Source organism: Paramormyrops kingsleyae, chromosome 7 (assembly GCF_048594095.1).
Source record: "Paramormyrops kingsleyae isolate MSU_618 chromosome 7, PKINGS_0.4, whole genome shotgun sequence".
In the NCBI taxonomy this organism is placed as follows: Eukaryota; Metazoa; Chordata; class Actinopteri; order Osteoglossiformes; family Mormyridae; genus Paramormyrops; species Paramormyrops kingsleyae.
In genome coordinates this window covers 28,103,761-28,247,939 of record NC_132803.1, presented here as the reverse complement: position 1 = coordinate 28,247,939, position 144,179 = coordinate 28,103,761, and the positions used below count along the sequence as shown (strand labels likewise).

The 144,179-nt window shown below is 43.5% G+C and overlaps 5 protein-coding genes and 1 long non-coding RNA gene across 14 annotated transcripts; 1 reads left to right on the top strand and 5 right to left on the bottom strand.

Moving 5' to 3' along the window:
- Nucleotides 1-40,720: 40,720 nt before the first annotated feature.
- LOC111836994 (uncharacterized) lies at nt 40,721-53,500 on the bottom strand. 3 transcript variants are annotated; one of them, XM_023798724.2, is made up of 3 exons: nt 49,996-53,500; nt 46,017-46,094; nt 40,721-45,715 (listed from the first exon to the last, which is right to left on the bottom strand). In XM_023798724.2, the coding sequence occupies exon 3, from the start codon at nt 45,695-45,697 to the stop codon at nt 44,387-44,389; it is 1,311 nt and encodes a 436-aa protein (XP_023654492.1). In that variant the 5' UTR covers nt 45,698-45,715; nt 46,017-46,094; nt 49,996-53,500; the 3' UTR covers nt 40,721-44,386. The 3 variants fall into 3 exon arrangements, with proteins under 3 accessions (XP_023654492.1, XP_023654491.1, XP_072570807.1); XM_023798723.2 differs by having other exon boundaries at nt 52,452-52,500; XM_072714706.1 differs by lacking the exon at nt 49,996-53,500 and adding an exon at nt 48,159-48,430.
- A 10,125-nt stretch (nt 53,501-63,625) lies between these two features.
- On the bottom strand, nt 63,626-81,870 carry ncs1a (neuronal calcium sensor 1a). 5 transcript variants are annotated; one of them, XM_023798720.2, is made up of 8 exons: nt 81,347-81,865; nt 78,122-78,146; nt 70,227-70,365; nt 69,057-69,150; nt 67,166-67,254; nt 66,997-67,074; nt 66,523-66,638; nt 63,626-65,922 (listed from the first exon to the last, which is right to left on the bottom strand). In XM_023798720.2, the coding sequence occupies exons 1-7, from the start codon at nt 81,408-81,410 to the stop codon at nt 66,540-66,542; spliced, it is 588 nt and encodes a 195-aa protein (XP_023654488.1). In that variant the 5' UTR covers nt 81,411-81,865; the 3' UTR covers nt 63,626-65,922; nt 66,523-66,539. The 5 variants fall into 5 exon arrangements, with proteins under 5 accessions (XP_023654488.1, XP_023654489.1, XP_072570805.1 ...); XM_023798721.2 differs by having other exon boundaries at nt 69,072-69,150; nt 81,347-81,863; XM_072714704.1 differs by lacking the exon at nt 63,626-65,922 and having other exon boundaries at nt 65,941-66,638; nt 81,347-81,867.
- A 3,370-nt stretch (nt 81,871-85,240) lies between these two features.
- gpr107 (G protein-coupled receptor 107) lies at nt 85,241-102,474 on the bottom strand. Of its 2 annotated transcripts, none has more exons than XM_072714702.1 (18): nt 102,322-102,474; nt 101,416-101,535; nt 101,072-101,122; nt 100,852-100,940; nt 98,942-99,090; nt 98,625-98,662; nt 97,918-97,977; nt 97,723-97,833; nt 96,807-96,940; nt 95,814-95,889; nt 95,370-95,443; nt 94,973-95,090; nt 94,691-94,821; nt 94,086-94,129; nt 90,902-90,951; nt 90,400-90,483; nt 89,837-89,961; nt 85,241-87,044 (listed from the first exon to the last, which is right to left on the bottom strand). In XM_072714702.1, exons 1-18 carry the CDS (start codon nt 102,412-102,414, stop codon nt 86,957-86,959), a joined length of 1,635 nt encoding a protein of 544 aa, XP_072570803.1. In that variant the 5' UTR covers nt 102,415-102,474; the 3' UTR covers nt 85,241-86,956. The 2 variants fall into 2 exon arrangements, with proteins under 2 accessions (XP_072570803.1, XP_072570804.1); XM_072714703.1 differs by having other exon boundaries at nt 90,902-90,948.
- Nucleotides 102,475-103,133: 659 nt separating this feature from the next.
- Nucleotides 103,134-115,647, bottom strand: LOC111836999 (carnitine O-acetyltransferase-like). 2 transcript variants are annotated; one of them, XM_023798727.2, is made up of 14 exons: nt 115,336-115,647; nt 114,002-114,277; nt 112,905-113,023; nt 112,409-112,462; nt 111,692-111,857; nt 111,118-111,292; nt 109,003-109,181; nt 108,789-108,889; nt 108,405-108,524; nt 107,971-108,093; nt 106,519-106,654; nt 106,368-106,430; nt 105,252-105,389; nt 103,134-104,787 (listed from the first exon to the last, which is right to left on the bottom strand). In XM_023798727.2, the coding sequence occupies exons 1-14, from the start codon at nt 115,360-115,362 to the stop codon at nt 104,572-104,574; spliced, it is 1,893 nt and encodes a 630-aa protein (XP_023654495.1). In that variant the 5' UTR covers nt 115,363-115,647; the 3' UTR covers nt 103,134-104,571. The 2 variants fall into 2 exon arrangements, with proteins under 2 accessions (XP_023654495.1, XP_023654496.1); XM_023798728.2 differs by lacking the exons at nt 114,002-114,277; nt 115,336-115,647 and adding an exon at nt 113,132-113,512.
- Nucleotides 115,648-127,422: 11,775 nt separating this feature from the next.
- Nucleotides 127,423-129,632, bottom strand: LOC111836996 (immediate early response gene 5-like protein). The gene has a single exon (XM_023798725.2). It carries the CDS (start codon nt 129,463-129,465, stop codon nt 128,572-128,574), a length of 894 nt encoding a protein of 297 aa, XP_023654493.1. The 5' UTR covers nt 129,466-129,632; the 3' UTR covers nt 127,423-128,571.
- Nucleotides 129,633-130,975: 1,343 nt separating this feature from the next.
- Nucleotides 130,976-132,729, top strand: LOC111836997 (uncharacterized). Its single transcript, XR_002836545.2, has 3 exons — nt 130,976-130,998; nt 131,950-132,162; nt 132,451-132,729. It is a non-coding gene; the product is annotated as an uncharacterized lncRNA (long non-coding RNA).
- Nucleotides 132,730-144,179: the final 11,450 nt, after the last annotated feature.

The following is a 144,179-nucleotide window of genomic DNA, read 5'->3' as shown; positions in this document are numbered from 1 at the left end:
GGACACAGAGTGACAACAGCAGGGGCTGACACCTGACACTTATTAATAAATAATATTTTTATATCACTATTATTTTTAAAAGAGTTGCTGATTTTGTAATACTGCTGCAGCATTCTCCACATGCTAATCACTGCCCACATCGAATTGGCACTTTGATCTGCCACATATCACTTTACTACCCCCTGTTGAATGTTGTATTGTATGTTGTTAGATATCTCGTAGTAGTAAGTACTTCATTATTAGGCTGCACAATATTGGAAAAGATGTATTTCTTCAATGAGTATTGCAGTATTTATTTAAATTTAAAATGCTTAAAACAAACCAATTTCTCACAAACACATCTATTCATGAGTGATTTAAACGGCAAGGATGAAAATTATTAGGATTAGCTCTTATGATTAGCTCTTGCCAAAATAGGACTTGTCAACTTTTGTGGTACTCAGAATTAACCCAAACAACTATGACTCTATAATCCTCTATAATCACTCTCACTCTGTCACACTTGAATCAAACTCCAGACCTCGCATGTAATGGGCAAAGTTTTCTTCTTTATTCAGCAATCCAGCATAGGGACAGAAGCAGGATTGACAAATTGGTGCGGAAGTCTAGCTCTGTGCTGGGATGCCCTCTGGAGACTGTAGAGGTGGTGGGTGAGAGGAGGATGCTAGCTAAGCTGACATCCATCATGAACAACCCACATCACCCTCTGCATGAGACTGTGAGTGTGCTGAGCAGCTCCTTCAGTCAGAGACTGATACACCCTCGCTGCAGGAAGGAGCGCTTTCGCAGATCATTCATCCCGACAGCAGTTAGACTCTATAACACATCATGATGTCATGAGTCACCCAGATACTTACCTCTACGGTCACCACTACTTACCACCTCATACATAACGCACCTTATAGAGGTAAATGCAACTGTTTTAGTAGTGAAATAGTTGTTATTTATATTACTTGCACTTTTTCCCACAACCCACTATCCATATATTACATACTGTGTATGGGTGTACATAGGCACTACTGCTGTATTCAGTGTTTATCTTATTTTATATTGTTATTTATTTTATTTTTTTCTTGTATTCTTATTCTGTATTTTTAATTTTTTTTTACTCTTGTACTCTTTTTATCTGTCTAGAGCTGTGGTAACACACAAATTTCCCCACTGTGGGATCAATAAAGTCCTATCCTATAGTGTTCCAGCCACACTTGGGTACAATGCGCAATGCACCCCGCACCCAGAAATCAGCAGACGAATTCCCCTATATGGAGAACTGAACAAAACCAAAAGCATACTAGGTTGCCATAAAATGTTACAGCACCTTTCTCACTTCTAAGTCCTGATTGCTTACCAAACATCTGCAAACCAGGTTTCGAACATACAACAAACATAATACGCCACCTCTATTGGTCTACTTCAAGGATGTTCAGCTTCCAATCCTCGTTAGGCCTAGGCCTCCTATGAGTCCCACACATAAGCCTGTCTATCCAGCCTAGGAAGGAGGGCAAAAACCCTAAAGATTAGGGAAATTCCACTCCCAACCCAGCAAAAAGGTGCAACCCCCCCCTTCTGTCACACCCTGCTCCGTACGATCCCGATGTGTGCCACGCCCCTCTCATTACCTCGTGTTCTTCCCTGATGGATCTCACCTGTTGCTCGTTTCCCTCAGCTTGTTTAGTGTATTTAGTCCTTGTCAGAGTCAGTCATCCCCAGATCAGTCATTGTTGTACTGTCCGTAGATGTCCGTGCCTGTCCGTCTGTGTAAATAAATCCCGGTTACCTGACGTTCTGGCTGCACGTCGCCTGTTTCCACGGCTCGCCCGCCCCGTATCGTGACACCTTCGGTGTCCATGGCTGGCATGGCTCACAACGCTATCAGTAAGGGAAACCCCAACCCTATATTACCTAAATAAAGACTTTAGCGTAAACATATACAACCCTTATGGGTACATAACTTGCTTGTGTGTTCAAATGCTACCATACAACAAACTGCATCTAGCATAGTATAGCAGCTACATTTCAAGGCTTCCTGCAGGTCCCCTTTCTCCCCCCGGCGATGTTCCCTTCAGCCCAGTTCTCCAAGGTCTGTGGCCTGCAAAGCTGGTTCCGTGCAGGTGGCTGTGAGGCAAGGACACACGGCACCATCCCCAAAACAACAAAACCTGAGACACAAGAACAATCTCACAATGCCTCCCAACCCTGGCCTACCATTACTTAAAATTTCCCTTCTACACTTTGAACTAATGTTAAACACATACGACATAATCCTGAAAAGGAGTGGTCACTAAAATTAAACAGCTCGCAGATCTTCACACTGCAAGAAATGCAAAGATGGAGAAAGCGAAGAACAGTGAGAGTATGCCACTGTCTATGGTGTCCTCGTCGACCCTTATGAAATGCCAGCAAACACATGGACAAGGGATCCCGATGTGCTACCTTGGCTTTCTAATGGGGACACAGTCAACCACCTAGTTTCTGTCATTAGTGCGTACACTTTTAAAGAGTTTAAAAACTACAAATCTCTTGAAGCGCACGAACAGTTCACAGCCGGCTGGGCACATTGTCATCGTCAAAGATTTTAGGCATGTTTATTTATATAGCACAATTCAGGCACAAGGCAATTCAAAGTGCTTTACAAAGACAAGGATACAATCACATTAAAATGTCAAAATCACATTTCAAAGATAAGTGAAAAAGAAATAATAATGAAAATAAATAATCTTATTAATCAATTACAATGAACACATAGATAATAATAAGAAAAAGCCAAAACAAATAAATAGGTGACTGAAAAGACGTCACATTTTAATGACAGAAAATGACTGGTGCTGCACTAGGAAACTCTGACCATGCAACAATTCATCTAATTCCAGCATACAGACAAAATCTGAAAACTGCTAAACCTGTCGTTACTAGAGTGAAACACTGAACATGTGGAGCAGTAGAGCAATTAAAATCATGCTTTGACTCGACAGACTGGAATGTTTTGCTACTAACAGTGTGGATGAATACACGGACACTGTAACATGGCACATAAGCTTCTGCGAGGACTCTCGCATTCCCAAAAAGTCTGTTGTCAGCTATAATAATGACGAACCATGGTTTACAACTGAACTCAGGCAGCTTCCTAAAACAAAAGATGTAGCCTACAGGAGTGGTGACAAAAACCTGTTCAAATTCTACTGCGGGTTTGAAAAGCCACATTCGCGCATCATACAGCCCTCACCTTTTCAATGGCCTTCTTCACACCTGGGTACCTTCACACCTCGCCCACACTATACCCAGCTCACCCCCCCCCACGTCCAGCCACCTCCCCAGGAGAATCAACGACAGAGATGTAAACAAGATCTTCAGTAGCCAGAATACAAGCAAAGCTCCTGGTTCAGACTCTGTCTCCCCAGCCACTCTGAAGCACTGTGCAGATCAACCATCACCTGTCTTCACAGATATTTTCAACCAGTCACTGGATCTTTGTGTCTTAAATCATCCACAATAACACCTTTTCCAAAGAAACCCAGAGTCTCTTGCCTCAGTGACTACAGACTGGTGGCTCTCACATCAGTGGTAATGAAGGCTTTTGAGAGACTTGTGCTGTCATACCTTAAAACCATCACAGACCCATCGCTTGACCCTCTATAGCACAGGTGTCAAACTCCAGTCCTGGAGGGCCGGAGTCCTGCACATTTTTGGGTTTCCCCTCGTTTAACACACCTGATTCAACTCCTTGTGCTAATTACCACACAGCTCTTGAGCTGAATCATTTGTGGTGGAACAGGGAAAGAACTAAGCTACACAGGGCTCTGGCCCCCCAAGACTGGAGTTTGACACCCCTGCTCTATAGTCTGCCTACAGAACCAACAGACCTGTGGACAACGCAGTGAACACTGGAGTCCATTTCTTGCTCCGACCCTTGGAGTGCCCTGAGGCATATGTAAGGATTCTGTTTGTGGACTTTAGCTTTGCATTTAATACTATTCTATCGGAGCTAATGCGGACTGAACTCTCACAACTGTCCGTGCCTGATCCAAAATAACATGTTATAACCACGATGGCCCAGTTTTACGCTGCAATAATTGAGTCCATCCTCACCTCCTCCATCACAGCCTGGTTTGGATCAGCCACTGAACGAGACAAGGCCAGACTGCAACACATCATCCACTCAGCAGAGCGAATAATCGGCAGTAACCTGTCTACCCTCCAGACCCTGTACATCACCAGAACCAGGAAACGGGCATACAAAATCTTTGAGGACCCATCTCACCCTGCTCACCAAATCTTTCAAGCCGTACCCTCCAGGAGAAGACTCATGGCAATCAGAACCAAGACCACAAGACACGCCAAGAGCTTCTCCCCTTAGGCAGTCTCTCTCATTAACCAAGCCAGTCTCTGAATGGACGTTCAATTAATCGTCAGCTGCAGTGAAATATCCACCAGCATAACCAGTGAACAACTGATAAACTTCCTCTATGATTATATTCTGCACTCTTACACATTATGCACACATACTGCAAACTCTGTATACATATTGCACTCTTGCACATATAGTTGACTTGGCTGCTACTTAATAACGGCACCATTTAAGAGCCCTTTAAATTATTATACCATTTATATATTTTATATTGATACTACAATTATTACTATGTACACACACATATATAAATATCATTTTACCATCATTACTGCTATTAATAAACTTAATTATCATATAATTATCATATTACCCAATTGCCAGTCTATTGTTTATTACCTTTCTGCATATGTCTTTGCTAAATGTGGTATGTTCTTTGTAATGTCATGTAAAAGCACCACCAAGGCAAATTCCTTGTATGGAAACATATCTGGCTAATAAAAGGATTCTGATTCCGATTTTACATCCTTCATCAGGACTAGAAAACTTCCATCCAGCGTTGCATTTCACTTTGACGCTGTCGCTTTTGAAACACTTTTCTGTGATCTAGCTCTTATTTTGGTCGCCGGCTATCATCCAACAAAAGGTTCATTTCAGCTCTCCTAATCTGACATAAACCACACTCACAAACACTTTCGGGTTACTATGCCACCGGTAAGGGATGGACTCCGGTCGGGATGGGTTTCCAGCATTTCCTATCCTGGTTGTTCTCTTTAGGGACAAACACAAGAATGGAGTCTACCCAGTTAGAAATTGTACGTTCCTCGTACATTCAGAGAACATACCCATTAGTGTGAAGGACGTTGCTGTGTAACCTTCCCAGAACGTTCCCGGGATGTCACGATGTGGAGTTCTTTAGACGTTCGGGGAACATCATTTTCGGAACATTCGGGGAACTTTCAGGACGTGTTGGGAACGTTTCGGGCACCAAACTTTAATGTTCTTTTTGGTCCTATTTGGTCTTTTCATCACTTTCCCAGGATTTTTATAGATCCTGAGTGACAATTACAGTAACCTTTAGGGGACCTACCTGGAATGTTATTTTTTAGTTCTTGCACCACCTTCTCAAAGCTAGGGCTGTACGATCACATTGCCATATGTGATATTTCCGTGAGTAATATTGAGATTTTTATACAACAGAAAAGGAGAGATTACCCGAAATAACCTGTAATGAAATAGGACTTGTTATTATCTACCAATTAACATAGTATGACAAATAGGTTAGTGGTGTTGCCCCGAGCTGCAACAACAGACACAAAACAGTACCTAATCCGATGAGTAATATTGTGCATGCGCACATCGCAATGATGTGTGCAGGTGGATTTTTCGTACAGCACAACTCAGATCGTTTGCAGAACTTTAGTAATATTACAGGGACTTTTGCACAACATTTAGGTGACTTAAAGTTTAATATATGCAATAATACCAAAATGTGTTTACGCTATAAAACAATTATATCCAATGCATTTCAGTTCTTATTATTTCTTTTATTGTTCATAATTCGAGCGAGAGAGAGAGATGTTTTGGTTTTGGACCAAAAATGACTCAGATTATGTAAAACAATTATTTAAACAAATTATTTACATGAAACAATTATTTCAGTCATTGTAGTAACATCTAAAATGTTCTTTTCTCAAACTGAGCTGAAACCATCCAAAAACACTATCAATAAAAAAGAAACGTTTGAGAGAAAACTCAGTCACTGTCTTGAATTTGTCGTCGTGTAGATGGCCCAGGTTCTTCTTCCGCTGCCTGAAAATCATAAATAACAATATTTTCCAGTCACTTCATTTACTTTTTAATTGCTTTTGATTACCCTTAGGTGTACAGGCTATGAGGTAACTTAGCATATTAACCAAATGTGTTTGCCATGTAAAGTGTGGAAATATAAGAGAAAAGTGAGATTATTAGTGGTTAGACTATGAGTAGGTGTCCATGAATTTGTGACAGAAACAAAGGTTTAATAGAGAGACAAGGTAAAGGGTAATAAAAGTAACGAGTTACACTAATATCTTGGATGTCCTCCTATGTTGCCATAAAATGTTACAGCACCTTTGTCACGACCGGGTGACGGGCGAGCGAGTGGGGTGCGGGATAGCAGGATCAGGGAGACTGCAATCCAAGGGCAACGGGGTTTATTATGGAGAACAAGCAGACAAGGGAGCACTCGGTTAACAACATCAATGACAGACCTGGGGAAACAGACTCGAACGCGGACTGAAATACACAAGACAAGCCGAAATAACAGGAAACAGGTGATCACAATCGGGGTAGTGCACGTGAGTAATGAGGGGACGTGGCACGCACGAGGATCGGACGAGCTGGGCGTGACAACCTTGGCTTGTCCGATTTAAGTGAACAGGTACTATGAATTTAAAAATGGCATCAATGTGCAGTGCAGTTTTAAGTGTTAACTGCTCCGAAGAAAAACAAAAAAAACTTACAGGTATCGGGTGGATCTTTGCACGGTGAGGTGCGTGTTTTAGGGTATCCCCTATATAATTTTCAATGTCCTTCTCGCTAAACCTCGGAAATTGTGCAGCACAAGCTCCTAGAAAAAATGCAGTATTTAATAAATATTAAATAATGGGTCTATGCAATGTAATGGACAACATTTTGTGAAATCTAACCGTTTAACATACTAGGTAATTCATTTAGCGATATATGTGGTTTTTAATTTTCTGTTTCAAACATATGCATGATTATAAGAAGAAGGGTCTTTTAGAAGCTTACTTAAAACAACATGGTGGAGTGCTGTTCCCAAGAAGGACAGCTTTCCTTTTCGGCCTTTCAGGCTATACAATTTAATTGTGTCTTTCGTAATAGGAGATCATTCAATGGTACGCCAAAAAGTCCGATAAAAGGACCAAGGTCAAATGTTACCCCCGAAATCACAGAATACACCTCAAATATTGAAGACCAGAATGCAGTCATACTTGGACATGACCAAAAAGTGTGAAAGAGAGTAGCAGGTGCTTGTCTACATCTGTCACAAATAGGATTAACCCCCGGGTAAATCTTGAATAACTAAACCCCAGACATGTGAAGTTTATGTACAATCTTGAACTGAATGAGGCAGTGCCTCGAACAAATAGAGGAGGAGTGGATTCTTTGAAGTATGTTAGACCATTGATCATCATTAATAGTTGTACCCATATCCTTCTCCCAATTTTCTTTTACTATTGTCAGTGAAGAACCTTCCATGTCAAATATATTTGTGTACAGCTTTGAGACGGTTCCCCTAACCTCTGGCTGAGTTTCTATGATTGAATCAAGAAATGATGTCTGAGGTAGTGAAGGAAAATGACTGATGTTATTCTGTATGAAATGTCTAACTTGTAGGTATCTGAAAAAGTGATTTGCTGGCAGAGCAAACTCCTGTCTAACCTGATCAAATGACATGAAGACGCCATCCTTATATAACGTCATAATATTCAACACTCCATTTTTAAACCATTGTCTGAATGCATTATCTAATAGAGAAGCTGGAAATAGCAGGTTGGCCATGACAGGGACGTAAACAGACATGGAGGCTAGGCCATAATGTTTACGCAAACTGAGACCAGATTCTTAGTGAATGAAGCACTACTGGATTCCGGCAGGTCTGGGGTGCATGTAAAGGAATAGATGAACACAAAAGAGCTGAAAGTGAGATTGGACCACAAGAAGTAGATTTGATTTGCAGCCAGCCTGGAAGATCAATAGAGGACGTGTCCCAACGCCAATTCAGTAGGCATTTGATATTAGCAGCCCAATAATAAATTAGAAAATTTGGCAGAGCCATTCCTTCATATCTTTTAGGTCTTTGCAGAAACAACTTCCTGATTCTAGGTGTTTTATTATTCCAGATAAAAGTTGAAATAACTCTATCAAGTTTTGTAAAAAATGTTTTTGTAAGAAAACAGGGGATACACTGGAATAAAAATAGGAACTTGGGAAGGATGTTCATTTTAATTATACTAATTCGCCCAGCTAATGATAATGGCAGTGTGGACCAGCGTGTAAGATCCTTTTGGGTGCGCTCCTTTTGGGTGCGCTTTGGGTGCATGATGGCGGCGCCCGCCGCGGCGCCCCCTGCTGGCCGCGTGATGGCGACTCCCGTCGGGGCGCCCCCTGCTGGCCAGGAACTGAGGGTGCCCGCTGCAGCTCCACCCGAGGGCCTGGCTTCGCCTCCGCCTGCAGCGGAGGAAGCCGCTCTGTCCGAGGCGCCCCCTATTGGCCGCACGCCCGAAGCGCCTGCCGAGGCGCCCCCTGCTGGCCACACGCCCAAGGTGCCCGCCGAGGCGCCCCCTGCTGGCCAAGTGATGACGGGGGCCTCCGAGGCGCCCCCTGCTGGCCACACGCCCAAGGTTCCTGGCGAGGCGCCCCCTGCTGGCCAAGTGAAGACGGCGCCCGCCGAGGCGCCCCCTGCTGACCACACACCCGCGGCCCTGCCTGAGGCCGCCTCTCCCGTCCTGCCCGCGGCCCTGCCTGAGGCCACCTCTCCCGTCCTGCCCGCGGCCCTGCCTGAGGCCGCCACTCCCGTCCTGCCCGCAGCCCTGCCTGAGGCCGCCTCTCTGCCCATCCAGCCCAGCTCTTCTGTCCAGCCCGTCCAGCCCGGCTCGCCAGTCCTGGCTGAGGCTCCGGCTGCACCGCCTGCTGCCACGCCCCCTTCTTTGCCCGAGCCTCCACCCACTTCAGCTCCTATGACTCCCCCGCCCTTGCCCCGCCAAGGCCAACACCCCCAAAGACCCTGCCTTTCGGTGTCCCGTAAGGGACGGGGACACAGGCGTCGGGCCCGGGTCCCACCCGCCCTGCCCCCTGACTCGCCCGTTCGGCCCCTGGCTGTGGCTCGGTGGCTGCCTGCGGGTCCTCCGGCTCGGGGTCGGCGGTCGCCTTCGGGTCCCCTCCCGGTGCCTCGGTGCCGGTCCTCGGCGTCGCCTCCGGCTCCATGTCGGTCGCCTCCGGGCCCCCCTGCTTTGGCGGGGCGTCGGGCGGCGCCTTCGCCGGCTCCGGCTGCGCCATCGCCTGCCGCGGCTTCTCCCTCCTGCCCGCCTTCGCTGGTGTTCCCTCCTGCTCCCTCCGTGTCCCCTCCGTCTCTCCCTCGTCCCGTTCCCTCGACCCCTGTGTGGTTCCCTCCTGCTCCCTTCTCCCTCTCGCCTGTGGCCCCTCCGGCCGCTGCCCGTCGCCTGTCTGGGGTCCTTCAGGCGCCCCTTGTTCCTCCTCCCTTTCCCTTTCTGCCTCCTGTCTCTGCTCCTCCGCCCTCTGTGTCTCCTCTGTTCCCTCCTCGTCCCTTTGTCCCTCCTGTCTCTGCTCCTCGTCCCCCTCTGGTTCCTTTGTTCACTCCTGGCCCCTTCGTGTCACCTGTGGGTGTTCCTGTTGTGTTTCCCTTCTCTGTCTGCCTGTCTGCCTTTCCTGTTCTTTGTCGTGTCCTGTCTTTCTTTTCGTCCTTGTTCCTGTTCTGTGTCTCTGTCCTGTTTCCGGTGTCTGGTTGATGTTTTGCTTCTGTCTTCCAGGTTTTGGGCCCCTCGTCTCGTCCGTCGCCTCCTCTCGGGCGTGCCCGTTGTGCGCGCCATTGGGGGGGGGTTATGTCACGCACTGCTCCGTCCTCTCCTAATGTGTGCCACGCCCACCTCGTTACCTCGTGTTCATCCCTAATTGTTCTCATCTATGGCCTGTTCTGTTCACCATATCTTGTCCATATTAGTCCGCGTCTCCCACTGTTTCCGAGATCGGTCATTGATGTTGTCAAGTCTCGTGCCAGTCCGTGCTTGTTTACCCTGTCTTCCCTGAATAAACCCCGTTTGCCTGACCGCTTGGCTCTACTCGCCTGCTTCCCCACTCGCCAGCGAACATAACACATAGCCTATTTATATGAGGAAGAGAACAAGAATTCCTGGCATGTTGAAAAAAGTGCCTACACCAAACCTTTCCATAGACTAATAAGAACCGAGAGAAAAAAGGGAAAATAAATGTCTTTCTCATAAATTGAGCAACATAGCACTATCTGCATTTAGTAGGCTATAGACCTGGTTAATTCAACTTTGACACTGACGGTGAAATAAACCTGTACAGTTTGGTCACTTAAAAAACACTGACCGTTTTTGAAAGTTATGTCTGTACCTGATCATGATGGAGGAGAATGGTAGTCTTTATATACGAGATGGTGCGATGAGGATCGGTAAAGGTTTTTTCCTCGCCATCAAATGTAGCTGGATAACGGAGACCAAATTTCACATCCTTAACAGTTCTAAGGAGCTGCTTTGCCTCTTTAAAGGCAGTTCACTTCTTTGCTATCCGGAGTGAAGTCCGGAAAGATGTGCACACGCTTCTCCTTGTAAAACAGCTGCTTCTTCTGGCTGGAGAGGCGAAGGATGCGATCCTTCATGTCACCATGATGTACGCGGATTATGAATGGTCTTGGCCTCTCCCCTTCCCGCAGCCTCGGTGCTAATGAACGGTGGCCCCGGTCCAGACGTGGAGTTTCCTCCAGGTTCGGTATCTCCTTCAAAGCAGTCGCGCAGAATTGCCACGGGTTGGTCCCCTCTTAGCCCTCCTCTATTCCAACAAGCCAAATATTCTGATGCCGGCTACGGGCTTCCAAATCCATGCATTTAGTTGTCAGGTTACACACATCTGACTGCAGTTTTTTTGCGGCAGTTTCCAAAGTAAAGACTGTAGAGCTCCACGCCGTGGTAGACTGCTCGAGGTCGTCCAAACGCTTGGAATGCTGTGCATTAGCAGTCTGTAAGGAGCTAGCCGTAGAATGCAACTCTTGGCGGATAGAAGTTATTTCTTGCCAGAGGACAGCAGTTTGTGTATCTATTGTGTATCGCTGTCATAATTTTCTCAACCGAATCCGAAGAAAGTTGCTGTGCATCACCCTCAGTGGTAGCCTTCTTGCTAGCTGTAGCAGGTTTCTGTGAGCGACTAGCCATTTTTAAACGAGGAGGAAAACAAAACTTTTAAATGCGTTTTCTTGCTGCCTTAGTCCTTCAATTAGTGATGTTAAACTTTTCAGATAAATATTTATCTATCAATATGGCTTCTGCAAGTATGTAAATATAATGAAAATGAAATTGCTCGCTGAGCTCCAGGACCTCACAGCCTCACATGTCTCATTGGAGACAGGAAACGAATGCTTGGGAGACTTATGCGCTGGTCCCGGATTGGGCCGCCTGCATTTCCGTAGGGGTACTTCACCTATAAAAACACACCAGTCAGTGCACAGATTGCCTGATATGCAGAACAGCATTTACTATAGAGAATAGCAACGCTGGAAAGGTTCATGTGCACCAAGGCTAGCAGCCCACTCAATCCAAATGCTGGCATCAGGAACTGACTATTGAATCAAATAATTTATATAAGTGAACTTTATTGTCATTCACACCATACAACAGTACAACAACGGAAGCATAGCTGTACAAAATTGCGTATCTCCAGGCTCAATGTGCAGACATAAAAAGACAGCTGCACATAGTCAACATATGGATAACACAAAGAAAATTTCGCTTCTTACACAGAAGTAATCAAGACTGTGTAAAACAGCATAAGGCAGCACAGGGCAGACACTAAATATACAAACCAATATACATATATCTTGCGCCTTCCATAAATTGCATTATTTCTTTACTCTCAGAGTACCTAAAGTAAGAATTCTGCCTTTTCTGATTTAAATTATGGGGACATATTCACCTGTTATTTTACTATTTCACAATGATTATCTGTGATGTTTAAACACATCAAAGCAGCAGAATTTACCGATTCCATTATACAATACAGTAACCATGTGGATTAGAGCCCTGTATGTTTACCGTTTCATGGTAACAAACATGATCTATTACAGTAAGTAAAACTCCATCCATCCCTTATGAATATTTTATTTTTAAGTATTCCAAGACACACACTTCCAAAACAAGATGATTGTCACAGAATACAAGACTCAACAACACCAGACAGCCCTATTCTGACTTTCATTCTTCAAGTGTTGAGTTACTCTGGCCATCGTTTTGCCATTCTTACCGGGGATAATGGAACCAGGGCTGTTTTCTGGAGCAATCCACACAAGTTTCGGGGTGACAATGAAACAAGACGGACCAATTAGTGCTGGGCTGTTTATCGGATATTTACGGAATATCGATATATTATCAAAACCAGATAAAGGAGGACACAATACAGTTTATATCGACATCATTTGGTCGTTAGTTAAAATCGGGCACTATTAAAGACTTTGAATATACTCCCAAAATTCACAGCAAAAAGCGACCCATTCAGTTAGGATTCATGGGGGTTTGGTTGAGGGCTTAAGTCAAGGGAGGTGATGCTACGATTATACAATTCCTTGGTAAGACCCCACCTAGAATATTGTGTGCAGGTTTGGTCACCATACCTTAAGAAGGACATTGGTGCGTTGGAAAGGGTGCAAGGTAGGGCTACAAGAATGATTCCTGGTCTTAGAGGAATGTCTTATGAGGAGAGGTTAGCGGAACTGAATCTGTTTAGCCTTGAGCAAAGGAGACTAAGGGGGGACATGATCCAGGTCTATAAGATTCTAACAGGTCTGGATGCTGTTCAGCCAAATGGCTACTTTAATATTACTTTAAATAGTAGAACTCGTGGCCATAAGTGGAAATTAGTGGGAGAACATTTTAAACTGAATTTGAGAAAGAACTTCTTTACACAGTGTGTAGTTAGAGTATGGAAAAGTCTTCCTGCTAGTGTAGTGCAAGCCAAAAACCTGGGTTCATTTAAATCAGAGCTGGATAAGATTTTAACAACTATGAGCCGTTAGTTAAGTTCTCCCCAAACAAGCTTGATGGGCCGAATGGCCTCCTCTGGTTTGTAAATTTCTTATGGTCTTATGTTTACCCCAATGAAACAGGACATGGTCATAGACAATGATAAAGCTTCTAGACACTGAAATTAATATTGAGCCACATTTTTTTCCCCAAAGATGCAAATTCCTTTGGTTTTATTTATAATATTCTTCAAGGGTGCCAATGATTTTGCCACGTTTTTTTTTTTTTACAGAATAAATTATTCCAAAGATATACCAAGACTTATAAGGATTTTTTAAATGAAATGAATAGCTAGAGATTTGTTGAGATATTTGAGGAAAATTAGAATCATTGTATGTGAATGTTTTTGCTCACTTTCTTGAGGGGTACTGATATTTCTGGAAGCTATTTATCTGGGCAGTAGGTACATATCAAATGTAACAACTGAGTGATGCCCATTGTCATACTGTATATTAACCTGTGAAATATTTTGGTTTTCCAGCACGCCCTGTTAGATCCCTGTTTTCCCATGTTCCGAAAAGCGTTGGTAGGTATTCACCACGGCGGACCGTGTGCACAGCACAATCTTTGTTCTGACCCAGTCATCTGGCCATTATGACTTGGCCTTTGTCAGTCACTCAGATATTTATCTCTGCCCATTTCATCTGTATTCAACATATTGACTGTGAGTACCTAATATCAGCTGATTGTCTATTATATCCCAGACCAAGACATGCATTGTTTCTATGGTATAATGAATAATATCCGCTTCATGTGGGACAGGTCATAATGTTTTGGTTCATTGGTGAATAAGGCTATTTATCTGGGTAGTATGTATATACACTCTATGGACAAAAGTACTGGGAGACACCTCTTAATCATTGAATACAGGTGCTTCATTCAGCCCCTTTGTTACTGGTGTGTAAAATCAAGCATATTGCCATGCAGTCAGGTTTACAAACATTCGTGAAAGAAATGTGTCCATCTGAAGAGGTCATTGAATTCAAGCGTGGTAGTGTCATAGTATGCCACCTATGCAAGTTAGTTTGTGAAATTTCTTCCCTGCTAGATATTCCACGGTCAACTGTAAGTGCCTATTATTGCAAATTGGAAGCATTTAGGAACAAGAGAAACTGTTGTAAATGCAGAGTTCCAGACTTTCTCTGGCATTAACCCCAGTGCACCGGGAGCTTCATGGAATGGGCTTCCATGGCCAAGCAGCTGTATGTAAGCCTCACATCACCAAGTGCAATGGCAAGCATTTGATCGAGTGGTGTAAGACATACCACCGCTGGACACCTAAGCAATGGAAATGTGTTCTGTGGAGGCCCTTTTCTGTTCCAGCATGACTGTGGTCCAGTGTACATCTATTTTGATGACCTAATGCAAAGATACTAACAGTTATGGGCATGTCCAAATCAGAGCGTGTGAGCGGAGTGGAACGGAGCGTGAGCGAGGAGCAGAGCAGGCGGAATTTAGTCAGAGTGCATAGCGGTTTTTTAATTAAGGCTGGAGCGGTCTCTCTGTCTCGCTCCAAGTTCGCTCCGATACCGCTCACACTACGACTCTGAGGCGTGCCCAAATCTACCCAGAATTCATTTGTACAATTATCAAGACTGTTACACAAATTGGCCGAGATGGAATTCGCAAAGTATTTCACAAAGGAAACTGATTAATCATACAAGTGTACTATTCTTATCAAACGTATAGATAACAATAATGTACAGCAAGAACAGCAATGTCATGAAACTGTTTCAGTGAGTAAAGATTCACTTTGGAATCACTTTTATCAGAAACATGAGAGTGCTACGCGAACAGGCGGAAGCCAGAGCAAAACGTTGGCAAGTTTTATATGGTTGTAGCATATCAAGTCTATAAAGTAAATTAAAGTATAAAAGCCTATAAAGTAAATATTGGTAATCAAATAAATTCGTTTTGTCATTCAAAGTAGGTCTAATAGGATTTTTTTAATTTCACGTAACGCTGTCAGTGAAATTTTATTTTATAGAGAGACGCGCAGCATCAACAGAAAAAAAATTGAGGAATTTAAAACGTGGATGCTTAGCCTGTATATTCTTTAGGCCAAGGTTTCTCAACCCAGTCCTCGGGGACCACCAGACGGTCCACGTTTTTGCTCTCTCCCAATTGGCAGGGAATTGGGAGAGAGCAAAAACATGGACCGTCTGGTGGTCCCCGAGGACCGGGTTGAGAAACCCTGCTTTAGGCTATTAAGCTCACTGATTCCTTTATTTTTAAGCTTATTTTTGTATGGAATGCCATTGCCAAACGTGTCCGTTGTTGCCTATATGTTGCTTAAAAATAAATATTTTCTGTTCTGACTGGCAATGTTGCCGTTGCTCATATTTCTTTATGATATAAGGCTTCGGTTTAAGGTGACATTTGTTAAGCATGCAGATTATTTGTCCCTCTTTTAAATTGGAGCGAGCGTGGAGCGATTTGACTGGAGGAAATTTTAGTGGAGCGAGGAGCGGTGTTGAGCGGAGCGGCGTAGTGCGAATTAGAGCGGAGGAGCGGGCGGAGCCAACAGCCTAGTGGTGAGGAGCGGAAATTCTCACCGCTCCACTCCACTCACATGCTCTGGTCCAAATCAATTTCACTATTTTGCCCGCGGAAAAAACAGGCTTTGTGCCAGCACAAGGCGGAAAAGGATTGTCCTAACTCTTAATTATTCAGTGGCGTGTTTTGGGTATAACATGCAATGAACAAATCGGAACGGTGTATCACCTCACCTTTAGCAGGCAGTGGTGCATGAACTATTGTGGAGGTGCAATGGCCAGGTGTCCCAACAGTTTTGTCCATGTAGTGTATTAAATGCATGAACTGAGTGTTGCCCATTGTAGTTTATAAACCTGTGAAATGTTTTGGTTTTATGGAACCCTTGGAGCCCGATAGTATTATGGGAAATGAAAACTTTGGCAACGAACCATGTTCAGGTCAGAACCAGAAGTAGATATGGGTTGTAATCCTGTGCATGTCTCTATTCAGCTGTACTGTAAGGTGCATACCTGCTGGTGGCCATTGTTGTTTTTCTCCTGTGTGCATAATGCAGGTGGGATTCAATGGTCCCTCATACTGCAGTGGGCTCAGACAACTTTCCCCGCTCTCTTTGGGCGCAAGTACCGGGCCAGCAAGGTGCACAGCTTTAGTGTTGTAGTTCTCGAGACCGGTCTTGGTCTCGAGACCAATTTTTTGTGGTCTCGGTCTTGTCTTGGTCTCGACTCTATTTGGTCTCGGTCTTGTCTTGGTCTCGACTCTATTTGGTCTCGGTCTTGTCTTGGTCTCGGACATAGCGGTCTCGATGGGATGGGGAAAAAAAGAGAAAACTGCACATCCTCACAGAACAGTATCATTATTTATTACGCGCCTCAATTCAAATGCAACCAGTCAGATGCATCCATTTCAAAAACGTTACATTTTATACATTTTCTCCACGGACACTGCCAGTGCTTCACAGTCCACAAACATCATACACATCGTATCATACATCGGCAAAAAAATGTCCGAAAATGTCCGCGAAGTCTATAGCATAGTTATAATTCAAATAAATTAGGTATTTTACATTGATTAGAAAGCACGGTCTTGGAGGTGCAAGTCAATCTGGAGGCTCATTCTCTTCAATTCAAAGCAAAGGATCATTACATAGCTGTATTCATAGCTTACCCGAGGCCTCTGTCCCTGGTATAAGAGACTTAATTTTTGGTACATCCTTCTTTCTGGTACATCCCATCTCTTTCCCTTGACGAGGTCTGATAAAATGGTTATAGGAGAGTATTGCTGAGAATATTATTTTCCATCAGGTCTCGTAACTGTGACAAATCTGGGAGATTTTAAATGAGAGACATATGGACATACGGACAATATAATTGAAAAGATAACATGAATTTGATTTAACGAGTAATGACACTTTACAGCAATGCCTTTTTTCTCTACAGTTGATCTGGGTAATGTGATGTCGATTCTAGCCCTAGTCTGTTTTCGGTCTTGGTCTTGGACTTGGTCTTGGTCTTGGTACCCTCAAGTCTCGGCAGTGTCTTGGTCTTGATACCCTCCGGTCTCGGCAATGTCTTGGTCTCGGTTTAGGCGGTCTTGACTACAACACTACACAGCTTCATGCAAGGCTTAAAGTTGAGCCCCATTGTCCAATCCTCAACTCCTAAGGAGTCGGCACCGGAGATGAAGAAGGCGACAAAAGTCAGAGGTCTGGGTCTGTTAAGTCTGTCTTTCTGACCAGAAACTCAGCAATGAAAGATGATGGAAACCATGACTGCAGGATAGGTAGAAACTGTCTCTATAAACTAACAGGCTTCAAAGTAAATGCTAATGGTTCATGAACCTCTTGTGAGATGTTTTGGCATCATTGCTGGAAGGACTTGTAGCTAATATTGGGGAGAAGAAACACAAACCAAACGAACCTATAAAACTATAAAACATTTTTAGTGCTCATTTTTTCCATTTAAAATAAGAAGAACCAGCCTAGTGGACAGCGTCATCTCACACATCCTTGGATGGGGGTTAAATACTGCTCCCACTCAGTGTGTGTGTGCAGTTCAGATGTTCTTCCCATCTTGCATGGGTTTCCTGCTGCAGTCCAACTTTGTGCAGTTAGGTGAACTGACATCTCTGACTTACAGAATCCTTGAACCGCATTTGATAATTTTTTTTTCGGAGACAATAAGTCGTTATTTCGACATAGTAAGTTGTTATAACGAGATATCTCATAATTTTGACATAATACGTAGTTATAATGAGACAGTAAGTCATTATTTCGACATAATTCAGATCGAGTTCTAGGTCATATTTTTTCGAACTGGTTGGTTTGACTTTTAAGAAATTCGAGTTCTAATGAGTTTGAGTACTGAGGTACCACTGTATATAAATATGAGTAAATACAAAATACTTAATAAATTTACATAACATCCTCATGACAGAATATTTATGAGTGAAACACAGCCACACTTCAGACCATTTAACTTTAGGCATTTTAACTGTGTTTAAGGTAGCTGCTAGTTAACATTAGGCATCTGCCAGATCAAGCCTCCCCACATCAGGGCAAGTGAGGTTCTGTGATGCTTCTGACGCCTGAGCAGCAGATATGTCATGCCAGCAAATATGTCAATCAACAGCTCAGGTATTTAAGTGGCAGCTGTTGCGTTCGGCGGGCAGGCGAACAAGGAAGTCAGGCGAGTAGAGCCAAGCGGACGGGTAAGCGGGGTTTATTGGCTGGATGAAAGGCACACTAGGCACAACAAGCACGAGACACTACTACATCAATGACCGATCTGGGAGATAGTGGGAGACGCGAACTAATATACACAGGACAAGTCAAAAGGAACAGGAAAGAGGTGATGACAATCAGGGATTAACACGAGGTAACGAGGCGGGTGTGGCACACACAAGGATCGGACGGAGCTGAGTGTGACAGAACCCCCCCCCCAAAGGCGCGCACACCGGGCGCACCAGAGGGGAGGCGACGGACGAGAAGAGGGAACAGGACCTGAAAGACAAAAATGCAAGACATCCACGGGGAACCGGAAACAGAACAGACACGCAGAACAAGCAGAGGGGCAGAAACCAAGACAAAACCTGACAAAGGACGGGGAACGCAGACAGACAGACCAGGAAGGGAGACACAGGGGGAACATCCACAGGCGGAACAAAAGGGCCAGGAGGGAATGGAGGCACAACAGGAGGAGAAGGAGCAGGAACAGGAGGGACAAAGGGACGAGGAGCAGACCAGGGAGACCAGACAGGAAGGGATGGAGGACAAAGGGGAGCCCGAGGGAGCCCAGATGGGCGGCGGCAGGAGGGGCTGCAGGTGAGAGGGAGGCAGGAGCCGTAGGGGACCACACAGGGGCCAAGGGAATGGGTCGAGGGAGTGACGGAGGAGACATGGAGGGAGCAGGAGGGACCACCGGCATAGGCAGGTAGGAGGGGGAAGCCGCGGCCGGTGAAGGGGAAGCCAGAGCTGGAGAAGGCGCCATCCGACGCCCTGCCGAAGCAGGGGGGTCTGGAGGCGCCCGACACGGAGCCGGAGGCAGGACCGAGGACTGGCACCGAGGGGGGACCCGGAGGCAACTGCCGACCCAGAGCCGGAGGAACTGCAGGCCACCCCGGAGCCCCAGCCAAGGCGCGCGAGGGCGAGCCAGGGGGCAGGGCGGGCGGGCGGGACCCCGGCCCTGCGCTTGTGTTCCCTCCCCTTTCGGGACACAGAAAGGCGGGGCCTCGGTGGGTGTCGGCCTCGCTGGGGTAAGGGCCAAGGAGTCACTGGAGCCGCAGCGGGTGGAGGCTTGGGCAGAGCAGGGGGCGTAGCGCCAGGCGGTGCAGCCGGGCTGGACAGGCAGGACGGGCGAGCCGGGCTGGACAGGCGGGTCAGGCCGGGCCGCGAGCAGAGCGGTGACCTCAGCAGGCACCTTGGGCGTGCGGCCAGCAGGGGGCGCCTCAGCGGGCACCTCGGGCGTGCGGCCAGCAGCGGGCGCCTCAGCGAGCACCTCGGGCATGCGGCCAGCAGGGGGCGCCACAGTGGGCACCTCGGACGGTGCCACGGGCAGTGCAGCGGCAGCAGCAGGCGGGAGGTCTGTCCTTTCAGGACGGATATCCGGCAGCTCTCGCCAGTAACCCACCTCGTGCAGTAGGACGAGCCATAGGTCCTCGTCCTGCCGTGGTGAGTCTTTAGGGAGATCGGTCATTCTGTTGCGTTCGGCGGGCGGGCGAACAAGGAAGTCAGGTGAGTAGAGCCAAGCGGACGGGTAAGCGTTTATTGGCTGGATGAAAGGCACACTAGGCACAACAAGCAAGAGACACTACTACATCAATGACCGATCTGGGAGATAGTGGGAGACTCGGACTAATATACACAGGACAAGTCAAAAGGAACAGGAAACAGGTGATGACAATCAGGGATTAACATGAGGTAACGAGGTGGGTGTGGCACACACGAGGATCGGACGGAGCCGGGCATGACAGCAGCGAAATCTGCATTGCAATATGTCAGCTACATCTATGTTTAACCATTGTGGCAATAAACCTAGAAAACCAGAAAAAAATTTATATTAGCCTAAATGCTCATGTCATGGGAGAGCTCTATGTTGTGTCTATGTTGTGCTGTGGGTAACATACTTACTGATGCTCCACAAACCTTTTCTCTGTTCTGAATCTTGGAAACAGACCACCATGAGTTTAACTCCATCCACGAGCCTCTGGACCTGACAACTGAGAAGATGTATATGGTGGACAGCGGCCTTAGCTTTAATCTACCATACCCGCTCATCCTCAGGCCAGAGAGGGGCGTGGACCTCATAATATCTTTTGACTATTCCGAAAGGGAGAGTGATTCCACATCACCCTTTGAGGTCAGTGATCTGACAAGCAGAAGGTCAATATTCAGGTTGTTGTTTCTATACAATTAAAAAATGCATCAAAATCAATTTTAACATAAGTATGTATCACGTTGGCGGATAAGGCGAGCAGGAAAGCAGGCGAGTTGAGCCGAGCGGACGGGTAAAAGGGGTTTATTCGGCACAGAAGGGCAGACATCCACGAATACTCCAACCATACAACAACATTACAATGACAGATCTGGGGGATACTGACTTAGACGCGAACTAAATACACAAGACAGGCTGAACTTAACAAGCAACAGGTGATTACAATCAGGAAGTAACACGAGGTAATGAGGGAGCGTGGCACACAGGAGGATCGGACGACCCGGGCGTGACAGAATGACTTATTAGTAGCTTTGCTGCTAACCCATGACCTTTATTTAATACATTTTTCCAACAATTAAAAAGCTAAGAAATATTGACCTAAGTTATTTTCCAAAATAATATTCTGCTGCTCACTGTCATCATGTCATTGATGTGATTGAGTTTTACATTCAGTCTTTTAAATCGATTAAATATATGAGCATTCTGATATCAGTTTCAGGAAAGTAATATACTGTACAGTGTTGTGTAAGTTTTAGGCAGTCAAAAGAAATGTTTAAAGCTATTTATCAACATAGTAAATACACATTTGTGCAGAACGGAAAACACAATTTAACATTGTAATATATGAAAATTAAGAGTAAAACAACAAAAACTAGTTTGTTTTCCACAAAGTTACTGATATCTAGTTGGATGGCTAGATGAACACCGCTTCAGTTCCAAAACCTCTCCTCAGCCATTCCATGTATTCATTAACTTTCACCACTACCTCACTAAATTAATTCACTGAGTTAATTTAAAAAGTCAATGACATATTGATTAGCTCTATGAGGTGTGCTAGTGGTCAAAAAATACATGGGTATATGGATGGTTGCTGGAAATGATGGGGTGATTTTAGCAGAGACTTTGAAATGTCTAAGCTAACACACTTTGACAGGCATAAAAGCGTGGTTTTACACCAATATAAAGATCATTTAAACATCATTTTCTTTGACTACCAAAGACTTTTGCACTGGCGCTGTATGCTTGTAAATGAAAAGGGTTAATGTATTTTGGGGCTATTTTTCCTAAACAGAAAAAACTGTTTGACAGCTTTGTGTAGGATTATACAGAATTCTTTGCATAGTTTCTGGAGATATTACTGGTGCTCTGACCTTTGTCCTCAGGAGCTTCGCTTGGCTGAGAAATGGGCCCATCTGAACAAGCTGCCCTTCCCTAAGATAGACCCCACAGTGTTTAAACCAGAGGACCCGAAAGAATGCTACGTCTTTAAGCCTGAAGATGGCCAGAGGAACTGCCCCACCATCATCCACTTTGTGCTGGCCAATACTAACTTCAGGAACTTCAAATTCCCAGGTACTTGAGGCACTTGGTATCATGAAAGTAAAAAAGGGATAATGGAAAGAATCAAGTATGTGTTGCCCAGTAACATGAAATGGGCAGTGTTTGTAATATGCATGACTGAAGGTAGAGCAGGTTTGCTGAAAATAAGCATTTAACACAAATACAAAAAAATTAGCTAGCTACTATTATCAGTTTACAGTGCAACGCACTGTAATCAGTGCATGCTCCTCACCTCTACTATTATCAGCTTTATTGGCAAAGTATGTTTAGACATACAAGGAAAGATCTCCGGTTTTACATAGCTCTCAGTATACTAAACAAGACAGAGATATAGCAAAAAAATGGGATTACAAAAAACAAACAAGTAAGTACAGTATGTATAGAAGAGTCTTAAGCCACAGGGCCAAAGTGCAAAGATGCTGGTTACTATATATACATGAGGTACAGTTGATGCTTGGTGATAACAGATCATTGCACAGTATTGATCCTTGATAGTTAAGTGTTCATCAGAGTGAAATCCTGTGAAAAGAAACTTCATGTTTCTGGTTATTTTGGCATACAGTACTCTGTAGCGCTTGTCAGAGGAGAGCAGTTTAAATGATTTGTGATGGGTCTGCAGTGCCCATTTCCTGACTCTGGACATGTATGAGTTCTGAATGGAAAAATTGTATCTGCAATGCTGACTGTCCGTTGTAATCAGTTCCTGTCCTGTTTGGTGGCTGAACCAAACCAGACCGTGATGAATGTACAGCGAACAGCCTGGATTGTTGCAGAATAGAATTGGGTCAGCAGCTCTTGTGGCAGGTTGACTTTCCTGAGTTGGCACAGGAAGTACATCCTCTGTTGGGCCTTTTTGACAATTGTGTCTATGTTGGCCGCCCACTTTAGATCCTGGGGAATTATGGATCCCAGAAACCTGAAAGTTTCCACAGCAGACACAATGCTGTTGCACAGGGTGAGTGGGGGCAGTGCTGGTGGGCACCTCCTGAAGACCACATTAGACGGCCAGCTGTTCAGCCTCCCGCCTGTATGCAGACTCGTCACCTGTCCCTGCTGAGGCCGATGACCATCATGTCATCTGCAAACTTCAGCAGCTTAACAGAAGGGTCCCCTGCAGTCATTTGTGTAGAATAGGCATGTAACAATGAATCACGAATCAGTTAAAAATCGATGTAAATGTATGACGATTTAAACCGGCTGATGTGGAAAATGAATCGCTACTTTAGGAGTAAGTTACGGTACTTTACTTAACAAATTGGTGTAATATTACTTTTGATTTCACAACGTCAGTTCGACGTCAGATGTCACTGCGTATTCACATCGACGTCGTACGTTAGTTTTTGGTTTTGACCGAATGCAAGATGGAGAGCGAATTTGAAATTGAGGACAAGCCCCCCCCCCCTCCCCCCCCGATCTTAAATCGGCGGTGTGGCAGCATTTTACATTGTAAAAGACTGATAACATAGACAAATAGCACAACGAACATGCTTCAGCATGTCCACCGGCACCACAGTGAGCTCAATTCACCACCGCCAGAGTAAAGATTATTAAAAGGGCAAACCACGCTAAAAAGCTGCACATGCAAGCCTCAGTTTATGTGGTAACGAGTGCACCTTCATAATGCATTCATTATGCATCTATAGAACATTCAGTGCACCTTCCTAATGGATTAATAGAACATTCATAAGCAACATGCAAGTACACTTTAACATCCCTTAACAGCTTTAATATACATTAATAACAAACATTACATGATTATACAATTATAATGTTTGTTATTATTATATAATGTTTGTTATTAATGTATATTACAGCTGTTAAGGGATGTTAGGATGTAAAGGTATTTTTTAGCAGTATTTTATTCAATTTCAGTTGCACTGTTAAGAAGAGGACACGTTTTGCACAGTTTAGAAAGATTAATAAAGGAATATTTTTGAATAAATTTGTCTGTAGCTCATTCTGTTAAAAAATCATGAAATCGTGAATCATATCGAATCGTGAGTTGAGTGTATCGTTACATTCCTAGTGTAGAGGGAGAAGAACAGAGGGGTAAAGACACTCCTGGGGGGCACCAGTGCTGATCGTCAACCAAAACACAATGGAAGTCAATAGGAATATATGAGCTCTATAATACTAATTTATTGTTGTAAAAATACAATTCTTACTAGCAAAAACGATCATTCTTACTAGTATGAATCGCATTTAGATATCTTGAATTCATATTCTTATTAATAAAATTAAAATTTTCTAGTAAGAATGTTATTTTACGATGATGAGTAAGCCTTATGCTAATAAAAGATAATTTGGCTTGCCATAGGTCGTGAGGGGTGATTCACCTTCCCAGTTCAAAACATGTGACAGAACACATAGCAAGTTTGATTGGTGAGCTCATTACGTAGCTTACGAGGATTGTTCAGAATTTATGAATAGTATTTTGAACTGACCAAACCCTGTACGATGTTGAATTGGAATGACAGAATTTAATTCATTTCAATTCAATGCAATCATACAACATATGAATATATATATATATATATATACATATATATATATATATATATATATATATATATATATATATATATATATACACACACACACACCAGTGTTAATTTTGGCAAGAATTTTTTTAGTTTCAGTCTTAGTCACTTACTGAAAATTGTATTTAGATTAAAGTCACATTTTAGTCTTTTGTTTTGTTTTAGTTAAGACTTAGTCAGTGGAACTCAGGTTTAATTTTAGTCAATTTTTAGTGAGACAGGTCACAGACAGGTTAATGATACTGAAATGGATTTTGCTGAAGGATATTTCTCCTGGCTATATAAATTCCCTTGAGTAAGCACACCTTCTACGTAAGCACACCTTATACATAAGTACACCTTATACTGTATATAAACACAACCCTGTGACACTTAGTTATCTAGGCTGAGGATGTGTTACTGAATTACCATACTTCTCTCATATTTAAACACGAATGCCTAAGGTTTGTTAGAAAAAGTGCAATACAGTCACATTTCCTTCACAAGTCGTATTTATTTTCTGCATACATCAACAACACATATTTATACTTTTCCCTGTTTCATTTTTGTTATTAGGGCATTAAAACACCCATCAAATTTAACTGTATGGCCAATTGATATTGTGATAATTTAAAATTGTGTTAATAGGGCATCTAAACACCTATCAAACACCCATTTAACTGTATGCAAAACCTGTCTTCACAATTTACAATATCCTTTTTCAAAAACAGAAAGTACATAATACAGTAAAATTGCTTGAATGACAAAAATGGACATTATTGTACCATTTAGGACTAAGCATTAAGCGTATGTGTCTTTCCTTCTGTTTCCTAGATACAGTTTACTTAACTCAGTTTAGTTTCAGGAAGATACTTCTCTGCAAGATGACCCTTGCACACACCTGTGTGTGTGTGTGCGTGTGTGTGTGTGAGAGAGAGAGAGAGAGAGAGAGAGAGAGAGAATTCTGAATTGAATAACAATTCATATTCATAAACAAACGGAACTTTTTACACCTTTATAAATTCCTCCCTCGGGTTTCCCCATACCTCCATGTATTACGCTCTCCTTGGCTGTGGCTGGTTGCCGCACTCATTGCCAGTCGCAGCACCTTCCATACCTACAGGATTTGGAGTCGCCGGCAGGTCCAGATATTTATCCTGCTAGATATCTGACAAGCGTCTGCAATGCGTCGTTGACTCCGTTGTCGTAAACAGTTCATACAGTGATCGCGCGCCGATTTGCCTGAGACCAAGCAGAAAAAACAAATCATCCAATGAGAAAGATGCATGGAGACAGTGAGAATTGGTACATGCGCTTGCAGATTTATGAGTATGTAAATGATTGGTTATAAAGAATAACTAAACCAATGCTTTGAGATGGCTACTGTGATCTAGGTTGTCTGCCCAAACAGCCCTCTAGGTCCTTTTCCATGTGCATATATTTATTGTTTTTGCATATTTGTTTATGTTTATTACCATTTGTGAGGAGTCTGCATGCAGTAGCTTTTCCTGAGTGTCTGAGAGTTGTCAGATGATTAGGGTTTATCCACTAAAGCAGATAATGGAAAAGCAGCTGATGCGGCTTCGTCAGGTCCTGGAACAGGCAACAGGGTCTCCCCAGGGCTTGGAATGGGTGCTTTGGAGGCACTGTGGATGCAGCAGCCAGAGAAATGGGTGCCAGCAGAGCCAGCAGCACTACTGGCATTGGAGACACAGGATCTAGTGAGGCTAGGTTGGCATGGCACGTGTAGGCAGGCAGTTAGAGGCCAGCAGACTGACCGAACAGGCTGGGCAGTCAGATGCTGGTGGCATGGCTGGGAGGCTGTGAAGACAGAGGGTGGTAGAGTGTTGGATGCAGGTGGAGCAGCCGGACATTCAGGAGCAGGTGAAGTGGGTTGGAAGCTTGGGACTGGCAGAGCAGCCAGAGAATTGGGTGCAGGCAAAGCAGCCAGAGTGTCAGGCACTGTGGAAATAGGCAAAGCCAACTATAGCTGCAGGATGGCAGTGGGCGAGGCCAATTCTAGCAGCTCAATGACAGCAAACATTGGAGACTCGGGAGGAGCAGCCTCCTCTGGGCTGGACACCGAAACTGCAGGCAAAACAACAGCGAATGTGTCTGATGCTATCGACTAGACTTATAGTCAAGACCGCCTAAACCAAGACCAAGACACTACCAAGACCAGAGGGTATTGAGACCAAGATAAGACCAAGACAGACCGACTCAAGACCAAGACAAAGTCGAGACGAGACCAAGACCGAGACTGAGACCGAAAAAAAAGGACTCCCTTAACTTTTGTGTGCTGTTGAGGACTGACATGACAGGTACTGACTGGTCCCAAAGTCATCTGACAAAACAGCTAACACCTCTAACAACTGTCTAAAGGATGGGAAATATGTAACCGATTTCAAATATACTTAATTTGTAGATGAAATTGTAACATCAAATTGAACAATTATAAACTTGAAATTGCATCATGTCCCATTGTAGTAGTACTAGCAAAATGACACTGTATGATATCAACTTCCCTGAAATGGATTAGGCCTGTTAAGTCAACACAACGCGATATGCAGATGTTATTTAAAAGTCAATGGTCACACTTATTTAGTCAAACAACACCATTTTAAGTAAAATACTCTAATCAAATAATACAAAGACATGCGCACACGTCACATGAATCAAATGCAAACTACAAATACTATATACCAATACAAACTGCACATCAAATTGTGCATTAATAAGAATAAGGACAAGTGCTTAAAAGATTCTGACATCTTAATGTCTGCAGTGGCATGTGATTACACATTTAACTAACGTTTAACTAGCGCTACACTTATTTTGCGCATATAACGCATATTTTGATTGGATGAGCGCCAATGTCTGAATCACAACAAAATGCATGTATGTCATTGATTGGTTGCATTTGAAGGGCGCGAAAGGCGAAATAATAATAATGTTGCATTATCGAACGCTATGTTGTGTGTCATGGATATTTTTTGCTCCAAATCTTCCGACCACTATGTCGATCTGAGACAGCAAGACCAAGACAGCGAGACCAAGACAAGACCGAGGGATCCGAGGCCAAGACAAGACCATAGACCGTCGAGACTGTGACAAGACCAAGACAGCATAAAAGTGGTCTTGAGACCGGTCTCGAGACCAAGACCGGTCTCGAGACATCCAACTCTACTATCGGCATGGGCAGAGAGTGAGGCACCACCGTGGGCTTCTCAGAACCAGGAACTAGAGATGTGGGGTGTTCAAGACCAGATACTGGAGACATGGCTCCTCAGGATCGGGAAATGGAGACGTCTCAACCAGCCGCTGTACCACCCCAAGGGCATTCATGATCCATAATACCTCCTGAGGATCCATGATTGGGGTCACTACTTCCATCTTTTCTCCTATCAGTCAGAGTAGTGCAGTAGCCTCCAGCAACTTCCACAGTGAGGACGCACGGTTCCAGTGCTGGTGTGAGTCGAGAAGCACAAAGCCAGAATACAGGGTTTAGATAGCACCTTTGCCGCAAATGGTTCAAAGCACACTAGTTCCTTCCTCTATCCTAAGAGTTACTGGACCAAATAGAGGCTCAGAAGCCGGAGTGGAGATATAGGCCACTGGATTTTTGTAGTCCAGTCATTCTGTCACATTGGAGGGCAAGAGTGATTCAAAACGCAGCCTTTAGGTGTACTAAGGGGATTGATTGTGAGTAGCAATCCAAACCAGGAGAGAGCAACACACAAGACAACAAGGGGTCCAACCCAGGAGGGCCCTTGGGCTAAGCTAAGACTGAGGAGCAGGGCAGAAAAGCAGAAGAAACACCAATGGACATGGAGAATAACTGGATTAGCACACTAACACAAGCGGGAACTTATATACTAAGCATGGGGATAAAAATGAATGGAAGGAGGCAAGATGGCCAGAAGAGATGTCTACTGGGTGACTCTTCTGGCCAAACAGGAACACAACAGGCCAGACAGAAATGGAACATGACATTGTTGTTAAAATAGTTTTGTTAATTTAAGCTTTTATGATTTTTAAGTTTGTCCCTTTCATTTAGTGTGCTATATGGCTTTATGTGCATCTAAACAGTCTCCAAAGTCTTGAGACCCAAAGTACATGCCAAAGGGAGTAACACCAGTCTTCTGTAATCTGCCTGAAAAACCTCGCTGGAATTTCTGCCCTTACTTCTATGATATGGTGAAGTCACCTTGTAACACAATCCTTATTGGTCACCTATCTGAAAGAATCCGTCTGCAGACTGCAGGAGAGGGGCAGAACGTGTAAGGCAAGCTGACCAATCAGAACATACTGGGCTCATCAGGGGTGTGACTTAAAGGTCTACCAGAGCATTTCAGATAGTAGGTGAATAGAGAGATACAGTATGAGAAAAGTAATGTTTTTGGAACATCGAAAAATGTAAATCTATTCCAGCAGACCTCAAAAATAAAATTATCAATAGTGAAAATGAGCATAATAGGTCCACTTTCAATAATTTTCTAGATTATGTATTTGATGCTTACTTTGCTTTTATGTTTAACTGAATATCTTATTGAAAATGCAGGCATTTTTTTCTCCACAACAGCATAATCATGAAATTTATCAAGTTATGAAAAACAGTATTTTATAACACTATATTTATCATGACCTGCTCGTCCGAACCTCCTGTGTGCCACGCCCCCCTCGTTACCTTGTGTTACTTCCTGATTGTGATCACCTGTTGCCTGTTATTTTCGGCTTGTCCTGTGTATTTAGTCCGCATCTCAGTCTGTTTTCCCCAGGTCTGTCAGTGACGTGAGTTTGCTGTGTGCTCCCCTGTTTGCTGTTCTGTCCGAAATAAACCCCATTTGATCGCATTCACGGCTCTCTCGCCTGCTTCCCCGCACACCAGTCATCACAAAATTAGTATTTTTATTCTGTTTAACATATAAATCAAACTGTATTGTCATGCCCCGGTCCTCCGATCCTCCCGTGTGCCACGCCCCCTCATTTACCTCGTGTGGAATCCCCATGTTACCAGCTGTTTTGAGTCATGTTGATTAGTCCTGTGTATTTAAGTCCGTGTTAGAGTATGTTTCCCCAGTCCGGTCACTGACATCAGTCTGTCCTCTGGTCCATGTTCCTGATTTGTCTTCCTCCTAATAAACCCATTTTTCCCCCGAATCCTCCAGTCTTGTTCCTGCTTCCCCAGTCTGTGCCCTGGTGAACATGACATGTACTGTCAGAAAGAACAGGGATGCTAACTTATTTTACTACTTAGCTGCGTGCCTGTTTGAAAGCCAACAAATCTCAAAGGGGGGGGGGATTCAAGCCCATAATATTACCCTGTGGCTATGTGCCTGGTACAGCTGGATGAATGGATGCAGCCACATGCAGTCACATTAAGACACGAATGACAAAATGGACTGTTAAAGCAATTTTTTGTCAAATAAAGGTCACAGCAAGAATGACTAATGAACAAAATGTATTTTTAAACCTAATGAATTAGCTGATTTTGTAAATACAGTGGTACCTCAGAACTTGAACTTAATCCGTTCAGAACTCTGGATCGAATCCTAAAAAGTTCGAGTTCTGATCAAATTTTCCCCATAAGAAATAATGGAAAACCAATTAATTGGTTCCTGGACCCCAAAAAATTACACCTAAATATGTTTTTTTTTTTAGCATTTAAAAACAAAATGAACCGAATAAAACAAGAAGAGCATATACTGTACTAAACACATCTAAACAGTATCAAAACAGTAATTTGTAAAGTAAGAAAATAAATGTATCGAAACAATTTGTGAAGTTAAAAAACAATGTGTCCTGCCCCGATCGTCCGCTCCTTCCGTGTACCACGCCCCCTCGTTAACCCCATGCGATCAGCTGTTTCTAGTTGTTGTCATTAGTTCTGCTTATTTAGTCCGCGTTTCAGTTTGTTTCCCCAGTCTGGTCATTGTATAGTCCGTCTTGTTTTGCTTGCCTTACCGGTAATTAATCCCGTATTCCCCAATACCCTGACGTCTGCGCCTTTGTCTCCGTTCCGTCTCCGCTCGGCATGACAATATTATAATTAAATGTATTAATGGTTTATTATTAATATTAAAATGATAAAGAAATCTTTATTTTTAAATGTATTTTATTATATAATAATAATTACTGTTACTGTCCATCATTGTCAACGTATTTTTACTGTCTAAATATATGTATTCAGCTAGTATAAACATGCATGATGCTATCACAGCTAATTCGAGACTGAGACTGAAGCGTTACCCTTTGTTTCCGCTGAGAGACGTGCGACGTGACTCATTTCCCCAAGCATACAATTTATCTTAAGTCGGCGTTCACAGTTCGACTTCTGTGATTCATATCTAGTTCTAGGTATTTTTTTTCAAACTGGTTGGTTCGACTTTTAAGAAATTCGAGTTCTAATGAGTTCGAGAACTGAGGTACCACTGTATAATATTTTGTTGCCCAGTACTAAGCAATCCTGCTGATGCTTTTGTTCAGGTGTGCCTCGAAAGAATGAAGAAGAGAAGCAATTTGGTAATTTCAAGATATTTGATGACCCACAAAACACCTATTCCACGTTGAGGAGCTTCTGCTACTCCAATGAAGCCTTTGCTCGACTGCATGACCTCATGGAGTTCAATACTCTGAACAACATTGAGGTCTGTTGAGTTCCATCTTCTCCCCGTACCTGTAAACATCTTCCCAGACTTAGTTTTACCTGTTAACTAAAACTCCTAAGAATGCTAAGGATATGTATTTCTTATGAGCTGCAACACAGCCATTCCTTGTGAGGTTGGCGTTACTCTTTTTGACCAGTGAGAGCAGAGAATTTGCTTCCTCAATCATATGCCTCAGTGTCCCTTTTTGCTTTTCCAGGTGATCAAAGATGCTATCAAGGGCTGTGTTCTGAACAGGAGAGAGAACCCATCATGTTTCACCCTTGATTAAGTTGGAAAACAGGCAGTTTCTAGGATTGAACCTTGTGGAAAAGCCCAGCCCACTCAGACACATGGTTGAGTTACTCATGTAAATGGTATATTATTAATTGAATCTGCTTTGCTTATAAGTTTTATGAGGATGCACGCTGGATGTACTGTATTCTGGTCAGAGAGTTTTAGTGTAAAGATCTACCAGGTACCTTAGATCAAGTCACAGAAGGAGGTTTGGAAAGAAAGTAAAAGAGAAGGTACAGTAACACTTTACATTAAGGTCTGCTTTTTAACATTTAAGTAACTAATAATATCCTAACAGGGGCAACATGGTGGTGCAGTGGTTACCACTGTTGCCTCACACCTCTGGGACCCAGGTTCGAGTCTCCGCCTGGGTTACATGTGTGTGGAGTTTGCATGTTCTCCCCGTGTCGTCGTGGGGTTTTCTCCGGGTACTCCGGTTTCCCCCCCACAGTCCAAAGACATGCTGAGGCTAATTGGAGTTACTAAATTGCCCATGGGTGTGTATGTGTGAATGAATGGTGTGTGAGTGTGCCCTGCAATAGGCTGGCCCCCTGTCCAGGGTTGTTCCCTGCCTCGTGCCCATTGCTTCCAGGATAGGCTCCAGACCCCCCGCAACCCAGTAGGATAAAGCAGGTTGGAAAATGAATGAATAATATCCTAACAAATGGTTACATATTTTTATAAGCAAACATACAAAAGGTTTATAAATGCTTGTAAGGCAGGTTAATGGGTTCTTAATATGCTTACGATTGATTTCTTATTGTTTATAAGCACACTTACAAATGATTTACAAATGTTTATAAAGCAGGTTAATGGGTTCTTAATAATATGCTTATGAATGGTTACTTATTGTTTATAAGCACACTATGGAAGGTGAACTGCTGGGTTAGGATGGGAGAGAGGCGCATTGGGTAGGCAAGAGAACTGTGTGTACGTGCTTCTTTTCAGAGGGGTCCAGGTTGTGGGTTGTTTTTTGACACGTATCGTAAGTTAAGTCACTGGTGACCAGACGACATTGGGGCAACTGGACTAGCAAATACAGACAAGAAGAATTCAGGAGTCTGTCAAGACAAGAATAACTGGCTGAGGTTAAGGGAGATGTAGGATGTACAAGAAGAGGGAACAGATTTGACTAGAAGATGCTTGCTGCAAAAGAGGAAGCCAAAGTTATTGATCATGTATTGCAATATGACAGGCTCTGATAATGCAGAAGATTTTGTATGCATAAGGAATATATAAGCTTAAGATGACATAGCAACAATGATATTTAGCTATGGGGAATAGATTGAACAGTGGGTGGGTTTGTGACAACCCATGAGGGAGGAAGTACTAGGAGGTCAGATGGTGCAGGGTGAGCTGAGACAAGACAGGTGCGCTGGAGAGATTGAGGTCACGTGATAATTATGGGATATGGTAACTAAGGGGGTAACCAAGACAACTATATATGTGATGTGCCTCTTGAGGTAGCAACTAATTGTAATTGACATACCTCTTGAAGTATTAACCAATCATTGTTCATGAGGTTTTTGATAGGTGAATAGCTTTTCAAAGAAGCAGCCAAATGATATGCTTTTTAAGTAAGCTTGAAAAAGGTATATAAACTCTTGTATTTATTTTGTTGGGTTAGTCACTACCTTGGGACGGGGACACTTGCTTTTGCTTCTTTCCTGCCTATTAAAGAAACAAACATTACGTTACGGAGTCTCGATCTGAATCATTTCCAAGCACTTCATCAAATATTTCCAGTAAGAAACACTGGTCGGCTGATTAGTAATAGAGGTAGTGATTTTTTTTTTAATCTTCCATTAATCACAGAATCCAAAAATAGATGCAAACTAGAACAGAGCATGAGGAGGGCAAACTGCTTGTGGAAAAACTGAGACAGAACCCTCCCAAACACTAGGGAATGAAAATCCAAAACTACAAACACAGAGAATAAAAGACCATAAAAATGAAACAGGAGAGACCAGACCTAAGCATGGTTCAAACTCACACCCAACAGGTTCTCTGAGCCACACACTCAGCCCACTGAGCTATGCGGTAATAATGAAGCAGAATGAACACACAGGGGTAAAGGACTGAATGACAGAGAACAGGATGGCCAGCAACACCTACTGGCCAAACAGGGAAGAGACACAAGGACCCGGCTTGGACAGTACTGTACCAATCCTGACAAAGGCTGGTTAATGAGTTCTCAATAACATACTTACGAATGTTTACTTATTGTTTATAAGCACACTTAGAATACGTTTGAAAGGTAGGTTAATAGGTTCTATAGGTCTGCTTCTTAAAAATGAATTAACTGTTACCCCTTAGGAGTCTGAAGGTGTTTTGGAGCCCTGAAGAGATTCTGACATTTGTGCATTTTTCAGTTACTTATAAACATATAAATGTCTAAAGTCTGATAACATTGTACACATTTGTGTACAAGACTTTTGTGACCTGGATCTTGTAGTGTAGAGGTTTTACTTCAAAATGATGTGACAATCATGTCACTCACTCATTTACAGAAAACAATACATTCATTTAAATTTTCTAAGACACTTTTTGTTTAGAAAGGCCATATGCGAGGAGGTGGGAATGCTCATGAATAATGCTGTAGTTCACACCAGAGAAGACAAAGACCTGCATAATGAGCTGTATAATTACCCCTTTCAGTCAGGTATGGGACAGAGGAAAGTGCTACAAGAAAATAATTTGAGGACAGAAACATATTTCTTGGTTTGTGGTTTATTTAGCATGCATGTCCCGATGTGAGGTGCTGGTGAAGGCAAGGGTGATGCAGACACATTCCTACAAACAAATAAATAAAAAAATGTTTACACCCGAAATGTTTGTGCTAAATAACATTACCGATAGCAGTATTATAGGCTAATCAAAACGGAGCCAAATATATATTAGCAACCATAATCTAAAGCTATCCAAAACGAGGTGAAATACATTAGAACATTTACAAACATCTGTAAACTCCATAAGGCATTATCTTAGCCACCAGGAAACAACATGTTTGCTACATAAGGCAGCATGTTAGCAGAGTTATCTACATGCTACACTAACCTATGTAAATGGAATTGAAAGCCAATGTTTCACATAAGCTGACAAAAGCTAGCTGAAGTGAGGAAAATATTTACTAATATTAGTTTAATATTATCAAAGTAAGAGTTATATAAGACTTAATAACTTACCCCAGGGCTGTCAAGTTTTGAAGACAGGCAAGAGTGACATTCCACAGGATGCCTTTTCATTGGTTGTTGTGTTGTATTTTACCCAGATACAATAGTACTATTTTCTGATTGGCTATTGTGTACACCCTGTCTTTTTTTTTGATTGGCTGACAGGCTCTTGGGGCAAATCTTGTCCGACTTCAACGTCATAAAAGAGGCTTGTTTCCGACGGGAAGCGACGTTTTTCTTGACGTTTCGTAACGTTTTCATCCGAGTTCCGACTTGGAGAGAAATAGTCGAACGCACCATAATGTCACTCAACTCAGAATTTCAGAGATCCGAGAGAAAAACGAACGCACCATTAGACTGTATGTGTTTTTAAGCCGGTGGGCGTGGCCTTATACGCATGCTGCCCGGACTGTTTTCCGTGTGAATGGCTGTGGGCGTGCCCTGCCTCGGGTCATTAGCAGATAATGAAGTGCGACAGAAATTCTGTGCCTCTCCTTGGTTTCACATGAATTACATAAACTGAAAATATTTATTTTTAATTTAAATAAAAGTAGACACTTTAAGCTTTCTATAGGTATATTTCTCATGTCTGTCTGTGCAGTATTCGCGGAGTTTCAGTTCATTTTAGTGACGTGTTTCAAAAAGATTTTCGCGGAGACTGAGACAGCTGAAAGCGCACCCTGTTTATTTTCTTTATTTTACAAAAGCACAATATTTCGTGGATATTGTGAGCATACATGAATAAAAGTAGACCATTTACAGATTAAAATGATGTACTACACTTACGTGTATGATCAAACATGACGACGCATTTTAAGTTCTTTTCACGGTTACCAGAAAAAAATGCAAGTGTCCCCGCCGGCGGGTCCGCCGACTCCTAAGGGTTAACTAGGATCTCTTGACCGCATTATCGGTGCCTAATCTGATAGCATTTTGATATCAACATCAGGATTGAGAAGGTATTGAAAGGGCATCCTGCTATTTTCGCCACCATTGATCTCTGTCCACATGGAGCTTGTCTGTGTTCAGTTATTGGTATCAGTTATACGCCCAGCAGACCGCATACGAGTTCTGGAAGACGAGAAAGACTCCATCCTTAGCCCAAGCTCTTAAGCAATCAGCCAGCCTGGTTCTTATTTCGTTCTCCAGCCGTTTTTATAGAAACACACATTAAAATGGTGTCCGTCCCTGCCAGGGCTCACAAGGCCGGTAAATGCTCATAAAAACGTGCGGGGGGGCAGCTCTGAGCCTCTCCAAAGTGCTTCATTTCAGTCCAGCGTGCACATGAAACAAAGTTTGACTCTTTCAATATGCAGTTGCAAATGCGGTCTTGTTTAAAACTTCATTTTATGAGAGATTTCAGTGGCAGTGAGATTGAAAAGTGCGATTTCAGTGCGATGATACTTTAATGCCCAGTGTGGTAGATCAAGAGACTGGGCTTGACATCACAAAAATCAACAACCTGCAGTCTTTTTGCCAAACACCATGACAAAGACCCAGAATAATCATCAAAGAAACTGGAGGTTCACTGCTGATTCAGCAGTCAACACACCTTCGGCAGCTACGTGTAACGCTTATTTTACCCCAACATAACGCTCTTCTCACAAATGAGTGGTGAGGACAAGGAGATACGAGGGGTGCAAGGTGACAGGGAGGACGTTTTCCAGCTGGTCTGGTTCATTGCGATGCAACGGATACAGTCAGTGCACTCATGCACCGTCTCATTCTCTTGCCCAGAACACTGTGGGTCATTAATTGCAGTGACATATGGTACAACGTTTGCATACAATAAGGATTTACTCAGTGCAGAGCTAGAGTGCAGGGACAGGCTGAAATGTAATATTTTGAGTCATGTTTCATCATATATGAATGAAATCACATTTCCACCCGTACTAAGAAATGCTTGAAGTGCAGCCTGAAAATGCATCCCCCTTTCTAAGCTACAGATGGACTCCTTCTCCGTTCTTATGTTAATGAGGTGATATAAAGTTATGTTTCCTGATCTGGTGCCCAGAGTAATTAGTTATGAGTTATTTAGTTTAACTGTGTTGACAAGTTCAGTCTAACTGGCTAAAATTCATCAGTCTGGATAACAGTGTCACGTCAAAATCGAAAATGAATTATAAAGTTTTAATATAACAATACCAATTCCCTCCTGCTTAACTTCACTTTTCCAAGTCTCTAACTTACATTTTGTTTTGAAAAAGTTTGACCAAAACAACATGGTATCCAAGATAGAGGTCTGTATCTCACTCTACAAGATTTCGCTCAAAAGTAAACCATATACATAACACTCAACTCATTTTAGGCAAGCTTAGATATATCATGACATTTTGTCTTGCTGACAACTGAGCGAAAGCTGTAGGCGAAGACAGCACTTTGCCAACACTGTGAAATCCATTTAAATTCTGTGTCTAATATTTCAGTGTGCTCACTTTTTAAGTTGTTTTTTTTTGCATATATTCAGGTTAGGTACTCAAGCATATTTTAAATGAACACAGATAATTTGTACAAACTATAGCAGACTATCCACAAACTTTCATCTGATCAAAAAATCTTTTATTTTGGCCCTTAAAATAAACATTACTGTGTTCATTGCTTGAATTAATCAGGGATAATTCATATGTTGTCCTTTGGAACAAGTAAAAATTAATTAAATTAAATTAAATCCAGATATAGATCTAAAATGCAGGCTATTCAGTTGTACAAATTATCAAACATTGAGAGCATAAGCAAAGTTATCTACTTAAAGAAAAAGGCATTTTGTTTGGTTTAATTAATTCAACAAATAAAAAAATACAATAAGAGCTTTGCTGGCCTATGGGTGTAAACAAACATGACTGAGAAAGGCTGCTCTACTTTATTATCAACTAGAAAATATTTGAACATTTTATAGGTCTGTAATAGCTTAATTAAAAACATTTTAATGCAGCTATAGTCAGATTTTAGCTCCTGCTGCACTATAAATAGTTGACACAGGGATATGGTTTCACAAATGTCAGCTGCATTTTTACATTTATAGGATGTCAAATGTTTACAATCCACATTTGTGGGAGGGTCAATATAATCGAGCAAAATACTAGATTAAAAAATTAAGGCTTCGCAGTCCCAGGAACATTAACTTAACCAATTAACATTAACCAAGCTAACAATTTCAGGTTCTGTGAATATTCCTTAACCTGTTTCACAAATATAGATCTGTGTAGTTCTTCTGTGGCTTTCTGGAACGTTCTTAACATCATTTGCATGTTGTAGGGGTAACTTGTTAGACAGCAATCTTAGGACGATCTTTCTTGAGTGATATTTAAAGATGGTGAACTCCGTTTTGGAAATATGGGTTATCGTAATGAAAGGAGGTCTTTGCTGCGCCTGTCTCCTGTCATTGACAGACTATGCATATTGCAGGTTGTCTCGGAGTCCGGAGACTGGGAGGAGACGTCCTGAGCTGGTATCATCCGGAAACCACATGGGGGAGGCTAAGGTAGCCCACCCCAGCTATAGAATACACAATGAGTTCTCTTAAAAAAGGGAATACAGAGGGTGGTTTGCTCTACTCAGTCATCTGAGCTGCACATGGCTCCCTGTGTAAGACACCTGAGGTGACACAACGTACCTGCTTGCTGGGCTACAGCATAAAAGACCTGAGACCTCAGTTGCTGCGTGTTGGCTCTGACCTTGGGGTGACCTTACCGAGAGTCTCTCTCCCAGTCTCTCCGTAACCACCCCCACACCCTAACAAGAACGCGCCTCTATGGAACATTGGGGAACGGAAGAATGAGGTCATCGGCTAGCTATCCCGACAGGCATCAAAAGAGTTATTACATGCCGTTTACTGGGCAACTGCTAGTCTGTTGAAGTAATTACACGTTCATTTTCGAAGAGTGGGGTTAGGGGAGATGCGGTTTGGCCAGTTGAAGGAATCTGGAATAATATGGCCTCACCAGAAAGTGACTCCTTGTGTTTATGAGCAGGCAATGTAGGCTATTGCTGGTCTAGTGTGGCTATATATAAATGAACATATTTAAATGTAGGTATATCGGAGACCGAGAAGGTAGAACAAATCAGAATCAGAATTAGAATCATAGTCACAATCACAATGGTTTATTGACAAAAACTTCTCCATACAGGGAATTTACTTTGGAGTGTCTTGCAAAACAATCAGGGATAATCAAGATAATAAATTATATACATACATAAAATAATATCATGTGCCTCGTGCAGATAATGTGCATAGAGCGATGAAGCAGCCAGCTGGTTAGGCAGACTTGGGCAAAGATAATATGCATAGTGTAATGGAGATAGAGTTGCAACACAAAAAAAACAACATTAACAAACAAAACAAGACAAGACAACTTGCACAGACCCAGCAAGGCAACCATACATTCATTGTACAACCTATTGCTTTTAGATTCAAGATTCAAAGATATTTTATTGTCAATTCACATTCTATGTGCAAGACAGACATGAGAACCAAAATGCTGTTTCTCACTCGCTAGTGTGTGTGCCATGCAATTAGAACTAGAATTATTTTTTAATTCTATTTTTAATTTATTATTGGTAAAAATTGCTGTACCTTACTTCTATTCTTTATTGGCTGTTGCAACACCCAAATTTCCCCTTGTGAGATAAATAAAGCTTTAATAAAGTCTCATTTTATCTCATCTTGGTTTGTTGGCCAGTCAGTGGCGGCGACGCAGAACCGATGATGCGCTGGATCAGCCACTTCAGTGATTAATGTGCGTTTCCCCTTGATGCTCTGCACTAATCTGGCTCACAGCTTCGCCACTTACCACGGTGGCTTCTAATGACCAGCAGCTCCAGACACTGAGGCAGGAGCAGATGTCACTCATCTTCCAGCCAAGACGGCGGGGGAGCATGGTTGCCGTGGTTACGAAAAGCCCATCATCTGCTGAGTAGGTGAAAAGTTTCACAAACACACCGACAATTCATCCTAGTTCAACATGACATTGTGCCACTGAAGTGTTTTACCAGAAAAATCACTTTCTCTGCCAGCATGATTTCAGCCCCATGGTCCGCATTATTATCATTATACATTGATTCTTGCCACAGACTTGTGCCATTGCATGACAAGAATAGCTCAGCATTTACCAACAACTTTCTTCGACATATTCCTCATCTGGCGGTACAGTAAGAGGTGGTGCAGTGCTGCAGTGGTTAGCACTGTTGCTGTACACCTCTGGCACCAGGGTTTGAGTCCACTATGGCTCCATGTGTGTGGAGTTTGCATGCTCTCCCTGTGTTGCTGTGCAGTTTCCTCCAGTTTCCCCCCTGCAGTCCTAAGACACACTGAAGTGAATTGGCATTATCAAACTGCCTGTAGGTGTGAATGGTGCGTACATGTCAAGGTTTGCCACCCTGTCCTGGGTCTTCCCCTACCTTGGAATATTGTGAACAGAAGATGGATGGTACAAGATGATGCACCATTTCTGCCTTCCAGACACAGGTCCAGCTGCAAATGCTGCCCAGCTGGATGTTGACAGAGCTCACCGGCTTCCTTGTCGCACTGACGCGTCTCTCTGCTGCCTTCCCATTACATAAGGGCCCAGGGTTGTGCTGTACGCTCCATGTGTTCAGACGACACATCTCTCACGCGGTGGAAGAAACTCCTTTGCTCTGTGCCAAATGGATGAGGTTATATTACTCACTTTCTCCGTGCTTGAAGAGGCCAAAGCAACTGGACATACGACAGCTCCTAGCAGACACGATTACGCAACGGGCTGTTCTTGTTCGCTTGGAGTGAGAGCCTCATGCCTCGTTCAGGTTTCAGTCGAGATGGGCGTTTGTGTCCAAATGGGCTGCTGCACTTTAGCTTTTCAAAAACCTCAGCATGGTTCTTCTTGTTGGCTGATGTGGTCTAAAACAAACTAGTACGGTTTTCACTGATGAATCCAAGGTGACACGTTAAGTGACAAATCGCTGATAAATGTCATGGAAGAAAGGCTGCACCTTAACTTTTTTAGGTATGACCATGAAGATGCCTGCACTACAAACCTGCCGTTATTGTTTTAAAATGCTGAACATCTCCCGGGAAGTCCTGCTGTTTTCTCTTGAGTGTGGTACTATACACCTATTGAATACATAAAATTGATAGACAAGGTGCTTTAGACAGCAGCATCTATGAACCAATTTTTAATCAAGATGCCAGGGACAATATTTAGTCAAGTCAAAGTAAACTTTATTGTCATTCGTACCACACAGTTTGAGAGTGCATGGTAGAACGAAATTGGGTTTCTCCTGGCTCAATGTGCAAAACAAACAGAAATATTACAGGCTACACACAATACAACACAGAACTACACAGAGAACTACTATTCAGCACAGATCTAGAGGTAAATCTCGTGCAGAGTAAATAGTGCTCAAATTTAAATTTCTACATTATTATTGCACCATCTAAACTATTGTACCATATAAGCCACTTGAACCATTGTTTACAGTCTTTGATGACCAGCATAACCTTTGGCACTGAGAGTGTTCCTTTACCCAGGATGTTCCTTTGACATGCATGATGGAAAACGTACTGTATGGTGAAAATGGATTTGTCTAAAAGGTTTTCTTTGTCGCCCCCTAGTGGCGATATTGTTTTTTGTAATAAATATTACGCGATGTCAGTGTGCCCATGGAACTTGTATCAAATACATAAAATATATTAAATTGTTGTTTTGTTTTGTTCTATTTTGCTTTCCTTTCTCATGTTATATTCCCTACAAATTCCCTATTTATTACTATTTTGTTTTTAATCTTCTTCTTTATTCTTTGAAATACACAACAAAAGGGTTGCAAATCTCACATTTATTCACTGAAATTCTCCCTTATAGTACAGATGTCTATCGACTTACGTCCGTGTGTCTCACATTTTACGTTTAAGATACAACATCACACACATTTATCTAAACTTCTACAATTATAGCGCAATCGGTTTGTCTTGGTTTGCATACCGCATGCGTGGTAAAACATGTCCGCTAACGTCCACCACGTCTCCTACGAACCTTCGGTTTTAAGTATAATCAAACGTTACTCTATAGGACGCAAGTCAATTGATGAATATTTACATTGTGTTTCAACCCTTAACACAAAATAAATAATTTCTGTCAACATCTAGTCATTATAACCTTCCAGAATTTCAACAGTAAATATAATTAAAAAAATATAATTCACAGACTTGATACGAAAAACATATGTAGAGAAAATTTATAAACATATCAATCATGAACATTTTGGAGTTCCATGTCAAAACAGCTTGTTGGTAAAATCTACAAAAAAAATGTTGTGCGGTATAAAATACCAAACCGAAGCAGGAATATTCTAACAGTTCTTCAGCCAATTTATCTTAAAAGTATAACTGAAGTCAAATCAGAAATAGAGGACATAATTCAAAACCATCTGGTGCTCTTTACTCCAGAAACCCCCCTTTTGTAGATAGTGATGTTTATTTACCCAAACCCAACAAACGAGTCATTAATATTTTTATAAGCAGAATGTTGAATATACATGCATAAAGCAGGACAAACAACCCTAAGTGGTTCTCAGCCTTTTTTGCACCCGATTTTACCCCCGGTTTTACCATGCCAGCGCAGTCGCGTCCCTATATCAAGTATAGGTTTAAATTAACTCTATGATCAAACACGCAGCGCACTCCGCATTTTACGCCAATCAATGTCAATGCACAAATGCGATTGGATGTTACCAGTGGATTTTAAATTAAGTATCTGTGGTTTAACTTCTTGGATTGGTTGAGTGTTCCTTAATTTTCCGCTAAGCATTTGCAGACCAAAGACCAGTTTTTATAGGTTAGTTCAAGGATTGGGGCTGATTTATCTGATCGTGGATCGGCATAGGAGCTTGCTGGTTTTAAAATCCTTGCATTTCCAACTTTGCCTTGCGACCCCTTCAGAACTTGCTGCGACACAAATTTCGGTCGCGACTGATAGGGTGAAAATCGCTGCCCTACAGACCCCTCCTCCTCAAGTGAGAAGGGTTCTAACTAACATAGTTAAAATCTCGACGAATATAGTGAGAATCATTTTAGCCCAGGAGATAAATTAAGATCCTGCATTTAAAGAACATTTTTGGAAATTTCAATATATTTAACCTTGATGCCACTGAAACACATGCAAGAGGAATTTGAAATATGTCTTTCAAAAAAAAAAAACAATAGTATTATAAAAAAAGGACTAGTAGCTAGTTGTGAAATTCTTGTTTGCCTGACGTGCAAATGAGTGACAGAAAATAGATTGTGTAAATGTCACAATCGATTTTTTTTTCTTTTTTGGTCAGGGTGCCCAGTGCCACCCCCAACAAAATGCTGCCACAGCTGCCCATCTCGCCTGTGCCTAAATGCTCCCCCCGGAGAACACATTCCCTCCCTCTTCCCACTTCCACACCAAACGCCATTGGCCGCTATTATTCAATATGACCCAGTATCATTTCATACAGGAATAATAAGAAAATAAAATGTCACTCCTTAATTCTTTCAAAATCAGTAATGTTCTTACGCAACATATTAATCTGCTCAAATGCCAGTACAGACTTCACATTCTCGGCAAGTCCAAAGCACTTGTATTCTAGAAAGACAGGACTATGTAACTGCCAGTAAAATGAGCTTACAAGTCAGCTGATTAGTGGAAACTAATTTGATTAATTCAATTTGAAGAAACAGACCGTTGTTTGTAACTGCATTTTAAATGCAAAAAACGTGGTATGTTTTCATCGCCCTCTGGCTAATAGTGCACCATTAGCCGTATTTACATATATTTGCACGTTTCCCTATCAGAATAGTTTCTTTTAATGAGTTTGCTTAAATAACATTCTCTAATTAATAAAAATTAAATAAATAGTTTGATGAGGCATGACATGAATACATACAGTGTAATGTGTCGTTTGGTACATTAGTCTCCTCCAGTTATCGGAAAGCATTTGCATATTTTCCCATCTCAGTCAATTTTGAGGATAACTGAGCCAACAATCTTATATTGGTCATACTGCTGTACTGTGCCCATAAATATTAAAGTCCACAAAAACAAAAGAGTAAGAAGTATGTGCTGATAGACCATGTCACTGTAACCAAGACAAACCACCTTAGGGATGAGATCCTGAGTGCAGTCACACAGTGGGTGAGACCTCAGCACCACACCAGTCCGAATGGAATGGAACAGTGTGAGTTTTTTACGGTGACTGGAGAGCCAATCCTGAATCCAACTCCCAAATTTTCACTATAAGTTGGAGAACCTGCTTGCAAGGCTGGATGTAGATTAACATCATACCCAAGAAGAAGCAATGGAGTAGGATCACTGCTGACATTCATGGGATTCAAACACAGAACCTTATGATTACAAGCACAAATGTCTAGCCTCAGAGCCACCACTCCACCCAACAAAAGAAAATAATTATCTAATAATAATAATAACAATAAATAATAATAATAATAATAATAATACTTTTAATTAATTAAAAAATCAGCCTTCTTCTGAGGTATCAGATTCCAATATGCTACTTAATTTTTTTTTTTTTTTTTGAAAAATAGCGACATCTGCTGTACAGTGGAACACATAGGAAACAATTTCAGACAACAAGTATCAGTCCTGTAGCACAACACCAGTCCACAATCAGGCAACATTCTGTCAGCCAGGCAAAGAAAATTACAGAAGACGTCGGTATTTAAATGATACCTGTAAACATGTGATTTTTGAATTACTGTAACTACACTGTGGGGAAAAAAATAATCAACAAATATGTTGGGCTATGTTGGAATCTCCAGCTCCTGATTTATGCTTGTCTATCTGTTCCTGTCAGAGAGCCTCTTTCAGGACATGGTTGACGTTCTTAATGAGAGAGGAGCTGTACTTCCAGATTGTGGTGTCCCTGATTAGGTCTTTCTCCCTCACCTTCATGTCATCATCTTTCCTGCAGTGGTGCAGCCGTGCTACGCAGCTAGGCACCCACATGGAGGATCCTACATGCCAGAGGACTTTGTGCACGGAGGTCCACACTACAGCACGTGGATTCACAATCACTTTGCATGCATTGAAGGCGAACCTCCGGTAGGGCTCACGGTGTACGTGTTGCAGAATGTTGACACCGGGCACCTGGCTCCAAAGGTTAAACTCCCCCGTGTCACCAGTCACACTGGTACGGAACACGCTGTTCTCAATCCAGAAGATTTCCACTCCGAGGTGGGCTGAGGATAGTGTGTTCATCATCTCTGCCCAATCACGGTGCAGGATGGGCACCACGACCTCGTCGATGTCATTCAGGAGCACATAGCGGCTCTCTGGCATATTGCGGTACACACAATCGTTCAGGGTGGTGACCTGCCCATAGTAATGCAAGTCTCCAGGATCCAGGGAAGGCAGCCAGCTCCTGGATACACTGAGGTAGTGCTGAATATCCCAAGCAATGACTTCAATAAAGCCCTCAGCAACATAGTAGTCCAATACCCTCTGGAGTATGGGGCTGCAGTCACTCTTGTAGACAAACACTTTTTGGGCGCCGAGGATCCGATACATCTCCAATGATTGCACAAACTGTAGGACATTGCTGTAGTTCCCATATAAGGTGGAAATGCAGACCGAGAACTGGCGGGGGTAGGTCAGTAACCTGTCTCGATGGACAGGGCGGATACGGAGGAGTGGACCGGCTGGTTTTGGGCTCATTGTTGTGGTTACAGAGACGTAAGGAGCGACTTGAGCCATGTTTGGCATCTGGCACATAATGAATGCAGTACCATAAGGGAAGGAGAAGTGGTCAGGGTGAATCAAGACCTTGGCCCTAACGGTGGCAAGCCACGAACTATTGTAGAACTGGCAGTAGAATTGAGGCACCTGGGATCTCTTCACGATGGCAATGATGCGTACGGTTCTGGAAGAGAAGCGCTTGTCCAAGTAGGCCGACACGAGGAGAGCCGTGGAATTTCTCACACGTGATATCGTTCCTGTGGTCACGCTGATGTCACGAAGGTCCGCACTGGGCTTTTCCCAAAGGATTGCAGCACGATCAAAAAGATACATTTTAGCAATCAAAACGAAAAGTACAGCAATGGCACAGCCCGTGAGGATCTTGAACATGAAAATTCTCATGTTCCGTCTGTTCTCAGTGTACATTCCTCACAGTTCCAAGGTCTGGAAAAAAAATAAATGTATTAGTTATCTCAAAGCAGGATCTTCCGAACAATAGAATCAAGAATTTGTTCAGAATAGCTCAGAACAACATCTTAGGCTTAGTGAGTCTTGCAAAACTATTGAACGCCCCTTAAAATGATCAGGTTTGTCAGAATTACAAATGATATCTACTCATAGTCAGTTTTTTTTTTGTTGCAAACTCACAGTCTCTCACAGTACATTTTTGGTGTCAAAATTGATTGTCAGCAAATAAAAAAAGAAAGTCAACAACTGAAAAATGCTACTTGCAGAAATACTCAACTCCTTGTGCTCTGGGAGCAGCAGATGAAAGAGGAAAAGGACACATATGGAACCGTGTTTTCCCCCAACAAAATGAACCCTGGGGCAGAAGAGAGAAATGTCAACGCATGTGTCCCCGAAAAGCACAATAACAGCACAGACAACCAGGCTGTAATGAATGATTTAGGCAGGTCACTTCACTGCTGCTGCTGCTGTTGTGGGTCAGGACACAGGAGGCAGGTAATCTTTATGGATTAACTACTCCTTAATATAATTAACAAAGAGAATATACAGACGTGGACTAATTAGTTGGTACCCTTACAGCTCATTGAAACAATGCTTCATTTCTCCTGAAACGTGATTCAATTAAAAGCAATTGTCTAATGCATACCGGCATGCCCTTAGTACTGTATATAATAGAGTAAACCAATAAAACTGAGAAAAGAAATGATTTGTTGTTTGTTTTACAAGGATATGCTAAAATAATATGGACAGATTTGTTGGTACCCCAAAGAGACAATTTATCCTTGCATTATATTTATGTTTCAAACTAGGTGTTTAACCTTAATTAGTGTCATAGGTGCCTTCAAGCTTTTCATCAGCCATTCAGCCTATTTAAAGGGAAAGAACATGCTACTGTGTTGTTTGGTATCATTGTGTGCACCACACTGAACATGGACCAGAGAAAGCAAAGGAGAGAGCTGTCTGAGGAGCTCAGAAAGAAGGTTATAGATAACCATGTTAAAGGTAAAGGCTGTAAGGCCGTCTCTAAGCAGCTTCATGTTCCTGTTATGGAAGTATATGTGTAGCAAAATTCAATTTGCAATGCAAAATGACAATACAATATGCAAAATGTCAATGCAATATTCAAAATGTCAATGCAATATTCAAAATGGCAACGCAATATTCAAAATGGCAATGTAATTCTGTATTTAAATTTACATTTTCCATCACCTCCACGCGTGCAAAATTTGGTGCAGAATGAAATTGAAGATTAAATTATATTATTTACATTTACCATTTCCAACAGTAGTCTTAAGTTGTAAAGTGCATACTATTTTAATGCTTTATAAGTAGCAAAATTAAAATGAAAATGTACTGTATAACCCAAATTGATTTGATATGTGTAACGTGTCCAAGCAGAAACAGTAGCAAAATTATCATTTAAATGTTATTTGTCCTAAATGCATTTAGACTAACAGTTAGGACACTTATGATTGCATTTTCATCATGACGCCGTGGGATATTTGTAGCAAAATTCAATGCGGCTTTGAAAATGCATTCCGAGCTGACCACGCTCACCCAACGGCAATCATTGCGTCAAGGCGGGGATTGGCGGAAGCGTGTTACGTTTAGGTCGTTTGAAACATGGCGGCTGGAGATCTGATAAGATCGTTGAATTCATTGGCAGATGAAGTGGAGCGTGAACAGAGAAATAATGTTTTTGAAGCATCATAGAAACACATAGGCTGACTTGAATAATCTGATAAAAATTTAACTTGGGAATTCAGATCACTTGAGTAAATAAGAAACTTCACAGAGGCATGTATCCCTGCTTGGAAAAAACAAAACAAAACAAACAAACAAAAAAAACAATAGATCCCTGCCCAAAACACAATAGAATTTCTATTGGGCTTCTATTGTTTTGTTTTGTTTTTTGTTTTTTTCAAGCAGGGAAACATGCCTCTGTGAAGTTTCTTATTTCTTGGGGAAAAAAAACAAAACAAAACAATAGAAGCCCAATAGAAATCATCACAGAAATTCTAATGGTTTCCATTATAATACCATTATGAACCATTAACTTTTCAAGTAAAACCATTACACATTACAATCTGCTCAGTTACTGGGATTTTCACGCATTTCTAGGGTTTACAAAGAATGGTGTGCAAAGGGAAAAACATCCAGTATGTTGCAGTCCTGTGGGCGAAAATGCCTTGTTGATGCTAGAGGTCAGAGGAAAATGGGCCGACTGATTCAAGCTGATAGAAGAGCAACTTTGACTGAAATAACCACTCGTTACAACCGAGGTATGCAGCAAAGCATTTGTGAAGCCACAACACGCACAACCTTGAGGTGGATGGGCTACAACAGCAGAAGACCCCACCGGGTACCACTCATCTCCACTACAAATAGGAAAAAGAGGCTACAATTTGCACAAGCTCACCAAAATTGGACAGTTGAAGACTGGAAAAATGTTGCCTGGTCTGATGAGTCTCGATTTCTGTTGAGACATTCAAATGGTAGAGTCAGAATTTGGCGTAAACAGAATGAGAACATGGATCCATCATGCCTTGTTACCACTGTGCAGGCTGGTGGTGGTGGTGTAATGGTGTAGGGGATGTTTTCTTGGCACACTTTAGGCCTCTTAGTGCAAATTGGGCATCGTTTAAATGCCACGGCCTACCTGAGCATTGTTTCTGACCATGTCCATCCCTTTATGACCACCATGTACCCATCCTCTGATGGCTACTTCCAGCAGGATAATGCACCATGTAACAAAGCTCGAATCATTTCAAATTGGTTTCTTGAACATGACAATGAGTTCACTGTACTAAAATGCCCCCCACAGTCACCAGATCTCAACCCAATAGAGCATCTTTGGGATGTGGTGGAATGGGAGCTTCGTGCCCTGGATGTGCATCCCACAAATCTCCATCAACTGCAAGATGCTATCCTATCAATATGGGCCAACATTTCTAAAGAATGCTTTCAGCACCTTGTTGAATCAATGCCACATAGAATTAAGGCAGTTCTGAAGGCGAAAGGGGGTCAAACACCGTATTAGTATGGTGTTCCTAATAATCCTTTAGGTGAGTGTATATACTCTCTGGCTATTAGGTACACCTTGCTATTACTGGGTTCGACCCCATTTGCTTTCAGAACTGCCTTAATTCTTCATAGCATAGATTCAACAAGGTGTTTGAAACATTCCTCAGAGACTTTGGTCTGTGTTGACATGACAGGATCGCTGCAGATTTGTTGGCTAAACCTTCATGAGGCGAGTCTCCCGTTCCACCACATCCCTTAGGTGCTCTATTGGATTGAGATCTGGTGACTGCAGAGGCCAATTGAGTATAACGAACTCATTGTCATGTTCAAGAAACCAATCTGAGATGAAAGAAGCATTGTGACTTGGGCCGCTGGAAGTAGCCATTAGAAGCTGGGTACACTGAGGTCATAAATGATGGACATGGTCAGAAATGTGTGACTCGTAAACGATGCTAAGATGGTAAAATGGAATTCAGTTCCAGTTCATATTAGAGACTGTACAAGTTTCAGCCAGTTTAAAATATATTTGAAGACATGGCTGAAGGCTAATCAAAGATGTGATCATTAACTCATTAATTAATCTTTTTTTTTGTTATTTTATATGCTGTTTGTATGTATTGATAGTAGTGTTCTTGCCATATATATATATATATATATATATATATATATATATATTGATAGTAGTGTCTGTGTATGCGTAGTCATGTGTTATTGTTTTTAATGTTAAACGAGATGCTGTTGTGGTTATTATATGTATTTGTTAGATGTTATGTTGTTTTAGATTGATGTTTTATTTATTTATTTATTTATTTCAGCCTCCTGCCCAGAGACCACAGATGTAAATTAACTTTATAGCTAACTCTGGTACAGGATTTGTTCTGTACATGCTCCCTGTTAAATAAGCTAATAAACTAAACTAAACTAAACTAAACTAAACTAAACTAAACTAAACTAAACTATCATCTGACATTCTGCTGTTCTTAGCTGACAGGCCTGGCAGCTGCTGCAGCCTCTTGCTGTTGTAATCTGCTTCATGGTTTCACATTCAGAAATGCTCATGAGCGTAAATCCCGGGGGGGACGGAGGAGACATGTCCCCCCCTATCCGAGGGTTGTCCCTCCAAAAAAAAATTATAAAAAAAAAGGTACCGCTGGCGCCTTTTGTGGTGCCGTTTTGACCACATACACGTGTACCTGGTCGGGCCTCTTCCCCCTTCCTTGGGTTTTACTCACCTGCTAATGGTGGTGGACAGGTCTACTCGGTGGCCCGAGGCCATATCTTTGTCATGGACCACCATGGCAGACGTGGCCAGGGCTTTTGTTGGTGGTTGGGGGTCCCGTATCGGGGTTCCATCTGATGTGTCTTTGGACCGTGGAGCTCAGTTCACGTCTGAGCTCTGGGCTGTAGTGGCCCAGGTTTTGGGGATTTCCCTCCATTGTACCACGGCCTACCATCCGCAGGCCTATGGGTTGTGTGAGCGTTTTCACCACTTCCTGAAAGCCGCTCTTCAGGACAGCCTCAGGGACGGCGGCTGGGTGGACAGGCTTCCCTGGGTTTGTTGGGCCTCCAGACTACTCTCAAGCCAGACATACAATCCTCAGTGGCTAAGCTAGTCTACGGGCAGACTCTGTGGGTGCCTTGGGACTTCCTGCCCACCACCACAGCTCCTTGGTGCGCCGGATGCGCGCGCTCTGCTCTGCAGGACTTGACTGGGGCCTTCGTTCCAGTGCCCACGACTCAGCATGGGGTGCCCCAGACACATGTTCCGGAGGGTTTGGCCAAGGCCGCATATGTCTTTGCCCGCCATGATGCTCATTGGGGCCTGCTGCGGCCGCTTTACGATGGGCCATTCCGTGTGCTACAATCTGGGAACAAGTTTTTCACACTGGACATTAGGGGCAAGCCGTCCGGGTTACGGTGGACCGTCTGAAGCCTGCCCATTTGGACGTGGACACCCTGGCAGGAGCCCCTTCTGCTGCTGCGCATGGAACTGGGTGCCCAACCTCCCCAACCTCCCCAGCCTCCCAGCCTATTGTGACTCATTCCGGTCAAGTGGCCTGGCCTCCCCGCAAGTTGGACTTGTCTGCGTCTGTGAATTCTGGGTGAGCGTGTTGTAGGGGCTCCTACCAATTAGGCAGAATTCACATTCTCCCTTACCTAAGCTCATACACACAGGGTGTGGCGATCACGCTGAAATAAAGACACCTGCTTTTTTGCGCCCAACATGTGGTGACTGCCCCTTTACCTTTTTCTGCCGCACTGTACAATATACATCAGACTTAAACCATGTGAGACTATGGGGGGACTAGAGAGATTTAAAAGTATGACCAGTGTGTGAATGCTTAAAATGGCATCATGGATCATGTGATACATGTGAACTTTTGGAGATTCTTCTCACATCGTTTTGAAGCCCGATCAAGCGGCCGATCTACGCTTAGCGCCGGTGTTCTGACATTATAACATACCTATCAGAATAGCATGCTCTCATTTGCAGCGCATGTGTAGAACAGAATTGCATAATGATCTCAGCTAGCCCATACATTTAGCATACCGTTTGAAGAATATGCGACGAAAAGTAACCGATTATGCTTTCCTGTTATGTGTAGGTATAGTTATAACTACAATGAGTGCTGGAGAGGAGTTAGCTCTGTTTCATGCTATAGATATGCTCATCTGATACCATACATTTCCTTATCAGATTGTTACTACCGTTAAAAACCACAGAAATTTTTTTAAGAGAGCACATATTTCCTTTTCATGTACGTTATTCCGATAATATATGTTTCCTTATTGGAATGCAATATGAACTCTAGCAGTGTGTTTTAGCTGATTGTGAAATATTCTAACGAGTGTTTTAGAGATCGCTGTGCTTAGATCATTGTACGTGTGGGGGTTGCAGTGTTGCCTGGGCGCTCCATTTACTTATTGGGGCAGGGACACTGAACTGTGGAATCCTGGTAATGCATGCTTATTTCTATACTTCTGTTGTGAGCTGTTTCTTATATCCATGGTGCCCAGTTTAGAAAAGTCACGAACGTGCATAATTGTGAAAAGGTACCTCTCTTATACAATGGTAGTTAAACGGTGGTAATAGATGTGGTTTCTGCAACTGGTGGCGGCTCAGCATTTCTCTCTTTGACCGGTTGTGAACAGTAGTGCGGATGAATCATATGGCCACTGGGGAGGCGCGGGCACAGCATTCCCCACAGAAATCAAGCAGAAGTAGAAAAGGGAAACAACCCAATGGGAGAAAAGACTTTCCCACACTACGAACACATAATTTCCTCATAATAAACGAAAACTGATGTCTCTAAATATAGGTAGATGGTTGTAATATCTGTCCAAGTAAATTAATTGTCACGCCCTCGTCTAATTAGAAACACCTGTTCGGCTCCTTTTTTAACTCTGTTCTCCCCGATTATTCCAAGCGATGTATTGTTGATTGTTCGCATGAGACTTACTGAGCATACTTACATGTGGCTTCCGTCTAGCCCTGATCCGTACCCACCCTGATCCTCAGCCCCCTCGGACTCCGCCTGTGTGTATGCCCCGTGTCTGGTGCTCTACCTGTCGCACAGATCATCCCGGCTCCGGACCCTTTTCGCTTCGTGCCCCCGACTTAAATCCACCCGATTGTTCATTTTGACTGTTCCCGATCGTCCCGGCTCCCGGAATTTTGGACCCTTACCTTCGCCCGCCGATTCCGTTTCTGCTTGCCTTGTTCCGCTAAAACTCACGACTTCCCGCGACTTCCTGTATGCAACATAAATCTTGGCTGAAAAATACTGCCATTCGATGACCAAAATATTTTCTAGGCCAGGGCTTTTCCAAAGGAATACATCAAATTTTTGTTCAAGGTCAGTGAATTTAAATTTTCAATAATAAAGCCACATTTCACGAACTTAATGAATTATTAACTTTCAATATTAGACGTCAATATATAACGGGGGTCTGCAGCTCCAGTCCTAGAGAGCTACTGTGCAGCTCCTGGGATTTACCTAGAAAACCTACTGGACGGTAGCTTTCCTCTACCGGAGCTGCGAACCCCTGATAAATAATATTTGTAACTTAACATTCTCCAATTATTTCGACTTTCTTAGTGCAAATGATATTATACAATTTGCTGTCTATTGAAGTGTTACATGTGTTTCAGTTATGCCATGGTATGGATGTATATTAAAAAATGATAGGCCTACTGTATGGAACAATACAAAATGAGTGTACTGCCCTGCACTACTCCAACTAAAGTCTAATATCCCTGATTTATAATCGATTAGATCAAGAGTGTAACCTTACAATCCCTAGTCTAAAGTCTTACATGGGAGGGAACATTGTGGCTTGAGGCCCCTATTGCCCTGGGCAGAAGGTTATAATGGCTATACTGTTAATTAAACTGATGCTTAATCATGGCTATTCTTTCCTTAATGTTTGTGATTTTTCGTTTAATGACTAAAGCCTAGAAGAGGTTAGGATTGGAAAATTAGAGGTTTTAGAACCATTGGACGGCAGTGATCATAACATGGTTAAATTTGAGGTTAATTTTAGTGTCCAAAGAGCAAAGTCCAATACAAGAGTATACAATGTTAGGAAGGCTAACTTTAATGGTATGGGACGGAAACTAGAAACTGTAAACTGGATGGAGTTAAATAGCAGAATAGTTGAAGAGACATGGGAATTTTTTTAAAGCACATTGTTGCAAGTGCAAGAGGACTTCATACCTGTTTCCAGCAAAACTAGATCTACGAAATGACAACCATGATGGTTTACTAAGGAAATCAAGAATAAAGTCAGGAGGAAAAGGGCTCTGTTCCACAATTGGAAAATAACTAATGATTTCAAAATTAAGCAGGAGTATCTAAGTAGAGTTAAAAAATAACATTAGACTGTCCAAGAGGGATGTAGAAAGAAAAATTGCATTGGAGGCTAAGGATGACAATTAAAGTTTCTTCCAATATTTTAACTCCAAAAGAGCTCTAAAAGCTGAAATCACTAATTTGCAGGATAGTAAGGGCCTTATAATTGAAAATGAAATTGATATAGTAAATGAGTTTAATGATTATTTTTCACGGGTGTTCACAGTAGAGAACATGAGTAACTTACCAACATTTAGTACGAATACAGCGTCATCTATGACTAATATATGTATAACTGAGGCTGATGTACTAAGCTTAGCTAAACTCAAAATAAATAAATCGCAGGGCCCTGATGGCATCTTACCTATAGTTTTAAAAGAGATGAGGGATATTATTAGCCAACCTTTAACTTTAATATTCCAGAAATCGTTATCTGCGGGTGTGGTACCTTCAGATTGGAAGCATGCTAATATAATACCCATATTCAAAAAAGGGGATAGAAGTAATCCAGCAAACTATAGGCCAATCAGTTTAACTTGCATAACTGGAAAAATAATGGAAGGTATAATTTCACTTTCCAAGTGAAAATGGTAGATTACCTGGATGCAAATAACATTCTGAGGGATAGCCAACATGGATTTAGGAGAGGTAGATCCTGTTTAATGAATCTACTTGAGTTCTTTGAGGAAGCTACAAGCGAAATTGATCACAAAAAGGCCTACGATGTGATCTACTTAGATTTCCAGAAGGCCTTTGATGTTGTCCCACACAAATGGCTCTTGCTAAAGCTCAAAGCTGCAGGGATTTTAGGAACTGTGGCAGCTTGGATCGAAAACTGGCTAACTGACAGGAAGCAGCGAGTAGTTATTAGAAGCACAATGTCACAGTGGGCCTGCGTTCATAGTGGGGTACCGCCGGGTTAAATTTTAGGACCACTATTGTTCCTAATTTACATTAATGATATTGACACCAATACATACAGTAAACTAGTTAAATTTGCAGACGACACCAAGGTGGGTGGTGTAGCAGATACTGATCTAGCAGCAGAGAGGCTACAACAGGATCTGGATTTAATTAGCGACTGGGCTGATACTTGGCAGATGAAATTTAACACAGAGAAATGTAAGGTAATCCATGCAGGGAGCAGAAATATAAAGTACAGATATTTTATGGGTTCCACTGAAATAAAGGTAGCTGATTACGAGAAAGACCCCGGTGTGTATCTTGATGCTTCCATGTCCCACTCTCACCAGTGTGGGGAAGCAATAAAAAAAGGCCAATAGAATGTTGTGTTATATCTCTAGGTGTGTGGAGTTTAAGTCAAGGGAGGTGATGTTACATTTACATAATTCCTTGGTAAGACCCCACCTAGAATACTGTGTGCAGGTTTGGTCACCATACCTCAAGAAGGACATTGCTGCCTTAGAAAAGGTGCAACGAAGAGCTACGAGAATGATTCCTGGTCTTAGAGGAATGTCTTATGAGGAGAGGTTAGTTGAGCTGAATCTGTTTAGCCTTGAGCAAAGGATACTAAGGGGGGACATGATCCAGGTCTATAATATTCTAACGGGTCTGGATGCTGTTCAGCCAAATGGCTATTTCAGTATTAGTTTAAATACTAGAACTCGTGGCCATAAGTGGAAATTAGTGGGAGAACATTTTAAAACAAATTTGAGGAAGCACTTCTGTACACAGCGTGTAGTTAGAGTATGGAATAGTCTTCCTGCTAGTGTAGCAGAAGCTAAAACCCTGGGTTCCTTTAAATCAGAGCTAGATAAGATTTTAACAACTCTGAGCTATTAGTTAAGTTCTCCCCAAAGGAGCTTAATGGGCCGAATGGCCCTCTCTCATTTGTAAATTTCTTATGTTCTTAAGATTTTTTTGGTCATCGAATGCCAGTATCAAATGCCAGAATGCCAAACTATATTCAGAGATATCAGTTTTCATTTATTGTAAAGAAATTATGCATTCGTAATGATTCGTATCCATCCAATATCCTCCTGAGACCAAAGGAAAAAAATGGGTCTTTCAGTTTTAGGTTATTTGTGATTTTCCACATCTTTGGAGGAAATAAAACATCTTGCATTTTAGACTTTTTCAAACTTTTATTTTTAATTTTACACCATGTCCTCTGCAGTGGACAAAAGGACGCATTTGATGTTTGAAACAGGAAGTTAAACCATTGAATCATTGCGTTATTTGGCAAAACTAATCACTTTTAATGACTTATGTTTCATTTCTTTCCTTGTTAATTTATGAGTTGCGCCACCATCCATTTTCTATATCCGCTCATCCGATGCAGGGTCTCAGTGGTCTGGAGGGCAAGGCAGGAAATAACCTAGGACAGGGCTACCAACACATCACAGGGCACACACACCATCTATGGGCTATTTGCCATCTCCAATTCACCTTTTTGGACTATGGGGGGATACAAGAGAAGGAAACAAAATGATGACACAGGGAGAATATGGAATATGCTCATCTGATGAGTCTGGCTCCTCTTCAAAATTCTCTGTTACTGTGGAATATTATTTAGCACTACATAACACATAGAGAATATAATCATTAGGACTCTATTAAGAAGCTAATGTAAACTGTGTAGAGAGTGACTTTGTAACCTTCAGAGAATGCAGACCAGTTACTGCTGTGCACAATGTGATGGAAAACAAGTATGAATTAGCGTTGGCTTAGAAGATTCTGTATTTGTTAGCTATTTTGTTAGTCTTTGATGTATGAATATGTACTTTATTAGTGCTGCAGCTTATCACTATGTTGAAGGACAAATAAATTATTAACCCTCTAGCCAGAGAATGTGCAACAAGCTGAAGCTGCCAAGGTTTGATACTGAAGGAAGGGATTCGCCAAAAGTTCACGGCTGGGTAATTTAAAAAACCAGCTAGAGATGGTCACGCCAGAATTATGTTCAGCCGAGGGACGAAACAGTAAAAGAGATGATTGACAAACTTATCATCTAGGGATGTAGATCAAGGGAGAAAACAACGATGGTGTCATGCCCCGCTCCGTCCGATCCTAATGTGTGCCACGCCCCCTCGTTAACCTCATGTGGAATCCCAGTGTCTTACAGCTGTTTCGGATTGTTGTCATTAGTTTAGTGTATTTCGTCCGCGTTTCCGTTTGTATCCCCAGTCCGGTCATTGACGTTGTGATGTTGTGTTGTTTTGCGTGCTCTGTGTTTTGGGATTAAACTCCGTATTCCCCGATCCCTGGCTTCCGTTCGCCTGCTTCCCCGCTCCGTGCTACACACGCCACAACAGATGGTGAATGGTTGAAGAAATGATGATGCTTAAGTGATGAGATATTGTTACACCATAAGAAAATGTATAAAAATTAGTGTAAAACAGTATTGGACACACTTCTGCAGGGTGTCCAGCCTTGGTTGTAACCTCACTGTTGCAATAAAGACTGAATCTGAAGATCTACACAAGCGGCTCCTGACTCCTGTTTGGCGGGGAAGAAAAAACCACAACAGTTCCTCAGTAGGTTCAAAATTACCCTGTTCCTTTTCATCATCTGACAAACCTACACCTGAATTTCCCTCAGTTATTATGTACAAAATATTCTCTGCATCTTTCTCTGTCCTACAACAAAGTTGTAATTTGAAAGACATCAGGATGATCAAGGTGTCCATATACACTGCTCAAAAAAATTAAAGGAACACTTTGAAAACACATCAGAATTCAATGGGGAAAAAATCATGCTGGATATCTATACTGATATGGACTAGCTAATGTGTTAGGAATGAAAGGATGCCATATCGTTTGATGGAAATGAAAATTATCAATCTACAAAGGGCTGAATTCAAAGACCCCCCAAAAATCAAAGTGAAAAAATGATGCGGCAGGCTAGTCCATTTTGCCGAAATTTCATTGCAGCAACTCAAAATCGTACTCAGTAGTTTGTTTGGCCCCCACATGCTTGTATGCATGCCTGATAATGTCGGGGCTGCTCCTAATGAGACGCCGGATGGTGTCCTGGGGGATCTCCTCCCAGATCTGAACCAGGGCATCACTGAGCTCCTGGACGGTCTAAGGTGCAACCTGGCGCCGTCGGATGGACTGAAACATAATGTCCCAGAGGTTTTCTATTGGATTTAGGTCAGGCGAGCGTGGGGGCCAGTCAATGGTATCCATTCCTTCATCCTCCAGGAACTGCCTGCATACTCTCGCCACATGAGGCCGGGCATTGTCGTGCACCAGGAGGAACCCAGGACCCACTGCACCAGCGTAGGGTCTAATAATGGGTCCAAGGATTTCATCCCGATACCTAATGGCAGTCAAGGTGCCGTTGTCTAGCCTGTAGAGGTCTGTGTGTCCCTCCATGGATATGCCTCCCCAGACCATCACTGACCCACCACCAAACCGGTCATGCTGAACAATGTTACATGCAGCATAACGTTCTCCACGACTTTTCAGACCCTTTCACATCTGTCACATGTTCTCAGTGTGAACCTGCTCTCTGGTATTCTATGGCAAATGCCAATTGAGGTCCACAGTGCCGGGCAATGAGCACAGGGTTCACTAGAGGACGTCGGGCCCTCAAGCCACCCTCATGAGGTCTGTTTCTGATTGTTTGGTCAGAGACATTCGCACCAGTGGCCTGCTGGAGGTCATTCTGTAGGGCTCTGGCAGTGCTCCTCCTGTTCCTCCTTGCACAAAGGAGCAGATACTGGTCCTGCTGATGGGTTAAGGACCTTCTATGGCCCTGTCCAGCTCTCCTAGAGTAACTGCCTGTCTCCTGGAATCACCTCCATGCCCTTGAGACTGTTCTGGGAGACACAGCAAACCTTCTGGCAATGACACGTATTGATGCACCATCCTGGAGGAGTTGGACTACCTGTGCAACCTCTGTAGGGTCCAGGTATCACCTCATGCTACCAGTAGTGACACTGACTGTTGCCAAATGCAAAATTAGCGAAAAAACAGTCAGAAAAGATGAGGAGGGAAAAATGTCAGTGGGCTCCACCTGTTAAACCACTCCTGTTTTGGGGGTCGTCTCATTGTTGCCCCTCTAGTGCACCTGTTGTTAATTTCATTAACACCAAAGCAGCTGAAACCGATTAACAACCCCCTCTGCTACTTAACTGACCACGTCAATATCCCAGAAGTTTAATTGACTTGATGCTATACTCTGATTAAAAAGTGTTCCTTTAATTTTTGAGCTGCTGTGTGTGTGTGTGTGTGTGTGTGTGTGTGTGTGTGTGTATATATATATATATATATATATACACACACACATACACACAGCTCAAAAATTAAAGGAACACAATTTCAGGTCCAGAAAGTAAAAATGCAGACCATGAGGGGAGGGGATGCACAAAATGCACAAATCAGCGATATTGCTCACTGTACTAGTCAACATTATGACATACAATGTTTTTATTGAGCCTCGGATAAAAATGACGGTGCAGCTGTGCAGACAGACAGCCTGTCATTGGGGGCTACATACATATGACAGCGCTAACTATGAGGTTATATAATTGACTTCTTCCGCCGAACAAACGTGATCTACCGTAATACACATACTGTAACATGAAACATAACCTGCCGACTCTACACATCTCATTTCAACACAGGTAAACTTTCCTGATTCCGCCATGTTCCACCTCTTCGCCGTGAGCGCGTGCCTCCGTGTGAAGTTTCACACAGGCGTTGTGGTTCCGTGATTTCCTCCTTTTTGTGATTTTAAAATCTGAGACTATCTGGCGTTTCCCGCAAATTTGCGACTTTATGATCTCAAAGAATCTGACTTTTTTCCTCGTAAATTTGTGGTTTTTTCCGTATATTTGACACTTTAAATATACGACTTTTGCTTCTCGTAAATTTACTATATACATCTCAGAGGATTTCAGTGTTTTCTTTCTCGCAAATTTATAATTTTACAATATCAGAGAATATCCGATTTTTTTCTCGTAAGTTTACGTCCTTAATCTCGAAAATTTGGACTTTATTGTCGCAAATTTATGACTTTACAATATCAGAGAATATCCGAGTTTTTTCACGCAAATATATGACATTAATCTAAGAATTTCAGAATTTTTTCTCGTAATTTTACCCCCCTCCCCAACCATGTTTTATTATTTTTTTATATACAATAGCCCTAATATGCCGTTGTACATTACTGAAGACCGTAGCACAAAAACTATGCGCTGGAAGCTTCATGGAATGGGCTTCCATGGGCAAGCAGCTGCATGCAAGCCTCACATCACCAAGGGCAATGCTAGCCATAGGATGGAGTGCTGTAATGCACACTGCCTCTGGACTCTGAAGCAGAGGAAACATTCTGTGGAGTGATGAATCACGCTTCTCTGTCTGGCAGTCTAATAGATGAGTCTGAGTTTGCCAGAAGAATGTTACCTGCCTGACTACATTGTCCCAACTGTTTTAGGCAATTCTATGCTTCCAATGTTGTGGGAACAGTCTGGGGAAGGCCCTTTTCTGTTCCAGCATGACTGTGCCCCAGAGCACAAAGCAAGGACCATAAAGACATACAGAGCCCTGACCTCCACCCCATCAAACAGCACTGGGATGAACTAGAATGGAGATTCCGAGCCCGGCCTTCATATCCAACATAAGTACCTGACCTCACAAATGCTCTTCTAGATGAAGAGGCAAATTTTCCCACAAACACACTCCATAATCTTGTGGAAAGCCTTCCCATAAGTGGCAGCTGTTATAGCTGCAAGGGGAGGACCAACTCCATATTGATCCCTATGGATTTTGAATGGGATGTCAATAAAGTTCCTGTAGGTGTGATGGCCAGGTGTCCCAATACTTTTGTCCACATAATGTATACTCATTATCATCTTGTGGCATAAAATAAGTTACATTTTCTTTTAATTGGTGCAGTTTCGCACACTCAGCTAACCATACCTTCTATCTACCACCACTCTTTGACTGATCACGTGGAGCCGTAGTTCTCAGTCTGGAGCTGAAAGAGCAGATGGAAAGAGAAGTGGCTCCTGTCATGACACTGACCATTAGGTCCTGGTAGTAGTTCATGTCCTGTTCCCGATAATAATAATGTGCAATCACTTGACGGTGCACAAATATTTAGCAATAACTCAGTTACTGCTGAAGTACAATTCAAATCATGAACAAATATAATTGCCACTTGAGATAAAAGATGTATCACGATTCGTTAATGATGAACCAACTTGAGATCATAAGAAATAAGTGTGTTTGCATTCCGAGACATTACAGCTATTTACATTATCGAAATTGTGACATCTATTGGCAGGACAACCACCATGTCAAATGTCATGATGATGCATCAGTCCTCAATCACTGAAATGGAAAGCCTGGCAAGAAAATTAAATGGTCAAAAGATTCTGCGGCGCAAGGAAGAAAATGCTGACAAGAAGAGGGAAAAAAAAGAGTAAACAATACAGAGGAGATTTGTTACTCTAGCCAGTTAGTTGGATTCTTTCAAATTTTTATATTTCACTACTTTTCTTGTGAAACAGACACTAGCTAGCTAGTTATCAGCTACATACCATGTGCTACCGAAATGTTTTGAATATAAATAAACTGACAAAATTGTATTTCTGCTGCTCCGTATTGTGAAGTTTGGCATTTCAGTATCCAGTGTATATAGGTATATGAGCCTCCGTATCCAGTGTATATAGGTATATGAGCCTCCGTATCCAGTGTATATAGGTATACGAGGCTCCGTATCCAGTGTATATAGGTATATGAGGCTCCGTATCCAGTGTATATAGGTATATGAGCCTCCGTATCCAGTGTATATAGGTATATGAGCCTCCGTATCCAGTGTATATAGGTATATGAGCCTCCGTATCCAGTGTATATAGGTATATGAGCCTCCGTATCTAGTGTATATAGGTATATGAGGCTCCGTATCCAGTGTATATAGGTATATGAGCCTCCGTATCCAGTGTATATAGGTATATGAGCCTCCGTATCCAGTGTATATAGGTATATGAGCCTCCGTATCCAGTGTATATAGGTATATGAGGCTCCGTATCCAGTGTATATAGGTATATGAGCCTCCGTATCCAGTGTATATAGGTATATGAGCCTCCGTATCCAGTGTATATAGGTATATGAGCCTCCGCAGGATGAGCTGCAGGTGCTTCCCTGCTTTCATGTTTGTATTTTTTTTTTATTATTTAACATATTTTGCTCTTTTTTCATCTTATTTATTGTATTCAATAATTTTGTGGCTGTATTTCGGTAGTGTTTTGAATAAATTAACAGGTTGAGAAGAATCGTGTGTTGTATAGGTGGAATATGTGTGGCTTTGTTTATTTTGTTGTGTTTGGGGGGGGGGGGGGGCAGCCTGGCTACCATCACTGTAACTTCAGAGACAGAGAAATCAGTATGATGGCCCTTGAACAGATTAGGTTTCTAAGCCCCTGATGTCTTAAGACAGTGTTTTCCAATCCGGTCCTCAGGGACCTGCAGACAGTCCACGTTTTTGCTCCAGGAGTTGGGAGGGAGCAAAGACGTGAACTGTCTGTAGGTCCCTGAGGAGCAGGTTGGGAAACCCTGTATTAAGATCCTAACAGTTTCCCTGCTCTGGATCCTAGGGGTAAAAAAGCATTTTCATTAGAAAAATCCTCCGTGAAGGTTACTCAGAAATGCATTATTCAAGTTCTAATAGGACCTGTGTGAAGGCACTGAGTGATGACTGATCAGTCCATTATTTGAGTATAATTTTCTGAATAACATCTATTGTATACAGGAAGCCATAAAGATATCTTTTGAAAACTGCTGTCAGAACTCACAACCTGCTTTGAGGAGAGACACGGGGCTTGGTGTCTTATCGCTGGCAAAATATCCCACAGGCTTCAATTTTTCAGCTCCCTGGAGGGGTAAAATACCACAAAGGATGATGCCCACTTGACAAAAAGACCTGCTTCCTGTGTGTTGACAGGTCGGTGCTGTGGGCGGCCATCATTAACTGCAGGTCAGCTGCTCTATACTATACCATGGTTCCACATTTAGGAAGATACATAGCCTAGTCTTTATATTACTAGATGATTTAGCAGAAGCTACCCGCTAAACTCTGCTTGAGTATATCTGCAGGGTGTAAAGCTAAATGTAAGAAAAATAAATAAAAAAAATACATTTAAATATTTTACCAGAAGGGTGGTACAGTGGTCAGCACTGTCAGAGAGGTTACCTGGTAGAGAGTGCCTGCGCTCATTTTAACAAGGATTACCCGCGTTATTCCTTGATTCTTGTTGGCGAAATGCTTAGGGCGCATTACTTTATTATTCACATTGGCCCTGTCAATCATTGGTGATGATGTCATAGACGGAGCCCTCATTTAAGCTCCGCCCAAGGTACCAGGTAACCTCTCTACTGTCGCCTCACAGCAAGAAGGTCCTGGGTTCGATCCTCGGGTCACCCAGGGTGCCTTTTTGTGTGGAGTTTGCATGTTCTCCCCGTGCATGCGTGGGTTTGCTCTGGCTTCCTCCCACAGTCCAAAGACATGCAGATTAGGTCAACTGGCTACTCTAAATTGCCCATAGGTGTGAATGCGAGTGTGTGTGGCTGTTTGTCTGTGTTGGCCCTGTGGTGGACTGGCGGCCTGCCCAGGGTATACCCCGCCTCTTGCCCGATGATGCTGGGATTGGCTCCGGCTTCCCCGTGACCCAGATGGATAAAGCGGTATAGATAGTGGATGGATGGATGGATATTTTACCAGAACAAGTGGTTATAGCTTTTTTTTTGTCTCATATCGAGTTATCCAAGTTCTGGTCCTGATTTTTGTCAGAAAAAAAGCCAAAAATGAATTTTCTTAAACTAAGTTGTTTGTTAGCTAGTCCCATTAATGGCATCAAGGTAAAGACATACTTATAAAATCTCCAAAGAAATGCCTTAGACGTGAAAAGTGATAATTGTTAAGGAAAAATGTTAAATGTTTAATATCCTTAAATAGCTGAAGCTCATCCATAATGCTGTCAAACTAATAATGGCAACATATTCTTCAGTACAGCAGGCTAGATTAGAGACTAAGGAAGTAGCCTTCAAACAAGAAACACTTTTATTTTCAATAACTAGGATTTTTTGACACATTGAAAACCATAAACAGAGATGACCTTATGGCCAGTGGTTCAGTTAAAAGAGAAAGCCGCCTTCAAGCAAATCTGCTACAGAAACATACTTTATCTCTGTCACAAAACAGGCCAGTGAGGCCACACAGCAAGTTTTGCTTACATTGCTACTTGGCCTTAGGGTAGGGGACTGCATTCCTCAGCTTTCTATCCTAAGGCAAGTCAGCAAACAGTCTCAACAACTCAAATATCTCCCACACACAGTACCAAGGAACTACACATATGGATCAGGGGCAGAGGAGTCTCACAGCAGGGGTCCCCCTGCCCATTCGGACAGGTCTATTCCTGTGGATTCATTTTAAAAACCATAACAGAAGAATGCGAGAATGGAGATTTTACAACCGGGCTGTGACAGCATATAAAAGCAAGAGGCAAGTCAAACACCTCAAAGGAGTGCTGACAGAGAATCGGCCTACTCTGCTCATAAGGAAAAGGTAATTCAGTTCAGTTGAAAGAGTAGTGCTGTTTAAAAAAGCCTGTGCGCTACCCTGCAAATCACAAATCGACTCAGCAAATGAAAAAAAATGGAGAAATCAGGCTGACCTCTTTTAATGACCAGCACCTGGCTTATCGAGGTGTCTCCTTATAAGGAATCCAGCAAGTAGATCCAAAGAATGTCCCTTGTGACGCTGCCTGGACTTTTACTTTCCTGCAGGACAAATTCAATGCACCGGCACACATGGAGATGAATGGTCTATAGCCTGCATTGAAGGCCCGCCTCCCTACTTACCTTGGGAAGGGTTTGACGAAAGCCCCGCCCCCACCATCACAGCAACAGGCAGACGTGAAATTTCTTTTGCAAACGAGAACAGGATCTCTCCCACAGCCATGGGCGTGGCCGCCATTAAGTCTGAGGGGGACGTGTCCCCCGCACATTTCATAATTTCATAATTATTCGTTTGGACCCCCCCCACATTTAACGTAAAATATTAGTTTTATGCCAGTGTGCCCCCCCCCCCCCCCCACATTCAAAATGCTTCTGACGCCCCTGCCCACAGCACTGGCATTTCATCAAAAGACTCTTGACACACAAACTAACAAAAGAGGAGGTGCGGTGATCTGTATGAATTATGTGAAAGATCAGGTGTTGTGGCTTTTAAGTTTTTTTTCCATAGAAATAGGCATGACACTGTTTCTATAACAACAAATCTATGTCAGCAGATCTAAAATCTCCAATGTCTAGAAAGGACAGCAAAACAGTGAATTTTTGCGCCAGTGAATCCCCCAGACTACCAGACGACTGACGTGTTTTTCCATAACAAAAGGTTTGTTTTGCCAGCTTAGTCTATGCAGCCGCGGTCCTGCCCAGGCTTCTGTTAGAATGATCCTTTTTATTTCAGGGTTGGCTGTCAGAACAACAGAAAAACAGGAAACAGGAAAAGTGATGATAGCCTTAATGGCTACCTAAGTACCCTGTGCAGGGCATTCAGAGGTGGGTGGGGCTATATCACAGCAGAGGCATGGGCGCATAATCGAAACCAGGTAATACAACTCCCTGGACCCCTTTAAATGGATGGAGACCTCAACCCCCCAGCCCCCACCCCCAATACTTGGCAGGAGGTACTATGCTGGTGGGACCATAAGAAAAAATAATGTAGGAAAAATAAGATACAGAGGCTACATATCACCTAAGACGGACAGACAAGCAGAACTGCCACTGTTCATGAGAGGCAAGCAATTTATAGTATAGCTGGAAGAGGTCTTGCAGACTTAGAAGTCCACGCAGCTGTGATCAACACATATAAAAAAAGGAAAAGACTGTTTGAAAACAACACTGATCTTCAGCTAGAAACGTGAAAGTCAACAAGCTTCCATGAATGAAGAAACATGAGAAAACCATCAGCTCCGGTCTGCTTCTCAATTGGCTGGGTAGTTGCCATGACAACAGGTGACAGCGCTCCCAGCATGCCCCTGGGCGGCATGTTGTCTTTCTCTCTCTCTCTCTCTCTCTCTCTCTCCCGTTCCACTTGTCCGCAGGACATCACAGTGCAGCTGTCCCATCTCTTAAAAATGCTGCATTCATATTTTATGTTGTTCTTTTTTAAATTACTTTTTGGCGAACATGAAGATGAGTGTTTGACAGCTTAGGCTCAACATGGCGGTTCCCAAAATACACCCCACCTTACTCCTCTGTAGCAGGGAAGGGTGGAGGACAGTGGGTTCTTCATTAGCATGATGGCACTGGATGGGACAGTATTGGAGACCTGTGGAAAGGTTGAAGAAAAAGTACAAACAGGAAACAACAGGAAATACATTATGGTGGAGTAAAATAATAACACTTCCTTATTGATCCCTGTTAGGATATTCTCTCCTTGCCTATCCATCTTGTTCTCCCTGACACATATGTAAGTGAGAGACAGCTTGGCAGTGAAGAGCTCTCATGGAGTTGAGGGTTAAGGGCCTTGCTCAAAGTCCCAAAAACATGTGACTATTCAAGTGAGGCCAGGCTCAAACCAGCGACCTTCTGATCACTGGCCCAGAGGCTTAGCCTGCGGAGCCACACATATCCCCTGAATGAATTGGGAAGCATGTTTTCTCAGGCCTTTCTGCTCATTGGTGGGGAATCATGTACTAGACTTGAACCTTGGAGGCAAGCTGTCCGTTAATTAAGCTTTTAATTTAGACAATGTCTTCATGATGCCTAACCCCTCTCAGACAGGACCTAAATCATAATCTAAACACGTGTTCATCACATGAAGTTATTGAATGGTAAGGTATAAGTCCCCACTTTACATGAAATATGCCTCACTGGTGTCCCACCAACCACCTGAACTGCCGGTGGAACCACACAGAAGCCAACTAACCGCAGGTGCCTGGACTCTTAGACCAGGCCGTCGTACAGCGACAGGGCCTGAACGATGGAGGCGTCGCCCTTAGAACCTTCCTGAAACTCCTGCAGTGTCAACATACCGTCTGCATTCTGGGAGAAAAGAGAAACAGACCTACACTTTACCTGTGTGTGTGTGTGTAGGGGGGGATTATGTTTATATTACATTGTGGGGACCAAATGTACCACACAATGTAAAAAAAAAAACTTTTTTTCATTGTGGGGACCATTTTTCAGGTCACCACAAAGATCTGTGAAGGCAACCAAAAAATTAGAAAAGGCAGAAGTCTCGTATTTAGTTTGACTACTTATGGTTAAGGTTTTGGCTGGGTAGGGGTTAAGGTCGTCATGATGGGATTAGGGTCCATGCCCATTGAAATGAATGGAAAGTCCCCATAAACAAACAAATAAGTGGACGGACGTGTGAGTCTCTGTCACACATGTGCCCTACTTTGTCCATCATGGCGAAGATGCGGTCCACGCGTTTCTCTGGTGTGTTCTCCTCCTCCGGCAGCTCCACAGTGTTACCCTGGAAACAAACACGCACAAGCACACACAGACATCTTTTCATAGCCTGCCACACACAGCAAACCTGGTCCCAGCAGCCGAAAGTAACTTACCACCATCTGGTAAATGGCGTCCACTATGTTCAACATCTCATCTCGTGTTATGTAGCCATCATTGTCAAGGTCGTAGAGTTTGAAAGCCCCTGTGATGGTGACCAAAGAAAGAGGGACCAGAACGTATCACATCCTAATGCAATACATAACAATGTACTATGATATCACAATACTTAACAATATACTGTGATATCACAATATACATAACAATGTACTATGACATCACAATACACAACAATGTATGATTGCATGACTCACAATATATTAAATCACTGCAAAACAGAATGAAGCGCTTTCAGAACAAAAGTCTCCCAGCAGCAACACAAAGAGGCGTAGAAGTCACAGAGTTGACATGTCACTAGGATGACAATGACACATGTCTCTTTCTGAGTCAAAAATGTCTTTTTCTGTGGAAGAAGGCATCCCCAGTCTCCCCCCCCCCCCAAATTGTGGTAGGGATACCAGATCAGAGCCTCTAATTTAGGGAGCCATAATTCAGAGCACAATTTACACCACAATTTACTTTCAAGATGTGTGTATGGGCAAGCAGCAGGCATGTGCAGGCATGTGTTTTTTTTTTTTTTTTTTTTTTTTTTTTAATGTGTATGTGCGTATGGAGCCCTGTCTTTGCCCCTCAACAATAAAATGTAACTATTAATCTCAATTTTGCTAAATAAAAGGATCTGGCTTGCATCAGTCACATGACTGCCATTAACCAATGCTCGCCCTTGAGGGCAGAGCGCGCTCGTTACGAACCGGGTACGAGCTCGCAAAGTGCACGCGCATTTTCTGCAGGCTGGGTGGTGCGAAGCTGGAGGAGAAGCAGGCAAATTTATTGGAAGGTGCGGACTGCAACAAAACAGTAAATATGGTGTACAGCGCACACTATAGTCTATAACAACAAATGAATTGAAATAAATGAGCGTGCTGTTTGTGCAACAGCGCGACAAACATTACCTGTCCTTTTATGAACTGCACAAGTAGTGGTGGTCATTAACTGCTAGCTAACTGGGTAAGGGTGTTACAAGGGGGTCTGTAGCTCTGTCCACCATTTTAGGGAACATGTTTTGTTTTAAAGTAAGTTGCAGGACTTTTCCCTTCTTTTCTGGAGGGCTTTTATTTCACTAAAAACGATCTAATATGGATATCCACATAATTCCATATTAGATTCGTCATGAATGTGAATTGTTGTTATTCAGCCTGTTCTATCTTTTTTAACTTTGAGCACCCGCCCCTTTAAACATCTCTGCACGGCCCTGGCAAGCAGCATGGTGACTCGTCTCCGGGGATCAAACCCCCACTTCTGCTGTGTATGTGTCAGGTTCCTCTCTGCACTCCTACCTGGATCGGTGTCTCTGGATTGTCTTTTGCAGTGTTTCCCAATCTGGTCCTTGGGGACCCATAGTTGTTCACTCCCTCCCAGCTCCCAGTGGGAAGGAAAAATGTGGATTGTCTGGTAGGGAGCTGGGAGGGAGCAAAAACATGGACTGACAGTGTGTATCCCCGAGGACCGGATTGAGATCACTAGTCTATAGTGTACATCTGACTTGAGAACTTTGTTAACTGGGACAGACTCCAGTTGCCCCTGTACTATGGATAGATTTTTGTACTGCTACCTTTTACATTTAAAGGCTTTAATTAATTTTGGTTTCTGCATGTATGAGCAGGACCCTGTCTTTCATGGTAATTATTTTTTTAAAGGTTGTCTTATTAGTGAGATATGCTTATTTCAATATTTTTTACGTATTTTCTATATTTTATAAATTATATGTTATGTGATTGAACTGCAATCCTCTCCATATGAGACCAATCAAGGCAATAAAATGGTCAGCCTGCTCCTTGGATAGTAAGTGAGAGTCCCGTTTGGGACAAGGCACCAGAGTTTTCCTACATTTCTCTGTCTTACATCGTAGTTTCTCGTCCAGGGTGCCCCGTGAAGTGATGGATAGTGCCTGGATGAACTCCGAAAACTCGATCCGTCCATCCTGGGAAGGGTGATAGGGGGATAGTGAGTCAGTATCCTCTCTTCCGAAAGACAGACAGAGGGGCTATGATTTTTCCTTTTTTACTGTTTAAAGTTACTGTTTATGAGTAAGAATACACACAGCAAAATTGTAAATAGCATTTTTATTGATATCAGCAGCTATCAAATTGTTAAATTGCTGCTAGATATTTATTGATCACTTTTAAAATCTGAAGCATTCTGGAGAGTGGCGGGGCCTGGGAGTGAGAGTGGCAGGGCCTGGGAGTGAGAGTGGTGGGGCCTGCAGCCACAGATTACTCAGAGACTGGCACACAGAGCTATCAGACTTCCTTAAATTGGTCATGCAACGTCCAGTTCGTTTGACTAGTGTGATCACTCCATAGCGAGTCCCAGTGCGGCGCACTTAACCGTACCCAGGATGGCCCACCATTACGCCTGTGAACAGGCATCTGGGGCAGGTCATGCTAGCGAGCAACCCAATCAGCAATGAGTAAGGAGTATAATGGCAGATCTTGCACCATGTTTCTGTCATTTCACTGCCTCAGGTATCAGACCCGAGGTAATTAAGACGACCTCCAGCTGGTGCATCGAGATATAGGCTTATATCAGAGTCAATGAAAGCAGTGAAACACGTGCGATGAAGACATACAAGCGAGAGGTAAGGAGCACACGCTGATACAGCGCATTGCCGCACCCACCAGACGACGAAGCACCTCAGGGATAAGAACCCAAGTGCAGCCATGTGGTGGGTGATACCTCAGCACCACGCTAGTTTGAATGGACTAGAACAGTGTAAGGTTTTTATTTCCAGTGGAGAGCCAATCCTGCACACACAAGCGAGTTGAAAAAGTATATTGGCTTTTAATTTGCAGAGCTGTATTACCCTCGACTCTCCCCCCTCCTGATCCCACAATCCACATCCTTGTAGATGTACCCAAGGGCCCATCTGTATAATTTGACACCTGAATGCCCCCCCCCCCCACACACACTAGCTCATAGGCATGTCAGGGCTGGTGTGGAATTTCCCCACACATACCTCCACCCACCAAATAGATGTTCACCCTGGATTCTTGTTACCTTGTTCTCGTCAAAAACGTTAAATACGAAGGTGGCAAACTTGGTGGGATCTCCAAATGGGAAAAACTGCTTGTAGATCTTCTGAAAGCCGGCGGCATCCAGCTGGCCACTGGGGCAGTCCTTGATGAAGCCCTTGTACCTGGAAGAGAGACGCATGATGGTCAAGAGCAGGAGCTGAGGAGGGGAAAAATAAGACGTTGGCAGTAAAAAAGTATTTGGGCCTTCAAGTAACCAGTTGGGAAATACAAACAAACAACGCAAAAAAGATGAATTTAGAAGGGTTCCCATTTTGTTCACCTTGGAACCCAGCATGGTGAAAACATTTTCACGCTCGCTTGCTAATGTTTGGTGGATATGCTACAGCAGACCTCAAACCGGCTGGGCAAATGATGAGAGGTAAGGAGGATCAGCCAGTGCTGGGTCATGTCCACCACTCCAGCATGATGAGACACCAAGGGTATGGAGGTTGGGAGAGAGTGGAATCCCTCACAACCTTCTCCCAGGTTCTGCAGGGCATGCTGCCCCCCCGCAGGCTTCCCCAACAGGAAGCCCACAAGAGTCACATGTTTGCTGCCCCCAACCTGCTCCCCAAATGTTATCACTTGCAAATTGTCAAATTTATTTTCATTTTTAGAAAATGACACAGAGGAAAAAGCTAAATTTTTTTCTTACAAAGTGAATTTGTACCAGTTTTCTGAGCATCAGTGCTGTATGGGTGAATCTAAATTATGCAGGATCGTTACTGCAGCCCTTCGAATCACTGACCTCGTTCAGCTACTGTCTCCAACCTCCCCCATTTTATCTACTAATTTGCTAGTATGGTCATTGCACCTGGCAATTTCTTTTTAAAGAAAGGCTTTATATTAACTTAAACTGGTCCTCAGTTACTTTGTGGCCTCGTGGTCTTGGGTCAGTGTTGACGACAACGTGTACCTCAGCTTTACTTCATTAGACACTCCTTGTATTAAAACAAACGTACAGGTGGCCCCGTTACTGGCCACGCCGCCCACGTAGTATAGAATTGAAACGATGTGTTGAGTGTCCTCCTGTTACTGTAATGATTTGGGAAGTTGTAATTGTTCGACACCATTATTCACAGTTTGCTGGAGTCCCTCCAAATCCACCTAGTAGACATACATACATATGAGGTGATTGAAGTGTGGATTAATTCTGATCATGTGTGGACTAATCATCCTGAGATTCAAATACGTCATCCATGATTCACCTATAATATCATTGTATTAAGGATAAAACAGCATAGCATGGTTTTTTTCCCCCTTTTTTCTTTCTGGTCACTTGTATAACTTGTTTTTCACAAATTACTGGTTTCAGAGTATCCTTATCTTATGCGAAAGAATCCTTGTTTTGGGATGCTTCCTGTATCCAAGGACGCTTACCAGGTGTCCCTGGGTTTCGGAGGGCGTCACCCAGTATGTTTTGCACACCACTGGTCGGTATATGAGACACCTGCCTTGTCCTCTCTTTTGAAGAGTCTTCAGAAGAGAAGAGAAAGCACTGCTCATTCCTATTGTGATTGAAGCTGTGCCTAGCGGCAGGAAGAGGGAAAAGCATTGCCCAAGGATACCTGTCTAACTATCTTTGATTGAAACCGCACCTAGTGGTCAGTGTGTGTAGGACGCTCACCCCATCCTCAGGAGGAGGGGAAAGCATTGCCCAAGGATACCTGTCTAACTATCTTTGATTGAAACCGCACCTAGTGGTCAGTGTGTGTAGGACGCTCAGCCCATCCTCAGGAGGAGGGGAAAGCATTGCCCAAGGATACTTGCCTAACTATCTTTGATTGAAACCGCACCTAGTGGTCAGTGTGTGTAGGACGCTCACCCCATCCTCAGGAAGAGGGGAAAGCATTGCCCAAGGATACCTGCCTAACTATCTTTGATTGAAACCGCACCTAGTGGTCAGTGTGTGTAGGACACTCACCCCATCCACAGGAGGAGGGGAAAGCATTGCCCAAGGATACCTGTCTAACTATCTTTGATTGAAACCGCACCTAGTGGTCAGTGTGTGTAGGACGCTCACCCCATCCACAGGAGGAGGGGAAAGCATTGCCCAAGGATACCTGTCTAACTATCTTTGATTGAAACCGCACCTAGTGGTCAGTGTGTGTAGGATGCTCACCCCATCCTCAGGAAGAGGGGAAAGCATTGCCCAAGGATACCTGTCTAACTATCTTTGATTGAAACCGCACCTAGTGGTCAGTGTGTGTAGGATGCTCACCCCATCCTCAGGAAGAGGGCAAAGCATTGCCCAAGGATACCTGTCTAACTATCTTTGATTGAAACCGCACCTAGTGGTCAGTGTGTGTAGGACACTCACCCCATCCACAGGAGGAGGGGAAAGCATTGCCCAAGGATACCTGTCTAACTATCTTTGATTGAAACCGCACCTAGTGGTCAGTGTGTGTAGGACACTCACCTCATCCTCAGGAGGAGGGGAAAGCATTGCCCAAGAATACTTGTCTAACTATCTTTGATTGAAACCGCACCTAGTGGTCAGTGTGTGTAGGACGCTCACCCCATCCTCAGGAAGAGGGGAAAGCATTGCCCAAGGATACCTGTCTAACTATCTTTGATTGAAACCGCACCTAGTGGTCAGTGTGTGTAGGACACTCACCCCATCCTCAGGAGGAGGGGAAAGCATTGCCCAAGGATACCTGTCTAACTATCTTTGATTGAAACCGCACCTAGTGGTCAGTGTGTGTAGGACGCTCACCCCATCCTCAGGAAGAGGGGAAAGCATTGCCCAAGGATACCTGTCTAACTATCTTTGATTGAAACCGCACCTAGTGGTCAGTGTGTGTAGGACGCTCACCCCATCCTCAGGAGGAGGGGAAAGCATTGCCCAAGGGTACCTGTCTAACTATCTTTCATTAAAATCGCACCTAGTGGTCAGTGTGTGTAGGACACTCACCCCATCCTCAGCAGGAGGGGGGACGCTTTGATTATAGAAACTTGTCTCATCACTTCTGATTGAAACTGCAAACTGCTTACCCGGACAAAACTGGAAATTAGACAACACATTGCCTGAGGGGAGGGGTGAGCCTGGCCAGCTCGTCCCCTGCCTGCACGCGGTGCCTAAATTTAGTATAAAAGAAGGGGGAGAACTCAGTGTTGGTTGAAGCTCAGCCGTGGGATAGAGCGCGTATCGCCCCCTTTCTCGAGACTCACGTGTTGGTCTCCTGCCAGGACTGAAACGAGCTCCCCAGTCTAAGAGTGAGGGTGGGTGATGATGGCACGTCCAAGTGTGAATAGCTTTGCAGTGATAATTTTTTGATTCAATCAATTATCGCAATAACCAAAATATCAAGTTGCACTCTCTATATATTCATATTTCAATTGTCACTTTTTTATACATGCCTATAATCACTTGTATTGTCAGTTTTATTATTGTTATAATACCATTGGATATCACCTGTGATATGGAATTATTTTGCATTGCCCTTGATCCAATATTTTGGTATTGATTTTAATGCAAGGTTATTTTGTATTACTTGTAATAAAGCATTTTTGGTAGTGAACCTAAGTGTGCCTGTTTGTTCCTTCGAAAGCCCTATATCCCCCTCACGTCATCTTAAAACACTCCTTTAAACCAAGAAACCACATTTTGGTGGTCAGTGTATTTGCGTCATATAGAGAATGACTTATACACTCACAGATCATGCAAGCTTTTTCTTCAATAGGGGCATGGAGGCATAGAGGTATTTAATAAAATACTTTGACTCTGAGTCTCTCTGGCCCTTATACAATACCTGCTCCCAGTAATTTCAGCTACTTTGCACTTCTGCTTATTTAATGTCACCGACTGGGGAGTCATAAAGGAGGGGACAGTTAGGACTATTCCAAGGGCCCCTGAGCGACAGGGGTCTTAACAAATTTGGAACATATAATAGGCTTTCATGGGGCCCAAAATCTCTAACGACACCCCCTGGTCAGCGACGTAACGTAACCTGTACATTGAACTGTTTTAGTTTGTGTTTGTGCCGGAAGGCAGACGCACACAGATCAGACATTTCAGCAAAGGATTTGATGTTAATGCGCCACAGATGAAAACTGATTCTAACTGCCATTACTAAACGGCAAAAAAGCCAGACTATCCTGTTCCTGAATCCCTTAAACTGTTGAATAAGGGTGTCACCACGTCGCAGCATTTTAAACCCTCCGGCTTTAGCTGTGATGGAAGTGACTGTTCTGCAGGGGGCAGATGTAGAATACAAGTGTGGTACTTTATTCATCTCTGTGGGGAAACTGTCGTTGCACTTGTCCTATCTTACTCTCCATGAGACACACAGACACACATACAGCTCTGGAACAAATTAAGATACCACAGCAAAATTTTCCGTTTCACTCATTTCTCAGTTTAAGGGTGTGCACCTGTGTAAAATATACATTTTTTTTGCTAACTCTAGCCTTCCTCTTCCCTGCTTCTCATTGATGAAGGGCTGCTTCTTCGCTTTATTTGTCTTCAGTCCTGCTTTTTGGAACCTGTTATGAATTGTCCTAGCAGTGCACTTCACACATGCACTTAATGTTTCCTATTCTTTTTTAAGGTCACTTGAGATCATCCTCCAATTTATGAGTTGATGGTCATCTCTAACATTTGAAAGTTGCTTCTGCCCTTTACCTGGTTGGTTTTTGGCTATTGCCACTGTCTCCTGCTTCACCTTGTTTTTGTGTTCTGCTGTCTTAGAAACTTTGAACCTGGAAGCAACCTGCCTTGCAGTGTAGCCTTCTGCCAGCAGATCCAGGATTAAACCAGGATTAAAAAAGGCAGATATGGATAAAAATATCGAGCAGTCTCAGTTTTTTCCAGAGCTGTACATGTGAGACCTTGGGACGCCCTGTGTCAGAATTCAGACCAGTGCCCATCCAATGACTGACTGGGAGTCTTAACCCACTGATCCGGCTGGTGCAGCTGAGCAATCAGACAGCGGCAACATTTAGAAAGAGGAGCCTTGACGCTGCAGTCTGCGTGTCCCAGCTTGTCAGTCAATCTGTATCATTCTGGGCTGAAGATTAGAGCGCAGGGAGGAGGGTGAGAGGTGGGTCTGCGGAGGGAAGCTGCCGCCCTGAGGAACGTCAAGTCAGTAGAAGAGATATGCAGTGACTCTGTGAGGCTGTAATGCTGCCTCAGCAGTAAGCGAGTTCAAAAAATAGGAGACCTCCCTCACAAACAAGAGTGTGAATACCAAGGGTCAAGGTCGCACAGGTACGGCATGCAGGGGAAGGAAACTCACTAATGGGCGGCGAGTCTTAGATGAGTGGATATAGCCAGTGTGGTGGGGGGGGGGGGGGGGCGGGAGAGTACCCAGAAGGCCGTGGCTCATGAGTCACCAAACCGTAATAACCGGAATAACCCTCACAGTTGAAGGTTAATTAGTGACTCAGAGGCATATCGAGCCTTGTCTTCTTGACTTCAAGATCACACCCTCACGCTCAAATTGCCAGCATCAGTGATGTTATTATTAAAAGACAAAATATAATAATGACATTACTTTTCAGCCGCCAGGGTACCTGAGGCAAAATGAGAGATAGAGCCCACTAATAAAGTAGTTATGTATTGTAACGTAACAGGCATCTTGTCCCCCTAGTGTTCACTTTGAGAATAACACCAGGCCACCCATGTGGGATACTGCCTGCTTCTCCAGTCTGCTGGGATTACATTCCTGTCTATCATCCCTGTCTCCACTCAAATCCCCCCCCCACCCTATGACTAAACCCCTTCTCTCTCCTAATGACCGAATGATGGCACTTTCGAAGTGTGGATTTCTCACAAAGCTGGCAGACCGTAAATAAAGGGATTCTTGCCCTGTGATTATCACTGTACTCGGCGAGATTAGATAAAGGTATCCAGCGCACCGTGGCAGATCCGCTCGCAGTTGGCAGGCAGCTGGTGGCAGATTAAATGGTGGGACGAGGTTCCTCGCAGCAAAGCGACGGGGGATGGGGCGGTGCCCCCCCGCCCCAGCATATTCGAGAGCCACAGCTGTGCTGCTTTCAACATCAGCAGCCAAGGACTCCACCCAGCAGCGGAAATCACCAAGTAGCCACAATACGAATGGAAAACAGGGAAAAAACCTAAAGAACATTTTGAAAACTGTAAGAGTAACGGCAGCGAGTGGCGTACGGAGTCCCTCAGGCTCCAGCGATTGCTCAATGGCTACACGGGAAACATGGCTTCCCCAATAAAATTGCAAAAAGAACTTGAATTAGTCAATGTATCAATGTAAATTCATTTTATTTGCTATTAAAACTGTAATCTATCATACTAATTGAACCACAGCGCTGATCGTTTCAAAGGAGTTGCTTTTGACAAGATGCATTTCGATTTTCTCTTTGAAACCAGGATAAATATGGCCTATCGATGCCTATTTGACACCGTGCTTCACTGGGAGTCTATGGAAGACTCACGTACGCTTTGACCGAATGGAGAAAAGACAAAAGCTTATTGGTGTTTTTGGAGCCTGCTCGGACACAGTGCTTCACTGGGAGTCTCTGGCTGTGTCTGATTTCAAGGGCTTCATCGTTTGAAGCATGTGGTCTACGAAGGTGTACCTTTTGTGGGCTTCATTCTTTGAAGATCAAACAGAAAGCGCTGTCAAATGGGATGTTTTGGTCTATGGACAATTCCCTGTTTGTGTCACCAGCTGTTCCTGCCCTTACTCTTGAGTAGTAGGCTCTCATGGCCTAGTCGGGACACACCCAGTTTACCTCTGTGCTATGAATCTTGAGATTTGTTAGGTTGAGATGAAAAGAAGCAAAGAACCTGTAACTTCCTGCCTGGAGGCGTCGGAGTGTGAATACCAAGGGTCAAGGTCGCACAGGTACGGCATGCAGGGGAAGGAAACTCACTAATGGGCGGCGAGTCTTAGATGAGTGGATATAGCCAGTGTGTGGGGGGGGGGGGAGAGTACCCAGAAGGCCGTGGCTCATGAGTCACCAAACCGTAATAATGCTATGAATCTTGGGATTTGTTAGGCTGGGTGAAGGATCCATCGGGTGGATACTTCATAACTCAGCAAAAAAAGGACACATTTCTAGATTCCATTTGAATTAATATTTAAAATAGGACAGGCTTATCGCACCGCTGTGACGCATCCGGTCTTTGAATGCAGCCTTGGAAGGATACAGCCCTTGAATTCAGACACAGCCTATGAGAGCTTCTTAGATATTTTTGTTTAGGCAGCATTGACTTGGACAGCTACACTTGCAGTCAGATATTTTAGACACACCTGAAAGCCAGGCTTCTCTGCATAGAGTTTGTGAGATATCCCAACAAGACAGGATTAGCTATCAGTAACATTAATGCTCAAACAGTTGGAGGTATTGGCTCATAGTATTAATTTATTGTGTTGCATGTAGCTTTCGTTGCAACCAAGAGTGACAGTTTATCGTTACATATGTCATCATGGTATGACAGGGTAATAAATCACTTCTTACATTCTTATATTTCTTACAAAAGAATTTGCACATAAGTAGCTGATTGATTAAAATAAGAAAATTAGAATATAAAACCTTTTTTGTTTATATTGGCAGCTGTTGACTCTATACTCCCTCTTTTTAAACCCCCCCCCCCCCCACTTTTGCCCACAAAGGATGGTTTGGGTGGGTCCCCCTGCTAATGCGCTAAAGCTAATGCCAAGCCAAGGCACTGGGAGGAGGTGTACAGACACACACACACACACACACACACAGACAGACACACACACACACACGTGGAGTGGAGATGGCGGAGCTGAGACAGGGGCCTTGTGACAGTTCAGGCTGGGTCCTCCGAGTGATCATTAAGGTGCCCTCAGATGTGCCTGTGGAGAGGGCGTGGGGAGCGAAAGGGGCGTGAACTGTGAGTAAGTGAAGAGAACGGCGGAATGCACTCACCACTGCTGCACTTCCTTCTCCGTAACTGTGGGGATGAAGGAGAAAAGGCCAGTCAGTCAGCGAAACTTCATCAAAGCCTGCTGCTAACATTCAGCTTTCCAAACCATCCCTGCCTGCCCCTCGAAGAGACACCCCACCCCCTGCTAAGCCAATTGCGTTACTCCACCATGGCGCTTCTGGTCACCATAGCATCCATCCATAATTTGGATGCATAAAAAAACATTAACTCCTTCCTAAAAGAAGCATGCAGAGGGGTAGTGACCCTGTGCTGCAGAGCATGTGGAGAAGCTGTCCAATCAGAGTCAAGCACGAACCGGAAGCACCTTCTCCTTTGAGCTCAGTACTACGCTGTACTACAGCTTAATTCACTAAATAAACTGTTTTGCCACCTGCTGGCCAAGCCTGCTAGTGCAGCCCTGTAAGATAACCTGGTGGCTTAGTGGGCAGCATCATAGCCTGACGCCTCTGGTCTGGGGGGTTGGTGCCCCCCCCCTTCATGTGTGTGTGGAGGTGCCCTCCCTCTGATGTACCCCCTAGGCTACTGCAATTTCCTGCTGCAGTCCAATCCCATACCCCACCCCCATAAACACTTACCTCATTGACCCCCCCAACAGCCCAAACCCACAATCATTTCATATGTGATTTTCTGAAATGACCATTTAAACGGAGACTTCACAAGCTTCGCTTACTTCCACCACTTCTTTACATTCTATTTCTGTATCCCAGACCTAGATAGAGGCCACCCATAAATACATCACAAAACGGGGGCAAAGCGAGCGCTCGGCTGGCTAGCAGCAACCCCAGTGAAGCCTTTATAGGCTGAACACTCGAAACAAGCATGCTAATTGGCTCTCAGCGGCGCCCTCTAATGGACAGGGGAAATCTTGCCCTAGGAGGGCTGTGGGGTCTGAGGCTTTTTCACTAAACCCCACTAGTCTATTTATTAATTAAAAAGCCCTTGGGATGGTAAGTCATGTCACCTGGCTTTTGGGAGTATGAATAATTTAGGCCGGGCCACATTCCAGTCGGCGTGCTTATCGGCAGGAGACAGGTGGTAAACCTGCATATACTGTGACCCCTAGAGGGCGTTACAGTACACCGCCAAGTGTCGGACACGTGGCAGGCACATGGGCCAATGGGAAGCCGGCGGGGAAGAGCACAGATGCATGGAGCAGTATCGTCAAGCAGCACTTACGAGCTGGAGCTGCCCCTGGTCATGTGATCTGGCTGAGTGGTTTCGGGGGAGGGATTTCTGCCCTACGTTGTCCCAGGGATCGTTAAAGGGTTTAAGGGGGATCCGTTCCCAAGGCACAGTGCTCCCTTTGTGTGCCTCCATTTCCGTACCTCCTCCCAGCAGGAAAGACGGCGCTTTACTAAATCCGCTCCATCCTTACATGTAACATAACAGACACTGGGGTGTGTGGAGCGGGTCAGAAGAATGGCTGTAAGGGGGGGGCAACCATAGGGGCCCGAGTTCAGAGAAACGGCCCCTCGTAGATACGAGTGGGACCGATAAGCCCCAAAACATCTGTATATGACTAAAGGGGTCACTGTAATAAGCGGGGAAATGGCTGTTCCACATCTAGGCTGGTCTGGAAACCATGGTGATGCACCAGTGTGACTGTACTGTGTCAGCCCTCTTTGTAGGGGCAAGACAGAGGAGGAGGGAGCGGAGAGCGAGAGACAGAAAAGGATGAACTGCAATCACGCTGAAGAGGGAGAGGTGGGCGTGGGGGGGCAGGCGGACAGCCCAGGAGAGGGGGGGTGGGGGGGGGTGCCTTTTCAGTTACGGGTGACCCTAATTACACACCAGCCTGTTCTCTTCCTCAGAAGCAGGGAGAGAGAAGAAAAGGAAACTGCCGGGGAATGGAGGCAGGGGCGGAGTGAGCAGGGGGGCGGGGAGGCATGGGTGGGGCCCGTGCAAATGGGGAGACAGCGGCACAAAGGCTGACACGCGCCCACACACCTGCAGACGCACACACACACCAACAGGTACAGCAACCTGGACAATGGCGGGACACTAAAGAACCCATTAAGTTCTACACCACGGACATTTGCAGTGCCCATTTATTACTGACAGTAACCTCAGTCTGTGGTATGACTGACCCTACAGTAAAAGGACCTAGACCGTATTGTGTGACACAATGAAGAATAACCTGAAGGGACAGGCTTCTGAAGCCTGTCTTTGTGAGTGGTCCGCTACCTTAACAACGAGGACAAGGAGTCCTGTTTGTTTGCCGACGGCTTATTGGCCCATTTGATTATCGGCCCACGCAAAAAAGCAGGTCACGACATTGTGCTCAGCTGTTAGCTAACCAACTGTGGGGGGGGGGGGGTCATCACAGACCCCAGGAGGGCACCTGCTGTTGTACCGTAGGAATGGCCTCCAGGCATAAGTCATCCGAGTCACATCGGATGGAAGCTAGCTTATGGGAAACAGGATCCGGCCCATGATGAAGTCAGTCGGGCCGACCTGAAGGCAACAGTAAACAGAGCCTTTGTTCCTCGGGAAGGTAGAAAGGGAAACTGACCAGTGCTCATGGTGTAAAACATCCACAGAGAGGTTAAATTAAATAGCAAAACAGAACCTGAAAAGACACGCGGATGGGATTCGCAAAGCATCGAGGTCTTTAGGGAAATTACACACATACTCGTGTCTGTCCATGAGTGCACTACTACAGTTAAAGCTCTCGAATTAATTACTCATTAGCCCGACAAAAAAATAATTCATTAAAAGGCAGTTCCATGCAAAGGTCCATCCATAATGCTAAAAAAGTGTTATGAATTTTCATTTGTCAAGATTCAGCCTAAGAGGTTACAGAAAAAGATCTGTAAATTGATTTGTCGATACTAAGCTCATCCATGCTCTGAAACATTTTGTTTGGCCAATATGAGACTAAATGTCACATCCATCAAGTTTGAATTGCATTAAAATAGTAATTTAGAATAGAATTTAAAAAAGGTTCCTGCTTAGTCTTCCATACATAGATATTTTTCACAGTGTATATTTTTGCATCCTGGCTGAGCCCCAGAAATGGCACAGTCAATATATGTCAGGAACAGGAGTCTGCATTCTATCAGAATGTGCTCCACCCCCCCTGTGCATTCCTGCTCCTGATCCAAGAGGCTGAGTCCATGAGACAATAAGTAAACTCTGGAGATCCACGCTGACCCTGTGCAGCAGAGTTATGGTTGAGGAGCGAGAGAGAGAGAGCTGCTACTCACAGTAGGTCTTGCTGGTCAGTTCCTCCACCACCTCTGGCTTCAGCTTGCTGTTGGACTTCCCCATGGCCGAAGCTGGGGGAACACCTTGCCCCCACCCCTCCCCTCCCGTTCCTGAGTCTGGAAGACGCGGTGGTGTCGTTGAGCTAAGAGCAGCCCCCTCTCACGAAAGCTGGCTGGGGCGGCTGGCAGCAGGTAATCCGCTCAACCATGTCGCGTTTCTGCTCCCATGTCGACCTCCGCTTTGTGTCAGCTCCACCCCGCAGGGGGGCTGTGTCCACGGGGGGCAGAGGCTGGGGGGCTCTCTTCAAGAATCGCCTACTGGGAATCTACCACCTGGAGCGCCCCCCACCCACTGAGATCCAACGCCTCGTTTCAGGAGCAAGTCCCCAGGAGATAAGCCCGCTTAGCAGCTCGGAGATGCGAACTCAGTGCCGCTGTCTTCAGACTGTAGGATCTGAGAGAGCGAGAGGGAGAGGCAGGCGGACTCCCAGCCTGTGTGTGTGTGTGTGTGTGTGTGTGTGTGTGTGTGTGGCGTGTTGATAGCGTTGTCCGTGGTAACAAGTCACCAACTCTTAGCTGCCTGCTCCCACTCAACCCCACCCCCTCCAAACATTTTAAACCATTCATACAGTATTTCCTTCCCTAAATTCTGCTTAATTATACAGAAAAATAAGAAAAGAATCTTTTAATAGAATGTATCACTGTGTATAGGTGAAAATGAAGTACAAGGTGTGTATTAAAACGCATAATATATTTAATATACCAAGTAAATGAAATCTATTGTGTCACATTCAATTCTGGAACATTCAGCATGCTGCCTTGCGACATATGTTAACGTCAGACAGTAATGTCTGGGAACGGGAGTACCTCTGAGCCCCATCCTCCTTAACCCCCCCCCCCCCCTTCCCAAAGTAATCATATTCTGGCTGGGGTTTCACATAGAAGGAAATCAGACCCCCATACCTGAGTGAACAGTGAGCTCATTCTGGCCTCTTTCATCAGTGGTTGCTGCACAGTCCCACTGTCTCAGTATCTCCCAAGTTTCCCAAAAGAAAATAGCAGAAAATACAAACAACACTGTCCTTCAAAAGGGCCGCACTCACAAAAATCTGTTGAGATCCACTTCCTCTGTCCCTCACTGTTCTAACCGCACTGGTCTCGTTTTAATGAGGTTACCTCATTTTTATTTGATCTACTAGAGCCGACTATCGATTTTGAGACTTTCCCTCCGCTCACATGTACGTCAGTTCAATATTGTATTTTCATGACTTCATTAAGGAAAATCTGCTAGATGGTAGAAAGAGCAAAAAATATATCAGTTCAAGCTTTAATTAACAGCAAGTGGGCTATAAAAAAAATCTTCTGAAAGTGATGTGGGTAATTGCATATTCATGGATCTATAAATAAAAAGAAAATATGAACTCTGGTTTAAATATGTACACAGTACATCTCAGGCAGTTTATTAGAGTCGCTGTGGAGAAACAGTCTCAAGAGCTTGGATTGTTGACTCAAATTTGGAGGAACTTCCTTATTTGAGACACGGCAATGCAAGCATTTGTCGAAAATAGTCCAAATCCACACGAGCATGCAGGCAGCATCTGGCATCTCAGCTGGAGGCGTCCAGTGAAGCTTGGACAGCAGAGATGAGAACTTTAAGCTCGCACCGGAGTCCACAGCTTGGGCTGCTGTTTGCTTTTAAGCGACAGCACTCGTGATGCTGATATCAGAGGACCAGCGCTACAACTGATGGTGATGAGCAGAGCAGGGTGATGTGAACAATATATCAACTTATCGACTTCTAAAGCAGTGCTTCTCAGTCTTTTTCATCCAAGAAACCCCCAGTGTCCAGAACATGTTTGCCCGCCCTACACAGGCTGTGACATCATTACTCTTGTATGCATTCTGCAAAGATGACAACAATTGCCTCTGTTTATTAACATAAACATTTTAATTTGGTCACACTGCCAAACAATGTAATTTCTCTTGACTCAGGCAATCTGGTTGCTTTCCACTATGTCCACCAACACCGTTTGTTTCTCATTTTATAATATTATTCTCAAAACAGAAGGAGAATGTTTATGAACAAAAAATGAAATGTAATCTTTGGCAAATGGCTCTAAAATCCAGGTATATATCGCTGCAGCTGGGAGCCGAGTGTCGAGTAGGAGGGGTTTATCACAAGGGTTAGGGTATCAAATGATAACAGGCCCCTCGTTTGAGACCCCTCCCACATTGCTGCAGATGTATACCTCACTGAATGGTTTGATTTTAGCTGAGAATTCTGGGATTCTGTGTAACCTCACGACAGCTTACAACCAGGAAAGAATACTATTGGTTTTTAATAAAAATGTTTAATAAGGTCTTAATTATAACACACAATTAGAGTATATGGCTATAAACGGTATTGCATTATGTTGTATCTTGTTTAAAAAAAAAAAAAATGATACACCATAAACAGTCTATACCACTCAGTACTAGGTTGAGCCATGTCGCATTTTTTTCTACGCATTTCAAATAAATTGTGCAAACAGGGTGGCCAACTTTGGTCAGCTGGTTGGAGTGAGATTTTCAATTAGAGACAAGTCTGCACACGCATTTACATGTATGTGACAGTTTACCTTGTAAATAGTCTGTAGGGTTCGCAAACTACCCCAAAGCTTTTGATGTTGCTAATTTTAGGTATATAATGAAAATAATATACATTTGCCGTAGACTTCATGCGTGAGTCTGAAAGCCTCAGTGTCATGCCAGATGCATGACAGGTGGCCAGCCCTGCAGCCGTATCTTTAAAAAGGAGGTATTGTAGATAAACAGGGTGAAAAAGACGTCAGTGGTGTGGCGGCATTTTGGCAATTAAAAATGCGACATGCAGCACACTGGTGCAGTGTACTGTAAACTGCCAAAAACGTGTGCCAACTAAAACTGGAAACACTGCGCTACCATCCAGTGGGAAACAGAATGCACATGGGTACAGTCATTAAAGTTTGCAGTCCATTCAATTTGTGATAATTTTTCATGTTCTGAATCAGCTTACAGGGAATCCTAAAGGAATTTTAAGCAAAAATGGAGCCTTAAAGAAATAATTACTTAAATTACTATATATCGCAATAATTATCAAGATTGACTGATATAAAACAAATTATTTTGCCATATGGCCCAGCCCTAATTTATACCAATGGATACCTTTACTTAAGCAATTCCAGTTATGTCTCAAGGTTTGTGACTTGATAACAAACCATCAACAATCCAACACACACCAACAGCGACCACAATTCCCGCGCAATTAGCTCAGGAACCACGCAGGAAGAATACTAATGGGATACATTAGCTGATGGCCACTAAATGCTCCAAGCAGAGGGCTGGATTGTGTTCTCCAGAGCATCTTAAAGGCCAGCGATGGGGAGGAGGACAGGGAGAGAGCTCCAGGCACATAAACTGCTGATGCCATCTCTTTCTACCTGGTGAGACGGACTGGAGGACGACCGCCCAGCGCAGAAGAACACGTCCACTTGAACCAAGCGCTAAATAATACTGGTATCAATAGAGAGTGAGTATCTTCTCCTAACTGGGTCAAGGAACATGAAAGGTACGTAACCAAGAACAAACCATAGCATTCCTTACACTGGTCCATCCTCACAAACCTCCCAAGAGACACTCGCCATCCTGGTTTCCTTTCCACCACCATGTGGGAACCAGCAGAACTTCTTTGACTGGACCTGGAGCTCACAACACAAACCACAAGCTCTTCAAGTATTTATAATAGTATTCATTTAAAGGGAAGAGTGTATTAACTACTGTGTTGTATCCTAATATTACACATACATATATATTTTATTTTTCCACACTGAAAACCTTTGCAAAATTTCGGCCTAATGATGAATCCGAGTTTGAGGGTTTACATAAGAACATTTTAATAACAGGAAAACATAGGGGAGGGAATATTCAAGTCTAGGGGAGTTTTACCTACTCTGGAGTCGGAGACAAAAGCAATGAATCGATTATACCCTGACAAGGAAAAAGTACTGCTCCATACTTCAGAGACATACGGCATCCTCTGCTTTGGATCTGTGAGGAGAGGGATTCATACTGCAAGACATCGAGCCCAAACATAAGAGCTTTGCAAGAACTTAAAAACAGCAATAAATATGGACTTTCATGGACTTCCTTCCTCAGTCTCCCCACCGCACTTGAAGACCAAGGAAGACCAGCAGCCAATTAGATCACAAGATGACCTTTGTCTGGATAACATAGACCATCAGGTTTTGCACAGACTATCAGCTGCAAGTTTTCACTCAAATTGTTATCCTTTGAAAATTAGCAATTTCACATTAAATTGCAAAATGGAAACATTTGCATTAGTAGTCTCACACTTTTGGAATCCATCTTGAGTGTAATTTATATCTTTATAGGATATCTGTTCTGTTTCACTTTATTAATTTCTTAAATATAATTAGAATATACATGATATACATTCCATAAAATTCCCCACTTTTAATATCATTTGACAGATGATTAGACTGTCATTTATTATGGGTGCAAAATAAAGTGAATGATTTAAGAACATAAAGATCTGAAGTTTGCCCAGTTTGTTACAACAGACAGACAGAACACGCTTATTATTTACAAATATGAAACAGAAAAGAATCCAAATCCAAAATGAAAAATAACAACAACCAAGAAGCGGAAAGAACACCCTTGTACATCTCAAACTGCACACCCAGGATTGCCGCAGGGGAAGTAAGCATCGTTCCCCATGACAGATCTGTCTGGTAGGAACTTGTACCTTGGACAGAATCCTGATGGCAAGAAAACCATAACCCGAGTCTCCATTTTCACAGCAAGACAAAATCCACCTGTGTGGATTTGTATGTTACTTCCCAAATGGTTTCAAACATGCTACTCATGTTTACGTTACAAAATAGCTAAATTGATGCACCCTCCTTCAGTCCCGACAGGGAAGCATACAGAAGCAGGACAGTGTTACACCCTGAAAGCGGCATCGCAGGTGGCAAGGCGGCTGCAGGTAAGGGTATCACTAAGTATCTCAACATTTTCAATAAATATTTATGGGGGGTGTAAATAGGTGAACATCTGTTATGGCCCAATCCACTGACTTTGTACCCTGACTGCCATGTGGGAGTACCCAACAGCCAGAAGTAACCCACAACGTGAGAAGAGCCCTTGTTTGTGCATCTTATAAATCACATTAATAATATTCTCTATCATATTAAACACAATAAATAATAATAAAAAAAAAAAAAAAAACAAGACCGCCACCACAAAAATCAAAATAAATACTAACAATTCAATGAGTTTTCCTTGACGGCCCGTACAATGAGGGAGAGGAAGAAGTGTTGGTACATCAGAGCACCAAAATGTGGGCGTACTTGTGCAAGAGCGTGTGTGAGTGGCTCTGTTGATGTGGCTGTTCGACAGCAGTTGTCCTTCACAATAAAAAAAAAAAAATATCCAAGCCAAGTATAGACAAGTCCCAAAGGATCCTGAAGCCTTGGGGCCAGTTCAGAACTGCAGCCACAAGGTCCAGATAAAGAGGGGGGGGGGGGTGTTTACGTCTGCCAACCGCCACCCACATTGTGAAGATCTTCTCAATCAAGCCATGCTCTCTTTCTCCTCTGAAGGCCCATTGAAGACCTTCTTCACCTTCTTCACACCCTCCGTCATACCCGTCGTGGTGACCCTGGAGCGGATGAGGGACAGGAACGTCAGTGTGAACGGGATCTGACCTCACTGAGACCAGACACTCGTACCCAACCCAAGAAAACCTCTACAACAAAGCAGTGAATCAATGTATTATTCATCTGCATTTTCACTAATCAAGGTCCGTGCTGACAGAGATGCCTGCTGAAGTCATACCTCCGCAGATGGCTGGAAAAGCAGAAGCAGGAAGAAGCGGTTAATCAGTGGAGAAGGTGCCAGCGAAGGAGCGACCTGGCATCGCTTCTTCACGTTAGGCTGCCAGAAACCGGACTCACATCTGCTGCTCGCAGCGCGGCACACTGAGGGTTAGCAGCTGGAGAGCAGAGGTGATCTCCACCAGCCAAAAGCCTCACCTAACCCCGTCTCACACACACACACACACACACACACTCCATGTCTGCCTCTGTATCACCCAGACCCAACAACCAAGGATAGACCCAAAGAGTCGAGATTCACACATCCATATCCATCAGCTAACTTCATTCCTAATAATTGACTGCTTTTGTGTCGATCTAAGACTGCGACGTCACACCCCAAAACAGAGGAAGATGCACCACAGGGGAGGTGTACGGCCCTGCAGGTTAGGAAACGGCGCCTGTGATCGGAAGGTCGCCAGTTTGAATCCCAGGCTCGGCAAAGTGCTCTCACTGTGGTGGCCCTGGGCAAGGCCTCTAAGCCCCAACTGCCCCAGGGACTGTCTGATCCTGCTTTCAAGTGTATGTATCTCCACACACCGAGCAGCTTTGGATGAGCCTGCAGTGAGGTGACTGGTCATCATCCTCCTCCTCCGACACATGCCCAAAGCAGGAAGCTCCAGCACCAAGCTGGGTCGCTGCTCAGCCCAGTGGGGAACCGCAGGGGCAGGTCGGCCCGCAGAGCAGCTCTCAGCTGCAGTCCGGCAGCTCAAGGTCGCCGCTCCTCCCCAGGATGGGAAAAAAATATCACAGCATGCCCCCTCCCCCACCGAAGGCTGCTGTCATGGAGCAGGTGTTAAAAGCACTGTCCAGGTCCCCCGCACGGGCTGAAATGTGGGTCGGGGCACCATATGGCACATGTATAGAGCAGGGGGGGGGCTCATTTCACATCATTTAATTATATATATATATATATATATATATATATATATATATATATATATATATATATATATATATATATATATATATAAAAATATATATATATAAAAATATATATATATATATATATATAAAAATATATATATATATATATATATATAAAAATATATATATATAAAAACGAAAAGAGATACAAGTTCTTGAGAATCTAAAGAGGTCAGTACACAGTCCACTGAAGGAAACACAGGGGCTTTTTAATAAGTAAAATGTTATTCCCACAAGAATGAAGAGCGAGGGGGGGGGGGATTGTCTATAATTTATTGCATGATTCTCAGTCCATGCACCAGCCTGCTTTTATTCCTCAGTGTCTAACTCTGAGTCTATCATTTTCAGATGGCGTGAATAGAGTCAATGAGGAGTTGAAATTTAAAGATGTTGACTTATCATAAGCCTGCCCATCCATCCATCCATCCATCCATCCATCCATCCGACAATTCACCTAAATGTGTTTTTGAACTGTCAGAGGAAACACGAGAGGAAACTCCCAAGCCTCCCTCACCATTAGACACCAGAAACGATGAGTACTGCTGCACTGGAGTGAAGCAACGCCTGGCCTCACAGGCCTGACCTGGGTGTATCAGCACAAGCAATATAGCTGCTGAAGCTACTATCGCTGGTCACTGGAGTGGATCAGAACACACACCATGGAGGCCAGAGCAGGCTGCACAGGTCTGCCTCAAAACAGGCGGGTACGAGACTTCTGACCAGTTACACAAGTGAATGCTAACTCCACTAACATTTGATTCTAACATAACACAGCGATTCTCACAGACATGCTAGCAGAAATTTGCACATAGTAATCATGACAGGTCACTGTCGCTTTCCAAGCCAAGCGACGCCTTTACCAAGCCGACCCTTCCACAGGGGGAAATCGAAGGGAGCTGGAACTGCACTGTAACTTGTGTGTCTTCGCGGCACAGGTCAGATACAGGTCAGATACAGGTCAGGTACAGGTCAGGTACAGGTCAGGTACAGGTCAGGTACACCAATGGAAAAGCACCAGCAGATATTCACTTTGCACACAGATACCACAACCAAATATTTGGGAGGTATGTGTGGCTCAGAGGGTTAGAACGCTGTGCTTGTTATCAGAAGGTTTCCAGTTCAAATCCTGTGGTCAGCAGACTAATTTCACCACTGGGCCTGTGGTCTCACAACCCCCAGTTGTTTCCAGGTCTGGCTGACCTTGCTTTCTTAATTATGAACTGCTTTGGGTAGAAGCTTCTGCTAAAAGGAAATGTAAATAAGGGAGAACAATCTCGAGAACAGGTCAGAGTTTAACGTCAGAGGAAGCAATTCCAGCATTACAAACGTAACCAAACACAAAACATTACATATCGGGTCATAACTCATGAAAAAGCAGCAGATTCACTGGATAATGGACTTCCACCCGGTGGAAAAATAAGAGAAATGCGTGGTAAGAGGAGAGAGGAAAAGGACAATCAGAGCTCCAGGTTGAAGTTATTTATGGAATCATTCAGCCTGGAGATGAAACGGGCCAAGACTGCAGGGGTGTGGAACAGTCTGCAAGGTAGGCAGGAGGGATGGCACCATACAGGAGGACGCAAGCAGGGAGACAGATGAGCGACAAAGGAAAGGGTGGGAAGATGGGGGGGAATGGAACTCTAAAGCTTACACATCCTCCATCTTCATGTCCTCATCCTCCTCCATTGAGAGGAGCAGGTAGGGGTTGTGGGACGCAGGCCGGAATTTGTGCCCCGTGAAGAAGAAGAAAACCAGCGTGGCCAATTCATCCAGGAGCTGGGAACAAGAGGGCAGAAAGAGAAGTTTGGGAGACATGGGGCAGGGTCAGGTGAGGGCTGCAAGGATCCTGATTGGCCGCTACACAGCGAGAGTGAGCATAGGCTTCATGGCATGGACTCAGCATTACCGTTCAGAGGAGTGGAAATCACATCTGCCATTTGTTATTAAAAACAAACTATTTTTAAAATGGCCTGATTTTTCACACATGCAGAAAGCAGAAAGAACTAGTCAGAAGCCATTACCTGATAGTTATCAAACTCGCATGATGAAAGTCATATACAAAACCACGTTATGCTTGTTCACACGTGACAACAGCAATGGGAGCACAACCAGATTTTCTCTAAGACATTACAGAACAGTGACGGTCCCACCCCCCAGTCCCAGTCCCAGTCCCACTGCCCCTGCAGGCGAGCTCTGTCCCCAGGCTGCACTCACCTGGTACAGCCACTTCCACTGAAAGGGAACGATGAACTTGATGAGGATAGCGATTATGCGGGTGAAGTAGATGTAGCACACGATCTGAAGGAGGGAGACGACATTCTGATGAATCAGCAGCAAGGTAAATCGTGCCCTGGTTAGGACTGAGACAAAACCACGGCCTGCGTTCCACAAGCGAGAAACTTCAGATTTTTATGAGATTCTCACTCATGTCATTCAGCTAGAGACGCTGGAGCGACAGATAGCGGCTTCACTCCGAGTGTGCTACGCTAACACGCTAATGCAGAAAAACACTCAGTCAAAGGGTTAAAAATGGCTTTTCCCAGAGCTATTTTAAGATTTAATGACAGCTACAGCTGTAGCCAAATATGAGCTTGTCGCTGTTAGGGGCCATACAATTACCAGCATGGCTCCGGAGCACCGTGCTGGGTGTGGGCGTCAGAGGCAGCTGCGTAACGGAAGGCGGGGGGGGGGGGGGCTGGGGGGGGAAATCACTTACCATCACGTAATAATGCCTGAACAACTTCAGCTGGTTCAGATTGACAGCTGCTGGTAAAGAAAAATAAAGCAATGATGACGATTTAGTCAGAGGCTTGTCATACCCATTTCCACCCATAGGGGGCAAACATTGCCATTGTGTATGAATGCAAAAAGATGCTGGCGTGACCCAGCCTTGTTAATGGCTTGATTCATTTTCAGTTCTGATGGAAATTCTGTTTAGTTTTGGTTAGCTTTCAGAGTGACCTTATTAGTTTTTATTTTAAAACGACACACTTCTATATAGTTGTTATATAATCATATATATCACATTACTTGTTTATCGAAGGCACCGACTGGACTGCTGCTAAAATTTCATTGTACCCCATAAAATGACAATAAAGGATTTGGATCTGAATCTGAATTTTAGTTGCAGAGCTGTGGTTCTGATCTTTAGTGAAACCTACATGAATACAGTGCACATTATGCACCAATATCATCAAAAGGACCAGGAATTATTAAATGGTCATTTAAATGGATTGCAGTTCCTCTAATGAGTAATGTAACATTTGACTTTCTTGTTTGAATTTCGGAAGTAGTATTTATAGTTCTCGTTTTAAGTTCTTCATATCTCAATTTATTTCAGTTTACAATAATATTTTCTTTCAGTTTTTAGTAACAATAACAACCTTGGTGTAACTCGGTGCATGTGACCATGGTAACACACCACATGGTGTCACAGTGCACTGGGCCCCCATCTTAACCTATAAAAGTGCTAATCACCAACGAGCACTTCGGACCAATGAACCATTACGTGCGAAGTACAAACAGCAGATTAACAACTGCACCAGGAAGCCACATTTGCAGGCTCCTAAGTGCCCCGTGTTTGGATGATAACCAGGATAACGACGGGCTTTCATGCTTTGGAGAGGGACGGGCCGGCGGCTTTCATGAGGCAGGACGCGAAATGGAACAGGGAAGCGAAAACGTCAGGGCATGCAGCCGCCCGAGGGGGAAAACACCACGAGATCATTGGACGGACACGAGGGAGCGAAAACAGCATGACTCAGCAGACAGAATGACAGCCGCTTAATTTAATTAAGCCATATTAAACAGAAGTGAATTGATTAAATGAGTTTCAGGATCTGTTATTTTAAGGAAAGTAAATGTACACTATAGCACTGGCCCAACTGACTCATACATCCATAAATACAGGCAGTGTCCAGGTTACAAACGAAATCCGCTCCCTCAGTCTGTTTTTAAGTGAAATTTTAATATTATTCAGAAAAATAACAATACAGTACATAATAATCATTATGCAGTAATAGTAAGAGTGACCACATACGGTATTTTACTGTACTTCGAGCTGATACATCGCTGAAGCCACGCAATGTTTTCACACGAGTCGCAAAGCAGTGCGTGCGTTCATTATAACGAAGTGCGCGGCTTCGTAATACGAACCATTGTATGAAAAATTTGTGTTAAATACAATAGACTTTATGGTGGCTCGTTCCTAAGGGCGAGTTGTCTGTAAGTCAGACAACCGGGGATTGCATGTATTCCAACCAATAATCCAGCACAGGCTCCGTCTCCTACAGCCTCTCAGGAAGCTCAGGGCACAAGCCAGAGGACACTTGGAGTGCCAGTCCAGCACAGACCAGCACAGGCCAGCACAGGCCACATACCTACACACAAAGGGTAACTGAGATACCAATTCACCTTCTTTTTTGGACTGCAAGACAACACCGGAGTATCCAAACGAAAGGCAGAGAAACATGATCTGATCACCTGACCCCAGACGGGTGAAGCTGTAGCATTGTCGACCATACCACTGATGATTCATTCATTAAAATATAAATTCAATCACTAAATACAGAAGCCAGAACACGGGCCTCATGATCAGTGCTGTGTGATTCTGCCCATTTCCTGCAGGAAGGTGTTTTCAGCACCCAAATAGCTAGAATGAGGGTAATAACCTGGCTGTTTTGGACAGAACGGAAAATAATGAAAACACACCACTCAGGGAAAGGGAATTTCTGCAATGACATGTCCTAAAATGCCCCCGAGAATACCCTCCAAGCCACCGGGGGGCACTGCAGCACGGGCAGACTGCAGAAAGGGGTAGGATGCTAGTGTTTGCGGGGATTTACAGCTCTTACTAAACTGCAAGCAAACAGGACCCAGGAAGCTGTAATGGCTAATGCCAGAAAAAGTGAGCGTAGGGAACGCCTGAATCAGGCTGAACAGACAGGCATGAGGTGTCACTAAGAGGAAGAGGAGGACAAAAGGAAGATGAACAAAGAAGGGACAAGAGCAGGGCGCCCCCCCCCGGCCTGAAACCGACACCACCTGCTGCACTTCTCTAACTTTAATCTGCCGATCCTCATAATCCTGGCAATGTGTTCAAAGCACCTGGAGACACTAATTATGTAATAATGCAGCCTTGACCTATGACCCTGTAGCACCTCCATCACTGAGCAATCTTTTGAGTATTTCCCATGACATCTGGGATATTACCTCCATCTTCATGCAGCAATTTAAATTCAAATTCTGCTGTCAGGCCAGTTTACCTGGCACTGCCAGTGCAAGCAGGATGTGCCCGTTCCCCCCCCCCCCCAAAACTGGGGGCACCTCTCACACAAAAGCGATATTTTTATCTCTGGTCTGGCAGTGGGCGGGGAGGTTTCTCCAAGAACATTATTAATCATTCTGGATCTGCAATGTTCCTATATACCAGTGTTCCCCAATCCGATCCTTGATCCAAACGTGGTCTGTCTGGCAGGGAGCTGGGAGGGAGCAAAAATGTGGACCGTCTGTGGGTCCCCAAGGACCGGGTTGGGGAACACTGCTGTATACACTTCTAGACTGTTAGCTAAACCTTGCCTCTTGTGCTGTGTTTGCCTGGTCTCCCTGTGTAACATGCATTTCCTCCTACAGTCCAAACACACACAGTTTGCCGATTGGTTCTCCAAAGTTCTCCCTAGTCTGTGTACTACGATGAACTGGCATCCCACAAGAGCCGGCTCTAGCTTTTCAGGGGCTCTAGGCAAAGGCCTGCCTAGGTAGAGAAATTGATGGTCATTCTGGGGCTTTGGCACCTGCCTGTACCTACAGCCAGACCCTCCTGAAACAATCCCATCAAATCCAGGGTTATAGACTGCGGAACGCCAAGTGCAGCTTTGTGCTCTTTAATGATAACAACATACCTTTTCCATCTGTGGCAGAGGCTTCCTGTAAGTGTCTGATAGACCTGTGAATGTCACAATGAGGAGAGGTCAAAGATCAGCACTGTACACAACTGGGCTGTCATATTAACACATTAGATTACAAAATGCATTGAGATCTTAATGAAACAATTCTAACACTAGTGGGGATATTATAATGAAAGCATATGTTTAAATCAGGGGTCTCCAACTCCGGTCCTGGAGAGCTACCGTCCAGTTGGTTTTCTATCATACCTGTCTTCTGATGAGCCACACCTGTTCTCAGGTAAATACCAGGAGCAGGTGTAGTTCATCAGAAGCCAAGTGGAACAGAAAACCTACTGGATAGTAGCTCTCCAGGACCGGAGTTGGAGACCCCTGATTTAAATACTTTTAAACAAATACTTAAAAACAAAATCAGATAAAAAATTCCCACCAAACTGATTTTTTTTTTTATTCAATAAGAAATCTCATTTTTCCACGCATTAAATACACAGACTTCTTCAGTTTTATTTACTTAAAAAAAGCTTCAGCTAAAGAAACGTCTGTAAATTATTTTTAATAAAAACACACAGGATCTGAGACGGAGTGAGTGAGTGAAGCCATACCAGACGACAGGAAACAGAATTGCACCACAGCACAGGAGGTCTACCAGGAAGAGGATCTCCTTCCAGAGGCCGTACTCAGTGGTGCCCTCCTCCGTCGACTCAATGATGATGTATGCCACGTTAGCCAGGACCTGGAGCATGGGGGGAGGGGGGGGAAGAGAGGACACATGAGTAAGGACTCAGATTTCAGTGTTTACCTCTTGTAAGAGGGTGGAGTTTCAGTGCCAGAATGACTGGAAAAATATTTGCATTGCAGCAAAAGGCTGTGGGGCTCCCAAACACCTGCAGAGGGATGACGATCATGAAGATCTTCTTGTCTTTATCTGACAGGATGTGTTTGACGAAGGCCCAGCCGGTTCCAATCAATGCGATGGTGATGAACAAGAGCGCCCCCTTCAGTCTAAGAAGGGAAAGACACAAACTGTCTTTTACAGCTTTAACACTGAACTCATTGTCTAGTTTTAAAACCAGACAGATTTGAAATGATTACAGGGAAGCAGTGGGTTTGTGACTTAGAGGCTTTCTGAGTCTTTTCTCAGTTAGTGATTAATTTACAGCTGAACCATTCAGAGAGGCATCCAGACAGTAACGGCCCTCTGCTGTACGCAGAGGTGGAAGCCCACTTAGGACAGCACACTGACCTCTGGTGCCGTGTGACACAGTTCAAAACATGACTTACAGGTGTGTGATGTAATACACCACTGCCCATACTTCAATGGGGAACCCCTGGTTAGAGATGTAGTAGTAATCAATCTGAAAGGAAGCATGGTCAATCAATCAATCAATCAATCAAATGAATCAATCACATTTTATTTAGTGCTCTGCAACATTTTTACAAGCCATTTTGTCTACTGTGTGATTTAAAAGGATTTGTCCCAAGAGCAAAGTTCAAGTGCAACCTTAAGCGCTATAAAGAAAGGTTTATAAAGATGTGCTGGGAGGCGATATTGTTTTAGTTAGTGTGAGTATAACCAGAAATCCAGAAAAGGCAGAATCTGGCACTTTGAAAACTCTCTCAGACTGCCTGCGTAACACAGCACATCCACCATGCCCAGTGACGTGGGGGGGGGGGGGGGGGGGGGGGGGACGGGCTGAGGTCGTGCCAATCTGCATGGACACTTACAGCGTGGAAGACCAGGGACAGGGACTTGGTGAAGGGAAGAGCCGCCATCAGCCAGTGGATCTTATAGACATCGGCCCTGAGGGAAAATAAGAACAGGTTAGGAGGGAGGGAGAGAGACAGATAAAGACCAGCAGAGAGAAAGATAAGCCAGGGATTTGATAAGGATTTGGATTCTTCCTTCCCTAAAACCTTAAATGAGGCTGTAAATCCCCTATTGGGCGACGCGAGGAGTGCATGAACACTCTCGCCAAGTTACAACACGCGGATGAGATGTACGCTCGGTGTGCCGGGTGAAGCTGCTTCAATGATGGAGATATTGAGTGTAAAACACAGACCAGACCTGATTCCAGGACACCGGATGTCCCTCAAGGGGAAGCGCTATGTCATACTCTCAAGAAAAAATACATCTTCCAACTGTCCTCTCTGCCCTGATTGCATACCTATTTATACCCATTTATAACTAGGCCAGCATGGGAAACAGCATATTTGTTCTGAACTCTTAAAACGGATGGATCATTATTATATTTTTAGTCCTCTTACAGCTAGCTTGCTAGCTTGATGCCGAAAAATACTTCATCTATGCTCCTTAAGTACTTTTGTGACCATGCACTGGTATAGCTATTCTGATTTTATGTACGTCACCAGTGTACAGAATATTGAAAGACTGATGTTCAGTACAAGTCAGCCACCAAAATTTAACCTTTATTATATAATCAAAGCCTGCTCTCAAAACCAGTTCCAATTATAAATCAAAGTTTTTGTAGTTTTTCTGCTACTGGCGAATATTGGTACTGCATCTATTAATTTTAAGATTAAACTTTATTGATCCCATAAAGCAATCAAATACTTTAATAATTGGGAATAATGTATTCTATTTAAAGGTAAGCAGAGTTCAGATAAGACACTGAGCCAGCCTTGAGGCCATCCCATAATACTTTGAGCTCCATGTAAAAGCACTGCAGTGGAACGTGGCTGCTCTTCTGTGAGACGGACCTGTGCGTGCGCAGCACGTGGACCCACAGCACACCGATGAGGAAGAAGAAAATGGACATGAAGATGTAGAGCTTGGGCAGGGGGATCTCGCCGGCGGACAGGTAGCTGTTTGGGTTCTTCTCCTCAATCTTGATCTGGATCCCAGGTGGGTTGGGGAGCCAATCAGAGCAGCAGCATTGAAGAGGAAGAGCCAAAAATGGACAGAGAGTCAGTGAGGCAGGAGCAAAAACTACCAGAAACATTGAGGTGGGACCAAAAACAGACAGTCACTGAGGCAGGAGCAAAAATGGACAGAGAGAGTGAGTGAGACAGGAGTGAGACAGGAGTGAAGACAGAGAGAGTCACTGAGAGGTAAGAAGCACACGACACACGACAGCACACGACAAACCACCTCAGGGATGAGAACCTGTGGGCAGCCATGGGGCAGGCGATACCTCAGCACCACGCTAGTCCAAATGGACCAGTGGGAGTGCCAATCCTGCCACCAGCCCCCAAGTTATTCCCTGTAAGTTGGAGGACCTCCTTATAGGGAGAGTCACTGAGGCAGTGCTAAAAATGGACAGAGACAGCCAGTGAGGCAGAAGTGAAAAAGTCAGTGAAGCAAGAGTGAAAATGAATAAGAACAGATAGTCACTGAGGCAGGAAACGGAAAGGAGTTTTTTTACATGAACAAATTCAAAGGCGTCTGTGCAGCAAAACCCATGACAGAGGAAAGTACAGGCAACCAATGGTGGGAAGGTAGGAGAGAGGAAAAATTGGGGGAATGGGATGGAGAGGAGAAAGATGAGAAGAGCAAAATGAGGGATAGGAAAGGAGGAGTGAGGAGATTAAATGGAGGGAAAGAGAAAAAGAGGGTAGGAAAAGAAAAGGAGAGAGAAGGCGGGAGGGAAAAAGGAAGGAAGGTGAAGCTCCTCACGTCGATACTGAAGTGCACTGGTCCTGCTTGCTGCTTGTCCACCATGTAGCAGTTGTGAAAGTAGAAGTTGTACAGACCTTGCTGGCTTTCATTGCTGACGTTGAAGTGAAACTGGAAATGGAGGAGCAGTCAGCCACCATGTCTCTGTGCAGGGAAACTTATAAAAATAACAATAAAAGAGAAGCCAAAGCTCACCTGAAATGAGTAGCTGCTCCCCTGTCTTTGGAGGGGGTACGACAAGTCAGTCTTAACGCCCTGTTAAGGACAACAGTCACCAATTACAGCATTTTATTACAAAAACGACACTGTGGAGTTCCACTCACCGACTGAATACAAGAACCGTAAGGGCACTGGTGGCTTTGGCCGAGCTGAAAACGCCTTACAGACCTTTCAGTCTAAAGGTAGCAGTGCTGAATCGAGATACAAATGCACATATTTAGCAGAAGGGCACCACAGTGGCTGTGAGCAGCACGGGCACCTCGCACATCCAGGGCCGGGATGTTTGACTCCCGCCTGTGTGCGTGTGGCGTATGGATGATCTCCCCTTATTGTGACTTTCCTCCAAGTCCTCGGGTTTCCTCCCATGGTCCATAGACATGCAGACAGGCTGTGTGTGTCTCTTAATTTAACCGTGGTGTCTGTCTGTGAGTGTGCAGGTGTAGGAGTCCTGAATTGAGCTGGCATCCCAGCTTCATTCCCTCTACTCCCCGGGATAGACTTCGGCCACTTGCAACCCTGACTTGGATATGCAGTGAGAAGAAGGATGGATATCTGGCAGAGATGATCATCCAAATGTATGTGTATCGCATCTGTGTGGCAATAATAGGTGCAAGAAGACAACAAGTAAAAGAAGAGGTCAGAGGTCACCAGTGTGACCCAGACGGCCTCAGGAGTAGGCCTACCTGCGTGGCGTCACGCCTCTCTCTGGCGTCACCGTCCCCTGAAAGAGAAGAGAGATACATCTCTTTTCTCACCGTCGGCACCACCTGTCACTGCCATCTGCCTGCCAGTTAGCATCACCAAAACACGGCAACTGCCAGATACAGAAGTACCAGATACACACGGGAATCCAGAAAAGTGAGAGTCACTAAACAGCCAGTCAGACCTGTAAATAGTTCCTGGTGGAACCCTGCAGTGAGACGTCCTGCAGTGCGTTAGGGATAGAAGACCTCTAAGGGGGGAGGTAGCTAATTAAGGATAACGCCACTGATAAACTTACCTTTGGCTTTGGCTGGAGCAGACAAAGGAGTGTGTTTGGCGCCAGACTCTGCTTCCTCCTTCATGCCCGCCTCTGCCAAAGGTAGCATGGGCACCTCGGACACGATGGCAGGGAACGTGCTGTCCTTTGTTGAGGTTTTCATTCTCACCCTAAGCAATGCGACAATGTGAATGGGGGGTGCACTGATATAGATAAGCGATTTACAGTACTGTGCGACGTCTAAATCATGTCGGTATAAAACTATGATTTCATGTCTAATTGTGCCAGCTTAGCCTTTTCTGGACTTCACCAAAAATCACCCCAGTATTTTCAGCAACTATCAATATACCCATGTATTTTTTGACTTGATTTTTTGAGCACTACCATTTTATAATCACAAATCAAGGAACTAAAAAGATTAGCTGTGTGTTCCTTGCTAATATAACAGTTTAGGTTCTCCAGCTAAGGATTTTATAAGAAATAATTTTAATGTGCAAAAGTCTTAGGCAGTCAAAGAAAATAATGTTGACATGATCTTCATGTTCGTATTGGTTAGATTATGTCTGTCACAGCGTGTCAGTTTAATCACATATTTCACAACCTCCCCCCAATACATCCATGTACTTTCATAGCCACTAACATACCTTGTCTGGCTAATGAACACCAAATTAAGTTACTTAATGAATTAAAATTAAGTGAGCTGGTTGTGAAATGTAATGAATACACAGAATGGCAGAGGTGCCACTAAGGAGAGGTTTGGGGACAAAAGCAGCGTTCATCTAGCCATCCAACATGTTGTTTTGTAGAAGTTGTCTCGTTAGTTTTATAGTGTTACTGTTAATTTACATATACACTTACTGTCCAGATAAAAAGGTTTAAACATTTTCTTTGACTGCCTCAGACTTTCGCACAGTATTGTATTTTTGTCTAATATTGCCGATACTGGTAGCTAATTCTGAAATGCAGCTAACCTCTGAGCTCCACAAATCTGTAATATAACTAATGTTGCTGATGTTACTTAAGTGTGTGTAGCGACAACATCATATAACGCAGACATTGCGACATGGGAGACTTTAGCGAAGTTCCATGTGGTGAATAAGCTGATGAAATCCCTCATCTTCCTCTATGGAAAATGGCTGACCCACCAATATAATCATCTCCATCATTTTAGTAGTTATGTCTTTAACTCTGTAGCTGCTACCTTTGAATACTGACTAAAATCTAAATATTGGCCAGCAATATGATCAAGTTTGACATATCAGAGTGATGCCGATGTCTTGATTTTTAACGGACATCCGACGCTAACCGATATATCGTGCAACTGTATATCACAGGTACACTGTGAAAAGGTACACGTGTTAAAGTGAATGCCTGCATGTTGTACAGTATATGTTGTTTTGAGTGCGCTTGTCCCTTACGTCTGCACATTGAGCCTTGGAGAAACGCAATTTCGTTCTGCCTGCATCCGTCTTTGTACTGTTGTATGGTGTGAATGACAATAAAGTTTCACTTCACTTCACTTCACTTCACTTCACTCAGTGGGTAGAAGTGTCCCATGCTGTCAATCATCACCAATTAAACCAATAAAACCAATAAAGGGACCAACCGCTGCCTGTGACACAGTGTACTAAATCACACCCACCATGGAAAAAAGCCTTGCTTCTGCCATCACTAGGAGAACATATATCAGGCCGAGGAATTCAATCCCCCTAAAATGAAACCTAATAGTAACTTGGGGTCCTTAAGAAACTAGCTGCCTGTGTGAGGAGAATGTCCGTGAAGGAGAAACCCAGCCAAGGTAACGTGAAGAGCCTCCAAGGTGACCAACAGCACCGATATTTATTGAGACAACCAGCCACACTATGTGAGATTTCCCTCTGCCCTGTGGGCACATCACCCCACATCACCCCACACTGCTCCACATCACTCACTTGCTGTGCTGGAAGTCGATCAGCAGCAGAGCTACAGCCGTGTCACTGTTTGGCACCCTCTTCAGGGCACAGTAATCCACTTCCTCATCCTGCAAAAGCATGCACCGTTAGCTCACACCCGAACCGTCACACCTCTGTGCTGTTGTGGGGGGGGGGGGGGGTTGCTCACATGATGACGGCCAGACACGACTAAAGGAGGAAAAGGAGGGGCTCCACTCACCAGGTATGTCGAGAAGCCGTTGCTGTTGGTTCTGTCCAAACTGAAGCCGATCTTCAAATACAAATCCATGCAGCGTGAATTAGCATTAGCATGATGCTATAAATGGCTCACTCCTGTGCCTACATCACTTTAAACAAAGAGAGCCCTGGAGAAGTCCCTACGACTTAAGACTTAAGTCAGATATCTCTTGTTTAAATTAAACATAAGTTTAAAAACTGAATGTGCATTGGGGTTATGCATCAAGACCAGACAAATTTTATTTCCAGGTCCAGAAATATTCTGGATTTCTTGTACTTGTCTATAACAGTGCAATACACAAAAATTCTGCAGGCAATTTTCTTTACCGTGGAGTCATCAATTTTGTCAATGTTCCCATGAAGAACAAGGCTGTTCATGGACACATTCATGTACCCATCCTTGTAGAAGCCAAAGGAGTTCAAATGTACCATCTGCCGGACATCATCCTGTGTGGGGGCAGGGGCACACACAAATCTCAAACAAGTCTCCATGTAACAGTCGACTGCGACCGTCTCTGAGAAGACACAAAAATCCTGTTACACTTAACTCAAATAACTCAGCATGACTGTCACTTTCCTTAATTATACACTTTTTAAATAACCCATTACTCTTACGTGTCCCGGGTACACTATGATTTCACCAGCAATCTTAAAGCATCAACAGGCTAAACCGCCAGCCCTTCCCGTCCCCCATGGTCACCTCTGACCCCCTGCAGTCCTCACATGAGAACTGCGTTGTAACTCTGAAACAAGTACCAGCGTCACATAGACAAGCAGTCAAGACACAGCGGTTTAACCACCCAACCAGCGATCGATAAAAGAAAGTACTGTCAGCATTACTCAAGGAGCTGCTACTATGTAGACAGACGCCACCGAAAACTTAACACGTACCCTAGATAATCAGCCCCGTTTTAATACGGATATATATGTACAACTATATGTACTGCCAAGGGCAATGAGCAACAAAATACACGGAACTTAGGCTAGCTGAAGGTGTAAGGGTTTCACGCAACCTAACATCCTACATTTAAATCAGCTTAATTTACTTAGCCAACCATTTGTTAGGATTACCACTGGCTATGCTCAAGCCTTCCGTAGTGCTAACTAGCCACCTAATACTACTAGCTAGATAGCTACTCCCTTGATCGCGGGGGGGGGGGAGCGTTGAACGGTTCCATACTACTACACCGCGCAGACAGCGACCAGTTTAGCCCGATCGGCGTTATTTCGTACCTTGAGAATGAGATGGTGCTGTCGACAGTGGCTCCATCCGATAAGCAAAATAAATAAAACACGCCTGAACGCACACCTCCTGTCAGCCGCCATTTTTTCATAACAACATCGCCGAGCCGACTTCTGGATATGTGACGTCGTGAGGTCAGGGGCGTGTCCTAATTAATCCAACTCCTCCCTCAACTTCCGGGTTCCGTCACCACGTGGAAGCCATTCTGCGGTCAAGACCCCCCGCCGCGCCTACGACGCCATTGTCTCTGCAATTCTAACTGGCAATTATAATTAGATTACACCGCGAGTAGTATCCTAGCTAAAGGTAATGCTAATGCTAATCCATAGAGACAGTTCACTGTAACACCCCTGAAGGGCGAGCTTAACCGTATTTACATCAATCTTCTAACTGCTCATCTCGGTCAGGGTCAATTACAAGCGCAAACTGGAGAAGCTAAAACCAATATTTCTAACGATGAAATGGCTCTTAAAGACTGTCAGGTACTTTTCTTGTCTGAGATTAAAATTTAATTTCACAGCAAGTTGCTTAATTTAGGTATACGTTTTCTTTCCTGAACATCTCACTGAAGAAGACTGACAGTACAGAAAACACAGTGCTGTAATTGTAGCGCTGCTGGTTAACAGAAACTCCCTCGGGGCTATCCATCAAGCTCCATCTTCTAAAATAATAATAGTCTTAATAAGATAGGGCTATAATAGCCAAGGTCCTTGTACAAATCATCCAGAAAGAAGCAGAATCTGCCTATTTAATATATTAAATATATTATGCATAGATTAACCCCCCTGAATCCAACTAGATCTGATTTTTAATCTTTATTTTATTGAAATGCTGTCCACAGAATACCACTTAGATCATATTCATTCACATATATACAAGGCACAAGAGTAATCAAAGATGTTTATGTGCTCGAATCAAATATTACATTTTCAAAATATGACATTATTAAAAAAAAAAACACTAAAAGTAGAAGTTTTCTAAGTTAATTAAAGGAAATCAAACATAAGACCATATTGCAGTTTAAAACAAACTGGCACACGTGACAATGTGCAAAATGCATACAGGACCTGAATCAAATATTTTAATTCTCCATTGGGGTAAACATGTAATAGTCATACCCGAAAGTATGCGAATCAGGATGCATCCATGCTCTCAATCACCCACATGTTTAATCTTATTAAACTGGGTTCAATTAGTTACTGCAGTCCCATTCTCAGCTTTATCAGCATGTCAATGACAACAGACATGGCTCAAAGACAGAGAAAAGTAACATTATACAAAGAGAGCCTACAGTGCATACTGTCACTCATCCATAATAGGATGTATGTCAGGTGGAAAAATCAGATGCCAATAAATCTCTGTGCCAGAATCAGAATCAAATCTAACCAGAATCAGAGTGGAAATAAAAAGTGGACTGAGTAAACTCTTAGACTTCGAACTCGATGACAGCTTATGTCATTTTAAGATCACTAACATTTTACTGGAATGATGGACACTGTAAAGGCAGAAAGTAAGTGCTTGAGAACATGATTATGCCCAGATGTCATGCTTAAAAAAGGCTCAGAAACATGTAAAATACAAAACGGCAGCTCTTTCTACGTCCTAATCTCAGAGGTGAAATAGTAATGCATTCATGTTCCATACAGTTTATCCCTCACTGGGTCATGATGAGACTGGATGGGCAGATATGGATGCCAGTCTACCAAAGGGCACCAAGCAGGGGGCACCCTGACATGGATGCCAGTCTACCAAAGGGCACCAGGCAAGGGGCACCCTGAAATGGATGCCAGTCCATCATAGGGCACCAGGCAAGGAGACACAAATTATTGTTTTGCAAGAAGCATCAAGTGATATGAAGATATTTAGTTTTTTTTTTTGCCTTATTAGTGTTTTCATAAAACATCCAAAGTAAAAATAGCCAAGCCCTTTGTCACCAAATGGGGTGATTAAGGAGGGTCATGTTCATACACAGCAAACTCTCCCGTCAGCAGCTCTCCAAACCCCCAAGGTCATCAATGCTGTTCGTGTTGCAGTCCCACTGTCCAACAGCAGCTGTCATATAAGTAGCTGTAAGACGGCACTTATAAGCATCCAGGATCATTTTAATTAAATTGTTCTCCATTCACTCATTTCTGGAAGGTATTAAGTTTTCCCTCCACACACACACCTGTCCATTCCAGCTAAATGCAAAAGGTGACCCTGCTGCCCCCTGGCTGCTGTCTGTGGCAAAGCATCCACTATCACAGCCTGGCCTTAGGCGTCTGCTCCAGCAGGACCTTCATGTCCAGCAGCGCCCCCTCCAGGCCGTGTGCCAGCTCTGTGGCATTGGTCTCTGCACAGCTATTGAAAGCTGACACAGAGAAGTTGATGTGGTCCTCCATGGGGTTGTAGCAGACGCCGTAGCCGTCCGGCACCACTGGCCCGAAGCACATCACGCAGTCTGTCTTGGCCGGTACCTTAAGAGGGAGCACAGAGTGCGTCAGGAATATCCATGCGTTGCTAAGCAACAAGCCTGTTCTGTCTTCGTTAAGGGCTATTCCACTCAAAAACTGACGGTCCATCTCTGTCAACCTTCTGAAACAGCCTTCCTGTATTGTTACTATTTATTAACCCACGAGTCTTTGGTTCTGTGAAAAGGCTGTGAGGATGATATACTCACATGTTCAGAGCATATTAAATGCAATAAAAAATTACATACATGATTTTATTACTGGTGTTCCATTATTATATCAGGGAAAAGTGACTACAGGTATAAATTCTGACCAGAGTAAATCTAAACAACAGAAAATATTTTATGGAATTTTGCTGAGGACGCCATTTCAGGCCAGTCAGAGGAACTGAATGCATTCCTCAGACTCAGTCAATGGTTGGAGATGAATGTACCATTTTTGGACATGTTACCCCGAGGATTACAGCCTACCTGACTGGTGGAGAGATTGTAGTGCATGGCCACAGCATAGGAGGTGTCCATGAAGACCTTGGGTATGGATATCAAGTCATCATGGGCTTGGAGCCTGAGGCCCAGGAGATGCCGATCTATGGCCTGACCGCGGATTGCCTGCAAGGGAGAAGAAACCAAAACATAGATCCCTAACTCTTGGCCAATGGCGTGACAAAGTCACTCATTTAGCATTTAACTGGACATCCACCCATCCATGGCCCCTTATCCAGCACAGGTTCACAGTCAGTCTGGGGCATAAGGAAGCGGATGTAGACTCTGACAGGAAACCAGTCCATTAGCAATTAGGTGCCAACTGAGTGACTGTGGGAGGAAACTATGGCTTCATGATATCACATCCCGATATAACGGCAATAATATGGCGCATGTGCAATAATCACCAGGACTTTAGATGACGGGCGCAAACATTTTGCTCAACGCCGACTTTTCAGTACTATTTGGATGTTTACTTACGCCCATAATTTGGTAAAAAGATTGGTAGTACACCTAAAATATTAATGAGAGGCATATTGTAATGCCCAAAAGTTAGTAATCTGTATAATTTTGGCGCATTCTTATGTTTATTAAACTCCGTTAGCAGAGCACGCCACATACTACCGTTTTGGTAAATCATGGAAGGGATAAGCATTGAAATGGTGGTGAAAAAAGGAACAGCTCAGCAGCCACAACATCCTTTAAAAGAGGAGATACTGTGGATAAACGAGGCGAAAAGACGTCAGTAGTGAGGCGGTACTTTTTGCAGTTTAAAGTTCGACACATTTAATAAACATAAGGATACGCCGAGTTTGTACAGATTACTAACCTTTGGGCGTCACGTCTCATATGTAAACTGAGCAGGGGCCAGCTATCACAGCCAAACCCTGGAGTTTGAAGCTATATTACAACCCACTGAGCCACTGTGTAACCCTATAATGGTACAGAAGAATATTAACACTGAGGAAACTCATATGATGTGCCGTGCTAAAGGTTACTAGAGAAAATACCACCACCGGGACGTAAATCCACAACCTTCCGGTGACTGATCCAGGCATTTAACCACTATGCACCACGTTGCACCTAGAACAGCACTGGACTCACCATGTCAGTGTAGGTTCTGTGGGCCTTCACAGCCTTCTCCATCAGGGCCACCTTCTCTGTGTTCTGTTAACACAGGTGGACATGAAATCGAGACCTGGGCAGTAAGGGTAAGGAGACGAGAAACCAACAAGAACTGCTGCTGAGGACTGACCAGCTTGGCGGAGTCATCCATGGCGCGTGCGAAGTCGAGCGAGTCGATAGAGGCTGAACGGATGGTGTCTGTACGACCCAGTCTGAACATCCTCAGGGAGGCACTCTCATACGTGGAACAGCAGCGGCGGTACATCCTGAAGTATGACAAGAGGGGACAGGGGGGTCACAGAAACCACAATCAGCCCCGAGAACAAAACCACCAACCCTTCACCATATTTACATCTCTGCTGATGCTAAGCTGATTACCTAAAAACTAATTAACTTTTCATCCAGTTAACTAACAAACATGTTGCATGTAAACCACTCTGGAACTGGGCTTCAGTTATTGTTCAGAATTTTCAAGAAAAAAGGTGTAAGGTTTTAAGGCATAAGTCTTCAAAACAATGAAAAGAACAAAGAGACCAAAAGCAATTAACCTATTAATTAAAAATGAGCATAATGTATAAAGCAGTGGTTCCCAAACTGGGGGGCGTAGATGTATTGCGGACGGGAGCACCAATGGGATAGCCTCAAGGGCATGTGCCACCCTAAAATAATCTCTTCACAGACTGGACGATTAAACAAATAAAGCAGCGTAACATTACAGTAACTAACAATAAATAAACCACTAACTTACATGTACTATTAAAGCATTTATGTAATTTATTTAAACTTTATTTTACCAGGTAAATTAACTGAAAACCAGTTCTCACTGCTTTACGTGATATTCGGGGAGAAATAGCAGATTACACATCGGAACTTCCTGGGATACAAACGTCATACAAACGTCACGTTCTTCAGCTAATAAGGGCAAAGTTGTGTCGTCACGGAGGCTGTTCCAGTTTGTTCAGCCGGCTGAGAGGTGCTGTACCATCTGTCTTAAGTCGTCCTGCTCTTGCAAGGTTTTTGTACCATGTGACATGGTGACACATGACGACGTTTTGCAGCGCCGGACAAAAAAAATCTAACCATATTATGAAAAACGAGGTTTAAAAATTTTCTACATGAAGTGCAGGGAGACTATCAATTAATGGGTATGATTTAGTATTGTTTTGTGCTATAGTATAGGCTGAAACCTGCGGTTATCATTAAATACAAAATGCGGTAATCATAAGACAAACTTTAATTTGTGTACGCCGATGAATATTAACAGGAATGTTAAATCTGCATTTGCATAATTTCAAACTTATGCTGGACTTTTATTTTTAATTGATTGCTCTTTTTTCTCCCACAATGGTGAAATTGCACCATTTGTATTTTGTAATTGCATTTGTTTCGCTTAGAAAAGGGAGTTGTATTTCAAATAAAGTTTGAATCTGAGCTGTGTAATTTGAATGGGGGGGGCTCAATAATGTTCCTATCTAGGAAAGGGGGGCCCTGCACTGGTGTAAAGTGATACATGCAGAGACGACGGTCTAAAGGAGCTGCATCGGGGCTGAAAGCGAAGGTTCCGGCAGCCGGCAGGACGCACCTGAAGTAAGCCAGTTGCAGCGCCACCTGTATGAAGGCGTCGGGACTCATCTTGTGAGATTTTGGGATGTTCTTCCCAAAGTGCGGGAACACGAGGACCTTCATATCCAGATCCTGCACCATTCTGAGGGACACGCAGCGGGAGAAGGAACAGTTAACCCCCAGGCGCACAATACCACTCAAAACCCAGGCTGTCCTGAAAGTAGGAGGGACACCATGAATCAAATACAAGTAAACAACAGGATCTGCGGAAAAACTGTGGGAAAACACGCTTCACAGATCCCACCTACAGGCCAGCATTGGAATTGCAGATGATCGGGTTACTGTGCAAAACGGAGGGACTTTCCAACCCCTGTTAATGTCCTTTTATACAAACACCTTCAGATTACAGACACATGCAAGGTGCTAAGCAAACAGGATTTCTGGTGCCCCCACATGTTCATGTTCTGCTTGGCTTTCTCGATGTCTGCTTTGATCTCTGGAGTGATGTTGAATCGCAGCTTGCGGGGCATGGACAGGGGCACCATGGGCGACCGTACCATGTCCGTCTTCCTCCTGAAAAACACAACATTCAAACACTGTGACACCACACTGTACTGTGTGTAAGGCTATAGAGATTAAAGATTATTTAATTATTATTTAATCTATAGATTATTATCTATAGATTATTTAATCTATAGAGATTAAATAATCCAATGTTAATGTCACTGATACACGTATTACAAGGACTACGGGCAAAATGAGTTACTCTGCGCTCTGATTAGCCATTCATTCTGCCGATAAAACAAACAGCAAGCGCTCTGACAACTTCCTGCTCACATGTATTCAACTACATGGTCCACCAGGGAAACGATGGGCGGGCCTTCGGCAGGGGCGTGCTCATAGATCAGACCACATGACCCATCCTCTCCAATGATGAACTGCAGACAGAAAACCAAGTCAGGTGACGACAAAAGCGAATCATATCAATGTGGAAGCAGTCAAAGCGGCTACCTCAGACTGAGCAAACGCAATGGGGGTCAGACCCCCTCACCTGAAGGGTCTTGTCGAACCAGCGGTTCCCACTGTTCCGGCGGCTTCCGCCACCGTGCAGCATCTGCAGGGCCGCACGACTGCGGTACATCTCGTCTGACACGCGCGGCATTGGTGCGTCCAGGCACACTGTGAAGATGCTCTTCTGGATGGCATGCACCGACTCCTTGTTTGTCTTGTCTGGATGATGAAGGTCATTTTAATACGACAACGATGTAAATACCAGGGTTCTTGCAGGTTTCAGGAAGACCTTTTAAGACCATTATGAGTAAAACTTAAGACCAACACGATGCATTACTAGAAACATTCGAATTATACCAGAAATTCTCATATTTTATGTCCCTCATATCCTTTGCCCAACATCCACATATCATGTGTGTTTAGTGTTTACAAAGTGCGTTTTAATAAGTTCACGTGTTCATAGCATGTGGGAGTGGTATTTTAAGGCTTAAACTATAAAAAAATTTATGTATATGGATTTTAACCTATTGCTGATGGGTCTGGAACGTAGCTTCCGCAATAGGCGGGGGATCCAGACCCATCAGCGATAGGTGAAAATCCGCAATATATAAAGACCATATACATAATCTACAATTGCAATTCTGTGTTATTAATAATCGTATATATCAGAACTGTAATATGTAATACACCTTACATATGCCATGAGGTACCAAACTGTGTTTAATAAAAGCTGGATGGAAAAAAAAAAAACATTGGACATTAAATAAATTGGATATCAGGAATCAAATGTTTATTTTTTTCAGATAAGAGATACCAGCCTAAAAAAACTAAACAAAAGAAACCAATAAAAACATTGTGATATAATTTAAAACCTCTAACTGTCTGATTTTTAGCTGTATGTTTACTGAGTTACGCCTTTCGGAGGAGAAGCAGCACAGATGCCCTGAGATCGCGTGAACGAGGGTTTATTAGAAGGGAGACAAAACAGGAACATCGAAGAAGTGCAATTAGATGGACGTCAATGACCGGACTGGGGAAAACATACCTAACGCAGACTTAAACATATTAGACTAATGAAAACAACTGGAAACAGCTGATAAACACAGGGAATCCACACGGAGTTAACGAGGGGGCGTGGCACACGGGAGGAGCGGACGAGCAGGGCAGGACATTCTGCACTTTTAATCAGATTTTTTAGATTTTCTAAGCAATTTTTATTCAAATAAGTTTTGTTTATCATCTCTATTTTGCTTTTTTTTTGTCTTGGTTTAACTTTTTAAAATCTTATTTTTATAAAGCACATTAAATAACCCCAGTGTATGATGATAAAAACTTGCCTTGCCTTATCATAAGGAGACCGAGAAACGTTCTCCTCAAGACCACTCGAACAACTAAAAACTATATGCTGGAAACTAAGACATTCACAAGGTAACTCCATGAAAAGCTCTGTAAAAGTAGAAATGTGTTTACTCTATGATAAGACAACGTGAGCCAACCGGCTAGTATAGTTGCCTTTAGACTGAAAAAATTCACTCCAGTCCTTAGAGAAAAAAAGTTACTAACGCACTACATCAAAACATTTACATTGCAATAATGTATGGCATGAAATAAACCTGTAACTATATCATTCAGTAATACAAATAATAAAACAACATACCATTCACATTGGCCTCAAGAACTAAGTTAGCGCTTGATTCCCCTGCACTTCCTGTTGTGGCTGAGCGTGCACCTGACATCAGTGACTGGGAGTGCACGTTCTGCAGCCAGACCCTTCTCAAACTGTTTGCTTGCCTAGCCGCAGTGATCACGCAATGGGATTTGTAGTTTTATTACCATGCAGACACCGGTGCAGACCAGAAAACACAACCAACGGATTAGTTTTACAGTGTTTTTCTATTTTATTTTCTGCGGACAACGCTTTTTGGGAATGAACGGAGGTAAGAATTTTAAGACATGGGTAAATTAAATTTAAGACCTAGGATGAAAATCTGGGCATTTTAAAGACATTTTAAGGCCTTAAATTTAACTTTCTGAATTTTAGACTTTTTAAGACCCCGCGGGAACCCTGAAATAATTAACAAAAGATTTCAGAAAAAAAAAAATACTAGCCCTCCCATTTCTTAATTTCAGGCCCCGCCCCCAGACTGTCACCCACCTTTGAGGAGGTTGCTGTAGGCCTTGGCCCAGGTGTTGCGATGCTGCGAGGTCAGGATGCCCACAGGCTCCTTGTTGGTCTGCAGGGATGAGTTCCACATTTTCTCTAGCTGCATGTACAGCTGGTCTGCTGTCAGTGGGGTGCCATCGCTGTTGTATACGTCCAGCACAAAGAACTGTAGGCCACGTGAGGACAATTTTCACATTTTTAAACACCAGAATATTATTTCTGGGTGAATCAGGTCAGGTTCCATTGCTCCATCTACCATCTATGTTACCCCTCACGGCGTTCAGTCTGGTAAACCATTTAAAGAATATAAACATGTTTGTTTTAGACACTGATGATGCGTAACATCTGTCACTGGATTATCAGAAATTCCACTAATGGCCACTAGGTGACATTAATCTCCTGTTAGTTTGTTAGCTAGTAATTTGCCCATTAATCTCCCACTAACTAAGCACACCTATATTCTTACAGTTTGGTTTCAGAATAGAAGAGTAAAGCAAATTATTTAAAATATTTGTTGTTCTACTCAAGGTTTATGTTTGAGGCAACAGCCTCCCACAAAAAATACCTGGTAGTTGTGCACCACCGTGATGAATGTGGGCGCCCTCTTGCTACGGGCGTAGTTGACCACAGAGTCCTTCTTGAGTCCGGGGATACGGCAGGAAGAGAGGATCTGGTAGTACTGATTCATGCAGAGCGGGCTGCCCCCCAGGTACTCCACAGGTAGGGTTTCACTGGAGTGGGGAAGCAGTTAGTACAATTTCAACCAGGGCAAGCCTGCCAAAGTGAGTTTCTGCACCAACATGGAACCAACTGGAGTAAACAAAACATATCACTGCCCCACTGCAGATGACTCTACCTCAATGAAGCACTCAGAAAGAAAGAACGACACTAAATACAGTCACATTTCAGATCATGTGTGAAAGACCTTCATCTTCATAAAACCATGCTTGACTTCCTAGGCCGAAAACATGAAGGCATTTTTGTGGCTAGACCAGGCAATCTGAAATGCTGGTAACAAGGCATGTGAGACTGTGACCCCTCCCCCTGACGAAATGAGATCTGAACAGCCCGTTCTACAGGGCAACACAACTGACACTCTAATCAAAAGTTACAAAGACACTCAAGACAGATTTGGTTTAACTAAAAGGAGGACAAAGGCTCACCATTTCTATACATACGCACACAAGACAGTGACTGTAATCAAGCAACTCTCCAGATGTAGCAAGAACTCCCAGCAACACATAAGCTGACGCCATGGAGACAGAACAGACATTATACTCACTTGTCAATCATGGTCTTAAAATCCAAAACCCCTGCGATCAACTTAGCAGCAAATCTGAAAAGAAAGATTTAACAAAACCAAATAGCACTTAGTTCATCTTTACAGTCATGCAATCACACACAAAAAAAGAATCAATCCATGCTTAAAATGCCCAGAGTAGCAAAACAATAATTCAGTGATATGAAGGTGACACTAAATATCACTACCACCTTACAATAAATGTTGAATTTACAGAAATCTCCAACTCATCTTATAGTGACTAAATTTGAAATTAAAAGCAAAGAAGCTTTTGGTTTCAGCAATTAAATGCATGTTAAAATTCACCTGTAAAATTAGCACAGTAGATGGGTAGAAATTACATTCATCTATTTATATTTCTATGCACTGTGGTTACAGTTTCACTGTCATTCATTAAGATGCAGAGAACAGCTATGACTGATGGTTAGATGGCAATATGACAGATACTCATTCAAAGCCTCCACCAGGGGGCGATCACCTCATCTGCCCCTGCCCATCATTAAAGTCCATGCGGGGAAGGACCACCCCAGGGCTTGAGTGGACCACCACAGGCATCCGATAGTCCAGGTAGGCAGTGTGCAGCCACCAATCAGCAAGCTGCAGAAAAAGAGGGATAAGAAGGGGCATTTGTTTTTGGTCTGTTCAGGGGCAGGTATATTGGCCTTGGCTATAGGCCCAGGCATTTCTATATATCAACCAGCATACCCGCACAGACAGGGAAAACATCCATTTTCTTTCAAGGGAAAGTACACTTTGTAAACAGGATCACCTCGCAAAGTGTACGAGTCAGTCCTAGTCAAAAATAGATTAGTGCATTTTAATCAGAGTACGTGCAATAGGACATGTTGCAAATATTTCATGGTGCTACAGGAAAAAGTACAGTCAAAGCAAGTACTGCCAAAAAATACATTTCTTTAGCCCAGAGCATTCCCTGCTTTACGTAATTCTCATATTTATATAATTCACATATTTAATGTTATCAAAAATATAGGGGACATTGTGCCCTTAAGCACCAATGGCTCCAGGGAATGTCTGACCCTGCTTTCTCAAAAATGTATGTCGCTTTGGATAAAAGCGTTCAGAAAATAAAATGTAAAACATCATTAATGTAAATTTCTAGCAAGATCCAGAAACAACTGTCATATTTAAATACACCAGACACAAACCAGGTAATTATGTAATCAGTAAAACAGGTCGGACCCAAAACCTATGTTTACATAACACAGTTCACAGAATGTGTTTTACAGGAATTAGTGCTAGATATTAGGCAAATTCTACAGACTTCCCAAAATGAAAGCAGGCACTGGTTGAAGTGGATTAAAGAGCAAATTCAATGTTTGCAGGCCCTTGGAAAAGTACACACTGGCTGTGCCCTGCAGTGGCAGCAGGCGTCATAGCATTTAAAGACCCAGAGTTTTGACAAATAAATCAAAGGGCTCTAACCAAACAGCTTCAGGGAAAAAGTTCTAGGATTTATACAAGAAAATGTTATGCAGCACCAACATATACTTAAGCAATGCCAAGAGCATGAGTGTTCCTGGTAGCCAGCCTCAGAAGCCCCCACCATGCACATACCCAGTTCTCCATCTTTCGGGCCCTCTGCTCCAGCCCCTTCTGGAGTCTCTCCCCCACACCACCCGGGCTCACAAACTCCGCCACGAGTTTGCGGGTGTGCAGCAGCTCCTGCTCGCTGACGATGGGCTCCAGCACAGTCAGGTAGTGCTCAAACGTCTGCTTGAGGGGCGGCACCGGGAGTTTTGGCAGACCCTGCTGGTGGGCCAGGTACCTGCCGGAGACCTTAGTCGGCCAGATGGGCCGCACCAAGTAACACGGCTTTTTGCTCTGCTTCACCTGGAAAACACCATAATATTCGAGCACTGGTAAAGTAGATGGCCAAACTGGCCAAAATGTAACAAACACACTCATCAAGGAAATCCCAAAGCCATTTTACAGTGCAAAATAACTTGAATATAGTTATAAGATGAAACTCGGATGTTTGTAATGCAAACATTTACAACCATTTCCACAGAAATTAGTACCAGTATGCAATAAGCAGATGACCCAACTAACAGGTCTGGATTAATTATAACAAGCCAGTGTAACTACAACCTGAACAGCCACAATTTCAAGGATGGAATCTTAGGAAAATCGTAGTACAAGTGGTAGTACTAACTCCAGCCAGGATGTCTCAGATGATCTGAAGTTCTTTTGAGAGGACTCACACAATTTATATCCAATTGCAACTATCATGCAATGACACAATTATGATACAGCATCCCCTAATAATTTAACCTGATCTGGACGAATAAATTTGATTAAAGGTGGCACTGAGAGCTGCTGCCCCCACCTGGACATGGCTTGTAGTGCAGTGTAGTCTGGGATTGACACAAAGTAAGTCATTTATAGTCTGCTCCACGTCCAACCGTTCTTATTAAAACAATTATTTGTATAGTAAGCTCCACTTACCCATGGGGCCAAGCTACGTTTGACTGTCTATGAAATTCCTGTCTAATATGGCCGTTAAAGTAATAGTATAAAGTACTGTCCTGCTGTGCAGTTTAAATTGGACTTTAAAATGTTCCTTATAGTTATAAAATATATATCAACAGAAATCGGGTGTAGTTAGCATTAAATATTACCCTTGTAGTAAGATAACTTTACAATAAAGGCAGGATGTTGGATAACACGACGATAATCTCAGACTGGCTGTCAGACCTTAGCGCACTAGCTGGAAGGCAGCTGTCCGACTAAAGCCTGTTTCTAAGCTATTAACTACACGGTGTATTTATTATTAACGGTTTTATCGGCAGAAAGTGCGAATGCCGCGGCAGCCCGTTGAGCGCCATTGCTGTTACTGGGGGAAGTTAGCATTTTACATAGTTAGCCGACGGGCTAGCAGGTGTACTTACCATCGTCCTGGTCAGCAAACTCAGCATAATGCAAGCAGGAACGCCCTCCGGAGCGGTCGGGGCTTCGTGGGACCACCGACCAGAGTCCAAAGGGTTTCAGGGGGAGACGCCCCCTTCCTTTAAGAGAGCACCGCTGCCATGGCCCTTAGTCTGTTAGCCGTTAGCCTGTTATCCGCTCGACCGGCGCGCGTGCCCCTCTACGGCACTGGAGGAAAGGCGGCGTCCCGCGAGACACGCACACGCACTCCGTAACCAGTTCCAAACTGTGCTCCTGGCCCAGCCACCGGCCACTAAATCAGGTTTTATTACCACTGTAGGAAATGGTTTAAAATGTCACTCCCAACATTACTTATTAAACGAAAGAACTGGATGGACTTGTTCAAAGCTCATACGCGTCATTCATATCTGCTTTATTTTGTTCAGAAACAAAATATAGACACGTGCTTACAATTATGGGTGTTCATGCAGCGTTTTCAGCTCACACGCATCTGGTGACACTCACGCTTTCAAACTCGGGCTCACACAATAAATCGTACGGCAAGTTCATATTATTGCATTATAAACCTACAATTAGCTACATCAAAAGTGTTGGGGTAGTTTGCAAACCCTACAGAGTATTTACAATGTAAATATAAAACCGTTTCATACTGGTAAATGTGTGTGCATGTATGTGCAGACTTGTCTCGAATTGAAAATCTCGCGCCAGCCAGCCGACTGAATAATGGATGTATAGTTTTCAAAATCTAGTTGAATGATTAACTTGCGATTTAGTTATATGCTTGCTACAATATATAGAACAGCTGCGTACTAGTGTGGAGATCCAAACAGCACGGGACTGGTTTGAAGTGGATGTTCCCAATCTGCTTTAGGAAGACTTTAAGGTGTTGGTTGATGCTGTAGAGCGTAGACCATATGTAGATAAACAATCACAGAATATGGAGCCCTAACCGTCTCTTTCCTTCCACAACCCAGCTGTTTTCTTTTAGAAACGCCCGAAGCCACATCTTGATCGATGACACCTCAACTAGCTCATCCAAACACCGTCCTCTCTTTATATTTTATCCATCTAGTGTGTTTTTTTCTGGTTGAAAACCTCTAACGTTTTGTCTTTTGTCAATTTATTGTAAGCTCTTTATTCCACAGCATTTGCTGCTGGTCATCCACTGGAAGTTCACACTGCTCATATAGGTCACGTTGGCTGCTTGGCTACTGCATGCTTGTAATCTGCGTGCTTTCGACAAAGGCACCTGCCAAACAAGTAAACAACCAAACATACATTTTGTAAATGTTACTTATAAATGACAATATAAGCACCCTATAAATTCTGTGACATACATTGTTTGAGGCAGCAATGACATTTGCATCTGCAAACTTACATTACATTAGGCAGATGCTGTGGCGTGATCCGATTCAGAAATGTATTTAGTTTTTCTGGATTTTTCTGCGTGTGTCAGTATGCATGTGTGAGCCTGAGTGCGCACACGCAGAAACCCTCAGACCACTAGTGGTGATGCCCAGCGATTTTGTTTAAGGTATCAGGAGGAAAAACAATTCAATACTTGCTTTACGTCCTTGAGGTTTACACGGGCTACGTGGATATTCCAAGAGTATAGCCGTTAAAATCTTCACTTATTATTAACAAATAAAATTCAGGTCAGTATGAGCATCCACCAAACGTGAAGACGCGAAATTAAGTTACTCGTGTCTACGCTAGAGGGAGCTTTTGACACACAAAAGACAACCTTGTCTAAAGAAAGGCTTTATTTGCGTGTCATTTTCAGGGAAGCCAGTTTAATTTCGGAAAGCTATATTATGCTTATATATAGCCTAATAGTACTGTTACAAATTCATTTTCTTATATTTTAGTGAATTTATTAAGTCATACTCACAGCTGATACTGAAATGTGAGTACTATTGTATGTGTATGTTTATTTTTCGGTACGGTTATAACATTGTATGACTAATTGGGACTTTCTTGGTGGATTACGAGTCAACCGTCATATTTATGTTGTCTGACAGTCCTGTTTGCCAGCTGACAAGCTATTTTCCCATTAATTGGCTGAACCGACGGGTGTGGGTGGAACTGTGGTTAGAGCATAGATTTGGGTATGGATGGTAGCGCAATGTCCCTACCAATATTGTGGGAGTGCCGTGTGTTTAGGGGTGCGAGGCTGATTTGGTCCATACCGAAGTTGAAATTAAACCTATGCCCTTGGAGTGGGGGTGTGCAGGGACTGGTGGTTTGCTAGGTCAGTGTCCCTTCATAAGATGGCACCTTATACGGCCTTTGAAACTGACAGTGGATAGGAAAATTGTGTGTTGTCCACTTGGTTATTTTATTGGTTCTCACTGGGTTAAATTAGCAAGTGCCCAAAGTGTCTGTATGATCCAGCACATTAAGGGTTAACTAGACCTCAGATCTCCCCTAAACTTTTCAGGCAAAACGGGGAGAATGGCGACACCAAGTGGCAGAGGATTCTCAGAGGACACCTGAAGGCCACCAGGCAAAGTTATAGACCCAGACATTCTCCCACTCCTATCCCACACTGATCACACTCGTTGGAGCTCAAGCACTCTTTAGTAGTGACGGTGACGGAAAAGACCACCAGGACTACATGTGTCTGCAATGCATCTTTATAACAAGGTGAGGAGGCTTTGAGAACATGGAGAAGAAAGGCATTGGCCACTTCTGGGAAGCTTCTCAGACTGTCAGCAGCTACTGTGGGTTAGCTGGATAAAGCACATTCCTCAGAAACAGGTCCTGGTTTTACATCCCAGTGGTACGTCTCATGATACATGATAATGCTTTTAAAGGACAGCCGGCTGGACTCATAACTCAAAAGTTTCTGGTACAACCTAAATTGTTAAAATTAAAAATCCAGTTTTGTGAATGACTTTAAGGCAGTTTGGTCTCAGCTAAGCAAGTAAACGTAGCTAAAAACTGACACCCTGCATAGTTAAAACAGTAACTCAAAGAACAAAATTTCTGGGGTGAAATTCATATCCGATTAAAGCACCTTCATAAGCCGCTACTACACTACAAATCAGCATGATAGCAGCCGGTTCCATCTGGTTCATCTCAAGGCTTTGTTTAAATCAAAAGGAGCATTGCTAATTCTTCAACGAGCATAACTCAAGGCTCTGTGACCCCAAGCACATAACACCCATCTGATGCAGAGGTTGAAGGTTTGAGCTTTATGAGACCATCAGAGGAAGGGGACCACCAGAAGCAGGGGGCCACCAGAGGCAGGGGGCCACCAGAGGCAGATGACCACTAGAGGCAGGGGGCCACCAGAGGTAGGGGACCAACAGAGGGGGCTCTCCCAGGAGAGCGGGGGGTTGGAAGTTAGATGAGGATGCTGCAGCTGCATTTGGAGCTATCGCTGAGGTGGTGAAAGGAAACCAGCCCAGGAGAGCTTCGTGTATTTTCTGTCTGCTTCTTTCTTTTTCTTTCTTTCTTTCTTTCTTTCTTTCTTTCTTTCTTTCTTTCTTTCCCTCTCTTTATTTCTAGGAAGAACAAGAGCTTCCTCTATTTTCTGCCTACTTCCTCTGCTTTCTTTTTTTCTTTCTTTCTAGGGAAGAACAAGAGCTCCCTCTTTTCTGTCTGCTACCTCTTCTTTCTTTCTTTCTTTCTTTCTTTAATTCTAGGAAGAACAAGAGCTTCTATTTTCTCACTGTTTCTTTCTTTCTTTCTCCCTCTATTTCTAGGAAGAAAAAAAGCTTCCTCTATACTCACTGCTTTCTTTCTTTCTTGCTTTCATTCTCTTTCTTTCTGTCTAGGAAGCATAAGAGCTTCCTATATTTTCTGATTTCATTCTTTCTCTCTCTCTCTCTCTCTCTCTCTCTCTCTCTCCCTCCCTCCTGCCCTCCGTCACCTTCCCCCCCGCTCCCATCTCTGTACCTTATGAGTGTACAGCCATGATTCTCCATCTCCCTGTGTCTTGGGGAGGTTGTGTGCAGAATCCTCCGCTCACATGAGTCATTTCCTTCCACCACATGCTGCTCTGCATCACAGCCTCCCTGAGGGACCCCCCCCCCCCCCCCCCCCCCCGCCCAACCTCCTGCTAGCCGGCCCGGCAGACCTCTTCCCTCACGCGAGGCCCTGGAAAGTCCGGCTGCAGGGGCCTGGCCGTCCCAGAGGGTGCACTGCTGATTCCGGTCTGGTCAGGGGGCTTCCCACAGCACGGCGGTCTGTGGGGGAGAACAGGATTGGGAAGCAACTATTTACAGAGAAAACAAATTCCACTTTATTTGGACGGATTGAATTAGAATCACTGAAGAAATCAACATACTCACATATCTTAATAAGGTAATATATAAAAAAAAAAACAATAATTTGATATAATTTACTAATTTGATTATTTTGATTAGAGAGCTGCATTTATCAAGGTCATTCAACTTGCACTACATAGATGCTAAACTTGGGACTGAAGGTTTTTCTCCAAAGGACAAATTCATCTCCTACAGAGGCACAGAGTTGGCTTTGACTGAGCCATATCCCCCACACTGTCCTTTACCAGAACTGATATCACTGACCATGCCAAGACTGTCACCCAAAAGCACAGAGGGTGATTTAGCATTAAGTAAAACCAGGAGTAGGTGTGGCCATCTTACAGGTCTACAGATCAGTGTGAACAACTGTTTAGGGCCCGTTGTGAAAGGACAGAGCAAAAGGAAGATTCACACTCTCCACGGGAGGTTTGGCCCCAGAAATTTCAACAAACAGATTAGTGGAGGTCTGCCTTTCATGTGCTGCCCCTGCAGAGTGTAGACAGAGGAAAAACTTCTGTTTGTGGCTGAAAATGGATGCCTCTTTGCAGGTAAGGACCAAGGAATGTTCCACTCAGTCATGGAAGGTCCTAACCGTACCCGCCTTGTCCAAGGGGTTGGGGTTGGGGTATGGGGCTTCGTGTGAATGGATTTCCCTGAATAGGACAATGAAACCCAACAGCTGTTACCTGCAGGAATGACATACTGTCAAGCATTAGGTCACACTGTTACAGTCCACAGTTAATGTGTTATCAGATGAATGTGGCAGCACTATACACAACATATATGGTTTAATCATTTCACCCTCTTCATACATCTCATATATTTTTGTTTCCCCATATCTTGTAGCTAATTCTGTGCTTGTGCCGATGTAATTTAAACATGTATCACATTCTTCTATTTGCATTACGATTTGCTAAATGAATAAATATAAATAAATTGTACATATGTTGTTTAGCCTCAGCGGCATCACATTTACCACTATACTTCATTACAGAACACAGATCTTACAAGAACCTAAATTGCATTCAATGTATTCCACTTGTTTGGCAGATAAACTTATTATTATGGGTTTTTACATTGATCATGGTACATTGAATGATAAATTATATTTGAAACTTGAGCAAATGTTGAGGGGTTTGGGCAGGGAGGGGTTAAGGGAAACGGAGGGAGGGAGGGGGAACATGTTGGACCCCACCCCCGACTCCCAGGCTGCTGGTAGGTCCTGCAAGCATAGCAGGGGAAGCTGAACAGCCCCCCCTCCCTCCTCGGCTCCTCCCACTCTCCCACAACACTACCCCCCCCCCCCCCACACACATCCTGCAGGCCCCTGCACAGCCACACATTCCGATCCCCCACCCAGGCCAGGCGCGCTGCCTGCTGCAGTCACCCTGCACCCTCAGACCTGTTTCAGGTGGTGCTCAATTTCTGTTTATTTCACAGACACTTTTATCCAAAGGGATGTGCATCTTTGAGGAAGCAGTTTGAGTCCCTGGGGCAACTGGGAGTTAAGATCCTCCCTAACTCAGCAGCCGAACGGTGAAATCACTCTGCTGAGTGTAGGATTTGAACCAGCAACCTTGCGGGCACGGGCACAGCACCCTAGACCTGCTGAGCTGCAAGACGCCTAAATAAAATATAGAGATAAAGCAGTTAGCAAATTGGCTCAAGACATGGGCTGTTGGTCCGATGTGGGTCCCTGCTTTGGTACCGCTGGGGTGGCACTTAACCCTGAACTGCTTCATGATAAGTTGTATTGAAATGAAAGTGTCTAGTGCAAATATTAACAGGAAATGTACTGTTTGTTTCTTATTGGTCGATGTCCCCACATGGTCACCCTACAACAGCTGCGAGTGCCAGTGTAACTTGGCTGCACTCGTTTTTCTTTCGTTTTTTTTTTTTTGGGGGGGGGGGGCAGTTCAGAGATGAGACTGCATTGACAGCACATTGGATCATTTTGGTGAGGTTTATTGTTATATTTCTTGTTGCTTATCAAGTATTGTCCATTGAGACCTTCATTCATTTTGGTGAAAGATATTATGCTTTATGTAACAATATAAGAACACTATTTTTCCTGCTAAAATTTTAATGTGTCCAATAATACAACTGGATGCATTTGCCCTTAAAAGGAAACTCCATAAATCTTTTTGTTTTCAGTGACCATGATTGTAAGATCATAGAGCAGGCCTACAGCTCTGGAAAAAATTATGAGACCGCTCTATATTTTAAAAAAAATCTGGATCTGGTTTAATCCTGTTTCTGCTGGCAGAAGGCTACATTGTCAGGCAGGTTGCTTCCAGGCTGAATATTTCTAAGACAGCAGTACACCAGTGAAGCAGGAGACACTGGGAACAACGAAAAACAGCAAGGCAGAGGATGGAAGTGACTTTCTAAAGCCAGAGATGACCGTCAACTTATCCGACAATGCCTCATGGATCGGAGGGTGACCTCAAGTGACGTTCAAAAAGAATGGGAAACATTAAGTGGTGTGAAGTGCACTGTTAGGACAATTAGCGCTGTTAGGCTCCTAGAAGCAGCACTGAAGACCCATAAAGCAAGGAAGAAGCCCTTCGTCAATGAGAAGCAGGGAAGAGCCAGGCTAGAGTTTGCAAAAAAAAAAATGTATATTTTACACAGGCGCATACATGTAAATTGAGAAATGAGTGAAACTGAAAATTTTGCTGTGGTCTCTTAATTTTTTCCAGAGCTGTAAGCTCCTGTGATTGGAAGGTCGCCGGTTCGAGCCCCAGACTCAGCAGGATAGTCTATTTATAATTTCTTATTAGTTAAGGTGAACTTTTTTGCTTCATACCCTGGTGGATCGTGGCTGGCTTCCTGGTGAGTTTTCCACCATTATCTAGTCTCTGTTCTTTCTCTCTTTAGCATTGTTTCCCACTTCAGTCCTCAGGGATCCGTGGACGGTCCATGTTTTTGCTCCCTACCCCATAGTCCACATTTCTGCTCCTAGGTAGCTGGGAGAGAGCAAAAACATGGACTGTCTGTGGGTCACCGAGGACCAGATTGGAAAACACTGCTTTATAGAATAAGAAGGTTAAGATAACATTAGGATTACGCCCCCCCCCCACCCCCCAGCCCATCTATATACTACAACACTGAGATTTTGCTCTATCAAGATGAATTAAGTGTGGCAGAAAAATAATAATGACATAAATGCAAAATTCCTACTGTCTAAACAAACCGGAATATAAATCTGTCCGTGTATCAGAGGATGACTTTTTCTTTTTTTATTATTATTATTATTTTTTTAGAAAAACAAAGCACCGGCTCTGTAAAACAATTTTCTTTAAAATGCAGGATACGGTCTGGTGAACAAAATCAGCTTGATGTCATTCTTAGACTGAACTGCCCAGTAAATAAGAAGTTGTGCAGGCTGCTTAAGGTCTTTCTTGGGATATGAACATGCTGCTTCTGGTGGATGTGCGCGGCGCCATTTCTGAGACGACCGTGGAAAGAAATCATTTAAAAGAGCAGCAATCCAAATCTTTTAGCATCTCCTCGCTTTATGAAGGTCAGCCTTTCCTCCTTATGTTAAACCCTAAATCCAGAAACATTCTTCCCACTAGACAACCATTCTTGGGGTTGTACCACAGATAAAGAAAGGTAACAATGATTTTGCCCTAATCAAACCCCCCCCCCCCCCCCCAATTCCGTTCATGTCCCTCTGGTATGTGCTCCAGCGGACCTTCACTGGGATATATCTAAGCAGGACTGTAGGACTGTCCCAGGGCCGGAGAATGTGGGCCCGGCCTAAGTGAAAACGGCCCCCTCTGGCCCTCATTTGCATGACAAATCCAGCACAGGCCTCTGATTTCAGTGCCACATCCCTGCATTTCAGCTCTGGGTGTCAGTGCGGGACATTAAGCGTGACACTTAACAACCATATGGGTCTTTCTGGAGTTAGAGCTTATGGTAACTAAAGATCAATTATGATTAAATACTTCATCCCTCCTCTGTTTCAGTTCTGTTCTTTCCTGTAACCACTTGTCCTACTCAGGGTCATGGGGGGGGGGGTTTGGCTAGAGCCTTTCCCTGAATCACCACATCATTGTAGGGCACACTATCGCACCATTCACTCCACACACACACACAAGCAGCCCAAGTCCCAGAGGCAAAAGTGCTAACCACTGCATCACCCATTACCCTAGAACTCTTCACAGCATATATATGACAACATACAATGCAAACTAATCCATGTCGCTGGTTAACTTTGGGTTCATGCTCAATTACACTATCTAGTTCAGGACATTAGTATTCATGTCAATTCAATAATAATAATAATTATAATAAATATTGTGCTCCATCCTTTATCCATCCATCCATCCCACTTTATTATTATTATTGAAATCATCCTCATTACAATCCCGTCACCATACCTATATACATCTGATCCAAGTCTGACCCAAATATTCAGGTTAAACCTCATGGCTAATTGGTCCCTATTTTCCTATCATTAAAAAAAATAAATTTACAACCGATATTTTAATTCCAACATTCAGCATTTACCCCAGTGATACTGGTATAGCTAACAGTGAATACACAGCAGGAATACGGTTTGTCGACCCGGCAGCTATTGTCATTGTAACTTTGACAGCAAGTAGAAGAATTAACAGTTTGCCAAAGTTTCACATTTTTATGGAGAAAAACTTGACTTATCTCCTTTCAAAGAGGTGTACTTTATGTTGAGATGGACACATTTGTGTATTGAATAATTATGACTGTAACTGCTGTACACAAACAACTGGTATTAAGTTCCCTCTAACAATAAATTATACATCGATACTAATTACTGACAGTCGTTCCAATTATCACTCACAAATCTCAAAAGACCGCCCATGTCAAGTAATTTTACATGTTTAATCCACCCCGAATAGCTATACACACTTTATTTTTTTGTATGTGAATTTACCATAGGCCTATTGATCGCGGCGGGAGATTTGTCCCAACAGTAAACAGCAACAAGAAAGCCACTCAGGTGTGTAAATCGGCACGAATCTCTTTGTTTCTCAAATGCAAGCCGAGTTTGAAATGGGGCTTAGATCCAGCGTCTAAATCTGTAACTTCATGGTGTATGTTACTCCTGACACCGTCTCTTTTAAAATAATTATCTGTTCTTTTGCAAGCACTGACTAATGGTTGCATACATAATTGTAAAATATGCTTGAGCTGTTGCCAATACTTGTTCCTGTCTGGAACGAGAGATGAATATTTCAAATGTTTGATTTGTCTCTATTTTCTGTACATTATTGTTCTAATGTGCCGATCGCCTGGAACACGAAGCTGGCTTTGGACGGACATTTGCATTTATGAAAATGATATCCCATAAAGTCGGAACGCCGTCTCCCACGACTAAATCGTACGTTATATAAACGCCTGTGCAGTGAACATCTCGCATCGAGCATCAACTTCACCACCCAGTGTAACCCAGAACTTCCCGGCATGGTCCGCTGCTGGTTCCGTATTGCCTAGTTCTGAATCTATTTATCTTTTTTACAAACTTTCAAATGTGACCGTTTTACTGTTAACTCTCTTTAGAAACCGCACAGTTTGAGCAGCATGCAAATATCTTTCTGCCCGGCTCTTTGCCTGTAATCATCAGGTAACATCAAGACAACATCTGAAGCCACTATATATAGTAACATAATCGCAACGTTTCCAGTACTTGTTGGGTTTGGGTGTAATAAATCGTTTTAGGCAAATCCTGTAGCTTCCTAACATACTATGGTGCATGAAATTTTAAAAATTCTTCAAATGCGTTTTTTTCCAAGTACGCGTGTTTAATAACGGGTATTAACAACACACGCGGTGAGGCGGGGACGTTGCATGATTGCTGGCATGGTTTTTGTATTCGTACGACCCGGGATACTAGGACAATCACGGCACTTGTTTGGTCACGGCCTCCCACCTTTGCTTTAACGGGCCACAGTAAGTGGCAGCTGTGATCCTGGGGCACGCAAAACTGTTGCATTGTCCACACTGCCCCTAAAAGATTACGCGGATCTCAGCACTCTATTTAAATGCACAAGAAGGCCGTCCTTTATCAAGGCTACCACAGGCGATAAGTGCGGTGCAGTTAGAAGCGGTTGGAGTCGTCTGTCGAGAGTTATCCTGGACCTGAAAAATACAACAAAACACAGTATACCTTTATTGTTTCATGGAGGAAAGGAGTCCATTATATATTAATTGTATGCTAGACACTCGGAGTATGAAACTGGTTTTATATTTCTGTTGGTTTTTAAATTAATAACCTTGGGTTTACTGAAAACCCTCTCAAGACCCTTCCTTCTAACTGCTGGGTTAAATTTCAGTCTTGTCGAAACAAGACGTGGGGTTTTTTAACGGGAGTGGCTTTTGGGTAAAATGATAACAAAACGCAGAACCACAAGGAGGCGCTCATTCTACACCAATGAACTTGTAATACTCCGCTATTTATATATATATATATGTAATTTTCACGACAGGAGAAATTGGAACATTTTAATGGTTCATAAATCCGAATGCTGTGATTGAGAATTAAAAAAAAAATACATTGATCGAGAAATGAATTCAAACGACAAATAAACGAAAAATCGTATCAACAAGGTCAGCTTTCAAGTAGGTACAAAATAAGCAAAATCGGTTCGCAATGAAAAAAGTGAATATGTTTTTAAAATTTTAAAAACTGTTTAATGGTTCGTCGGCACTACCTTCAGCATTTTTTTCAGAAGAGGTAGATAAACTATATTCGAGAATCATGCACAACGGGCTCTTCCTTAAATTGAGAATATAAAGCATACAGACCAGCAAAAATGGGTGTATGGTCTCAATATAAAAAACAAATAATCTTCGCGTACAGTAGACTCTTGTAACAGTGCTGATGTTTTGAACGAACTGCGGTAAATTGTTGAAAGGAGTTGGGGAGATTGCGAGCTGAAATACAAACGAGAGGCGGGAGAGAATGAGGGGGAGGGGGCTTTAGAAAACAGCGTAGCTGGGGTCAGCCGGAGGTACGGCTATGCAGGCTCAGATACCTTCATTCATTGATTTTGAAGAACACCACCAAGTGGCATATAGCAGAGATAACAAACGGCAAGTCGGATGAAAATGTCCCATCCGAAAGTGCGCTACATGAACGGAATTGTGCGACCGTGCATGCGCCAATAAATGCGACTGACGTCACCTCTGATGGATATTTTTTTGCGTTTTTATCGTTTGCGAGCAATTTAGATGCTCTTTAATCAAACACTAAGGGGGCATCTATATTATCAGATTTATTTATTTTGATGGAAGAAATTCACACGGGCCACAGTTAACGAAATTAGTGGAGTGGCAGCACTAAAGGCATTGCAAATTGCAAATACTTATTGAATTAAACGTTTTACTCTGTGGTACAGTCATACACGGTGGTAGGGATAAATTTAAGAGAACCATCATTTTTTGGTTTGGGGTAAACCCATGTTGCTTGTAAAAGGGTCTCAGCACCTTACTTAGACATTTATCATAGTATCAAAATCTTGCATTTGGGGGTCAGCTTCAGTGCGATTGCTTGGAAAGGAAATTTTGACAGGATCCACGACCTCTTCTATGGTCATTACAGTGATGTGGTCCAGCAGATAATATGAACAAGGCTCCAAATGGGTCAGAAATTCACACATAATACTTGGACAGGGCTTCATGGCTCATGTGTAGGAAGTAAGAAAAAGTTAAGTGTAGGCAAATACAGTAACCAAGTTGTAACTAGATCCAATTAGGTATGACCTCCACAAGAGACCCATGACAGAATATTCTTTTTCAGACATAAAAAAAAATGAAAACAGTAAGTATTTAAAGTTTTTTTATTAAGATTATAAATTTGGACAAATATTTCTAAAACAGTATTACCCGGTGATACAATTTAATATGCACAAAAAGAATACCAACAAAACATGGAGAGAACGTCTGGTAACGTCTGTATCAGGACACATAGTGCTAATATGTGATGGTGCATGGCTAAATTATGGACTTGCCTTTTTAGAACAAAAGGTCTGAATAGAAAAAAATGAAAACTCACAAAACCAAGCAATGTTGGCATTATGAATAGTTTCGAAGGCTTAGCCGACAAGTTGTTCGAGATTGCAGTTGTATATGCGCGTGGAGCTGCTGGGGAGGGGTCGTCAAATTGCCATTAAATTACCTGGTCGGATTGAATTATGTGTGCATTCTGGGAATTGTAGTGGTATAGTAATCGCTCCGATTACAAGTGCGATGGGAAAAGTGACACAAACTACGGAATACAAGCAAAACTCATAGGACGCCCAACATCCTAACGTACACAGTTCATCAGAAAGCAAACTGCATACAGAAAGCACGGCCGCACTAAAATACAAGTTCAACGCCTTTTGCTACTGTCAATAACAAGTATTCACGTTGTCTGCGTGCAATCGGGCGGTGAAGAGGATTCAGTTTTGTCTGAAGTAGAGTTCATATGCCAGTGATGTTCAATATTTAGTACCTTTCTACACCAAGGAAAGGTATCACCGTACCACACTGCTTACAGTAGGCTATGAAACATTTAAACCCCCACACGCAAAAGCCTCATAAAGATAGTCCTCCAACTGAACCGAGAATTGTTCAATTTGAATCGTGTATTAGAGCAAGACAGTATCAAACATGAAATAAAAGCACGAGAAACTGTCCGCGAGCAGGCAGTCACTTTAAATGTTTGCAGCGACAGCCAGCAGTACACATTGTGTTTAAGGCAACGAAATCAACTTGGACACAATCCACAACAATCATTTTAAAATGTTAATATTGTCGACGTTTTCGAATCAAAGGAAATTCTGCACATCACTCGTGGTATAATACTCCCCCTCCCCATTTAAACGAAACTCAAGCTGTTCAATGTTTAATTTTTTTCTTGCAAAAATAAAGTCAATTTGTCTTAAACTTTTCTTACAATTCAATAAAGCATCTGTTCTTAATTTCAGAAATCTAAAAAGCCACAATGGCTCTAGTCCACGCGCCAAGGCTCGCCAGGGCTTGCGTGCTACAAAACTGTCCGTTCAAAGCCTGCTCGAAGTCCGCCTGCCTGTTCACAAGCCCCGTAAACCCCGACCCGAAGATCGAGATCAGGTTGGAGATATTCGGCGTGTCCAGCTGCTCTGCGCTGGGGAAAGGACAGTCCTCGAACCTCGCCCTTTTACACGGCACAAAGTCCTGCAGCTCCTCGGGCTCGGACGCGTAAAAGCCGAAGTCAGCCTTTCGCTTCTTCGCCGGCGGTTGCGCGCCTTGGCAGCACTGCTGGAGCGCTGCGCAGCAGTCCTGGTGCAGGCACCCGTTCTCCACGGTAGTCACTACGTGGGTGTCCAGGTCCAGCACAGTTGTTTTGCTGCAGTGCATACTGGCTGTCGGCAAGAAATCGCAGCTGGAGGCAGGGTAAGCCTCGGCGCAACAGCTCCGGTAGAAAGGGGAATCTGGTTCCTTGCAGAGCTCCACGCTTTGGAGAGATAAAGGCGCAGAACAGGCGCTCGCCACTTGGGTATGCGCGGGCTGCGCCGCTGCTAAATGACTGGCCGCGCCGCAGAAGCTCGCCGGTTCGCTCCCGGCTCCGCAGCACTCCGCGCTCTGCTCCTCACACTCCTCCAGCGGGTTCAGCTCCTGGATCTCATTGCAGACAGTCATCACCTCCTCGTACTGCTGCATCCGGTAGATCTCCGCGTACTTTTCGTTCATGTAGACCTGCCTGGCGTTCCTCAGCACGTACGAAACCAGTAGGTTCTTGTGCAGCTTGATCCCCCCTCGCTGCGTCCTAGAGTTGTGGATTTTCCGTAAGGAAATAGAAATTAGACTTTGTGCATCCACCGCACACTCCGTCACGCCAATCATGTTTGAAAATGTGTGCTTTTCCTCCTGCTTTCTAAAGAAAACTGTCTTCCCTTCAGCAGAAATCACGGTGTCTGGTCCGGGGGCGACGGCTTAAGTCAGGTCTGTGGAGTAACATTGAATACAGCTCTCTGGCCCCCTCTCTGTGAGAAAGCAATCATTAGCCTGAAATCCTTAGCCAGACTATATATACTCCGGGTTTGTCTCCGCCTCCAAAATATTACGCCAATGGATATGGGAATCGGACCGTGACTGACGTGGGTTCCCCGCCCACAGGAGCACTTGCTATCCAATCATAAGGAGGCGGTTCTTCTGTACTATTCAAATACTAAACTGACTTTACCAGACTGGAATGTTCTCATGACGCGCAAAGAACCGATGCTGAGTGCCTAGTCAATGGGTAAATGTGAATTTAAAGCACATTTTTTTAGCAACTCGCAGAAACTTAAAAGGAATCGGCATTAAAGTTGTTTAATATATTTTTAGATGTTTGTGCAATGTATGCCATTTTTCTCTGAAAAATATTTTATGGAAGTACACGTAAAATTATTCCGTAGTGACATTTATAACGTTCTTACTTTAAATGGGAAATTGACAAGTAAGATTTTAAAGAGCTTTTGGTTTAAATAGTATTAAGTAATTCATTTAAAAAGTCATATTTGTTTAGTGACGTTGTTTCAAGTAGATTGCAACAAGCAGATATTTCACAAAATATCATAGGTAAAAAACCCGAACTACTTTTGTAGTCTCCTGCAACTTTGCTGTCATCATATTTTCTATATACCGTAGTGTGAGACACCCACGTCTACGCCATTATTATATGATGAATTATACTTTCTTAATTATACGCTGGCTTGATTTCCTCCTATCCACGTGTATGGAATTGGATGTTTTCTTGTACGAAGCTGAAGTTATAGAGAAACAATTTCAGACATGTTCGACAGCGTTCAACCCAATAAATGTGCAAATGTCGACACATTAATATTATTCTGAATTGATTTTTAATAGTTACTTTGCAATATATATACTGTATATATATATATATATATATATATATATATATATATATATATATATATATATTAAATATTTAATCAGCGGTAAGTTTCACCTTTTTAGGTTAAGTGGCTTTCTGGAAGTTACAGCACGTGTCACGTATCTTTATGTCTGTGGTTCTTTCGGTTGAAAATGGATGGTCGACTTTAAGACAATGTTTTTATTTGTTTTTAAACACAGAAATATACAGCATAACAATACCTTAAACTGTCATTGGGTATCTAATGTAATTACGTGTACACAGTATGCTGGATGTCTTCTCGATATTTTCCAATTAAGTTCTTGTAAACATAGTCGTGGAGAGTAACATGCAGGAAGCCTGTAAAATACAGTAAAAGGTAAGAGTGGCACAATGGATGGGCTGTGAGTCTGAATCCTGAAGTTTATTGAGTGTGCAGGTTGTGTCCATGTTTTCATTCTGTTTCTTCCAGGTAACTGGATTTCCTCATTCTCCTCAGGTGAACCGATTGCCCTTAGCAGGTGTGTGTGTATGTGTGTTGTCCAGTTATATAATGTTCCCACGATGTGATAAAAGCCTGTTATTTGACGTTGTGGGGATTATTTTTCTTGGTCCCCACAAGGGGAAATTCAATTTTATACAAATCTGTGACTGTAATCAAAAAACAAAAAATGCCAAAAGTCTTGTATTTTGTTTGTTTCCTTATGGCTAAGTTTAGGGCTGGGTAGGGGTTAAGGTCGTCATTGCTGGGATTCAGGTTTTGCCCTTATAAATGAATGGACAGTCCCCACAATGATATGAGTACAGGTCTTTCTCTCTCTCTCTCTCTCTCTCTCTCTCTCTCTCTCTCTCTCTCTCTCTCTCTCTCTCTCTCTCTCTCTCTCTCTCTCTCTCTCTCTCTCTCTCTCTCTCTCTGTGCGCATAGGTGTGTGTGTCTGTCCGACTGTGTTTTTCAGAAGGGGGGTTTAAATCAAAAAACCCCTATTTGGATCAGTGAATGCCCGGAAAGAATGCAATAAATTAATTTCAATTTTGTAATTAGGTAACATATACAGACAAAATACCCAGAATGTATGACTTTCCATTCTTTCTAAATTTTAAATTTCTAAATTTTCATTTAAAAAAATGTTCAGATACAAATGACCCCTTTATATGTTTGGTTCATCATATTGTAGTGTAATATAAAGAGTATTATAGTATTTTATATGTAATTGTAGTGTAATATAAAGAGTATTATAGTATTTTATATGTAATTGTAGTGTAATATAAAGAGTATTATAGTATTTTATATGTATTTATATTTATTTTTATTTACCAGGCACTTTGGTCCAAAGTGACATAAAACTGAGACAAATATTACATCATAACATATGTTCTGTGAAGGAGTCACCAATTTTAAACACCAGTTCTTTTCCTGTGGTGTCCTGTCTGTCCTGTGTACTGGCCGTTCTGCCTTGCATCGTCTGTGATAGGCTTCTGGCCTCTCTGCGACCCTGATCAGGATAAGCAGGTTGAAGACGGATGGATTGATGGAGGGATAGATGGATGAGTGGACAGACAGATGTGTCTAATTGCACTGGCATCCTGTCCGGAGTGTACCCCTGCATGATGGCCTGTGCATCCTGGGACTCCAGATGGATGGATGGATTGTGGTTAGAAATTGTACCGCGGTACATGACTTAAAGGTGAAGAACACCATTTAATCCGTTTATTTTGATACCAAGTGTTACAGATGTTCTCCGTGTGTCATGCAGGATTCCTTCTGCAGACCAAAACATGCAACAAGCATCTTTAAATTGCCCGTAGTGAATGACTATGTCCTGTGATGGACTGGCAAATCATCCAGGGTGTACCCTAGCCTTGTGCTGTCTGGGATAGTCTCCAACAACCCCCCCCCCCAGTCCCCATGACCTTCATCAGGATAAGTGGTTAGAAGATGGATGGATAATCTGTCACCATCTCCGCCTTCAAAGCATTTCCTCACATGGAAGTCATGGAATGGGAAGAGGGGGACGGAGCCATGATGTAGGAGCACCGCACGGTCATCTTAAGTGCTGCCTCTGATCTCCGCGAACATGAGAGGCAGGGGTGTACCGCCTCTGCATCTTAACAATGCCTGGGAACAAGAACGGCCTTCCTTTGGCTATGCGTCGAGGGGTGAAATCAATAGCCGCATATGTAAGTAAGGCAGCCTAGCGAACTGGAAGGGCGATAAACCCGTGGGCCCAAGGTGTGCAGAAGTGGACGTGTAATTCGTGTGCCTCTAAGTCCAAACAGCTGAGGTTTCGGGTTTTGAGGTCTTTGTGGTCTTGATCCTCACTTTCCTGTGACAGGATATGCTAGAATTTAGCCTAGTAAGATCACAAAAAATGCTTGTGATTTTTACGCAGGTCTTGCTGATATAAAATGCACAAACACAATGTTTAAGGAAATTGTATTTAAGGAATAGCTTTTATAAAGCATCCAGGCCAAAGGTAAAGATGTCAAGTATAAATGTGGTTGAAATGTTTCTCTCCAGCTTCATGTGGGATTTGTGATTATGCAGCAGGCTTGACACTGACCAGAGATCAAAACTGTATCATCGCAGTGTCTCCAGTTGAGCAGGTAAGATGGTCCAAAGTTGAACCAAATGTGTATGACTCCAAGCGGTGATATGACTACAGTAATACATTCACACAGACACAGTGAACTCCACAGATATCATTCCACCAAAAAATGGTCATATATACCAATAGAGGTGTACTGGTTTAGCTCTTAGCTTGCATCTACATTTACGTTTATTTATTTAACAGATGCCTTTGTCTAAAGTGACATACAAGCAAGGCTGATATTACATTACAAACATACAGCTGTGAAGGACACAACCAGGCAAGTGTAGTTAGACTGAGCTTCCGATGAATGACCAGTAGCAAGTGAAAGTTAAAGTGAGCACCAGAGCAAGACTATAGATTACAAACATAGCAGGAAGCTAATGAGAGAGCTATTCAATCACAGACAAGTGCAAAAAAGGGCATTCAGGATACGCCTGAGACTACAGAGGAATCACAGATGAAGATAGGACAGGTCAGTGGTTGGAGAGCTAGCGGAGGTGTTCCTGGAACAGATGATCTTGAAGGTTGAAAGGGATTCTGATAACCGGAAGTTAAGACAAAAATATCACTGTAAAAGATGTAGTCTCATTGACATTACATTTAGTACTCCACGAAATTACATAATAGATTGCAAAGCTGATACATTTACTCAATCTTTGTTCATTTTTACTAAATCGGGAAAATTGTGATTTATGTAAACTAAAAAAACATTAAGTAAAGTCAAAAATACAAGCAGTATCAATACATATTATTTGTTTTATTAACCCTGTCAAACCACATAATCTTTTTGTTGCTATGATTACCTCTTTACGTCATAGTAAGTTACTGGGTAACTCAATTATGAAAGATTACAAAAAAAGAGATGTGAAAATGCGTCACATTGTGAAATTTTACGTATCACAATTTGGCAGAGACTTAATGTCTACTAAGCAAATGAGGTACTAATATGACTTTGGATATCACCTTTGCCACACAGCACAGCTAATAAAAAGCCTAACTGGACAAACATAACTACAGATTCACCCAGATGATGCTTATGACTCATGACCAAGATGGCGCACAAGAGATGCTGGTACTCAGATTGATATGGTCAGAAAGCACACAGAGCACCAATTCAACAGAGTGTGAGAAGCATGGCATTATAAATACTGACAAACTGAGTCATTACGCTCGTAGGTAATACTTTCCTGCTTGTGTTGCAGGCTCTGGTCCTGTTGGTGAAGCACATCAGGGAATTCTCCAGGTCACTGTGTGCCATCCACGTGGGTGGCCAACTTTGGTCAGCTGGCTGACGTGAGATTTTCAATTCGAGGCAAGTCTGCACACACATGCGCACACATTTACATGTATGTAAGCATTTTATTACCTTGTAAATAGTCTGTAGTGTTTGCAAACTACCCCAACACTTTTGATGTAGCTAGTTTTAGATGTATAATGGAATAATATTTTTGCATGAGTGTGAGAATCTGAACGCGTGAGTGTCGTGCCAGATGCGTGAGAATTGGCAACCCTGCATCCACCAAGATTCAAGTAGTAGTGAGACCTCTTCAGTCACAGCAGAGTCTGTAGATGCTGTGGCCCTTCAGTGAACTCCATTGAAGAGATTGCCTTACAGAATGCCTGTTCCAGTTTCCTCTTTTGCTTTTCCCACTCATACTGAACTCACGCTTCAATCACAAGGCTTATAACTTTTTTTTTTTAATTCTAGGTATATCAACTTATGTCAACTATGACTTGTATATTAAAGCATTAAGAATAAAAACCACACAGCCCTGACCAGGACAGGCCTTTGGAGGATAAATAATTTTTATTAAAAACGTTTACCATTTTTTTTTTCTTGTAGATATAATTCTATTTCAAACGACACGTTAATTTACAAAGAAGAATGGGAAAAAAACTACAAGTCCCGTTTTCTTACAAGAGCAATTTTAGCAAACCTGTGGAGGCATTGTGGGAATTGAAGTCGCCGGGTGATTTGTGACGCTCAGGACAGTAGCAGGCACTCCGGTGGCAGGAGGACCTGTAGGTACAACATCGGGGAGGAGCGTTTTTTGTTCGGCAGACGAATGCCTTTAGATCTTAAAGGCAAAGTAATCCCGATAGAAAGTGAGTCGGAAGTGGTCTCAATGTGAAAGTCGCCTATTTCTCGCTTACATAAAATAGTCAAAAGACAATGGCAGTTTCGTGACGAAAACTCAATAAGATTTGATTTAAAAATTGTCTTTGCAATGGACTTAGGAAAATTTAATTAAAAATAGAACATTTATTCAAGCGCAGCATGTAAAATGTGAACCTCAATGTACACGCCCCCTTGTTAAGGCAAAACCCCACGCTGTATAATGTGTAATACTCATCGCTGTTTCCAAAGTTTAATGCCTATAATTTTTATTTAATCGAGAAACGATGCATAGAATATTAAATTATGCAAGAAAGCAATCACCCGCTTTACATGGGCGGTGAATGTTGTGAATTCAGTTCTCTAACCAGAAAGCTATTTACTGTCTGGGACATCAGTTTCAATTAAGAAGTATTTTCCTGTTCTGAAACATTATAAGAAACACTTAAAAAAATAAATAATAATAATAATCCGATATGAAAAACCTTTAACCCACGGAGCATGTACCCACATGGAAAAGGATTCCGACCCTTTTCAGAAAAATATACATAATTATGCAAGTTGGTATGGGCTCTTTTAGAAGCTTGCAATTCAGACAAAAATATTTATGTTGTATTTTAATTTGTTGGCAGAAATGCATGTATCCTAAAAAGCCGTAAAAGACCGACGACAAACGATGGAGCGCTAGCGTCAGAAACTCCAATAGTGATGATCGAGCTGGAGAGCGTCTTTATTTTTCCCTTTAAGGGTGCGCGATGCTGTCAAGCCCAGTGGCAGAATTTCAGCCAATTAAAGCCCCCCCAGCCCCCTATTCCCGCGCATCACTCGTGCAAATAGGCGGGCCTGTCGTCTTGAGCGACGTGCTCCGTTTCCAAGGGAACGGTTTGTCCTGACCTCCCATGTACCCCATCCTCCCCAGGCGAGGGATCGGTTGCCATGGTAATAATTGAATCTGCGAGCGCTTTCTCCTTCCCGTAAAGTGTGTCGATAGGACGTCGAAAAGAAGTTTTATTCAACTAACACTCCAAAATTAAAATAAAATACGTGCATTCGTGTGGACGCGCGGGGATGTCAGTAAATATTAATATTCAACCAAATGAGTGGATAACGAGAGTGAATACATTGTCAGAAATCACTCCTATAAGCTAGTGAAGAATGCGGGTAAATGTGTTGAGAGAGAAAAATGAAGAATCAAGCAAAACTTATATAGCATTGATACCAATATTTTTTTCATATGTCGTCTGCAGGCAGAAAAAATCTGCCTGCCAGCAGTCCTGCCCAACCCTAGCAAATTAAATCTTGTTAACTAGTTATCTCCCCATGTAAAAATAAAACATTAACCTGCAACTGGACACAGATGGGCAGATACCATATTTATTTATGATAATTAAACAACAAAATTACTCTTATTCATGGTGTTTTCTTTCTGTCATAAGCTATTGTTGTTCATTTTCATTCCAGGGCACAATTCAGTAACAGATACAAATGAAACCATTGTTCAATATCTATTGCACAATATAACACAATAAACATCCTGGTTACAAATACGCCACAGATCCTTTAGAAATATCATGAAAGAGCTAAAAACTAGAGACCATTCTCTTCCTCTTCGTTCTTAATTTACCCTCTGCGGTGTCTTTGCTTTTCGCTGTGTAAGGCTGTGTAAGCTTTAGTCACCGTGTAGCCGCCATCACAGAGTGTGGTAATTCTCAGAGATAAAAACAAAGGCAGCGAGGTTGTGTAACCATAAATGCCGTTACGACGGCCTGAGCGGCTCTGCAAGGAATTTGCTGGTGCTGTGTACTTGGAACCAGCAGGGGCTGCAGTCTGGGAGGGAGAACTTTGGGAAGGGGTTTGTAACAGAACGGGGAAATGGGCGGCGGTACGACCATGGCATTGATTCTGATTGGTTTGTCAGGATAGGGGGTGGAGCTGCTGATTGGGAGTATAAAGAGCATGCCACAATTTATCCCAGACTAAGTGGACCGAGGCGAGTTCAAGGGCCAGTTTACTGACATTTACTTCTGAGTGAGCTGTTGCAGCACATTCTTGGTGAACTATGTCTGCAGTTGCACTGCTAAGTAACCAATATAAACATACATTTATGTGTGCAGCGAATGAACAATGCAAGAAATCCAGAAAACACAGTGCTATGGGGCATCTCCTCATCTCTGCTGTGATTCTGCAGATCAGGAGCAGCACAGGCAGCTAGAATGCTGGCCAGCTCCCTGCCGGAGTCGCCGAGGAAGGTGTGTGCGTGCCTGTTTACCTGCGTTTGGCTGTAGCTGCAAGGGGATTTCAAGAAGCCGTACTGCCGGCTTGACTGGAATGCCGACTTCCTGTGACTCGTTGAGAGTTGCCCAAAAAGCCCAAAAGGGAGGGTGTGTTCCCCACCCATACCTGGCAATTAAAGAGACAGTTGTGCTCACACACACACACACACACACACACACACACTAAAGAGCAGGGGGAAAGGGCGGGATTTGCCAACAGTTGGTCGCGCCTGTCTAACTTTACAGAACACGGCACGCCCTCTGAAACCAGCTAAGTGCTTTGCAGCTGAGTTCTCCGGATGCTGTGTCGACACAGCGAGCCGACGCAGCTCTCCAATTCTCCAGTCGGCGCTGTGCGTTCGAGGAACGGACAAACAAGCACACCTTGAATCCACATGGGGTATTTAATGGGTATATATAGGTATACTGCATTTCACTCATGACAAAACATGACAAAACAAAAAAACCTTTAGGGACTGGCTCTGAGTGAGAAAGGCTGCAGGTTTGAAAACCAGGTAGATATTAACATAAAATTATCACAGGTTACTTGATCAATGACACTAATTTAAATGCTTGGTCTTAGTATCAGGAAAAACACAGTGTAACCGTTACACTGGGAGATTGCCTGACCATTTTTAAGGTTTTAAGTAATTCCTGTTCTTGCAAAGCCGTTAATGTAGACAGCCATTCACAGCAATCAGGGGTCTAGCTGGGAAAAGCTTGAGGAGCAGTCTTTGCTGACTTTCTGCCGGTGGTGTTTTTCTCCTCAGCTATTTCGGTAGTGTCAATACTGCCTTCTGGCGGGGGGGGCGGTGCCTCGCAGCGGCTTTAAGGTGCCACACACAAACCGGCACGGAGAGGGAGAGACAGGAAGAGAGAGACGCGCACACACATACGCTGCTGCTGCAGACACGCACGCACGTGCACACACGCACACACACACACATACACACACACACACACACATATTGGAGCAAAATAACCACACACCTACTAAAGAAGATTTTTCAATTTTAACCTTGTCAACAGTGACAAAATGCACAATGCGCTACATGCGATGCATGAGGCAGGTCTGTAAAGGAAAGCAGAATGGGTTGTAGCTGAGTGGGAGTTGGGGTTTGATCCAGATGCGTTTCCCTGGAGGGGGCAGAGAAAACAAAACTTAGCTTCATATTCTGATAGGAAATCACCTGACACTCATTCTGCCTTCCCTTACAATTACATAAAATATTTCACCATTATTTGTAATCCTGCCATGGGTTGGTGCCCCATCCTGGGTTGTTCCCCACCTTGTGCCCATAGCATCAAGGATCGAGCACCCCCCCCCCCCCCCCCCCCCCACACACACACACACACACTTTTTTATCGGTTTTAATGTTGGATGCAATAATAATGTTTAATTTCCACAGAATCAAAATAGTGCTGTAACACAGTGACATCATCATGAGAATGACTCAATGTCCTCATCTTGTTCTCACGTATCATGAACTTTGTCCCTTTGTGTTCCCAGCACCGGGCTGGCAGACTCACAGCATGGGATCAGACAATGCAGGTCGTCGCGGTAACACGCTGCGGAAACTCACCACAGAGACTCGCCACGGCAACAGCTGTCAATCCGGCACTAAGCCCTGTTTTGTCTGGTAGAGAGACCTCCCTTCCTCATGGTGGCGCTGGTTTATATTCCAGTCAGCCCCTTAGACACAGTCCAGCTCAGCTTCAGTAGAAAGCAGGAAGTTACCATTTTAATCTCCGCCACAAGATCCAGCTTCCAAGTCTCCAGTGTGGATCAGCAGGGAATTTATAATGGATTTGGATGAGGGAAAAAAAGGCATGAGTCAGAATATTTAAAAGAGGGAGGTGGAGGAAAGTGGGGTGCTGATGGTGTTGTCATGGCATCAGCCTCACACAGATACACCTGACCTCTTGTAAGGCCTTTGCTGGACATAGTGTAGCTTGAATCGATTTTCACAGCGTGTGGTCTGTCACGTTCATGAAGCTGGATATTTTTCTTATCAGCTCAGGTTAAGTACCACTCTCCCAGGAGAGCAGTTTTCTACCCCCTGGGCTCATGTCCATGTGCATAACTAGTGCTTAAACAGGACACTGCACGCATGGTAGAGGAGAGCACGACATGGGCCTCATGAGCAACGGGGCAGCCGTGACCCCACAAAGGCTTTAAGCATCTGCTACCTGAACAGAAAGCTGAAAGGAGCCCCTGTACTGTGGACCAGCCCACCAGTCAGTCCGAGTCCAGAGTGGAGTAGATTATTGACCAATTTGAATTAAATCTCCGTGTCCAGTTGGTACTCGCAGTGCTAGGGTGCGTTGATCTTTGACGTCCTTTTGCAAACAGCCCTCTCTCCCTGACATCAAGCGGAATTCCCCCAGCCTTCTGTGAGCACTGAGCCCGGATAACCTGAAAGGGCAGCTATTCTGATTTCTACAAAAAAAATACACTGGACTGGAATTCAGAACGCAAAACTGGCCAGTAGGTGGCGCAGCGGTTAAGAACTAGACAGACCAAAGGGCTGAAGGGTTCAAATCCTAATGGAAGGATTCTGTTGTACCATTGAGAGAGGTGCTTAACTTAAATTTCCACAGTAAAATATCCAATTGTTCTCTCAACTAAAGCCATTTTAGTCATTTGGCCTAAGGTCATGTGGGATACAAGACAGGAACAGCGAGGAAAGTTGGGTTGCGTCTTCTCTACTCTACTGTGCTAACACAAACAATGAAAAAAAAATGTAGATGCCTGCCAAAAATTTTAAAACATATATCAAACATTTATTTACCAGACGTTTTTATTCAAACTGGCATATATTTTTTAAGAAAGCAAGTCACACAGTCACTGGAGCTCAGGGCCTTCCTCCAGGGCCCAATGGTGAAACCATGGGATTTGAACAAACAACCTCCCCACTCCAGGCACAAAGTCTACACAGCACCCTGACTGGTAACGTTACGGATAAGACTGTTAAAATATAGGGTGGGTATTGAACCAACAACCCCTAGCTCTGAAGGATATTAACTTATCTTTTAGGTGACTCACATGGTTCAGATTCAAAATAAGTGACTATATATAGTCAGAAGGTGTTTTTATACAGTAGGAGTTTGCTGCAATGTGCTTGTAATTATAATACGAATTGTGTTTCTGTTTGGGACTCAGCTAGGAACTTTATGGTGGACTAAAGACGGATGGTGTGGAGACGTGTCTTGTTCTGTCTAATGGTTGATAATAAGTGTGATCGGACCCCTTTTCTCTGCGTCCGAAGTCTCCTGCCCACTGTAAGTTTCCATCGGCTTTGCTGTGACGGATCTAACGGGAAACAGCGATGCGTCTGGCTGTATGGGTATCTGCACAGCTGGACCCTGCGGCACTAATCCCAAAATCGTATCAAACCCATCCTTAATAAAGGGGAAGCATGCGACCTACTCCACTAAAGATACAGGTGGGGGAAATCCGGTACGATGTCCTTAATCTTAAATGCTACAACAGGAGGCTGAATGGTAAAATTATGCATGTATAAATAAAGAAATTGTACAAATTCTTTAGGGTTAAAAGTATAATGTGTCTGTCTTCAGATGAAAGTGAATTTTATGCAAGTAAACATTCACTCGATGCCAGAGAATTTTAAGTACTGGTTTTGCCCACCCTCTCACCCCACCACTTTGGCTGACCACCCCCCCCCCCCCCACCCAGCAGACTAACTTAATGGGGCATCCTGATCTCTAGCAGTACAAATGTAGCACCCAACACTTGTGAGGAGCTGTAACCTTAGATAAACTTACACTCCGGAAACAACAGACATGTATGTACAGACGTCTTGCATGTGTAGGAACAGCCCTTAATATTTCTTGTTACCGCTAGTTACCAGAAGCAAAATAGGACACACACATGCACATATACACAGAAATCTGACAATCTCCACATAAAAAACAGGGGTAAACGCTAACACAAAGAGACACATTGGAATTTACCAAAGACCTAAATTCATGACCTTTCTGACGATGAGCGTTTTTCCATAAACTGCAGTGTAAATGACCATACATGGATTGAGGTGGCGTGCAATTCTGGCCTACAGAGACATAGGTCCAATCACAGTGGAGCAGTAAGTGACATGAGATCCAGTTTGGACGAATGACGAACCATCTTTGGTCAGGTGATCTCAGTGGGTGCAGTGAAGTGCAGTTCAGGTCTCATCTGGCGTTAGCAAGGATTCTCCTGTGGGAAGTTCCCAGACAGTGATGTCCTGCCATGGTGTTTGCATAAGAACAGGCAGGTGGCAGCAGCCTTTGACTAAAAGTCCCTAAAACCTCCAGGTCTAAAGACACTTTAGCAGCAGATTCCCTTCAGAGGACGGTCACCTGGTCAGCAAAGCTATCATCCACAATGTGTCATGGAGATCACCGAGCATCAAAATGGTTTAACCAGTCCCTCCATGGCTCTCCACTTGACTGAAGCCAAAACAAGGGCCGCGACCAAGACGTTCAGAGCAGACACAGCCTGCGCTTCCACCGGCCGAGGCTCCTCCTCGCTAACTCCTGACTCCTAACGTCTCCGCTTCTCCCTCCGTCTTATTGTCATTGGACATAAACTCCTGGCCTTGGACTGTAACTAGCACTACAGGAGCAAAAAAACCAAACCAAAGCATTTCCTGTTTGTATGTTTAAGCTGACAGGATTAGCACGGAGCGTTTCGGAGCTCAGATTCTCTGGTCTCGGGGAGGAAGCGCGTTCTGCTCCAAATGAAAGATGGTCACAAGCAGCAGTAGCTGCTGTTTGTCAGCTGTTCATGGGCCTCGGAGCGTCTCAGTGTGGCCGTGACAGGCAGTCCTGTGGGTAGTGCTGCCATGGTCTCCATAGAACAAGATGTACTTGAGGACACTCCTGGCCTAACAGACAAACAGTTTGTGCTAGTATGTTAATAGCGTGCGCTGAGTTTTTGCCCCTCCCTGGTTAGGTCCTGATCTCTGTCCTGGAAGGGGGTGTTTTGTTAGGGGAGGAAGTCCAGCTGGGGGGGGGGGTACTTCTGATGTCTAAACGTTCTTCTCTATATCCCTGATCCAGAATATCCTGTAGGCTTCACCGTGTTTGTTTGTTGTCACCGCTTAAACTGAGCTTATTGCAACCGAAAAAGCAGGGAGTTTTTACAGACTCGACTAGCCAAATCCTAAGAACGTAACAAAAATGGGGAGGGGGGTGGGGCAAGAGAGAGGGAGAAAGATTGAGAGAAAGAGAGAGAGACGAATCTATAAACAAATACTTGGGCGAGCCTTAATCGAACACACATGGCCTCGCTTGGTAAGCGAGTGCAGAGTGGGCAGGGCGTCTGATGCTTCCTCAAGAGAAGCCCGGCTCACAAGCAGACAGTCAGGACTTTTTTGGGGGGTTTAACAAAGTGTGTGTGTTTGGGGGCGGGGATAGGGGGTCAGGGTGTGTCTTAGTGCTTGGAAACTCTAAGGTCTTAGATTTGCGAACTGCAATGCAAGTCAGAAAGTGTAGCTGTTTGCTTACGCCATGGGTTGTTCAAGGTCTCGAGTGCTTCCTCTGGGCAGCAGGGGGCGTACCGGCTAGGAAGCTGGACCTATGCGGTTCAATTAGGAGCTGAGAAATAGTAATTAAGAGGTCACATGTAGGCACTTTCCTGGGGCTGGCGCAGGTCAGGGCTGGGGCGGGTCTCTCGTCTGGAGGTCTTACCTTAGGGTCTCGGCCGGCAGCCCCATGTCTGGCTGCTCCTCTCCCCTGCTCTGAGGCTTCATGGAGCACCTTACAGCTTGATACCCTTTCCTAAGATTGCCTGTGCGACAGATCTGCAGAACCCTTAACCCCGGCTGCCCCAGGAGCGCTAGATGCCAGGCGACCCTGCGCTCTGACCCCAGATCCCTCCATTCCCTTCATGCCACCCCCAGACATGCACCAGCACCCCACCTTGCTGTTTCCATGACATACTATGTGGGACTGTGGCCCCATGTGTTGTTCGGCACCCAACCCCCGAACCGCGTGGTATACAGGCTCTTAAAGAGCCAGTCTCTACAGAGACACTGTCAGTGCTGATCCCATAACCCAAGTGGGTGGAATGCAGCAGACCCAAGGGTGCCAAAGTGGCAAAGGCCCCAGCTGAAAGCTGATTGGCCCCCAGAGTGCCTTCTCTCTGTCACTCACTGATTCGAAATATATCATTGGCTAATGACGATAAGACCGGTCTCTCTGTATGAATTATAACCCCTCTTAGGCCCCCCAAATTTGAAATTCCTAGAATTGCCCCTGTGTTGGCCCGTGAAGGACCCAGTTTTCCTGTCCATCCCAGAATTCCAAAGATTGATCCTGATATGTCATCCAGACAGGGTCCTTATGAGCCTGGAGCACGAACCAGGAAGGACATGGGAAGACCCAATCCATCACCTCCTAATAAACAAAGATACAAATTTCTGAGTCGCATTTACCCTGGTTTATTTGTTTCCATGTTCAGTGAGGCACCAAACGCAGTGGGTAGGACCTTGATGACGATCAACACAATCACGCCCGGAAGTCTGGCACGTGTGTGTGTGCGTGTGTGCATGTGTGGTTATGTATATACTACATTGTGGGGACCAAATGTGATAAAAACCTGTTATTTTGATGTTGTGGGGACCATTTTTTTGGTCCCCACAAGGGAACACTCAGTTTTATAAAAATCTATGGAAAAAAAAAAGTCTTGTATTTTGTTTGGTTACTTATGGTTAAGG

Coding starts and splice junctions, on each gene's coding strand:
- LOC111836999 (XM_023798727.2), bottom strand. CDS start 115,362: ATGCTGAGTTTGCTGACCAGGACGATG. Junction 114,278..115,335: donor GTTTGCTGACCAGGACGATG/GTAAGTACACCT, acceptor GGTGTTTTCCAG/GTGAAGCAGAGCAAAAAGCC. Junction 112,463..112,904: donor GATGGGCAGGGGCAGATGAG/GTGATCGCCCCC, acceptor CTTTCTTTTCAG/ATTTGCTGCTAAGTTGATCG.
- gpr107 (XM_072714702.1), bottom strand. CDS start 102,414: ATGGCGGCTGACAGGAGGTGTGCGTTCAGGCGTGTTTTATTTATTTTG. Junction 95,444..95,813: donor TGTCCCTGGTCTTCCACGCT/GTAAGTGTCCAT, acceptor GCTTCCTTTCAG/ATTGATTACTACTACATCTC. Junction 94,822..94,972: donor TGATCGTCATCCCTCTGCAG/GTGTTTGGGAGC, acceptor CCCATGCTCCAG/GTCCTGGCTAACGTGGCATA.
- LOC111836994 (XM_023798724.2), bottom strand. CDS start 45,697: ATGTACACTGAGAACAGACGGAACATGAGAATTTTCATGTTCAAGATC.
- ncs1a (XM_023798719.2), bottom strand. CDS start 81,410: ATGGGGAAGTCCAACAGCAAGCTGAAGCCAGAGGTGGTGGAGGAACTG. Junction 70,366..78,121: donor GAGAAGGAAGTGCAGCAGTG/GTGAGTGCATTC, acceptor TCTCTCTTCCAG/GTACAAGGGCTTCATCAAGG. Junction 67,255..69,056: donor ACGATGTAAGACAGAGAAAT/GTAGGAAAACTC, acceptor TCACCATCACAG/GGGCTTTCAAACTCTACGAC.
- LOC111836996 (XM_023798725.2), bottom strand. CDS start 129,465: ATGATTGGCGTGACGGAGTGTGCGGTGGATGCACAAAGTCTAATTTCT.